The sequence below is a fragment of the Panthera leo genome, chromosome A3 (assembly GCF_018350215.1).
Source record: "Panthera leo isolate Ple1 chromosome A3, P.leo_Ple1_pat1.1, whole genome shotgun sequence".
Taxonomy (NCBI): Eukaryota; Metazoa; Chordata; class Mammalia; order Carnivora; family Felidae; genus Panthera; species Panthera leo.
The window spans coordinates 63,274,515-63,384,031 of NC_056681.1; the positions used below are offsets into that span (position 1 = coordinate 63,274,515).

At 38.7% G+C, this 109,517-nt stretch overlaps 2 protein-coding genes across 2 annotated transcripts; one reads left to right on the plus strand and one right to left on the minus strand.

The window, feature by feature from the left end:
* The first annotated feature begins 334 nt into the window (after positions 1-334).
* PLEKHH2 (pleckstrin homology, MyTH4 and FERM domain containing H2) lies at positions 335-107,083 on the plus strand. The gene is made up of 29 exons (XM_042932132.1): positions 335-457; positions 22,627-22,689; positions 32,277-32,426; positions 34,058-34,141; positions 34,946-35,027; positions 39,737-39,922; positions 42,336-43,297; positions 46,307-46,382; positions 47,847-47,941; positions 48,532-48,676; positions 51,226-51,362; positions 51,465-51,575; positions 51,733-51,819; positions 53,883-54,041; positions 62,514-62,594; positions 66,208-66,387; positions 70,260-70,368; positions 71,297-71,409; positions 76,103-76,282; positions 78,236-78,333; positions 80,290-80,467; positions 81,599-81,754; positions 83,592-83,689; positions 91,543-91,684; positions 96,619-96,764; positions 97,813-97,942; positions 101,840-101,926; positions 103,888-104,025; positions 104,988-107,083. Exons 1-29 carry the CDS (start codon positions 335-337, stop codon positions 105,171-105,173), a joined length of 4,482 nt encoding a protein of 1,493 aa, XP_042788066.1. The 3' UTR covers positions 105,174-107,083.
* Positions 19,474-20,560, minus strand: C1GALT1C1L (C1GALT1 specific chaperone 1 like). Its single transcript, XM_042930048.1, is given in 9 exon segments — positions 19,474-19,538; positions 19,541-19,681; positions 19,684-19,845; positions 19,848-19,897; positions 19,899-20,087; positions 20,331-20,369; positions 20,371-20,400; positions 20,402-20,496; positions 20,498-20,560. Coding segments are annotated over 9 exon segments (834 nt in total).
* Positions 107,084-109,517: the final 2,434 nt, after the last annotated feature.

Consider the following 109,517-nt stretch of genomic DNA (forward strand, 5'->3'; position numbering starts at 1 on the left):
ATTTAATTTGTTCCTCACAACGTACTCATGAAGAACAATGGTTTGTTATTATCAGTGTCCTGCTTTTTCTAGATTGGATAATCTGAGACACGGAAAGGATATGTTATATAAAAAGACTGAATAACACACTGGGCCTCCAACCCTGACCTCTGTCTCCCACTAAGTTTCTTCCATGAGCTATATAACCAGTTATGGAATTTGTCTTAGAATTCAAAAATTTGTATGTGATGACATCATTAGATGGTAACGTGAATATGTATACAGGATGACGTAATGAATTATCCTGAATGCTCATGGGTTATATGCCATTTATGCTTTCTTTTCTAGAATAAAGATGGCAGAGCTTACTGAGACAGAAGGACCAGTAGATTGGAAAGAACGATGTGTGGCTCTGGAGTCCCAGCTCATGAAATTTAGAGTTCAAGCAAGCAAGATAAGAGAGCTTTTAGCTGAGAAGGTATGGTTTTCTCTCTAACCTTTGTTACTAAACATCACCTGTTTGGGGCATATTTCATTTACATTAAATAATTGCAGTACTTTTGGGGGGTAAACATTTTTAAAATAAAGAACATATTTAATTTTTTGTCAGGGCTTTAAAGCTATTTTTGAAATATTCTTTTGCCAATTTTTAGAGGGAATGGAACATTAAGCCAAAAAACATTTCTTTGCAGAACTAGTGGAATATGTAAGAGTTGTGTTTATTTGATGAATGTGGAGTTCATTCAGTCCATATAGAAAAGCTATAATTTATTTGATTTTACTAGAGGAGTGTGACAGCATTTTAATTTACTAAATGTTTAAGAAAATCATGTTTAAAGTGGTTATAGAAGAATGTTCCCTATGAATAGTAACACATGTTTATAGTGTATTTGAAAGTATGCACCCATTTAAGAATTTGTATTGACTTAACCCTATATTGCTAAACTATTGCCTGGGCTGGAATTGAGTTTAATATAATTACATGCTTCTCTTAATAGTTCTAGTCATGTAATTAAAATTTCATCTATGTCACAGGATTTTTTTTTTGCATATATGTATATAAAACCCATGGATTAATTCATTCATTTGTTCGTTCATTCAACAAATATTCACTGAGGGCTCATTTTGTGCCAGGCAGTCTTCTGAATGCTAAAATTACATCTGTGAACAAGAAAACTCATATTCCTGTTTGCAGGGAATCTGGATTCTACACCTGTAGTGTCCAATATAGCAACCACTAGCCATAAATAACCACTGAGCACTTGAAATGAGGCTAGGACAAATTGAGGTGTGTTGGAAATGTAAAATACACCTGGATTTCAAAGATTTAGTATGAAAAAAAGAATGTGAAATGTCTTAGCAATAATTTTTATATTGGTTACATGCTGAAATAACATTTTGTATATTAGATTAAATAGAAAATATTAAAATTAATGACATCTATTTCTTTTTACTTTTATATTTATTTCTTTTTTTAAGAATTATTTACATTTTGGGGTGCCTGGGTGGCTCACTCGGTTAAGCATTCAGCTTTGGCTCAGGTCATGATCTCGTGGTTTGTGAGTTCGAGCGCCTCGTCAGGCTCTGTGCTGACGGCTCAGAGCCGGGACCTGCTTCGGATTCTGTGTCTCCCTCTCTCTCTGTCCCTCCCCTGCTCACACTCTGTCTCTCTCTGTCTCAAAAATAAATAAACACTAAAAAATTTTTTAAAAAGAATTGTTTATTTATTTGTAACATATACAAAAATTTAATTCCAGTGCAGTTGAATAATTTCTAGTGTACAATATAGTAATCCAACGGTTCCATACCTTACTCAGTGCCCACCGAGACAAGTACACTCCTAATCCTCTTCACCTATTTTATTCACTCCCCCACCCACTTCCTCTCTGTTTGTTCTCTATAGTTAAGAGTCTGTGTGTGTGTGTGTGTGTGTGTGTGTGTGTGTGTGTGTGTGTGTCTTTTTTTCTTTGTTCATTTGTTTTGCTTTTTAAATTCCATATATGAGTGAAATCATATGGTATTTGTTTTTCTCTGACTGGCTAATTTCACTTAGCATAATATTTTCCAGATCCATCCATGTTGTTGCAAATAGCAAGATTTCAATCCTTTTTATGGCTGAATAATATTTCATTGTATATGCATACGACATCTTTTATATCCATTCATCTATTGATGGACACTTGGGCTGCTTCCATAGTTTGGCTTTTGTAAATAATGCTGCAATAAACATAGGGATGCATATATCACTTTGAATTCGTGTTTTCATATTCTGTAAGGTAAATACCCAGTAGTGAGATTATTGGGACATAGGATAGTCCTATTTTTAATTTTTTGAGGACTCTCCATACTGTTTTCCACAGTGGCTGCACCAGTTTGCATTTCCATCAACAGTGCACAAGGATTCCTTTTTCTCCACATCCTTGCCAATGCTTGTTGTTTCATATGGTTTTGGTTTTAGCCATTCTGATATGATGACTCACATTATATTTCTATTTGACAGTGCTGTCTAGATGGTTAGATAAATGATATCACTGGTCATCCATAACTAATCAGAAGAACTTACAGGTGGTTTCTTAAACACTTGTCTGCATTATCCTTCGAGACTGGTAAATGCATCACATCTTCAAAAAAGATCTTGAGGCACCTGGATAGATCAGTTGGTTAAGTGGTTAAGATCAGCCTTGATTTCGGCTCAGGTCATGATCTCACCTTTGTGAGACAGAGCCCCAAGTCAGGCTCCAGGCTGGGCATGGAGCCTGCTTAAGATTCTCTCGCTTACTTGCCCTCTGCCCCTCCCCTACTCATGCATACTCTCACCCTCTCTCAAAGAAACACAAAAAAAACCAAAACCAAAACAAACAAACAAAAACCTTAAAAAAAGATGTTAAATCTTCCTTCCATCGCTGGCTGAGAATCTCTCTCTCTTTTTTTTTTAAAGATTTTATTTTTACAAGTAATCCCTGCGCCCAATGTGGAGCTCGAACTCACGACTCCGAGATCAAGAGTTGCATGCTCCACCATCTGAGCCAGCCAGGCGCCCGCTGAGAATCTCTTAGCACAGAAGTTTTTTGGTATTTTGTTTTTGGCACAGAAGTATTCTAATAAAATTCAGGAAAACATCATTCAGTTTAAACTTTCATATATATATCATCTTAAATTTTTGTGCTTCAACATCTTTTAGGTGGAAAGATTAAAATTATTCTATTCACTTTGGGTCAAAGGACGACCCAGTAATGCTTTGTGGAGTAAATCTCCAGTATCAATTTGCTTTATTTACCACTATTAGAATAAAAATTATAATCTGATAAAAAATTCCAGTTTGAGTATCTCCCAAGTTAGGGAAGCTTATTCTAACTCAAAGTTAGTGACTCATGCTTAGTCTTTTGTTCCTCTTTCTATGAAAATCATTTCCAAGACTGTGCTGATTTATTTCGTATTTTCAGCAATCCCAGCCACTCCATACGGTGATTTTGTTAAGATCACCAATTATATCCTTGCTGCTAAACCTCATGGACACTTTCCAGGTGTTGTCTTATTGGCCTGTTAGCAATTAGCACACTGTTGACCACAGCCTCCTTCAAGTTTTCTTGATTCCCTTGACTTCTGTATTCTCTGGGTTTCTTTGTAAACTAAACAGGAGTTATGTTTATTTGGGTTTTAATGAATTGACCTTTAAGTTCTAATTTTATGGCAACATTTGTCCTTTAGAAGGCATGTTGCAACAAATTTCTTTATGAGTGCCGTTTTTCAAATTTTAAAAGTGTCATGTTTTCTGTAAGTACATTTACATATAGACTTTTGGTTGTTAGTTTATGTTATTAGGGTTTATTTTTTCTTTGTCAGTGAATGAATATTGAGAGGAATATTATTTCAAAATTGCTCTTGTAGTCATGGTTTCTTTCTCTCCTCTTCTTCCTTCTTCGTCTCCTGTATTTTTTATCTGTGACTTAGATCCCATGACAGATCTAGGAGATGGAATTATTCAGATGTGTTTTATACAGTGGAAAGTGGACAAGTATGCCAAGTTACTCATGGTTTCCCAGTAAATATATTCAACACTAAAATGGGAATGTTTTTCACGATATTTTCGGTTCTATTCCATTACAAAATATTTTTCTCTGGATTAAAAATTATTTTTGGTACCCCACCTATGTTCTAATAAAAATACCAAATATTTATTGATGTATTATGTGCTAAGCACTTTATAAGTATAATTTATTTAATTCTTATAACAAGCTGTGAAGTAAGACATTTTATTGTTCCCATTTTACAGATTGGGAAACTGATGCTTACCATGTCCTAGGCAATCTTTATACACACATTGTTAGTGCCATATATATATATATATATATATATATATATATATACACACATACATATATATATGTAGTTAATATATACATCTATTTATATGTTATAAATTATATATATAGATTTATATTAGATATTTATGTAATATATAAGGTGCTTTATATATATTAACTTTTTTAATTCTTATAACAATCCTATGAGGTAAGTACTAATATTATCCTTTTTTTATCCAAGAGGAAACTTAGGTGCATAGAAGTTACTTAACTTGCCCGAGTTTGTGCTGAAAAGTGAGTGATGGAGACAACTGACACTGAGTATTCTGCAATTAGTGGCTGAATGTTTAGCCACTGCCCTATATGGCCTCTCTAATCTGGCTTTATCACCATTCTGATATACTTAGCCACTCATCTATTCTGTCTTCTCCTCAACCATGCAACATTTAAATCCACCTCTGCTTGAGAGCAGGTATCTGTGTGTGTTAGGATGTGTGTATGTGTGTAGTAATAACAATTTACATAGCACTACATATTTTTAAAGCAAACCCTATTGCATTGCTTCCACATGCCAACTTGAGTCAAATGTTGCATTCCAGAGGCCAGTCTGGTCCCATCCATAACCTTTGGTTTTGTGTTTGGACCAGTCTGCCCCAAGGCTTCTCCCGAATAGTTCTCCAGACCTTCCCCTCAAATGGATGCAGGCCCAAGACTGAAGATTCTTGAGAGAATACTAATTTGATTCTTCAGCTTTTTGCCAGGAATTCTGGCCAACTTTTCTTTCCTGCAATAGTTCTGGTTCTTAGCTATACGCAGCTTATGCTAGGTGCCAACTATGGTTCTTAAGGTTTCACCACAACCATTAGCTAGTTTAAACCCCACGGTAACTTTTGGCACCTGGGTGGCTCAGTTGGCTAAGTGTCCAACTCTCGATTTCAGCTCCAGTCATGATCTCACGGCTCGTGAGTTCGAGCCCCACATCAGGCTTTGCACTGACAATGTGTAGCCTGCTTGGGATTCTCTGTCTCCCTCTCTGTCTCTCTCCTGCTCCCTCCCTCTCTCAAAACTAAATAAGTAAACACTTAAAAAAACAAAACCCACACTAACCCTATAAGGTAACTATTATTATCCCCAATCTCAAGATGTTAACATTAAGAATTTTTGAGGTGTGCCTGGGTGGCTCAGTCAGTTAAGCATCCGACTCTTGATTTCGGCTCAGGTCATGATCTCATGGTTCGTGGGACTGAGCCCTGGGTTGGGCTCTGTGCTGACAGCGTGGAGCCTGCTTGAGATTCTCTCTCTCCTCCTGACTCTCCCCCGCTCATGTGCACTCTCTTATTCTCTCTCTCAAAATAAATAAATAAAAATTTTTAAAAAAGATTGAGAATATTTGAGTAATATGCCCAATATTGTAGAGCTGACAAATAGCAGAGTGGGCATTAAACTTTAGATCTTACATACTTTTTGTGATGCAGCTTGTAGAGTGACTGGAACATAGAAGTAACTCATTATTTTCCTATATCTTTTTTTTTTAATGTTTATTTATTTTTGAGAGGGAGAGAGAGCACAAGTGGGAGAAGGGCAGAGAGAGAAGGATACACAGAATGTGAAACAGGCTCCAGGGTCTGAGCTGTCAGTACGGACCCTGACGTGGGGTTCGAACTCATGAACCATGAGATCACTACCTGAGCCGAAGTCGGATGCCCAACTGACTGAACCACCCAGGTGCCCCATTTTCCTACAACTTTCTTTAATTTTTTTTTAATGTTTATTTATTTTTGAAGGAGAGAGAGACAGAGTGTGAGTGGGGGAGGGGCAGAGACAGAGGAAGACACAGAATCCAAAGGAGGTTCCAGGCTCTGAGCTGTCAGCACAGAGCCCAAAACGGGGCTTGAACTCATGGACTGTGAGATCATGACCTGAGCCGAATTTGGATGCTTAACCGACTGAGCCACCCAGGCGCCCCTCCTACATCTTTCTTAAGGGACACACTGGCTAAGTGTACAAGGAGGTGACTTAACAAATGTAATTACTGATTAATAGGAGACATCTCTGTCAATTTTTTTAAGGAAAATTTATGAGATGATCTCAAAGTGTTTTTATAGTTAAAGATGGATTTCAATTATATATACTTCATGTTTTTTGGAGATGGAGTAGAAGAATACATGAGATTTTTTTTTTTAAAAGAACTATTTTTGCACCATTTTTTTTTTCCATCACAATTTCCAAGTAACTTTGAATATTGAAGCTTGTGAAGAAAAAGGCCTTATTGAAGTCTTGGGCAAATACTGCTATAAGTGGGAGAGGTCTTTAGAGGAATTTGAGGAATGGTGTTGGAAATATCTCTAGTATGCCAAATATAAACTCTTCAGGGAAGCTGAGATTTAAGTAGGTTTCCTACTTTACAAGTATTACTGGTTAGTGTTCTGAGTTACGGAGGGAAAAGAGAAAGTTTCTTTTTACGTTGAAGTGAATGCTGTTTCCAATGGGTTAGGTTTTCAGTAAAAAAAAAAAAAAAAAAAAAGGATGAAAATATGAAGAATTTTCCCTTTAGGCATCTTAGGCATCAGCATGGCCCACATAAACTAGTGCTGCTGTTACCTGATAGAGCATCACTGTCTGGGATTCCCTGCCATGACTGCCACTTGACCTTCCTTTTGTGTATATGATTCCTATGAGGTGGGCTATGATTCTCTCAAAGGACTGAGGAGTCCCTGGACAGCATAGTATTTGCCTTCATATAATGGCCCAGTACAACATCATGACCATCCTATTTAAATTACACATCCCCTCAGTCACTCTGTTGCCTCACCTAATATTTCTCACTACCTGACAGGAATTATACATATACTAACAATGAGATTTGCAGGCTAATTTAAATGTCATTTTGGGGGGGGAGGGGGGGAAACTGACCAAAGATATTATTTATTATAAGAAAATAAAGAAAAATGGTGATAGAGTCTTTCTAACAGTGATGGGTTCTGTTGGGGAAAATCGGGAAGAGATACTTGGTCAGGAATTGCTGTCCACATCGGTGAATGTGAAGGTCCTAAAATATTCTGCCTAAAGTGACCAATCTATTAAACAAGTGTATTTGTATACGGTGCTTAGAACACTGAGTATTAAGTGTGGTGGTGTTAGGATCCAACATCAGTGACATACTGTCTTTTGCCACTTGCTGCTAGGTTTACTCTGGCTACAGAGGGCACTTCTCTGGTATTAAGTCCAAATACTAGGTTTAGAATTTGCTACTGCATTTATTATTAAATAAGTAGCCTGTTTGTAAAAACTCCTATTTTTGTCCAAAGCCTGATATAGGGCAGCAGATTATTTCGTTTCTTTTAGTGACTTGGTGTGGATTGGTTGTGGAATGGACCCAAGGCTTACCTTATAGACTACGTTGTGAAAGTAAAAACTTACTTGAATATTTCCCGCATTGCTTTTGTTTTTTGTATTTTGCTAAGTTATTTTCCAGCCTGAATGATTATAAAAACAGTCACCCCAAATCAAAGTATTGCCTTTCCTACTACCCTTATGTTTAAACTCATTTTAAAGTGTTGTAAACGTTGTTGGATGTACTTAATGTGTATTTACTCTATGCAGTGTGAAGTGCTCAGTATTTATGATCTGTTATATAGACTGTGGAAACAGAGGGTTTTTTCCTTTTGTCAAAGCTTATCTTTGGTTGTAAATAATTTTTTTGGACAGAGTTGACACTTTCATCTGTTCATTCATTTGCTCAACATACATTTATTGAATTTCTGTTACATGGTATTCATTACTCCTGCCTTAATCATTGCTATGTAAGTAAAGAATACACACAAAATCTGGGGGGGAGACTTCATGGCTTACTTACTATCTAGTGGTAGAATTATGTGAGAATCTCAAATTCCAAATTTAGCCTCTCTTGGCTATACCTCTGTCTCTGTGCTTCGTTCTGTGGTATATTCCTTGAGAACATGCAACTTAAAATTGTTCCTGCTATGAATGTTAGTGTGACTTTAAGTTACCAATAAAAGATGCCTAGGTTAAAAGAATAACATACAGAGGTGGGGGCTGCCTGGGGGGCTCAGTTGGTTGAGCATTCGACTCTTGGTTTCCACTCAGATCATGATCCCAGGGTCATGGGATCGAGCTCCACATTGGGCTCTGTGCTGACCATGGAGCCTGCTTAGGATTCTGTCTTTCTTTCCCTTTGTCCCTTTCCCCCCATTTGTGCTCTTGCTCTCTCTCTCTAAAAATAAATTAAAAAAAAAAAGCATAGCATAAAGGGGATAGAAATAAAGACAAATGCTTTCCAACTAAGAATTCTGTGGTTTTATGTATTGGGGACTTATTTTCATATGGTTCTGTATAACGATATGCTGTGTGGAATTTTTAAATACCAAAGAAGCTGTGGTTCAACTCAAAGAGCACTAGGGAATCAGAACATGAAGGAAGACTCAAATCCCAACCATGTCACTGTCTGGGAGCATAGGCTAATACAAGGCATAGTCATTCTGAACATCAACGTCCTAATCTTAAGGATGAGCATAGCAATTTCTGTCTTATGGTGTGGCTGTGAAATGATGTAGTGGGAAGTTTCTGGTTCCTAAGCACTAACTAAAAAATTTTTTAAAGTTCTCTTCTATTCCCCAAATTATTTTTCTTTCCTCTGAGATTATTTCCCACTTTTATGTTTGTTATTTTTTTTTCAGGTTGTAAACTTTTCTCACATTTCTGATGATTTTTGGTGATCCATTCATATTTAAAAATGGGACATCTGAAAAGTTGACCAGGAATTGTGTGTAAATAGTCAGTGCTGGTCAACTGTCAACCTTTGTTTTAGAGTGAGGGGGTGGGAGACTGCCTATTACACCCTGAACCCATAAATGCCACAGTTGTTGGATTGGTGCCCTCCAAACAATTTTTTCAGTTTTGTAAGAGAAGAACAATTCCCATTTTCAACAGGAAGTAAATGCTTAGCTGCTGGACATTTGGCACATGGGGATAAGTGAGAAGATTCCAAGGAGTTAGTTGACTCTAAGGTTACATAGTTTCATTAATACCCCCTATTTTTACCCCATCCCCATCACTCCTGATCTAGGTCTTTGCTGGATTCTGTGGGGAAATTAGCTCCCCGGGGAAACCCAGGACCCTCCAGTCCTAATTCTAGACTATGGTTTCTGCTTCATCAAAAAACAAGGGGATTAAGTGAACATATGCACATTTAATGGTGAGCTTGTCCTTGTACTCCCAACCTTCCTGTCTTACGTAGCTCCTAAAATGCCGGCACAAACATTTATCCTATGCGGGGAGATTAAAAGCCTCTGGAAATCTTATCAGCCCAGGAGGAAAGAGGAAATAATGCTGACAATCAGTGGTTCCCCAACAGAAAGCCCAGCCAGATCATCTAATGTTAAAGTTCATAGTCAATAAGCCCCATATATGTGCTAAAACATCTAGGCAGCTTTTTAGTCCCTTAACCTTAAATGTAAGCAGGCAGCTCATGAATGACCAGACATCTAAGGAAAGCCTCTAACATGAAAGAGAACAATCAGAAAACAGAACAAAACACAACATTGTTTATGCAGGGAAAAGGAAATAAAACAGAACAAACAAAATCCTATCAGTTACTATTCCCAAAGAGAAAAGATACTGCACCCCTGAAAAAAGGAATATTTAAGGAATAAATAAGAACTCTTGCAAATTAAAAACATGGTAGAAGAAACAGTAAACTTAATAGGTAGGTTGGAATATAAACTTAAGGTAAATACCTGGGAAGTAGAGCAAAAAATGTTAAAAAGATGGAAAACAAGAGAGAAAAGATTAGAAATTTAGAGAACTAGTGCAGCATGTCCAAGACCTGAATGATAGGAAGTCTTTGGAGTGGACAAAATCAATGAAATGAGGCATGAAAATTTTCCACAATTGAAGGACACAAGATTCTAGATTGAAAGGTCTACCAAGTACCTAGCACAACAGATAAAAATAGTTTCTCCCAAAGACACATCATCATGAGAGTTTACTACAGACCAAAGAAAAGATTCTGCAAGCTTCCAGGTGGGGGGAAAACAGGTTATATGTGAACAATCAGGAATTAGAATGGGATTTTTAAGACATGCAAGTTCCCACATAACCTTCTTGAAGAATCTCCAGAAGGATGTGCTCCATTAAAAGGAGAAAGCAAACCAAGAGAAGAAGCCACAGGATTCAGCAAACAGGAACCCCAATGTGGGGAAAAGTGGAGGGACCTTCCAAAGAAGACAGCTGTGTCTTGGCAAGAGGGGTATCAGTCCAGATGAGTGCAGGTCAGAGACTCTGGAAGCAGCTTAAAGAAGATGAAATTGGTAGAAAATCAGGCATGAATGAACATCTTGAGAGATGATTTAATTTGGGATTTAGTTCAATAATTAAATTTAATAATTAAATTAAATAATTAAGTTCATAGAAAGCTAGATAAATAAAAGAACAAGACACTTAACTCTAGGGGGAAAAGTTATATAGCATAGGAAAAAGTAACTACGGTTTATTACATGGTTCATCTCTGGGTATCATCCATAGTCACAGTAACACTAATACTGAATAGTGAATTAACCAAAGGTAAGATGTAAATGTATTGGAAGAATGGGAGTGTATCTGTGTTGATGGTGAGGAGATCAACGAGCCAAATCCTCATTCTCCTTAAGAGAGTAAGTAGAAAATCACTAAACTAAAAAAAGTCAGCAAAAAAGAAGCATGTTGTTTAGATCATGAAAGTAAATATAAAGAGAATTACCAAAAGAGTGTAATTATTTTTATTAGCAAATCTTATGGAACTAGTCGGTACTTTATGTGTATTTATGGCTTTGATAAACATAAAAACAAAAGAAAAATTAAATCAAATTGTGAAGTAAATGGACTTGTACAGTCTTTTGAGGGGAAATCTTCGTAATAGAATGTTTCCATGAAATCAGTATCTAAACAAAATAATTTATTTTGAGTTTTCAGGGTATATCAAAAAGAATCAAACTTTCTGGGTTATATATTTTGAGGTTAGATTCATTCAGGATCAGGATTATTACATATCCTTGATGAATTATCCCATTTATAATTGACATTTTATTGCTGATAAAACTTTTGGCATTAAGATCTCTTGTCTGATTTTGATATTGCTTGTAGGTAATACTTGCTTGAAATATTTTTCTGTTCCTTTAATTTCAACCTTTTAATGTCATTTTTTCAGTATGCCCCTTTAAATATTATATAGCTAGATTTATTTCTTTATCCAGATAGTGAGATAATCTCTTTAAATATATCTGAAATAATAATAAATGCATTCTGTTTCTACACATCATGATGCTGAAGTTTTCTTTATCTCCTCCCCTTCCATGCCTTTTTCCCCTTCTGATGCTTTGCACGCTATAGATTGAATTTCTGTAAGTGGTTATCCTTAACTCTTTAAAAAGAAAGGCCAGTACACATACTTTATATTGCAATAATAGAACTTGAAACTGAATGTGGTAAGGGAATAAGGAAACGTTAGGGAGTTGGTGGTAATTACAAAAAAATAATTTCTATATAGGGTAGCATTGTGGTGGGGGGTTTGGTGAGGAGAAGGATGGGAAACCCGTAGATGTGGGAGCTGAGCGTCAAAAATAGCAAGTACGCAACTGTTAGGATGGCCAGCACCGAGTCTTTAGAGAATAGGCTTTAGAAACTGGGCATTTTCTAAAACAGAAACACCTCCTTCAATTTAAACTTTGAATTAAGCTCTTGAAATTTGGGTAATTATTCAGCTTTGACGGATCCTAGGAGTTGCTAAATGTTGTATAAAACCATTAAAAGCCATATAATGGAAAAATGTCAGGCAATCAGAAAGACTTCAATTGTCTCATCTTGTCTTAGAACTAGTAGTGTTTCCATCATTATCACAAAACCACCTCCTTGGAAAGCCTGAGGATGTGTGGGAATGGGCTGCAACAGGGTTTGCTGAATTCACATTTTGAGTAGGATGATTAATAAAACTGAAGAAGATCTTGCACTGTGGAGAATAATTTAGCTCCCAATGACTTAGTCTGCCATGGCTTTGCAACAGCAGCAGGCTTTTTTAAAATTCATAATATAGGCATGTTTTCATAAAACAAAAAAATACAGTTTTGAAATCTAGACCCAAAATGGCACTGTGTCATTTCCACTGCATTCTGTGGGTCATGGCAAGTCACAAAGCATCCCAGAGTCCAAAGGAGGGACAATGGACCTCACTTCTCAATAGGAAAAGTGGCATGTGCGTATAGGGAGGAAGGAACTGATGGTGGCCATCTTTGGTAGCTATCTAAGCCTGACTAGTTACTTTATTCATTCAGACTCTTGCATTCCTGCTTATGTCCTTGCTCCCTCCCCTACACTGCAGCTGACCTCACAAAGGTCATGAATGACCTAATTAGCATACGTTTGCTTATATTATTTATCTTACAACATATTACTTACATGTATCTTTCAATATGTTACTTATATTTAATTTTTTTTGAGAGAGAAAAAGAGGGAGGGGGGCAAAGGGAGAGGCAGAGAAAGAATGTCAAGCAGGCTCCGTGCTCAGCGAGGAGCCCGACATGGGGCTCATCCCATGACCTTAGGATCATGACCTGAGCCAAAATCAAGAGTCAGATGCTCAACCACTCCACTGAGCCACCCAGATGCCCCTAGTGTTTTTTACTAAAGAAGTTTTCAAACATACAAAATAAGCAGAATATTATAATGAAATCATTACCCAGCTTTAATGATTATTAACTCAATATCAGTCCTGTTTCATCATACCCGGACTCACTTCTCCTTTCTTATTTTATATTGAAGCAAATGCCAAATATATTATTTGGCAAATGCCAAATATAAACTAAAATATATTTTGAATATTTTACATTCAAAAATAGAATGTATGGTATCTATTTTTATATATATGGAAATATCCATTTATATATTTAGATAATTCTGTTTTTGGACATTTGTGGCTTTTATTTTTACCATTCAAATTATAACACTGCAATCACTACCATATATTTTTAATTGATGAAATACTAACAGCTTTTTGACATCACTTTGACCTGTTTTCTTATTTTTATCCTCACAACTTCCTGTAAGGTAAGTAGAGTAGGTTATATTATCCTTATTTTATCAACAAGAATTTTAGAGCGCAATGTCAAACTGTTGAATAGTAGAGTGAGAATTAGAACCCAGGGGGCGCCTGGCTGGCTCAATCAATACTGCACGTGACTCTGGATCTCAGGGTTGTAAGTTCGAGCCCCACGCTGAGTGTAAAGATTACTTAAAAATAAAATCTTAAAAGAATTAGAACCCAGATCTCTTGAATCTACTTTGTTCACTTAACTTGCTAACTTATTCATAAAAGTAATACATGTGTATGATAGAAATATACTGCTATATAAATAACCCTTGAACACCCATTAAGTATTAGATACATGCTGGACACTTTCCTGTTAAATATTGTGAGATAAAGGTTACCGCTTTTACAGATAAGGAATGGAGGCTCAGAGAAGTTGATGACTTACCCATCATTACATAGCTCATAAGCAGTGGAATTGTTTCTAATTTAGGTCTTCTTGCCTCCAACTTCAGTGCTCTTTCCACTTTTCCCTACATTAATATTTCAGGGGCTGCCCTTTTTTCCCCCAAGTTATTTTATTTATTTTTTGAGAGAGAGCAGGGGACGGGCAGAGAGAGAGAGGGAGAGAGAGAATCCCAAGCAAGCTCTGCACTCTCAGCACAGAACCCAACGTGGAGCTCAAACCCATGAACCATGAGATTATGACCTGAGCTGAAATCAAGAGTCTGATGCTTAACTGAATTAAGCAACTTAAGTTGGTGGCTTAACCAAGCCACCCTGTTGCTCCAAGGGCTACCTTATTTATTTATTTATTTATTTATTTTTTTTTTTTGAGAGAGAGAGAGAGAGAGAGGGAGAGAGAGAGAGAGAGAGAGCATGAATGGAAGGGGCACAGAGAGACAGAGACACAGAATCCGAAGCAGGCTCCAGTCTCTGAGCTGTCAGCACAGAGCCCGACATGGGGCTTGAACCCACAAGCCGTGAGATCGTGACCTGAGCCAAAGTCAGTCGCTTAACCAACTGAGCTACCCAGGCACCCCAAGGGCTACCTTTTTTTTTTTTTAATTAAAAAAACCCCAAAATGACTCTTTGAATAGGTGCTTTTAATTAACTTGTATTCGAAGTCATACACATATAATTTTCATTTCCAGCACATTTAGCCTCTTCATTTATAACCTTACATCCCAAGTCTTGTAAAATAGTGTGTGTGTTGTGTGATGCCTTTTATAGTGGAAAGTATAAAAATCTTTTTTTTTTGGTAAGGTTATTTATTGCTTGCTACTGAGCTTTTAGAGTTTTACTGTATGGCTGGTATGTGCAACATGTTATGGAGGATATAAAGGGTCCTCACACGTGAAGTCTGTCTTTAAGCAACTTTAGTTGGGAAAATAGTACAAGGTAGAGAGTCAATGCCATAGGAGCAGAAGAAAAGCTATTTGGCAGCAGTAACCACACTATCCTTCATATATGCATAGTGCTTTACAGATGTAATTTTATTTAATAATCTATAATATACTGAATACCTACTGTGTATAAAGACCTGTATTAGGGTATGTAACAGTGAGGCAAAGAGAGAAGGCTTCTGCCCTGTTAACAGTAGAAACCCAACTTCAGAAAGAGAAATTTGGCCAGATATCTCTATAGTCCTTGCCTTAATTTGCTTTGCTATAACAAAATACTACAGACTATATAGCTTATTAACAACAGACATTTATCCTAGTTCTGGAGGCTGGAGATCTGAGGTCAGGGGTATAGCTAGGTCAGGTGAGGGCTCTCTTCCCTCAGAGGTTGCAGACTTCTCATTGTATCCTCACATGGTGGAAATGGCTAGGGAGCATTCTGGGATCTCTCTGGTAAGGATAAGGGCACTAATCCCATTCACGAGGGTCCCACCTTTGTGACCTCATCACCTCTCAAAGACCTCACCTCCTAACACCACCACAGTGGGTGTTAGGATTCCAACATGTGAATTCTGGGGGGAGACACAAACATTCAGATCATAGTATTCCATACTTGGCCCCTCAGATTCATGTCCTTCTCTCAAACAAAATACATTCATTCCCTCCCGACAGCCCTAAAAGTCTTAATAGCTCTTCCAGCATCCACTGACAAGTCTATAAAGTGCAAAGTCTCATGTAAATCATGTATGGGTAAGACTCAAGGTATGATTTATTCTGAGGAAATCCCTTCCAGCTGTGAACGTGTGAAACCAAACGAGTTATGTGTTTCTGAAATACAATGGTGGGACAGACATGAGATAGGTATTTTCATTCCAAGAAGAAGAAATAGGAGAGAAAGAAGGGACAGCAGGTTCCAAGCAAGTTTAAAACCCCACAAGGCAACTAACATTAAATCCTAAGACTTGAGAATAATCTTTAGATGTTCAACCCTCTGGGATGGAGGTCCTAGCTTCTGGATCAGCTGGGGGTGAGGGGTCTCACCTTCTAGACCCTGAGGGGCATTTGCAGCCCAGTGGCTTTGCAGGGCAGCTCTCATGGGTTGCAGTTGCACACTGATGGTTCTACCAGTCTGGGGTCCAAGGGGTGGCCCCACCCCCATGGCCTTGATTGGGAATTGCCCTGGTTGGGGTTCTCTGGTGGCCTTGCCCTTGAAGTGGCCCTGTGCTTGGGTTGTACGCTCGCAGCTCTGGGCAGTTTCATCCTTCCAAATCTAGGTGGAGGTAGCCATGCTCCCAGTGGCTCTGCTCAGCAGGGGTCAGCCCCCCATGGCTTTGGGAAACATCACTTTGGTTTGGTTGGAAGTTGTGTGGCCTGCTGAAACCCAGGAAATGCCCCACCGCAAGTTTGTGAAATTGAAGGGGCGGCTCTGATGATTTCTGAATTGCATTTAGGGTCCTTCCTCCTTGCCTTGAAGAATTGCCCGATGTCATAGCCATAGCTCTAAGATCCCATCCTGTAAAATCCAAGTCCAACAGCCAGCCTCATTCCTTCCTCTTCAGTTCACATGGACTTTTCCTTCTTCAGTCGCTACCTAACTCTTTGGTTCAAACCCATACTGACCCCTTAATCAAAAGGTGGTTTGGTCACACCCTGTCCTCTCTTGAACAGACTTTCCCATTTCTTTCAATATGGAGATGCTGAAAAGTATCCAGATTTTTAGGTTCTATTTCCTCTTTGATCAACTATCTTTAAATCATTTTCTTGTCGCATTTTACTATAAGCATTCAAGAATTCGGCCACTCCTTCAACAGTTGGCTTAGAAATATTTCCTCAGTCAAATATCCAGTTTCATCACTCACAAGTTCTCTACCTTCCACAAAACCCCAAGACAAGAATCCAATTCAGCAAAGCCCTTTGCTGCTTTATAGCAAGGATCACCTTTCCTCTTGTCTCCATTAACATGTTCTTTATTTCCATCTGAGACCTCATCAGAATGGCCTTTAGCATCCATCATATTTCTACTAATACTCTGTTCACAACCACTCAGGGATTCTCTAAGAAGACTGAAGCTTTCTCTACAGCTTTCCTTTTTGCCTTCTGAGTTCTCACTGGAATTGCTTTAAATGCAATTTAAATGGTCTGTTCGTGGCAATGTAGGTTTTTGTACCGTGCACCTCAAAATTCTTCCAGCTTCTACGGATTACCCAATTCCAAACTCACTTCCACATTTTTAGTTATTTGTTAACAGCAGCACTCCACTCTCGGGACCAATTTCTGTCTTGGTCTGTTCATGCTGCTGTAACAAAATACGACAGACCGCATAGCTTATGAACAATAGAAATTTATTTCTCACAATTCTGGAGGCTGGAAGTCTGAGATCGGGGTGCCAGCAATGCCAGGTTAGGGCCCTCTTCTGGGTTTTAGACTTCTTGTATTTTCACCTGGCGGAAGAGGCTCGGGAGCTCTGTGGGATCTCCATTATAAAAGTACTAATCCCATTTGCTAGAGTCCCACCCTCACATTGGGCGTTAGGATTCCAAGGTGAATTTGGGGGGAACACAAACATTCAGACCATAGCAATCCTTTTAGGAAAGTATTCAGTCCTTTTTTTTTTTTTTTCTCTCAAGACTTCCATTTTTTTTTTTAATTTTTAATGTTTATTTATTTTTGAGACAGAGAGAGACAGAGCATGAACAGGGGAGGGTCAGAGAGAGAGGGAGACACAGAATCGGAAGCAGGCTCCAGGCTCCGAGCTGTCAGCACAGAGCCCGACGCGGGGCTCGAACCCACGGACCGTGAGATCATGACCTGAGCTGAAGTCGGACGCCCAACCGACTGAGCCACCCAGGCGCCCCAAGACTTCCATTTTTTAGAGCAGTTTAGGGTTCACAAAAAATTGGGTGGTGCAGAAATCTCCCATATATTCCCTGCCCCCACACCTGCATAACCTCTCTCATTATCAACATCCCCCACCAGACTGGTACCTTTGTTAAAATTGATGAATCTACATTTACACATTATAATAACCCAAAGTTCGTACATTCCATGGATTTGGACAAATGTCTAATGACATGTATCCATCATACAGAGTATTTTCACTGCCCTGAAAAGCTCTTGTGCCCTGTTTATTCATCCTCCACCTCAGTTGCATCCTTTTCAGATTGGCTTCTTTCGTTGAATAATATGCATTTAAGTTTCCTCCATGTCTGCTCATGGCTTCATAGCTCATTTCCTTTTAGTGTTAAATAATGTCATTGTCTGGGTGTACTGTGGTTTATTTGTCCGTTCACCTACTGAAGGACATCTTGATTGCTTCCAAGTTTTAGCAGTTATGAGTAAAGCTGATGTGAACATCTGTATGCACGTTTTTGTGTTGACATAAGTTTTCAAGTCCTTTGGATAAATACCAAGAAGTGCGATTGCTAGATCATATGGTAAGAGTATGTTTAAGAGTATGGTAAGAGTTTTGTGAGAAACTGCCAAATTGTCTTCCAAAGTGGCTATACCATTTTGCATTCCCGTGAGCAATGAATGAGAGTCCCTGTTTCTCCACATCCTCAGCTCCACATCCACTAGCATTTGGTGTTGTGAGTGTTCTGGATTTTGGCCACTTGAACAGGTATGTCAGTAATCTTTTTTTTTTTTTTCGCTAGCAAAATTTTACAGATCAGCAACTTGTTTGTGGGTTTTCCTGGCAACCTCAGCAATATTCAAAATTGAGCTTAAGTCTCCATGAGTGCAAAATTTTCCTTAAAAATATAACGTAGTTACACTGTAGAGGCGATGATTGTCAGCCCACTGCCAGTAGTGGAAGAATGTAGTGTTGGCGTGTACCTGCCAGTTGGTTTTTTTGTTTGTTTTGGTTTGTTTTGGTTTAAAGAATATCCTAGACTGGAGACAGTGCTTGTCCAGCTGCTTCTATGCAGTGCCATAGTCTATAACAGTAACTCAATAGAATGCTTTAAAAATTTTTTTTCAACGTTTTTTATTTATTTTGGGGACAGAGAGAGACAGAGCATGAACGGGGGAGGGGCAGAGAGAGAGGGAGACACAGAATCCAAAGCAGGCTCCAGGCTTTGAGCCATCAGTCCAGAGCCTGACGCGGGACTCGAACTCACGGACCGCGAGATCGTGACCTGAGCTGAAGTTGGACGCTTAACCGACTGCGCCACCCAGGCGCCCCAATAGAATGCTTTTAGACAACAGTACTTGCTTATTAAATGTTTGAAATATTTTCACAAAAATTAAAGATGATATGGGGTCCAGAGAATGCACTTAGGAAATATCTATTTATGTACCCAAATACTTGAAACCTTTTCTAGAAGTTAGATCCCTGCAATAAATGGTCTTTGGAATGCTGCTCTGGGGACAGGCAGTTAAATTAATACATATGGTGACAATGGAATGTTTCACACTTTTGTTATCCAATAGAAATATAATCTGAGACACATATGTAATTTAAAATTCTCTATTGAACAAATTAATAAAATGAAAAAGAATTTTATATTTTATTTAATGCAACATATTAAAATATTATTTCAATGTGAGTCAACATATAAAATTACTGGGATAGCTTATACTTTTTGTATTGGTTTTCAAATAATATGTGTATTATTGAATTAAGTGTGTATTTTACACTTACACATCTCAGTTCACACTTCAAGTGAATCCACATTTTAAGTGCTTTTGGACAGCACAATGCTATTATTCCTCAGCCGTCAGTCACTTTCTGAACCGTTTGAGGCAAGAAGACCAGTGTGCTGTTGAAATAATGAATGCCCTGAGCCAGTGCATACCGTACATCATCACTATCATCTTTTTGGGTGTCAGTCCCTTAAAAGTAATAGCCATATCTGAACAGCAGCCTTGTACCACTTCCTAAGGATTATTACACATGGTCTCTTCAATAAGATGTGCATTGGTTTTGTATTAAATACAACTCTTCCTTCAGAATCCTCTGCATTTTCTGCAAGAATTCCAGCTTATTTAAGGCCAGCTGCCACCTGCATATCTTCAGATAACTCCCAAATGACACTTCAATCTGCACACTTCTCAGACTTACTGAAGAGGCTGTCTTTCAGATTCTATACTTGACAATTTCTCCTTCCACGGTCACGTATTGGAGCTTGTCAAGTTATAGTGTGGCCCAGATAGAAAGGTTGTGATAAAGCCCCGGTACACAGAAAACACGGTGAATTGTCAAAAACAGCAAATGTAGTGGGACGTGTAGGAAAGAACCAGTTGTAGTTGTCACTGTGCTTTTCAAAGACATATTTGTAAGTTGTCCTCATCTGTATCCACAGGTCACTTTTTAAAAGATTTATTTATTTATTTATTTTGAGAAAAAGAGAGAGAGTGCGAGCAGGGGAGGGGCAGAGAGAGAGGGAAAGAGAGAATCTTAAGCACGCTCCGCGCCGCCAGCATGAAGCCCAAGGAGGGGGAGAGGGGGACTTGATCCCACAAACCCAGATCACGACCTGCGCTGAAATCAAGAGTCCATCACTTAACCCACTGAGCCACCCAGGCGCCCCTCCACATGTCACTTTTAAAAATATTAAACAACCTAACAATCTATCATTTTTAGGACTGTAGGGCTCTGTTTTGTCAGTGTTTGGCCCAAGTCTCTTTCAATAATGCTCATCTTGGATTGTCCAAGGCTGATACAGTCAACACGGATACTGTTCTTAATATCCACGCGTTGCACTTCTGAAATATTTAAGAAATCTTTTCTTTTTTGGGGGGCGAAGGTAATGGTGATCAGGGTCTTTACCTCTGTGTTGAATGTTACCTGGCCACATAGTTGTCAAACACAGTAAATGCTCCCAGCAGCATACTGGTTTAAAAACAAACAAAAAAAGACACACCCTTGTAAGGGTTAAATTGTAGTGTAGGGCTAACGCTTAGCTTGAAAAATAACAGCTTTGTGTGGACCCTGAAGTTTAAGAGATAACAGCCTTGCTTTGCTCTTGTAAACTACGCCTCATACTCTTGTAAATTAGGCTTCACCAATTAAGGAAACAAAAGTTCAAAGAAAAGAGCATCAGAGGCAGGGTCAAGGAGATCCACTGGTTGCAACTTAGAGGCAGAAAGTCTAAAATAAACACCTCATTAGGCAACTGTTTCTAACTCATCTGGTAACTGTTTCTTTGTTCTGTTCCCAGGTGAGGATAAAACGATGTGATCGGTTATAAAAACTCTGTACCCCGGCTGTTTGAGGCTGCACTCTTATCAAGAGTGTTGGTCCCGATCGGTCGGCCTTGCCTCTCATTGTAATAAACTTTGTTGTGACTGTCACTGGTGTCCATAGCATTCTGTTTCAGGAGTCGTATGGATGCAACACCCTGGACCGGGTCCCTGCAGCCCACCCAGTCTGAGGCTAGGGTCGCCCTCCCAGCTGGGACACTCTAGCCATGAGAAGCCGCTTCTCTGTGGTTCTGAGAAGTGGGTGGGGCTGGAGCTAGGCGTCAGCTGTTGGGGCGGGACCGGGGTGCTGGGGTTTGAGGTGCGCTGGAAGTTCTGGAACACCAAGCCACAATGAAACTGAGAATGAGCAAATATCGAGGGACAGACAGCTATAATGTTGACCATATTTCAGCACTCAGAAAAAAAATTTTAAATTGAGTTTTATGTCACAGTTGTGTATTCACTACCTAGTACCCATTTTTTATGTTAGTTTGCACTGGGTCCTTTTTAAGGCTTTTCTTTATTTTACTTATAGTAGTCATTTGAGTAATTTACTTTAAATCTCCAAGCTTCCCCCCCCCCCTTTTTTTTTAATTGAAATTTTAGTTAACATACAGTGCATATTGGTTTCAGAGTAGAATTTGGTGATTCATCACTTACCTAGACACCCAGTGCTCATCCCAACAAGTGCCCTAACTATCCACCACCCATTTAGCCTATCTCTCACTCACCTCCCCTCCAGCAACCCTCAGTTTGTTCTCTGTCGTTAAGAGTCTCTTGCAATTTGTTAAATCTCTGAACTTTTTATTTTCTACAGAACTTTAAAAAAAATATGGAGATTTTTTTTTTGATTCTTTGTGCTCTACACTTTGGTGGATGTGCGTGTGTGTGCTAACATGAGTCTCTTCTGTACTCTACAATGTATGAGAGTTAAAACTAGCTAGAGTTTTTTGGGGGTGCCCTAGGTGGCTCAGTCAGTTAAGCATCTGACTCTTGGTTTCAGTTCGGGTCATGATCTCAGCTTCATGAGTTCAAGCTCTGCATCTGGCTTGTGCTGGCAGTGCAGAGCCTGCTTGGGATTATCTCTCTCTCCCTTTCTCTCTGCCTGTCCCCTGCTCGTGCTATCTCTCTCTCAAAATAAACAAATTAATTAAAAAAAAAAAACCCAAAAAACAGAGTTTCTACTTAAACATGCCACCTACAGAGCTTGTGAGAATATACCACTTTCTGATATCATTGTGACTTTTCTTTTTTTTTTTTTTTTTTTTTAATATATGAAATTTACTGTCAAATTGGTTTCCATTCATTGTGACTTTTCGATCAACAAATCAAATATGATATTTGAGGTCTCACTATTCTCTTAGATTTAAATTACTGTTCTTAATATGTGTTGACCAGTAATTCATAAGTCAATGAAGAAAATCCTATGGATGAGCACTCATGTAGTATAGATTGCATTGTACTAAAAGTATGAAACATTTGGTATGTTATTTGGTTAATTTTTAAATTTTTAAATATGCACTGAAAGAGGCCTCAATGTGATAAATTGTATGTCATTCATATCCATTAAACTACTTTAAATATTCTTAAAAGAATTTTATGACATTGCAAGATTTTTTAAGTCCCTTTCAAAAGAGAAATATGAATTTTTAGATTTTCTCTGTTTTTCCTCACTTTACAGATGCAACAGCTTGAGAGACAAGTTATTGATGCTGAGCGTCAAGCAGAAAAAGCTTTCCAACAGGTAGGGTATAATTCTAGTTAAATTTTTTTCTCTCTACCAATATAAACCTTGTTTTGCCCAAAACAGTCCTCAAAATAGTCTTTAACCCTTCTCTACATCTTATCTCTTTGACTGTTCTGTGAGCTGGATCCAGAGAGAAAATGGAGAGTCTAACGTTATTTTGCCCCTTAACAGAGTTCCAAAGGATAAAAATGCGTCCATTAGGAAGTCTTCTTTCCTGGAAAAACCAAATATGACTTTCAAGGCAATCATAACCATAATGAAGTTTTAAATATAAATATGTTCATAGCAGTTTCTTTGATAGAAATAAAGAGTTGGAAATAATATGAATGCCATATTACAAGAGAATGAATAAGTGAACTGTATTCATTCCATGAAATAGTAAACAACCATTACTAATAATTATTACAGGGGCACCTGGTTGTCTCAGCCGGTTAAGCATCTGACTCTTGATCTCAGCTCAGGTCATGATCTCACAGTTTGTGGGTTCAAGCCCCACATCAGGCTCTGCGCTGATGGCATGAAGCCTGCTTGGGATTCTCTCTCTTCTTCTCTCTGCCCCTCACCTATGTGTGTGTGTGTGCACACGCGCTCTCCCTCTCAAATAAATAAACACTAAAAAATAATTATTACAAAAGACATACTAATATAGAAAAATGCTTAGAGTTATATTAGGAAAATATGAACACAAATTTTTACTTAGTATGTTAATAGGTATTTGGGAGAAAAGTCAAACCTTTGATAAGTCACTTAGTCCTGTCTGGGCCTTGCCAACATTAAAATGAGTGTTTTCAGTGAGCTCACCAAGTGAGCCTTAAAGTTTGTCTAATGAGTCTCAATCCATAGCTTCACATTTTATGAAAAGATCCTTGTCAAGTTCAGGCAAGTCAGGATTTTCAAAATTATTATTTTTTTCTAGGAAGTATATATTTAATTTCTTATACATGTTCTAAATTTGTCATGTTTCTTCCCAAACGTAAGTACTACCAAATCTTGTTTTCACCTAAAAGATTTAATCTTGTATAGTAGATTGATTTAGTGGCCTGATAAATTTCTAAATAAACCCAGTCTAACCTAACCCTTGATTTTCTTTAATTAGTTATACTCAGGGGCGCCTGGGTGGTTCAGTCATTTGGCCATCTGACTCTTGATTTTGGCTCAGGTCATGATCTCACAGTTTGTGAGTTCAAGCTCCACATTGGGCTCCGCAGTGTGGAGCCTGCTTGGGATTCTCTCTCTCACTCTCTCCCTGGCCCTTTGTCTCTCTGTCTCTCAAAATAAATTTTTTTTTAACTTTTTTTTTTAACGTTTATTTATTTTTGAGACAGAGAGAGACAGAGCATGAACAGGGGAGCGGCAGAGAGAGAGGGAGACACAGAATCTGAAACAGGCTCCAGGCTCTGAGCTGTCAGCACAGAGCCCGACGCGGGGCTCGAACTCACGGACTGTGAGATCATGACCTGAGCCGAAGTCAGACACTCAACCGACCAAGCCACCCAGGTGCCCCTCTCAAAATAAATTTTTAAAAATACTTACACTGAAAAGAAATTCCTAAAATTTTACTATGACAAATTTCAACTAGTGCAAGAGTAGAGAAAATAGTATAATGAACCCCCATCACCAGCGTTAACAATTAGTCAACTCAAGGCTAATCTATACCTCCATCCACTTTATTCTTCTCAACCCCCACACCAAGTTATTTTGAAACAAATTCTAGACATCATATTATTTCACCCATGAGTATATCAGCAACTAATCTAAAAATAAAGACTTAAAATCACAAGTATAGTACCATCATCACACCAGTAATTATTTAAAACCTCAAATTTAGGTATTGGTAGAAGTATGAGTAGTAATGGTAAGGATTGATGCTGTGCTTGGTTTTTTATATTGTTTAGCTGGTAAGACCGAATGGTAATATCTCCACTTATAGCTATAAAAATCCAATAGTTACCAGTAAACTCATAAAAGGTCACTTACATTCTATGTTTATGTCACTGTCTGTCATTCTGTACTAAATGTCTTCGTCTTTTTCTATTGGAGGCTCTGTATGTATATGTACCTGTTTAGCCCTACACCCTACAGCACACATTTGGCAGTTTGTCTTCTTCTCTCTCTTGTCTTTCTCTTTACCTCCGTTTCTGACTTTGGCCTTTCTTGGTGACATCTCTCTTTACCTGTATATCCATGCTTGTCTTTCTGTCTGTTCTTCCCTATCTTTCCCTTCCCTTTCTTTCCTTTAACACCTCATAGTATAGGAAAAATAGAAGGAAACCGAGGATGGTTTTGTCTTGCCTTTTCTTAAATTAAAATTCTTAATTCATATGTGCAGCATAATTGTTTAGCTCTGAAAATTTAAGTATTTTTATTTGTGATTTTTGGGGTTTTCTTCTATGATTCACTAGATCTTAAGAGCAAAAAAAAAAAAAAAAAAAAAAGAACCCCCATTCCCAATTTAAGGGAAGCAAGCCATGGCTGTTTGTAACCATTAGGGCCCAATCACTGATCTTCATAAACTAACAGGAAGAATTTCTTATTTGAAGTTGTCCTTTGAGGATATCATGTATAAAGTTATTTAATTCTGTGTGCTATATTTTACAGCAAAAAGACACTGTGATTGGCTAAATGACCTTAAATCAAACCTCTCCTCCCGTAAAGAGTGAGAATTGCAAATCTCCCAAAATTTCTATGTAATTTAGCAAAATCTGTAGGTATCTGTATACTTATATTACACTATATATTATTGTATATTATACATATTATACATTGTATATTATACATTATATAAATTACATATTATACATTCTGTACATCACACATTATACATCATATTACATACATAATGATTCTAAAAGTTTATAGGAAATACAAACAGAGAGCAAATAAATCTCATGCACTGATTATATTACCTTTCTTTCTCAAGACTAAGTAAATGTTATTAATGTAGAGTAACTGAATCCTTTGCTATCTTTAACAGTTTCCATAGGACTGTGCCCTATCTGCTGTTTACATTGCTTAAATTCAGCTTGTCCTTTGTCATTTAGTGAGATCCTAAGACTTAAACTGTATTTATGTTAACCCAAAAGGAACATTTCACTGCTAAAAGCAGTAGTCGGCTAAACCAGCTCAACTCTGCACCTTAGTGGTGTTCATTTTCCCTCTTGTTTTTAATGACTGGCATTACTTTACCTGTGCAACCCTTAAATAAGTTGGCTATAGAAAAGAAATCATACATTTTTCCAAGAGAAATCTTGGCAATCTTTATTCTTAATACTGTAGCACCTTTTCATTGTAGTTGTTTAAAGTTTTGAAAGCAGAATGTGTAAATCTTATTGTACTTGTATTTCTGGGAGATGGATAAACAGCAAATTGCACATGTGGGAGACACTGATACAGAGGATTCATTCTCAAGTATATGATTAGGTGTATATTCCAATCTATTACACCAGTTTATGCTAACCAGTAAGGGGCACATAATTTCCCCCATAGAAATTTGTGTTGTCATTCTGTCCTTCTGGTCTCAGTTCCTTCCCTGTGTTTGATGCAGACCTGGTAGGACCTGGATTTTAAATTCCCTCTTGGGGCTCCTGGGTGGCTCATTCAGTTAAGCATCTGACTTTAACTCAGGTCACGATCTCATGGTTTGTGAGTTCGAGTTCTACATCAGGCTGTCAGCTCAGAGCACACTTTGGATCCTCTGGCACCTTCTCTCTCTGCCCCTCCCCTGCTCATACACTCTCTCTCTCTCTCTCTCAAAGATAAACATAAAAACATTTTTTAAAAATTCCCTCTGGCCATTCTAATATGCAGGCTAATATGCCTTTCTGTAAAGTTGGTTCTTAATAAATGATTACTACTCATTCACGCTAATCTATGGGACCTTATAATGATTTGCTTCATTACGTGGAAACATACTTTATCCAGTGCTATTCCTTTTCACCTTCCATGAGAATGGTTCTGGCCTCACTGCATAAATTCTAGAGCACTATCTCCAAAATAATTGTGTTTAAAATGTGATTGGGGGGCACCTGGGTGACCCAATCGGCTGAATGTCCGACTTTGGTTCATAATCTCATGGTTCGCTGCTGTCAGGTTGTCCGCACAGAGCCTGCTTCGGATCCTCTGTCCCCCTCTCTCTGCCCCTCTCCCACTTGTGCTCCCCCCTCCAAAAAGATATGATTAGAATAATTGTTTAATTTGCAGTAAATTTTGAATAACTGGTAAACAGTCTGAGATTCAAAATGCCCTTATAATTCCTTTCTTCATTCTATGTTGGAATGATCAGGTATTTTTGTCATGCCATTGCAACATATATATAGAAAGAGAAACTTTCAACCTCCACTCAAAAATATAGTCACATCTTAATTATCTGTAGTGGGGTAGGGAGGGATGAGGTTAGAACAGGGAAGAAGGAAAGAGTAGCGTAGGTAATTACAACAGGCAGTATTTGCAGCTCCTGCTTTCCTCAGGGTGGGCAGGAAAATGAAAAACAGCATTAGGAGTCGTGTCAGTGTACCCAATACTACCCTCAAGGTTTGACGATTCACCAGAAGGACTCACAGAACCCAGAAAAGTCGTTATACTCATGGTTATGATTTATTACAGTGAAAGGATATAGAGTAAAATCAGCAAAGGAAAAATACACGTAGAGCAGAGTCCAGGAGAAACCAGGTATGAGTTTCCAGTTGTCCTCTCCCAGTGGAGTTACACAGGGGTGCACTTGATTCCCGTCAATGATATGTGACAACGTACAAAACATTGCCAACCAGGGAAGCTCACCTGAGCCTTGGTATCCAGAATTTTTATTGCCCTGGCAGTGGGGATGGGGTGGTGGTGGTGGTGTCAGTCTTGTAGACATGGAATGCATGCAAGACTGACCTTAGCTACTCAGAATCCATAGCTGCACAGGTCAAACTGATACAATGTAGCCCAGGACCCTGGGTGAGTGGGGGAAAAAAAAAAAAAAGGTATTCACCTTAAATCACATTGTTGACATAAAATATCTGGTGTGGTCCAATATCTCAGGTATGTAGAGTCTTATCAGGCAGGATATTACCAGGTCTCAGAGGTTATTTTTTCCAGGAGCTAATCAAGGACCAGTTCTTTTTTGGGAATGTGCAAGGTTTGAATACCCCAAGTCTGCTGAGTTAACCCTTTACTGCAAAATAGCTCAGGGACCTCAGAAGAAATAAAGGCTTTGGGATAATGGCTGAGGAATGTGCTGAGATGTGTGGATGCAACCAGAGGCTCTCCTGGAAGAAAAGGAGAAAGGTAGCCTAAAGTGCAAAGCATTCTTCACCAGAGGATATCCACATATAAGTAATTGCAAGAATTTCTTTAGCGAACAATTTGAATTTGCAGATGTTTGTTATTGGCCAGTCTCTGAGTAGTTAAAATTCTTACATGGTTCAGGTTAAATGAATGGAAAAAGAACTGGGCTATTTTCTGTGTACTTGTAGTGAGTTATTTTTAAAGGCTGCTTGGGGGGCGCCTGGGTGGCTCAGTCGGTTAAGTGTCGACTTCGGCTCAGGTCGTGATCTCGAGGTCCGTGAGTTCAAGCCCCGAGTCAGGCTTTGTGCTGACTGCTCAGAGCCTGGAGCCTGTTTCGGATTCTGTGTCTCCCTCTCTCTCTGACCCTCCCCCATTCATGCTCTGTCTCTCTCTGTCTCAAAAATAAATAAACGTTAAAAAAAAAAAAAATTAAAAAAAAAAAAAAAAAGGCTGCTTGGTTTTTCTGTAGGCCTCTTATCTTTTCGGAAGACCTATTATTCATACTAATTACCAAGGAAGGTTAGTAAATCCTGAAGAACTTGATCCTAACAAGACCACTTGGCAAGTCAGTTGCCTGTAACTACTTTGTGATCCTTCTCCCTAAGAGGTTTTGCCATTTTTATCAGTATTTTTCTTGCTTAGAGAAGTTTTGTTTATCTAAAAGTAATGGTTGAATTAAACAGTTGCACATGGCAAAGAGTCATCTAAGGAGCTCTAACTGTAGCATTCATTCATAAAATGAGAACACTTTTCAAACTGGACATATTTTTCAGGGGATAAGAGCACTCCCAAATCATAGTTTTCTAGGACTGTAGACCTTTCCTAAGCAATATTAGGACAATTTTATTTTTATTTATTAATTTTTTTTCAATGTTTGTTTATTTTTAAGAGACAGAGAGAGACAGAGCATGAGTTGGGGAGGGGCAGAGAGAGAGGGAGACAGAATCCAAAGCAGGCTCCAGGCTCTGAACTGTCAGCACAGAGCCCGATGTGGGGCTTGAACTCAGGAACTGCAAGATCTTGACCTGAGCTGAAGTCGGACACCTAACCAACTGAGCCACACAGGCACGTCTTATTTTTATTCTTTTAAGTTTATTTTTATTTATTTTGAGAGAGACTGAGACAGAGCGAGTGGGGGAGGGTCAGAGAGAGAAGAAACAGAGAATCCCAAGCACGTTCCCTGCTGCCAGCACAGAGCCCAGTATGGGGCTTGAATTCACGAAACTGCAAGATCATGACCTGAACCAAAGCCAAGAGCCGGTTGTTCAACCGACTGAGCCACCCAGGCACCCCAATATTAGGGCAATTTTATGTGGCAGTCCAGTGTTTGTAGGGTAGCTTGCTCCAACTTAATAAAAGGAGACTATAGGTATAGATCTGGTGATAGTTATTTATATTCTTGTTCAGAATCTTCAGCTTTTCTTGAGGTTTGTAGGAGCAGAACAATTTCTTCCCTTCTAGTTTCTTTGCCTTGTCTAATAATTAAATTGACATAAGACAGATTAACAGGAGTAAAACAAGTTTAATTTCATACATATGGGAGCTCCCTAAAAATATGAGACTCCAAAGAAGTGACCAAAGCAGGCAACTTTTATACCTTTTAGACAGGAAGGCAATCCATTTATGAAGAATTGACAAGACAAGGGGGTTTGGGCTTAGAGTAGTAAATTAGTGAAGAAGTAACAAGGTCTGTTTATACAGCCTTCTCAGGCCTTAAATTCCCTATCTCTGGTGATAAGGATGCCTTCTTCCCTCCTGGTAGAGGAGGGGGACGTTTCCTGCTTTCAGGGGGACAAAGGAGTGTCAGAGTGTTTTTACACCAGCTGTTTCTCGGGTAACTTTAATTCAAAATAATCCAGATGCCAAAGCAGCACATTTTGGCGAGCCAATTCTGCCCCCTGTCAGGTTTATCATCTATTCCTCTGTCCCTGAACTACCATTTGGACTTGGTCTCTGCTCTTCTCTGCTTCGACAGCTGTCGAGCTCCCGGTGTGGAACTGGCTGTGCCATCTTAAGAATGTTTCTTCGTATTTACTATCCAGCCCATGTCCTCCTCTGGCTTTTTCATGATAACATCTCTGATGTAGACCTTTGTCCTTGACCTTTTGGTCTGCTCTTCCTGCAGAAAGCCTGCTATATTACGTTAAAAATATAAATCTTAAGGTAACTTAAAATTATCACTTGGATAGTGGAATACAGGTTTTGTCTCCTATTTTGTGTTTTTATTTTTTTAATGTTTATTTCTTTATTTTGAGGGAAAGAGGGAGCATGCAAGCAGGGGAAGGGCAGAGAGAAAGAATCCCAAGCCGACTCCGCGCTGTCTGTGCAGAGCCCAACTTGGGGCTCGAACTCAATGACTGTGAGATCATGACCTGGGCCAAAATCAACAGTCGGATGCTTAACTGACTGAGCTACCCAGGTGCCCCTCTTTTATTTTTTAAATCTACTTTTATTTTTATAGTTTTCAGATATCTGGGTGGTATTTAAGTAGGACACATTTGGCATTACAGTTGAATTTACAATTCTGCAGTGAACCCACAGATGAAACCTTGTATTCATGGTTAAAAACAAAACTAATCTTAACACCCTCCTTCTAGAAGCCCTCATCAGTCAAGTATTTTTGAACGTTAAGTGGATTCATCATGATCTTTCAGATGTGTTTTTAATAGTTTAAGATTTTTTCATCTAAATTATCATTGTTAATTTCTCAAATGCTTTTGCATATTTTTCTTCTTTGCCTCCTGCAATCTAAACAAAAATTATAAAAATTACATTCTTACCTATTCTTAGCACATGGAATAAAAGTCTTAATCTACAGTGCTCGGTACTTTATTTTCTTTCTTACTATCATTAATATCTCACACATTCCTTCTAAGATTTCATATGCCCAGATGTGTTTTGCAACAGATCCAAGCAGAAATCAGTGCATCTTAGATATTAAAATTAAGGCTTAACTCAACCCTGGGTCACACACCAGTCTCTTTGTCTTGCTGTATTTTTTCCCATTGCCTTTATCACCTTGTATAACGTACTGTATGATTTTTACATTTTATTATATTTGTGATCTGTCTTATTCACTAGAATGTAATTTCTATGCAGAGATTTTATTCACTGATATCTTCCCAGGGCCCGGCACTTGGCTGCTATCCACTGAATGTTTGTTAAGTGAATGAATCAATAAACCCTCACTGAATGCACTCTCCTACCTGTATCTTGATTCTCATAGTTTTTTAAATTTTTTGTGATTCCATCATTTGAAGCTTTCAAGTTCTTTTATTTTCCTTTTCCTTTCCATCATGTATGTGTTTCTTTTTCACCTAAGTTCAGTTTGTTTCCCCCAAATGTGCTATTATACAAGGTCATCCAATCTGATCGTCTCTCACTACTCACCTTCTTTATATTCCTGCTTCACTTAAAATTTGAAAAATTGAAGGCTGCAAACTTTCTGATTCTATACTCACATGAAATGCCTTGAATATTATCATTGTTCTAGTAAACATGTACATTACTTTAGACGATAGCAATATTCTGAGACTCTCTTATGTGCCCTTGTGTACCTCAAAGGTAACACCACTTGGTAAAATGGTCTTCAGACTTTATAATTGTTAAATACGTTAAATCGTGCTGTTCAATATTTTGTTTTATGATGATACCTTTTAGGAATCTATTTAATGTTAACATAAAAATTTCATGCATAATACCCTATGACCCAACAATTGCACTACTAGGCATTGATCCACGGGATACAGGTGTGCTGTTTCGAAGGGACACATGCACCCCCATATTTATAGCAGCACTATCAACAATAGCCAAAGTATGGAAAGAGCCCAAATGTCCATCGATGGATGAATGGATAAAGGAGATGTGGTATATATAGACAATGGAGTATTACTCAGCAATCAAAAAGAATAAAATCTTGCCATTTGCAACTACATGGATGGAACTAGAGGGTATTATGCTAAGTGAGATGAGTCAGTCAGAGAAAGACAAAAATCATATGACTTCACTCATATGAGGACTTTAAGACACAGAACAGATGAACATAAGGGAAGGGAAGCAAAAATAATATAAAAACAGGGAGGGGGACAAAACAGAAGAGACTCATAAATATGGAGAACAAACTCCATATGGAGTGGAGGGGCTGTGGGAGGGGGGATGGGCTAAATGGGTAGGGGCACTAAGGAATCTACTCCTGAAATCATTGTTTTGCTATATGCTAATTTGGATGTAAATTTTAAAAAATAAAAAATAAAATTAAAAAATATATATCTAAAAAATTAAATGCATAACATTAATTTTCTATCCTCTAAATTTAGGTACAAGTTATGGAAGAGAAATTAAAAGCAGCTAATATTCAAACCAGTGAATCAGAGACAAGGTTGTATAAAAAGTGTCAAGATCTGGAGACCCTAATACAGGAAAAAGATGACATTATTCAAAACTTGGAATTGCAACTTGAGGAACAGGTTGGGAAGAATTTGATCATTACAGTCTAAATACATGCATTTTAAATGCATTCTTACAGAGGTTAAAGAGAGAGAGAGAGCCCATACTTCTGAATTTGGGTCAGAAATCTCATTTATTTGGTCAATTCATGGAGTCTAATCACATTTGTTGGTGAAAGGTACAAGTAAAATGGCATTCTCTTTAAGTCTGGGTGATTCCAAGGCCATATCTAACACTTTTTGGATGTGACTGTGCTCCTTAACATTCAAACTTTAGACTTTTAACTTGAAAACACTTGGTTAGCAGCAGGTATTTCTGTCTGTGAAATGTTTGAAATAGATGTTTGCCTTAACATTTTTAGGGTGTTGGAAATATTTATGGAACATTGTATTTTAAATGTATGTTTGATGCTAATCCTTCTGTTTAAAAATGTGCATACTGTTTTAAATTTTTTTTTTAATGTTTTATTTATTTTTGAGACAGAGAGAGACAGAGCATGAACGGGGGAGGGGCAGAGAGAGAGGGAGACACAGAATCGGAAGCAGGCTCCAGGCTCTGAGCCATCAGCCCAGAGCCTGACGCGGGGCTCAAACTCACGGACCGCGAGATCGTGACCTGAGCTGAAGTCGGCCGCTTAACCAACTGAGCCACCCAGGCGCCCCATGTGCATACTGTTTTAAACCACTTTATTGAGATTAAGTATAGTTTCTAGTTTATTTTAAACTTTTATTAAGAAAAAAAATTGCATTGAGATAATTTGTTTAGGGGCACCTGGGTGGCTCAGTTGGTTAAGCGCCTGACTCTTGATTTTGGCTCAGGTCATGATCCCAGGGTCATGGGATCAAGCCCCATGACAGGCTCCTCAGTGAGCATGGAGCCTGCTTAAGATTCTCTCTCTCCCCCTGCTTCTCCCTACCCCCTCTAAAAGATAAAAAATAAAGGGTTATTTGCTTACATCATCATTTAGCATCATTTAAATATGACCACTATGAAATTATTAAGTACTTTAAATTGTTTTTTATCTTAACCATTTATTTTCATTTCTCTGGGGATCAGTACTTGTTTAGCTCAGTGGTTTTTAACTTTTCACCACGTCCCACCTCCCACCCACTGTGATTTATATGACAGTCATATTCTTGTAATTTTATGACCATAACCAGATTTTAAGGTTGGTAAATGTGAGCTAGAGTTTTTTTCTTTCATTTTTTTTCTGGGTCTTTTAAAACTGTATTAAAAAAAAATAAAAAAAATAAAAACTTGCATTTGAGGGGAAAACAAACCATGCTCCAGGGGAAAGTCTAATTTTCCTCTCCCTAGCCTGGTTGATTGCTATCCCACTGTTATAAACCCTAGACCATTTACAGAAATCGTTTACTTTATTGATAAATTCAGTGGATGGATTTCAATATATGATCTTTCAGAGAAAGCAGTTGTTAAAACTAATAATATTTGCATATGCCTTTGTGTTTGTTATTATATCTGCTGGACAATTGTTTTATTTTTTACTCTATTTGAAATATTTTATTGTATATTGAAGGTCAGTGTGTTAACTTGGTAACAGGTTTTAAGTGAATTTGTCTATCATATTTATGATGTAAAATTTCCAGATCACTGAGCCTATGTTTGAACTAAACTGCTAATGTTATTTCAGAAACAAATAAGGATACAAGAAGCTAAAATAATAGAAGAGAAAGCAGCTAAGATCAAAGAATGGGTAACACTTAAATTAAATGAGGTATTTATTGCTATATCTTGCCTTTTCTTTACCTTTTACTTCTTTTGAATAGATAAGTCATCAGAATATCTGATCATTCTGAATGAAACAAAATTCTGATCAGTTGGTGGTGCTGCTGTCTTTTGGTAAACATGAGACAGGTAGCTTTTATTTTCATGTCCAATGTATTTCTAAAATTAAAAATATTGCTAGGCTCGTAGTAAACAGTTTAAGTAGCCCCATTCTAACTAGTTGATTTTAGTTCTAATTAGTTAATTTTAAATAGTTATAGAACATATGTGTGTATATCATAAAATTAATGTGTTCAGTATCATCTTGAGAAGAACGCATTAGTTTATATGGCACATTAAAAGCTGAAATAATTTGGTTTAAAATAATTTTACAGTGGGAAAGGCATGGGGGTGAAAATATTTGAAAGTCTCAGCTTTAGGGGCACCTGGGTGGCTCAGTCAGTTGAGCATCTGTCTCTTGATTTTGGCTCAGGTCATGATCTCAGGGTCGTGGGATTGAGCCCCTTGTTGGACTGCTGATCACGGAGCCCGCTTGAGATTTTCTGCCCCTGTCTCCTGCTTGCGCTCTCTAAAAAAAAAAAAAAAAAAGTCATAGTTCTGGAAAAAATAAATATTAAAGCCATGATTATCTAGGTTGATAACTATGCTGATAAATTCATCTGATATTTTCTCATCATTTCTTTCGTATTTTGCTTACATGTAATTAGGTAGTAGCATTTAAAAAAATCATAATTTATTAGTACATTTTAGAAATGTTATTCCTGTATAAAAGAATACAATTATGTCCTTTCAGCTGGAAGTAGAGAATCAGAATCTTCGTTTGATCAACCAAAATCAAACTGAAGAGATAAGAATAATACAGTCAAAACTACAAGGTATGAGTATTTTGACTAAGATAGCTTAGTTTGGGTTTATTAGGCTATATGGAATTTTACTGTTGAGCACTTAAAATAGGACTAGCACAACCAAATAATTGAATTTTACGTTTTATTTAATTTGAGTGGATTTTAATTTAAATAGCCAACATGTCCATATCAGCACAGCTAGCCAATTGGAGATAACCCAACAAGGATAATATTAATTTGAATGTTTAATTTCAGGTGTGTTTGCTTAAAAAACATCAGGTATTTTATTTTCTGTTTTCACTTGCATTGCAGTGATATTCAATAGTGATTGAAATTCTTATAGCCTGAATATTTTGAGCAACATTTTATAATAAGAATAATAAACTCTTTGCATTTTTTAATGCTTTGGGTTACTTTCTTCCTTTTCGACTCAAAAGCCTAAAGATGGGTGGTAGAGTTACAGATAGAGATTTATTTAATATGCTATTTTGGTGATCACCACTCAAGTGCACATTGAGCTGAAGACAAGATGAATCCACAGGGTTATTAGACCCTGGGCTAGTCTAGTGGTTTTCAAACTTATTTAGTAACAGAACCCTTTTCAAAACAGTATTTTTTTTATCAAGATATAAAACAGTGAAAGCAGTGTTAGGTGATGGGTCCATTTGCAGACTCGCTTTACTCATGCCTCACCTTTTTTTTTTTTTTTAATTTTTGTTTAATTTATTTTTTTAATTTACATTCAAGTTAGTTAGCATATAGTGCAATAATGATTTCAGGAGTAGATTCTTTAATGCCCCTTACCCATTTAGCCCTTCCCCCTCCCACAACCCCTCCAGTAACCCTCTGTTTGTTCTCCATATTTAAGACTCTCTTATATATTTGTCCCCATGCTTGTTTTTATATTATTTTTGCTTCCCTTCCCTTATGTTCATCTGTTTTGTATCCTAAAGTCCTCATATGAGTGAAGTCATATAATATTTGTCTTTCTCTGACTAATTTCGCTTAGCATAACACCTTCTAGTTCCAGCACGTAGTTGCAAATGGCAAGATTTCAATCTTTTTGATTGCTGAGTAATGCTCCATTGTGTATCTATACCACATCTTCTTTATCCATTCATCCATCGATGGACATTTGGGCTCTTTCCATACTTTGGCTATTGTTGACAGTGCTGCTATAAACATTGGGGTGCATGTGCCCCTTCGAAACAGCACACCTGTATCCCTTGGATAAATACCTAGTAGTGCAATTGCTGGGTCATACGGTAGTTCTATTTTTAATTTTTTGAGGAAGCTCCATCCTGTTTTCCAGAGTGGCTGCACCAGTTTGTATTCCCACCAGCAGTGCAAAAGGGATCCTCTTTCTCCGCATCCTCGCCAACATCTGTTGTTGTCTGAGTTGTTAATGTTAGCCATTCTGACAGGTGTGAGGTGGCATCTCATTGTGGTTTTCATCTGTATTTCCCTGATGATGAGTGATGTTGAGCATTTTATCATGTGTTGATTGGCCATCTGGATGTCATCTTTGGAGAAGTGTCTATTCATGTCTTTTGCCCATTTCTTATTTGTTTTTTGGGTGTGGAGTTTGAGAAGTTCTTTATAGATTTGGGATACTAACCCTTTATCTGATATGTCATTTGCAAATATCTTCTTCCATTCTGTCGGTTGCCTTTTAGTTCTGCTGATTGTTTCCTTCACTGTGCAGAAGCTTTTATTTTGATGAAGTCTCAGTAGTTTATTTTTGCTTTTGTTCCCCTTACCTCTGGAGATGGAGACGTGTAGAGTAAGAAGTTTCTGAGGCCAAGATCAAAGAGGTTTTTGCCTGCTTTCTCCTCGAGGATTTTGATGGCTTCTTGTCTTACATTTAGGTCTTTCATCCATTTTGAGTTTATTTTTGTGTATGGTTTAAGAAAGTAGTCTAGGTTCATTTTTCTGCATGTTGCTGTCCAGTTTTCCCAGCAGCACTTGCTGAGGAGACTGTCTTTTTTCCATTGGATACTCTTTCCTGCTTTGTCAAAGATTAGTTGGCCATACGTTTGTGGATCCATTTCTGGGTTCTCTACTCTGTTCCATTGATTTGAGTTTCTGTTTTTGTGCCAGTACCATACTGTCTTGATGATTACAGCTTTCTAATACAGCTTGAAGTCCGTACTCATGCCTCTTCTTTCACCCACTATGACATTTCCTCAAAGCCCTGGGGTTTCACAGAATTCATTGGAAAAATACTGGCATTGTAGAGGTGCATGGGCTTTGAAGTCAGCTTTAATGCCCTACAATTTCATAACTGTGTTACATTTCTGCATTTTTTTTTTTTTTTACATCAGTAAAATGGTAATGGTAATAGTGCCTTCCTGGTTCCACGAGAGGTTGTTGATTTTAAGACCTATGAAATTGTTTTGTCTAATGCATGTTAATACTTATGGCTCTCATTTTGTAAGGGAAAAAGCTCCTGTTTTCCTTTTCCCTCAATGCATCTGACACCAGATGTGTGCAAGTTTTTCCCACACAAAGCAATTCTCCGGTTCCCAGAAGACACAAACTGGGTGTCCTACAAATTTAACTCAATTCTGATATTATCTACTTAAAATTAGCATCAGATCTTACAGCTTAAAAGCTTGTTCCCACAAAACTACCCCCCACCACATCAGATACCACTTCAAACACAGTTGTAAGTATCAGTTTTCAGCCCCACTTCTGCCAAACTGGGTCTAAATCAAAGGTTCCCACGACCCTCCTCAGGTTTGATAATTTTCTAGAGCAGCTCACAGAACTCAAACAAACACTTTACTCACCAGATTACTGGTTTATTACAAAAGATATAACTTAGGAACCGCCAGATGGAAGAGATGTAGAGGGCGAGGCTTGGAGAAGGGGCATAGAGCTTCCATGCTCTCTCTGTGCACACCACCCTCCCAGCACCTTCACTTGTTCATCATCCTAGAAGCCCATCCTTTTGGGTTTTTATGGCAGCTTCATTATGTCAGCTTGACTGACTGAATCATTGGCCATTGGTGATTAAGTCAATTTTCAATCCTCCGCTCCCCTGAGGTCAGAGGTAGAGTGGGTGGAGGATGAGGCTCAATGTTCTAACCTTCTAATCCCGTGGTTGGTTCCCCAGGCAACCAGCCCCCATCCTGAGGCTATTTAGGGGCTTTCCAAAAATCACCTCATCAACACAAACTCTGATGTCATTGAAAGAGCTTGTTCTGAAAACAAGACACTTTTATTGCTCTTACCACTTAGAAAATCCCAAGGGTTTTAGGAGCTGAATGCCGGGAACCATGGATGTAGACCAAGATATGTATTTCTTCTATCACAATTTCTCCACCTGTATGATGAGAAGTCAGTGTCCACATAGTTGATTTGGAATTCCATATTTACATATGGAATCATTGACACAGATTGAATATAATAAGCCTACTCTGAAAAGGCTGATATTTTACCCGATATTCTTAGCTTGTAATTCTAGTCTTCTGTGGCAGTCTCTTCAGTCTTGTAGACTAAAGGGTATTAATCCTTGGGGCCTAGGCTTGGACTGGAGAAGAGTAGATACAATCATGTAGATATAGTATAGTACTTTAAAAATGTATATGCAAATATATGATTATTAAAATACTGTGGATTAGTTCTGTGAGAGATAATCAACATGAGAATAATAAAAGTACACCCAAAAGAATACTATAGATAAGATATTTTTCTTATGCTCCACTCAGTTATCAGCTGCTATTTAATTTAACCCTTTGGTGCTCTCCCAGAGGTAAGAATTTAATTTTTTTGGAAACTTTTCTTACTATCACTGGGATCTCCGTGCTTTTAATCTTGTAAACAGGGGTGTTAGAAGATGGATTAAATCTGTAATTAATCACTGCATGAGCTATCTAAATTCTGTGTCTAGAAACTGCCCCTTCTCCTTTTTTTTCCTCTAACGCAGCAATGAAGGCTCGCCATATTGTGGTCATGTTACATCAAGCCCCTCTTTCTGCTCTCTTGGAAGAAGCAAACCGAAAACTAAGATAGCAAAAGTTATTACAGTGATCATGTGATATTTGCCCCAGTGATGATCTGAATTTCCTTTAGTTGTCTTGGCAACCGGATCACATTCCTTTTTTCCTCACCATTAGTAGCATTACTACCTAATCAAATTTTACCAGTTCTTGACTGCTATTTACCAGTACGTGACTTTGCAAGAAGCAACAACCTCTACTTGTTTACAATCTGTTTTTTATTTGTGTTTTTGTTTGAGAACTTTTTTTTTTTGAAGTTTTCTTATGTTTATTTTTGAGAGAGAGAGAGAGAGAGACAGAGCATGAGCTGGGAAGGGGCAGAGAGAGGGAGACACAGAATCTGAAGCAGGCTCCCGGCTCCGAGCTGTCAGCACAGAGCCCAGTGCGGAGCTCGAACGCACAAACTGTGAGTTCATGACCCGAGCCGAAGTCGGCTGCTCAACCGACTGAGCCACCCAGGCGCCCCTATCTGAGAACTACTTTTAAAGGGATTCAATATTTTTCTCTTTGCAGTTAAAAAATATTTAGAACATTCAAAGTATATAAACAGATTTAAACATTAGCATGTGATGCCAGACATTGACGTTTCCATGTTACTGTACATAAATTAAGATGAACTGCAGGCTTTTTTCTGGTATAAAGAGTAAGTTGTCCAGATCTTATATGCTTTGGTTCTGTGTTTAATAAACTATTGTAAAAAAATTCCAATCTTGATTTTGATTAATGATCTTGCAGAAGTTCAGGGGAAGAAGTCATCCATTGTCTCTACACCAAAGCTCTCGGAAGGCCAGCGCCTAAGCAGTTTGACCTTTGGGTGCTTTTTATCCCGAGCAAGGAGTCCTCCTCAAGTAGTAAAATCTGTGGAAATGAGCAAGATATCATCTAAAGAACCTGACTTCACTGAGGGAAAAGACATAGAAGGTATTTATGGATTAGAAGAATCTACTTTGACATTTTTTAAAATTTGTTTTAATGTTTATTTATTTTTGAGAGAGAGACAGAGTGTGAGTGGGAAAGGGGCAAAGAGAGGGAGACACAGAATCCAAAGCAGGCTCCAGGCTCTGAGCTGTCAGCACAGAGCCCGACGCGGGGCCCGAACTCACGAACCGTGAGATCATGACCTGAGCCGAAGTTGGACGCTCAACAAACTGAGCCACCCAAGTGCCCCTACTTTGACATTTTTTAAAAAGAAAAAATAGTTTGTTAAGATTCATCCAAATATAGATTGATTTTCCTTGTTTTTTTTTTTTCTTGACAAGTTGATGTTTTATGAAAATGTTTTTAAAGAGCAGTCCAGCCTTTAATCTGTATAGCTAGTTATCTTGTGTGTTGTTTTGAAAGTTTTTGCCAAGAATGCATAGGAGAGACTGATTTTCCTCTCTTGGTACATTTTCCTGAAGTAGGTAGCAGTGATATTTAATTTTTTTTAAGGTTTTATTTATTTATTTTTGAGAGACAGAGACAATGTGAGCAGGGGAGGGGAAGAGAGAGAGAGAGAGAGAGAAGGAATCCCAAGTATGCTCCCCACTGCCAGCACAGAGCCTGATGCGGACCTTGAACCCACAAAACCATGAGATCATGACCTGAGCCGAAACCAAGAGTCGGACGCTTAACCTACTGAGCCACCCAGGTGCCCCAGTAGCAGTGATATTTAAAATTAAAAAGTTCACCTTCACACCTATAAGGTACTTGTTTTCGCTGAGTTTCACATTAGAACAATGAACTTACTATTATTTACTTAAAACATTTTAAAATTACTTGATGTTAAATATAAAGCCAAATATGGCATAGTAAACTTATAAAGAAAAAGAACACCAGGGGACAATTCAGTGAGTGCTTTGATTTTCCCTTTCCCGTTTTGCTTCAAAGAGGAGAATACTTGCTTTGATTTTCCCTTTTCCGTTTTGCTTCAAAGAGGAAAATATTTGCATAGATGTTTTAAGTCCTGGACCTGTGTGCAGATTTCTACCCTTCTTTTGTTTGTAAAGCCCCTTTAAATTTTGCTCTGTTGTCAGCTGCTGGCTTTGCCACCTGTAGTGTGACTTTGCCCAAATATTTTAAAGGCTTGAATTTGCATCTGCTCACTTTTCAGTTCCTGCTTCCTTCCTCCAAAGGAGAAAAACTACAGCCCCAAAAGATGTCTCTGTGCTTGGTTTTAAAATCCTGAAAACTACATAATGTTTTTCCAGTCGGAGTTCTCCTTTGCTACTTGCTTTTCTGATGTTAGTTGCAATTTTCTTCTCTTTTTTGAGAAGTCATTTTAATTTCCCTTCTACTTTCTAATGGTCAGTTAAGCATAGCTCAGAGCAGTGGGGGTCGCCTGTCCTGAAGCTCTTGTTCACATGCAAATTTAACAAATTGCCTGATGCCAAATCACAGAGTTTATTTGTTCAGCCTCTATTTCCTTGTTATTAAGGTCATATCTACGTTTAAAAGTTTCTCTTATACTCTTTTTTTTAATGTTTATTTATTTTTGAGAGAGCGCGAGAGAGGACGCGCACGCACAAGCAGGGGAAGGGCAAAAAGCGAGAGAGACAGGATCCGAATCGGGCTCTGTGCTGACAGCAGACAGCCCGATGTGGGGCTCCAACTCACGAACTGCAAGATCATGACATGTGCCAAAGTCAGTCGCTTAACCCACTGAGCCGCTGAGGCACCTCCTCTTACACTCTTGAACCTAAATTTTTAGCTCGCTGTTTATGAAGCCCCTGGTTCATTTCATTAATTATATGATAAACAAAAATAAGCCGTGTGGAAAGACATTGTTAAAAAACATCATTTTTGTTGTAAAAACACATTTGTATATATGAATAAACCAAAAGTAGAGTGAGGAGGGCTTTTCTGTGTTTTTTCTTCATGGCTTTGCATATTTCATGTATGGAAGCCTGGGAACAAAGTTTGTTTGTTTTTTAAACTATAGCTTTGTATTTATTATGTTTAAATTTACTTATGATTTTGAAAATTTAGTTGAAAGAAGGCTGTCATTTGCTTTAAAACAGAATCAGTGGTATTCTTTGGTGGCTGCTTTTTTTTGATAGTCAGAGTTGCCCTGTTTCACATTTTGCTTCTTTCATTTTAAACCATTGTCGGTTTCCTTTTACCCAACGTGTTTCTTTGTAAAAAGGGGTTTAATTTTCATACTATTCTATTGAAGTGTTAAGACTCGTATTCTATATAGAGCTTACAGTTTTCAAAGTTGGGCTTCAACAAGACATACAACTAAAGGATAATGTAAATTAACCTTATTCATATGAAAATTCCACTTTTTATAGTGTAGGTACAGAGAGTTGACATTATTAAAGGCAACATGCCAATATGATGTATGCTTTTCTAGAAATGGAAATTCCAGAAAAGTCAGGCGAGAACCAAATCCAGGAAAACAACCGGGGTCCGAGAACATTGCATCAAACCACTTGTGTCTCAGAACAGAATCGGAAAACAAGAACAAGCTTTGCAACAGATGGTGGCACGTCCCAGAATTCTGGGGCTCCAGGGAGTGACTGGAGTTCGGACGAGGAAGGTGGGAGCAAAGGAAGATCCAAGAGCAGGTACACGTCCACCCTTTCCAGTCACACGTCAGAGGAAGGCGTCCAGGGTAGCAGAATGGGCAGCGAGGCATATCTGACAGCATCTGATGACAGCAGTTCCATATTTGAAGAAGAGACTTTTGGCATAAAGAGACTGGAGCATAAGAAGCTGTATTCTTGGCAACAGGAGGCACAGTGGAAAGCTCAGAATTGTCCCCTTGGAAAGGGAAATTCTGAATCAGATAAAAAGGAGCACGATAGTTCATCGGATGAACTGAATAAAAAATTTCAGTCTCAGAGACTGGATTATTCATCTTCGTCCAGCGAGGCCAATACACCAAGCCCTATTTTGACCCCGGCTTTGACTCCAAAGCATCCTAACTCACTTTCTGGAAAAGGAACACAATTAGTGCCTTCATCAAACCTGCCACCCCCGAAGTTAAGGATTCCTAATGTTTTCAGTATAAGTGTGGCACTAGCCAAAAGGCACTTAAGCCAGCCACAGTTAAGTTCTGATAGGATGTTTGGTACAAACAGAAATGCCATCAGCATGATCCGGCCGCTCAGACCTCAGGAAACAGATCTTGATCTAGTTGATGACGACGGTACAGAAATTTTAGAGAATATGGACACTAGTTGTGATGATGGATTGTTTTCCTATGACTCCCTGGAGTCCCCTTGCTCTGACGACCAGGAAAGCTGTGACTCAGCCAAGAAGCCGGCCTGCAGCAAACCACCAACTCCGCCCCTGCACCGGTTTCCCTCTTGGGTAAATGACATTGCCGTGTGCAATGCATGCATGCTGGCTTTTTCCTAAACCGGCATTTACGTTTTGCTTTCTTCTCCTATTTCTTTTCAGGTCCAGATTGTTCTGAAAAGTCTCGGTGTTCAGAGTACCATTTCCCTTTCTCTTTCCCTACTGAGTTCTGAGTCAATTGAGAAATAAGGGAAGGTGAAGACAGGCAGGAGATCAAAACATTACCTTTCTTACTGATAAAACTGATTTTAGAGAGTTGGTCGGCAAATGAGCTTTCCGATACTGAACTCAGAATTCGCTAGATTTATTCATCCAGTCCCAGGTAACCCTAGACCGCTAGACGTCTGTTCCTCTTGGGTAGCTTAAAGCCCAGAGAAAGAACAAACGGTGTTTCTTGCATGCCTTTACTTCTCAAGAGAAAGGAGCAAGGAGGGTGCTCGGCTCTGCCTGTCCAGTTTCTCCTTCTAAGCTTGCCAGTCGCATTAAGCCATCCCTCCTCCTTGGGAAGAAGAAATGAATGGCTGGAGAGGGACCCAGAGTGTTCAGTTACTAGAGTTCCCTGCACATGGAAGGAAACATCAGGGGTGGGGAAGAAGTGTTCCTCCTACCCGTGTGATACCTTGGACAAATTCGCAACCAGGACACCTGACTCTTATTGGCCATCAGTTTTTGTGCTTAATCATTTACTTGATTGGCTTTAAGAGAAATTTAATGTTACTCTTCACGAGCTTATAAATCAGTTGCTTTAATCAAAAGCATCTTCCTATGTATCTGGAGTAGATTGAAATTCCTTCCATTGAAACACTGACCATTAATACAATAGTTAGCCCATCAACTGTATGATTCTTTATAGGAATATCTACACATCACTCAATTAAAAAAATACTCTTATATTTGAAACAAACTGAAATTATCTGTTTTGTGGATTTAACATTTTCCTCACATATTGCCATAGTCTGGCCTCCAGAGAAGCGTCTGGGCTGCAGGATTTTTTTGGTTTGGGGGTCATCTTCTGTGATATTATTTTTTATTTAGAGATCCATGTGATTTTAAGCAAATGAAGGCAGCCATGTTTTCCTACTATAAATCCAGACCTTGAGATGTATCTGCTTTTACTTTCAAAAGAACATTTCATTGTGGTGTCCACATGAAACTGTCTGCAGTTCATTATTAAATTCTGGATAGCGCAAAAAAGTGGACGTTATTGGCATGTGAATCTCTGGAATTCCAATTATGTTATCCTTCAGGCAGTGAGGATTTGAAATTTTTGCTTCTTTTATTATGTTGAGATTTTCGGAGATTTAGGTTAGGCTTTTCAAGTTCGTTTTTTTTGGCAAACCATTTTCCTACTCTTTTGCCTTTCTCTCTTCAATTTGTTCAATCCTGAAAAAGTAGTATTGCTTTTCAAAAGCCTTCTGGCAGGCTGGCCAAGTTTGAGATTTTATTTCAGCGTTTGTTAGGTATTTTCAGGTTTCAAGGAAAAGAGATGTATTCCAGTTGCCTCAATTTATGAGAGTGTATTTTAAGGATTTTTAAGAGTTTATTTGAAGGCATAGCCCATCCTTACCAAACTGGAATATCATTCAAAATACAGTAGTCACTCTAGTGGGAAAACATGTGATGTCGGCAGCACCTCTAATAGCCAACTCCTTAGAAACAGGTGACAGACACCCACTGCCCCTGGTCCAGTGTCTCAGCTTGTCCTGTCCCATCTGCGTGACTCTCCTTGTCCTCTACTGCTAACTCCTCTCCTCCACACTGTCATGCTTCCAGCTGCATCTCGTCTCCTGCTTATTGCCCTGTGTTTACATATCTTTCTGTTCCGCCAACTCTGCTGTTCTTCGCTGTGTGTATATCTCATTCTCAAGGAAACCACATCTGTTTCGTTCACTCAGCCACTCTCCAAACTAAAGTGTCTCAGACAGTTAGGGATCTCATGCCTGTTACCTAGCAGGCCGCTGGCCAGTCCAGTCCCAAAGAACACAGCCTTACTACCTGCCCTGCCTTGGTTCAGGCAACTGTCCAGGTTAGATGTGGTGCACAATTCAGGACACGGTGATTATTCATGAAGAACAACTTGGAATCCCTTTTCTCACAGAGTGCAGGGTGAATAACCTCTCCAGTACCCATTTCAGAGATTTCTCTCAAAGAAGAGAAAGCAAAATAATAACCTGCTTTTGGAATAAGATAATATGATAAATTCCATTGCCATTCTCAAATTCATTTATTATTTGGCCTCAGGTATTTTTTTTTATTTTATTTTTTTAATTTTTATTTATTTTGAGAGGGAGACAGAGTGTGAGCAAGGGAGGAGCTGAGGGGAGGGAGACAAGGAATCTGAAGCAGGCTCCAGGCCCTGAGCTGTCAGCACAGAGCCTGATGCGGGGCTCGAACTCACAAACTGTGAGGTGATGACCTCAGCCAAAGTCGGACGCCTGACCGACTGAGCCGCCCAGGCGCCCCGAGCCTCACGTATTTCTTGTACTTGATTGAAACGGACATTGAAATAAGAAGATGAAAACACTTAAAGCTACTCTGTGATTTCTGACTTGAAAATTTTTGTCTTTTCTTTCAGCATACTCTAGAATAGTAGAATATTAAAGGTAATATTCATGTACAGTCAATGATTATGAATGCTTTCTAACCTCATGTTGCAGCCGTTCAAGGTTTTCTGCGTTTTTTTCTTTAACCGTGTTTAGAATGGTAGAATACTAAACGTGGTGTTTATGTGCAACCAGTGACTATGAATAAGTTTTCTCTTACTTTTTTTCCTATCTCTTGAAAAGAATTCAAAATACCAAGCAAAAACTAGGGAACAAAGATAAATAATGGAATGACTAATGGATGGAAAACGTCTGCAGTGCTGTTCACGGTGGCATATTTGTGTTGGCACCGATGACAGTTTTATAATAATGCTCTGCTCTGGTGAATATTAAATGAAGAACAAATGAAAAACATGTGTATTGAAAGTAATCATTTCTTTGCTTTAAATATCCAGTTTAAATCTCTCTTTTACATTAGGAGAGCAGAATTTATGCTGTAGCCAAGTCAGGTATTCGAATGTCTGAGGCCTTCAATATGGAGAATGTTAATAAAAGTAAGTGATTTTGCATGTTGCAATGTGGATGAACCTTGAGCACATAATGCTAAAGGAAATAAGCGAGTCATGAAAAGATAAATACTGTGTGATTCCACTTCTATGAGATCTCTGAAGTGGTCAAATTCATAGAAACAGGAAGTGGAGGGGTGGTGACCCCAGGCTGGGTGGTGGTGGGGGGGGGGGGAATAGTTGCTTAATTGGCATAGACTTTCAGATTTGCAAGATACAAAAGTTCTGGAGACTTGCTTCATAACAATGTGACTATAATTAACACTAACCGAACCATACGCTTAAAAACAGTTAAAGTGGTCAATTTTATGTTGTGTTTTTTACTGGAATAAAACATGTTTAAACAAATAAGTGATTTTATATTGCCATTTCACTAACCAAGAATTGCCTAAATGTTTGAAGCCATTGGAGCAGATAGAATTATGTATTTCAGGAAATGATTTCTAAGGTTGCTGATTTACATTTTAAATTGCAATTTATTGTTACCCAATATAGGGGCACACATATGTTCAATTCTGATGCAGAAAGTACCTCTTTTTGCTTTTTATTTAAAAGAGGGTAAAGCAAAGAAACTGTGAGTTTCAGCTGTTTAAAATTATAAAAATATCAGTCTCTATGTCCTTTTTTCCAGAGTTTAAAACTCACTCTCCCGTTGCTTTCCTTTCCTTTCCTTTCCTTTCCTTTCCTTTCCTTTCCTTTCCTTTCCTTTCCCATCCCTTCCCATCCCTTCCCCTTTTCTTTCTTTCTTTTTCTTTCTTTCTTTCTTTCTTTCTTTCTTTCTTTCTTTCTTTCTTTTTCTTTCTTTCCTTTCTTCAAAAAATTTTTAAAGAAGCAATGTATTCCCAGTATGAAAAGTAAAACCGAACAACAGAAAACTGTATGGAATAAAAAAAGAAGTTTTCCTGTGGTTCTTTCCACTAGCTCCCTCCCTTTCCTACTACTGATCCATATCTTAGAGGCAACCATTGATGTTCTATTTCTTCTCAGCAATGTTCTGTTCTTACCATTCAGGAAATTATATTCCTAAACTTTCAACATGAGGTTCACCTGATAAAAGCTTAAGCATGATGATGTTTTAACACCATGTCAGTAACAGGGCTATGAATAATTGGAGAATATCTTCATAGGGTACTGCTCACTGAATCAGCAGATGTTTGTCCTATTTCTGCCCAGCCTGACCTGCATAGAAATGCCTGCTGAAGAAATAAAAGCTATGATCCCTACTCTCAAAGAGTATGCAGTCTAGTTGGGGAAGTAACATACATGAGGAAATAATGAACCATGCAAGAGAGTATATCCTTACAGCAGACTATATGAGAACAGTCATGTGTGTTAATCCAGCTTCTCTTTAATTGGAACTTTTGCTAGCTCACATTCATAAGAAATAGACCTAAGTGCTAGAGAGAAGTTTCTTGTTTTTTGTTTTTTAAATCACTTTGTCTTATCTTTCAGATTCTGCCCCTCTGCTCTCCTATACCACATCAGGACTCTATACCTCTCTGATATACAAGAATATGACAACCCCAGTGTACACAACTTTGAAGGGGGTAAGTCATTATTGTTACTGCTAAACATGTGGTTCTCTTCATGGTGGATCGAGAAAACTGTTTATTTAAGCTCCAGATTCCATTCTTGACATTTTACACAGACTCTCCCTTTATAGGGAGTTTTAGACACTCACTCTAATATGTCATAAAAAGAGAAGAAATGGAAAGATCCGGAGGAGATATTTATGCTTCTCAGAGTATTAGAGGTCTGGGCTCATTTTTGTTACACCCCGTGTGATTTTCCACCTCCTCCACGGTGGTTAATTGTTTAAAGGAAATACCACTATTAATGATGTAGGGAAAATTCCTAATTTGGCAAGATTTTTTTGTCACTGCCAGGGTTCCCTCCTCCTTGCTTGAAGTACCTAATTAAAATAAGTATTTTCAACTATTAACAGCCTATGCTTCCAGGAATCTTTTATATTTGACGAACGCCTTGCTAATTAGAATTTGGGATGTAACCACATGACTTTGATAATACCAAAAGATATTCTTGTATTCCCTTAAAAAATCTTATTTTGTGACTTCTGGTTAAACATTTTATATCTAAAAAGAGAGGGACACAGATAGGCCGCTGTGCTTTTCTTTAGAAGGCAACCCAAATAAGCAGCAGCCCGTTCCTGGATGACTCCTCTGGGTCAGAGGAAGAAGATAGTTCCAGATCCAGCTCCCGGACTTCGGAGTCAGACACGCGCAATCGAAGCGGGCCAGGCAGCCCCAGAGCAATGAAACGAGGTGAGGGAAAATCTCAGGCACACAAGACAACTCCAAATAAATCAGGGTATTTAATTCAGGATATTCTGGAATTTCACCCACCTAATAGGACTTTTTAAAAAAGCCAAAGTACTTGCTTGAAACCAAAGTGAAAAGAGAATTAGCCAAGACTGAGATGCTTATATTCTTGTCCTAGTTCTCTTCTTAATTTTTTTTTGTGATTCCATATAAGCCACATGATCTTTTTTTTTTAACCTTATCCTATCTGTAAGAGAGAGATCACTTTATTATGGGAATAGAGTGAAATAATTGGCCAGAATGAGGTTTCTCTTTTATAGTTACCGTGTGGCATTTTGCATAATTTATGGGATAGACTTATTTCAGCTAAATTTGTTATGCTGCTAAATGGGAGAAAATACACCTAAAAATTTGGTGGTTAACCTGATATTAAGATGGAAACCAACAAAAACTTTACTTTGGGCATGTCTATGATTTTTAGTGGATTTTGAAGAAACTTTTGGCATAGGTAGAGGTTACAGAAAGAGATAATCACACTGAATGACACCTGAATTTTACAAAAGTAATGCAGCGTGCTCTGTTGGTTTTCAGATTATGTTCCACAGAACCCTTAGGTAATCCCCAGCCCCTCAACTTCAACTGGAACTGCTCAGCTTCCATAGGTTTTATTAAGCTTCGGGGCTGTCATTGGTGTCTTTACTCCTCCTATCTTAGCTCCCAACAGCTGGTATTGTGTTACATCACACTTTTGCTCAAAACACTGCAAAGACCCATAATGGTTATAAGGTGTTACCTGACTCTTTTGTGCCTTTGATCTCATCTCCTTTCTCCTTCCTTACACCCTCTTGCCGTTCCTAGAACAGGCCAGGCATGATTTTATTTCAGGACCTTCACACTGATTGTTTCCTTTACCTGCTTTTCTTCCCCCCAGATGTCTATAGGGCCAACTTGGGCGCATCCTACGGTGCTTTGCTCCAACGCTGCCTTCTCAGTGAGATCTACCCTGAGCACAGCATTCGAGTTGCAGTCCTTTGCTCTTCTCCATCTACTAACTCTTTCTATTCCCTCTAGTCTGCTCTATGTTTTATTTTTTCATAGCACTTACTGCCTGTTTTTTTTCTGTCTCTACCAACTAGAATCTATGTTCCATGAGGGCAGAGATTTTTCTGTTTTATTGTCTGCTCTCTCCCTAACACCTGGGGTAGTGCCTAGCACACTGGCCCTGGGGTCGGGCGCCCCAGATTAGCACTCCAGCATTGCTCCTGCCCAGCTGTTTGACTTGGGATAAATGTTTTAGTTTAATCTCTGGACCTTAGTCTCCTTAGAGAACGAGGGCACCAATCAGGATGATCTCTGAGGTCCCTTATAAGTCTAAGTTTCTGTTATTCTATGAAATATAAAAGTATTGCTACTATAACAACTATTACTTGTCTTTGTCAAATAGACAAGAATATTGATATGGTGACATTGTCCTAACAAGTCCCTTAAATGTTAATAAACACTTTGAAAAATTGCTAGATATTGCAATGAATAATGATGCAAATCTTTGATTTTATTTATTATATTCAAAATTTCCAATTGTATTGACCCTCCAGATGTGGCTTGCAACTTGCTAGTCATTTTCTGAAAAAGGCAAGTGAATTATTGTGACAATGTTCCCTTGAATTTTACTTTGTAGCTGCTGCCAAATGAAATAGTCTGTTTATATCGTTAAGCCTTATTGCTTCTTTTTTACAAAAGATTTTTAAAATTTATAAGCTAATAGTATTGGACTTTCATGAAAAACACTACTGAAATTGTGAAATTCTTTTTAATGTGAATTACTTTAGAAGTGATTGCTGGGTGGCTCAGTCAGTTAAGCGTCCGACTCTTGATCTCGGCTCAAGTCATAGTCTCACAATTTGTGGGTTTGAGCCCTGTGTCAGGCTCAGCACTGACAGCATGGAGCCTGCTTGGAATTCTGTGTCTCCCTCTCTCTCTGCCCCTCCCCCACTGTTGCACATGCACACACCCTCTCTTTCTCAAAATAAGCATTAAAAAGTAAAATAAATTAAAAGTGATTTCAACAACTAAGTGGTTTAAAATGTGATTGTACAACTCTTGATAAACTGAAATCAAACATCTGCTTGCCTTATATAAGTCAATACGAAAATACACATGTTTTTAATCTTTAATAAAAGACATATTAGTATCTTTGCGTGTATTTTATTATGTATATATATTGCACATAGTTTATGTATGTAAAATTAGCTGTGCTTGTGATCATACAAGAATATCATTTATATTCCTATTTATATATAAATATATAATTTATATATTTATATTTATATTCCTATTATTTATATTCCTTGGAGGTTTGCATGATAATCCTTATCCTCTAGTTCTGTTTTTTTGCTTTAAAATTTCTTTATGGCAGAAGGTATGAGAATAAATATAGTCTAGGAGGGCTGATGATTTTGTGGAATACCTGTATTCCTTAGGAGAACTCACAGCTGGCATTTGGACCACCTGATTATTAAATATCGACCTAATTTATTTCTTTATTCATCTAGGTGTGTCTCTTTCTTCTGTGGCTTCTGAAAGTGACTATGCCATTCCCCCAGATGCTTACCCCACAGACACAGAATACTCACAGCCAGAGCAGAAGCTTCCTAAAACTTGCTCATCTTCCAGTGATAACGGGAAAAATGTAAACACTGATTCAGGTTTAAAAAAAAAAAAAAATCAATGAATGTTCTTAGTTTGAGCCTCTAAAATGAAATTTAAATTTTTAAAATTTCTTTTTAATTAGGAACCCCTGGAAAAATCTGGCTATTTATTAAAAATGAGTGGTAAAGTCAAGACTTGGAAGAGGAGGTGGTTTGTTCTCAAAGGTGGTGAATTACTTTACTATAAATCTCCGGTGAGTGGAAAGCACTTACCCTTTAGAACTGAATTCCTCAAACTGTAAATCAAGCTCCTGATATTCTTTCCTGTAATGCAATTAATTATACAAAGCATTTCTTACTATTACTATTACAGGCAGTCCCTTTACGTTTCGTTTTCTTCCTTTCCTACAGAGTGACGTAATTAGAAAACCCCAGGGCCATATTGAACTTAGCGCAACCTGCAGTATTTTAAGAGGAGGTAACAAACAAACAGTTCAGGTACTTTTTTTTTTTTTTTTTTTTTTTTTTTTTTTGCTTTTTCTTTTTTGTATCATGTAAAATTCAATTCTTGGTTATCCAAGCTAATAGGAGATTGGATGATTCAATGTTTCTTTTCTTTCTTTTTTTTTTTTTAGTGTTTATTTATTTTTGAGACAGAGAGAGACAGAGCATGAACGGGGGAGGGTCAGAGAGAGAGGGAGACACAGAATCCAAAGCAGGCTCCAGGCTCTGAGCTGTCAGCACAGAGCCCGACGCAGGGCTCGAACTCACGGACTGTGAGATCATGACCTGAGCCGAAGTCGGATGCTTAACCGACTGAGCCACCCAGGCGCCCCGATTCAGTGTTTCTTTATTCACTTTGTGTTAAGTGTGATTCCTCAAAAATGTGTGAAACCCCAGGCCTTCTCAGTTCAAACTACATTATAAACTAGGTTTGTGTTAAGTAACTGTCCACTACCCTTCCTTTGCCCTTGTGCCTTACATTCTTCTTCCCCTATATTTCATCTTCCAGCTATTCTCAGCTCTTAACCTGTCCGGCTATTTTAGGGAAGGCTTATTCGAGAAATGAATTACCAATAAGATGTTATTAGTTTGATGTACTACTAAATTCAGGAGGGTTTGCATTTTGATAAAGAACCGGAAAATGCCATTTCTTCTATGAACTCCAGCTGTTATAACACCTAAGTGGGAAAGATACTGGTGAGAAGAAGGCCGTCCTACCTCCTACCGAATCACACCCTAGACATAGCTGCTGGCCATTCACCCACACATAAAACCAGTCTTGCTAGAAATCTGTTAAATTTAAAACAGGCTTATGTGATTTAAATTCAGACCCTTTAGGGTGCCTGAGTGGCTCAGTCCGTTAAGTGTCCAACTTCAGCTCAGGTCATGATCTCCCAGTCTGTGAGTTTGAGCCCTGCATTGGGCTCCGTGCTGACAGCTCAGAGCCTGGAGCCTGCTTTGGATTCTGTGTCTCCCTCTCTGTCTGCCCCTCCCCTGCTTGTTCTCTCTCTCTCTCTCTCTCTCAAAAATGAATAAACATTAAAAGAAAATTAAATAAATAAATTCAGATACTTTATCTGAAATACCTTCAATAATTAATATTTTCTTGGGGCTCATGGGTGGTTCAATCAGTTAAGCATCCACCCTCTGATTTTAGTTCAGGTCATGATCTCATGGTTCGTGGGTTCAGGCCCTGTGTTGGGCTCTGTGCCAACAGTGCAAAGCCTGCTTGGGATTCTTTCTCTCCCTCTCCCTTTCTGCCCCTTCCCAACTTTCTCTCTCTTAAAATAGATAAATTTAAAAATATTTTAAAAATAATAATTATTATTATTTTCTTATCTTGCTCCTTCAGAGGGTATAATGAACATTTATCAGAAAGGCTCATTGTCTATGTTTTCAGGAGATAATTAATACCTGAGAACTGCCCAAAAAAGTAGAAGGGAGAAAAGTAGAAGGAAAGCTTTGTCTGGAAGCATGGCAGATAAGAATAATCTACAAAGTTCTGAAATATTTGGAAATTTCAAAATGTGGTTCATTTGAGACTGAAACATTGCTAATTCATAATATCTGATCACATGTTAGTTGTAAGAATTTCTCTTCTTTATAAGCAAGGACTTCTTATTTTATTTATAATTAATTTTCATTTCTATAACAAATAATTCCTCTTTATTTGCAAAAAATATATTATTTTATTACAGTCTCCAGTCATGCTACTGCTCACTTCAACAGCTAGGAGACTGTAGCACATTTAAAGGAGAAAAAGAAAATGTAACAAATAAGCAAGATAAAAAAATGATGACACAAAAGTTTAACACTCTGAAAAACTTTAAACTAAAGTGAAAACAATGATTTCAACACAAAGTTAATTATTGTAATTCTCACAATCTGGTTAAACTATTCTAAATTATCTGTGGAGTCATTTATTTAGCACCTAGGATTCAAGGTATGGCATGTTTGTTTCTATGTTAATTAATGTTGTTTTTAGGAGAGACAGGGAAATGCTAATAATCCTAAATCTTCAGAGTTTCCTTTCCTATCTCTTTCTCATCCCGTTCTAGCTGACCACTGAAAAACACACCTACTATCTGACTGCAGATTCTCCCAATATATTGGAAGAATGGATTAAAGTATTGCAGAATGTTCTCCGAGTACAAGCTGCCGACCCACATTTTCTGCAGCCTGAGGGCAAACCCACAGTGAAGGGATTGCTCACCAAGGTAGGAACTTTAGTACAGTGCAGTGTCCTGGGTAGCTGGGGAGTCAGCCCCACTGATCGTAAGTGGGTGTCAGAGAGTATGTGTATTGAATATTTATATTATCTTGGGGTGGGAAGTGTCTTTTGCTTATGATGCCAAGTGTTCTAACCATCAAAAATTCCCTAAGCAGTATTTTGAAAAGACAGTTGAAAAGCTTGGGAAAGCATTTAAAATGTGTAAAAACCAAGCTTTTCTAATCAATAAGTAAAGGATAAATACCAACGTGGGGGGAAAGGAACGAAGGACACAATGGGAAAGAAGTAGAGCTGGTAGACGGAAAAAATACAAAAGATATTTTAAAAACTCTGGGAGTGCCAGGGTGGCTTGGTTGGTCAAGCGTCTGACTCTTGGTTTTGGCTCAGGTCATGATCTCACAATCTGTGAGTTTTAACCCCATATTGGGCTCTGCGCTGACAGGGAGGAGCCTGCTCGGAATTCTCTCTCTCCCTCTTCCTCTTCCTGCTTGCGCACTCTCTCTCAAAATAAATAAATAAACTTAAAAAAAATCCGGTCAAAGGGTGGATATTTTTTAAAATTATGAAACATAGTATTGACACAAAATGAGTGAGCTTATTACTTTAGAAGGCAATTTGGAAAAAAAAAAAAGGAATTTGGCAGTGTCTTGATCCAAGTGTTAATTCAGTGAATGCTTTTGAATGAACAAATGAATGAATATTAAATGTTTAAAACATTTATACAGACCTTTTCATTCAGCAGTCTCAGTCCAAGAAATTTATACTTAGGAAATGGTTTTAATTTGCCAAATATTTAAGTATAAGAATGTCCATCACAGCATGGTTTGTTTTTTTCCTATTTTTAAAAAATGAGAGGGGCGCCTGGGTGGCTCAGCCGGTTGAGCGGCCGACTTCGGCTCAGGTCATGATCTCGCAGTCGGTGAGTTCGAGCCCCGCGTCGGGCTCTGTGCTGACCGCTCAGAGCCTGGAGCCTGTTTCAGATTCTGTGTCTCCCTCTCTCTCTGTCCCTCCCCTGTTCATGCTCTGTCTCTCTCTGTCTCAAAAATAAATAAACGTTGAAAAAAAAATAAATTATAAATAAATAAATAAAAAATGAGATATAATTAGCATACACTAAAATGCAGATCTTAAATGTAGAGTTTGATGAGTTTTGACAAATATTTACAGTCACTCTGTCAAGATACAGAATGTTTCCATTGCCCCAGAAAGATTACATGCATGGCATGGTTTATAACAAAGACAAATTGGGATCAACTTAAATGTAGAGTAGGGGTTGGGGCGCCTGGGTGGCGCAGTCGGTTAAGCGTCCGACTTCAGCCAGGTCACGATCTCGCGGTCTGTGAGTTCGAGCCCCGCGTCAGGCTCTGGGCTGATGGCTCGGAGCCTGGAGCCTGTTTCAGATTCTGTGTCTCCCTCTCTCTCTGCCCCTCCCCCGTTCATGCTCTGTCTCTCTCTGTCCCAAAAATAAATAAAAAACGTTGAAAAAAAAAATTTAAAAAAAAAAAAAAATGTAGAGTAGGGGATAGTTTAAATAAGTACATATAATCAGATAATGCTTTACTAGGCAGCCATTTTATTTATTTTTTATTTTTTAAAGTTTATTTATTTTGAGAGAAAGAGAGCACACATGAGTGAGGGAGGGCAGAGAGAGAGAGAATCCCAAGCAGGCCTTGTGCTGTCAGCTCAGAGCCTACTGCAGGGCTCGAACTCATGAACCATGAGATCATGACCTGAGCAGAAATCAAGAGTCAGGCACTTAACCAACTGAGCCACCCAGGCACTCCTACTATGCAGCCATTTTAAATTGTAAAAGAATATTTAGTGCTATAGGAATATGTTATGACACACTGTTAGGTGATAAAATAAATAGAATGCAGTATTATATTATTATCCCACTTTATTATATGCATCTATAGAAAAAGGTCTGAATATGAAATATACCAAGACATATTGGTTAGCACTATGTGATTTTATTCTTGCTTAATTCTGTTTTCTAACTTTTTTTAGAAAGAGTAAGAATCCTAAGATAAATATTATTTTTAAACTTAAAAATTGATCACTCTTAGAAAAATATAATAAAATATTTACACATAAAGTATTACACACAAAAATAACCTCTGAGTAACCACTCATCCTTCATGTGCTTTGTTTACATAAGTTAAAAATTTAGATTTAGAAGAGCTATGTCACCATAGCTAGCATTAATGTGGGTGCTATTCAGTAATATTTACAAAGATTGACCAGCTACACCAAAAGTAGGAGAAAAAATTCACCGAGTTGTGCTCTGTTTTTTCCAAAATGTTACAGTACCATGAAAATATTTTTTCAGTTACTGATGACTTAGAAACTTCTTGGTATTATACAAATATATACTTTCCAGTGAACACAGTGCTGCTTTAAATCATATTCTTACTGTAATTCATAATAACTAGCTGTCTTCCTGTTTCAAGGACCATGTGTATCAAACCCTTAGACTTTAATATGATCCTGTGGCTAAGGGTTGGTTACTTGTTCCACTGTGTGTTTGTTTGATTGTTTTTACTTTATCCACATGGCATTGTCAGTTTCTGCATGTTACATTTCTGCTATTCCCTGCCTCCCATCTCATACTTGCGTTTTAAATGAGTATAAGTAGATGTGATTATCAGATGACTAAACCATTTGGGTTTATAGACAGGATGCTTATTAGGTTTCCTTCCTACCATTTTCATGTCCACCCCCATATTGTCGCCCTCAGAGCCTTATAAGAGAAACTCTTGCCTCAGTTATTCTGAGTGACTTGTTCTGAGCTCACACTCAGGCTACAATTTAAGCTACTGCAGAACAGCACTTGAATACTTTGCAGGGGAGGACGTTTTCTCAGGCTGTCACGTTGTTATTAAGTACAGAAATATGTAGGTAGATATTAAGAACTTGACTAATTTGATTCTGGATATTCACTCTTGCAACTTTTAATACTTAGGAAGAACATATTCTCTATAAAAAGTCATTTATTTAAAAAAACAAAAATTATTGAGTAGTTACCACATGCCAGCCAATGGGCTGGAGGATATCAACATGAAGAGGCCATTGGCCCCTCCCCACCCCCCATTCCTCAAAGAGCCACATAATCTATTGGGAAAGAAAGGGACTTAGCATATTATAATATGTACCAAGTGCAATTATGAGAGGCATGGTAAGGTCACAGAGAAATCTAATTTAGGCTGTGGGATCAGGAACAACTTCTCAGAGAAGATTTATTTGTGTTGAGTCTTCAGGGAAGAGAAGGAATCGTTACACCAAATGGAAATGGGCAGGGAAGGTATCCCAGGCTAGGAGACAGTGGGAACAAAGACAGTATCTCAAAGCGGTGCCATATACGCTGAAAACATGTCCTTTGGAGAACAAGGTGGAGGGGCCTGGTCATGGAGGGACTTTTTGTCTTGTTAAAGACTTTATTCTTCACCCTGGATGTGATGTGGAACCCTTCAGGTTTGTAACAGAGGCAGGGGCATGTTCATGTTGCTAATAGATCACTCTGCTGAGAGGAAGGTGGATTTGCAGGGGGCAAGGTGGAAAGAAGTTCTAAAAACAGTTAGCAGAAGTTGTTCTTGTGAAGGGGATGAGATGCTGAGCTGGTCATAGGGAAAGAGAGGAGAAGGTGAATTTAAATAATGAGAGGAAGTAAAGTCTTCAGTTAGATTGGTTGAATTCAGGGTTAGGAAGTGCAAGTGGTTGGCTGGGTGAAAGATGGTGCCACATAAGACAGCTCAGGGGGGAGGAACAGTTTTAGGATAATTCAAAGGTTATTTTGGACCATGCCAATTTTTAGAGCTTTGAGGACACCTGAGTTAAGAATTAAGAAGTCTGGCAAGCAGTGCCAATGAATCTACATCAGAGGAGGAGGCTGGGTTGGAGAGAAGAATTTGGGGAATTCTCAGCATGAATGTAGTGGTTGAATTCATGACGATGACAGAAGTCTCCCAGGGACACGTCTGTGGTGGAAGAGTGGGGGCCTCCTGCTGGAACACTGGGTTTTACAAAAGCTGAGAGCATACAAAGGAGATATGTGAAGAGACCCTGGAAAGTAGGTAATGGGATCGTGGAAGTGGAGTGTGTGACCGGGTGGGAGGGGTCTGCAGGCAGTGGAGTGCTCGCAAGCAAGGCACATTGCAGTGTGTTGAAGATAAAGGGTAGATGAGTAAGTGCAGTATTTGAGTTCAGAGTACTGTCCACCTGGTCCAGCACATTAGAGGGAATGAAGCTGAAGGGAACATGGTGTCAGGAGAGGCATTTTTAGGACAGGAAAGGCATACCTTGAGTTTGCAAACTGAGAGGAAGAAGCCAGGATGGGGAGAAGTGGGAAATGAAGCTAAAAAGAAGTAGGTGGGCGAGCATGGTTGGTCGGCATGGTAGGTGGGCATGGTGGGCGAGCACGGTGGAAGGACATGGTGGAAAGACATAGTGGGCAGTCATGGCAGGCGGGCATGGTAGGTGGGCATGTGGAAGGACATGGTGGAAGGACATGGTGGGCAAGCATTGTGGGTGATCGTGGTGGGCATGCATGATAGGTCGCATGGTGGGCGGGCATGGTGGAAGGACATGGTAGGCAGGCATGGTGGGTGAGCATGGTGGGCAGGAATGGTGGAAGGGCATAGTGGGCAAGCATGTTGGGCGATCATGGCAGGCAGCCATGGTGGGTGGGCATGGTAGATGGGCATGGTGGAAGGGCATAGTGGAAGGACATGGTGGGTGATCATGGTGGGTATGCATGGTAGGCGGGCATGGTGGAAGGACATGGTGGGCGGGAATGGTGGAAGGACATGGTGGAAGGGCATGGCAGAAGGACATGGTGGAAGGCCATAGTGGGCAAGTGTGGTGGTAGGCAAAGTGGGGAGTCATGGTGAGTGGGCATGGTGGGTAGGGTGGAAGGGCTGGACTGGCAGAAAGGCGAGGAAGGATGAATATCTAAGTTTGTCGGGCATTGAATGAGATCACACCTGATATCATCAATTTTCTTGATGAAGATTACTCCATAAGACAAAATTATGTAGTGAGAATGAGGGAAAGGATTGAGAATAATCAGGGACATAGGGATATACTCAAGGGCAAATAGAAAGATTGCTAAGTGTTACTCAGGACCCACCTGACTTTAGTGATTGGAATTTGTTATTTTTCTCTTACATCTTCAGATGCCCAGAAATAGGAGCAGAGAATTTACATTGTAGCAATGTGAGGATAGTCCTTTTTTTTCTAAAATTTTATTATGTAAATTTTCAATTATGCAGAAAAGTTGGAAGACTGTTTTACAGTGAAAACGCATATTCCCACCACCTAGATTCTGTAATTAACTTTACTTGCTTTATACATGCCTATCAAGGTGATGATTTGAAATTAATGTTTCATTCTGGGCATTTTCAAATGTGTGGAAGTAGAAGGAATAATAACACGAACCTCATATATTTATTACCCAATTTTAAGTTGTTAACTATGGCTAATGTTATGGCAGAAAGCCCCCCATAACCTTCCCTCTCTCTTCCCACACTCTTCACTGGATTACCTAAAAGCAAATGGAGATGAAATTGTATTGAGTGTATATGTTCGAAGCAGAGAATGCGACACAATCCCAGCCCTTGGAGCAAGAGGTGTTTTGTGACCAAACCAGGACCCAAGATTGGGAGGAAGGGAAGAGAGGCCAGGAGAGAACTGATAAACTGGAATAAAATGGAAGAATCAGGGGACTTACTGTTTGGAAAGAGGTCAAAGAACAGGAGTGGTGTGAATAAGGAGAGAAGGAAGGAGGGGAAGAAGGTTGAGATCAGAGAATAAAATGTCAGTTTCCAAAGTGGAGCAGTTTCCAGTGAAGAAAAAAAGTCGGTGCGGTGGAGGGGATGGAGGGACACCAAAAGTTAGTGGAAATGAAGAGAGCACGAAACTGTGAGTTAAGGATGTAGAGAGGCAGTGAGGGAAAGAGGCTAGGGCAAGAGCATGGGCGCAAGTCCTGGCTTTGCCACTTGCCCTTGTGTGACCTTGAATAGGTTGCTTGCAGGCTCTTTGCCTTACTGTCTTCATCTGTAAAGCGGAAGGATAATCATAGTGACAACCTCACAGGGTGTTGGGAGGATTGAAATTTGTTTTAATTTTTTAATGTTTATTTTTAAGAAAGAGAGAGAGAGAGAGAGAGAGAGAGAGAGAGTGTGTGTGTGTGTGTGTGTGTGTGTGTGTATGCGCGCGAGGGGGAGGGGCAGAGAGAGGGAGACACAGAATCTGAAGCAGGTTCCAGGCTCTGAGCTGTCAGCACAGAGCCTGACGTGGGACTCGAACCCACGAGCTGCAAGATCATGACCTGAGCTGAAGTCGGATGCTTAACCAATTGAACCACCGAGGTGCCCCAAGGATGAAATGAATTATTTAAGCTTATAAACTGCTTTAGAACAGTGTCTGGCACATCATAAACACTCCCAAAATGCGAGCCATTATTATCACAAGACTTTCACCTCGATTTGGAAGTCAGCAACACTGGTGACAGGATTTATGGTGGAGAATGCTAGAGGCATGAATGTTTAGGAGAGAAGAGACGACTGTGGCAGTTTATATTTTGTGTGATGACAGAGGCTAATCAGGGTATGATATACCGTGTCTTTAAAGTTTCAGACAGAACTGATAGGAAGGCCCTTTGTTATAGATTCAAGGTAAAAAAATGACTCTTTCAGTTACTTTGTTTGCCGAAGCCCTAGGGATGGAGGTTGCCTTTAAATTTTTATGAGGATTCTTCTATCATAATTTGCTTTACTATGAGTTTTTCAGAATAAGTTAGAGTTTTAAGAAATTGTAATACAATCAGACGTACACATAAAGATAGACTGTGTTTTTAAAACACAGTTTTTACAGTGAATTGGCAATGGTCTTTGTTAACTTGTAGTTCTTCAAAGGTATACGTTGTGCTACTCGAAAGATAAATCATTTCAAAAGTATGCTCTCTACAGCCAGATGCATTGTACTCCAGTTTTGATGAGAGGCCCTTCTGGGTTTTGTTTAAAAGAAGAAGAAGAAAGAAAGAAAGAAAGAAAGAAAGAAAGAAAGAAAGAAAGAAAGAAAGAAAGAAAGGGAGAAAGAAAGAAACAACTGGGTGATACAAACTGTTTAAAACTTATAGGATATTTATCTGTAAATATCTGTTTCTAACTTTAATTAAACTGAAATATGTCTTGCCAAATGAAACCTTTTTTGTTTTTGCTCTAGCGAATTCTAAATCCATCAAACTGTTGGATGGTGGTGTTTGCTTAAGACCACAGCCCAAAGTCTGGCTATGTGTGTGGGTTTAAATAACATGTGGTTTTACTGCGCCTTATTCATAGTGAGGAAGGAAGCATTTATTGAGTAACTACTATTATCCTTTATTTACTTTTCTCCCTTGGTCATCACATCAGCCCAATAAGGTATACAATAATCCCACATTATGGACCAGAAGGCTGAAAGGTTAAGTCAGTTGCCTGAGGACATGCATCTGCATGACGCAGAACTGCAGTTGAAGCTTTGGTCCATTTGACCTCAAAAAACAGGCCTTTTCTACTCGGGTGACTTGCCTCCTGTAAACTCTATTATGGAAGTTATTTCTTTTCTTCTCAGTGTATTCCTGTCAGAACAGTCCATTTCAGTGTAAGTCATTACAAGGGCCCTGTAAGACATGCATGCCTCCCACCCCCACCCTTCATGTCCCTTCCACGGCGACCTCTCGCCTCACTTGCTCAGTCTCAGACACACCATCTCCCGGCCATACCATATCCCTTTGTCCAGTGTTCTTCCCTCAGATGACTGCATGGCTCATCCACCTCCTTCAGAGCCTTGACTCAATGTCAGCAAGGCCTTCCTGAGTCCCTTCGCTTAAATCATAAAATACACAGACCCTAGAGCAATCTCTAACTATTCAAAGTCAAGAGGTAGAATCAAATTCTGTCCCACTCACTTGACATATTTCCTGACACATAGGCAGTACTCAGTATACAATTATAGATTTTAATATTTTGCATGAATCCTTCTGGAGAAGGCATCAGATGTTTTGAAGAGTGAATCTTTAATATTTGGGAAAGCACTAGAATTTTTTTAGGTTTTAATCTTCTCATTTCTAACATTATTAGGGGGTTAACCCAGAGAGCCACAAGATTACTGAAAATCTGTGAAACACAGAAATTACGACATAAACTTACTTGTGAAATGGGCATCTTGTTTTGTTCGTCTTTGACTTCTTAGCCCTAGAGGCATCGTACTTGACATACAGCAAAAATTTGTTAAGTGTTGAATGGTGAGCACTAAAGCCAAACAGGTAAATCTTAAACTGCATTTGGAAAATCTAGTTGGAATATCACTTACACCTTGAGCAAACTGGATACGAGTACAGTTTCAGGTGGAGTGTATATGCTACACTTCACGGTGTCAGAGTTCTGAGCTACATTTGTAATTCTTTGAAATATGATTTCAGGTAAAGCATGGCTACTCCAAGAGAGTCTGGTGTACACTTATAGGAAAAACATTGTATTATTTTCGTAGTCAAGAAGATAAGGTATGTATGTCTTTTTAATAAGCTGATTAGAGGCATTTCTTTGTTGTGGCTTAAATTTTCTCTTTCACTCTTCCGTTGCTAACAAAAACTTCAGAGTGTTTGATAAGGTTGAAATCTTGCAAAAATTTATTACTGGGGTAACCACACACCCACAAGGGTCTTGACTCTTAATTATAACCCTTGGCAACTTTTAATTAATGTATCTTTGTCTTAGAAGAGAAAAATCTTCCCCATTCTAAGCTGTCAATTTCTTATATTTGCCCAGGTTCTGAATGAAGGGAACAGCAAGATAGGAAAGAAAATCTGGGGAGGGAAAAGATTCCAGTCCTGTCCCAGGCTCTCAAATCCCTAGATACCACTTATCTATCCATCCTCTACCTGTTTATATCCTTGTATTCATTTTTAAACTCATCTCATCCCCAAAAGAACTTGAGTTATCTCCAGTCATGAGTACACTTTCAGAGTACAAAGATGGGAGGGGTGCCTGGGTGGCTCAGTTGGTTAAGCATCCAACTCTTGGTTTCAGTTCAGGTCATGATCTCATGGTTCGTGGGATCAAGGCCCACATCAGACTCTTTGCTCACAGCGTGGAGCCTGCTTGGGATTCTCTTCTCTCTCTCTCCCTCCCTCTCTCTCTCTCTCTCTCTCTTTCCCTCTTTCCCCCTGTCCCTCCCTTGCTCTCTCTCTCTCTCTCAAAAATACATAAATAAAAAAAAGAAAAAGATGGGATAGCTTTCACAGGTGAAGTGTATGCCTGGCTATCATTGTGGGTACTCCTCATCACCTTTGGATTACTGAAACTAAAAATTGGATCAACATGTGCCGAAAGTACTTGCATAAAATACTGATGCGAGCCCCACAGAATGGCAGCCTGTGACTAATTTCTGCATCAATGAGACCAGGCTTCTTGATCCAGTGACCACGTCACGTAGGTCAGTTAGTTACTTCTCCGCTGCATTTTCAGACTGCACTCTCAGTTCCAACCAGCTATATTTAAAACGCATGCCTTTATTCTCGGTGTTGCTCATGGGATGGGAATTAACAGAGCTATTAAAAATTATACCTCCGAAGTAATGTAGGAAATGCTTACATAAGAATATAAAATAAGCACAATATAAAATTCTACATTCAGTGTAATCCTGACCCAAAGCACAGAGGCAGTTCGTCCTCAACAGCTTAGGAGAAAGCTCTGTGACTCTCACATCAGCCCACACATCTGACTGCAAGTGTCTCAAGAGAGTAACAACTTCTCCTTCCCCTTACGCTCCACACCTTGTGTAGATTATCTCAGAGGCAGGCTCTAGCTGAGAACCCTGGAGGGAAGGGGATTCTGACAGATGTAGTTCCCAACTTCTCTTCTGCAGTTACAGGGAGATTTTAGGAGTGGATGGTTGGGATGCTGAGTTTATAATTCTCAGGCCGGCACATCTATGTAAAAATATGCATAGCAGAAGATGGGAAAGAACTGTACCAAAATATTGAGTAATTATCTGTGATGGTAGAATTTATGGATGATTTTTTACATTCTCTTTTCCTATATCTTTCTATACTTCCTATAATAAGCATTTGTTTTAAACATAGAAATTTATTTAAATTTTGCTAAAAGAGAACTTATTCTCACTAATAATTAGTAATAATGTAATAAAAGTGGATAAGGTTGGTCACAGAAGAAACGAGTCAGAAGAAGTAGATGGATGAGTAGAAATCCATTGTAATCACTAGAAAAGTATTGAGAATGCATGTGAATCCATATAGACCTACTTCTTTTTGTGCGAGAGATGTTTCAGAAACAATGTATTTTTAATCTGGATTAACGTCTTCTTTTATTCAGTCAAAATAGTTAAAAGCACTAGGTCTGTTTACTGTTTATGGAGGCTTGGTGAATCCTTTGGTTAAAATGAGTAATGGTCTTTAAATATTCGGATGGATGAAACCTCGATTTTCATAGGGTGGGATATATCTAAAGCACACAATTAGGATAGGATTGTCATATATTATCACAGTAGAATTAGTTTTCTTTTTCCCATTTTTAAAAGCTTGCTACTTATTATTATAAATCTTCTGCTATAAATGTATAATAAATATATTTAATAAATAAAATTGTACTTATTCAGTAAATTAAAAATAGTATTTATTATTTATTTATTTATTTATTTGGCTTTTCTTTTACTGCTTGTCTTTTTCTGAAAGTGTAGGTAAGTTAATTTTGCGTTTTTCCTTCAAAAGCAAATTTTCTTCGTTCAGTGCCCAGAGTGCTTTGCACAGAGTGACTACTGAGAAAATACTTATTAATTTAATGAGAAGTCATGGCTTTCATGAAAGAGAACAAGTTTAATTAAATGAATTAAATCATTTTTTACTATTAATCAGCTATTAGGCAGATAATATTTCAGTTAAGATAAGATACACAGGTAAGACCTCACTGAGAAGCTAATGTTTTAATTAGGCTCTGAAGGAAGTAAAAGAGTAGCCATGTGGATATTTCAGGCAATAACATGCTAGGCAGAGGGAATAGCAAGTGTAAAGGCCCTGAGGCAGGAGCATGCCTCATGTATTTGAGGAGTAGTGAGACGGTCAGTGTTGATGTCAAGGTTTGGGACCTAAATAGCTGGAAAGATAATGTTGCCAACAACTTAGAGGAGACTGAGCAGAGTAGGTTGTTTGAGATGCTGTTAGACAGCTAAGTAGAGATAGTGAGTCTGTAGTTATAAGCATGAGGACAGCTAATTATGCTGCCACAAAAACCATGAGCTTGGATGAGATCACCTGGAAAGTGAGTGCAGGTGGGAAGAGAGCCCCACACTGAGCCCTGGGCCTGAGCATGAAAATGGATATTGGTAAATATCCCTAGGTTAGAACAAACATTTTCAGACTGCAATTGCAAACCTGATAAAATATTTTAGAAGCTGTAAATCTGAAGCAGACCGTTTGTTTTCCTGGAATAAATTGTACTTAATTAAAACAAAAGTTTTAAAACAAATGTGCTAAATATTCAACACAGCAGATAGGATGGCTTTTGTCAATAAAAGTAGGTAAAATTTAATGTAAATCAGTTTTAGGAAGTTTTTCTTACTCTTAAAGTAAAATGGAAGAAATCATGGCATTGCTTCGTGATAGATTCCATATGTTAATAAATATCCTTGAAACACATTGGGTTGAAGATGGTAGTTAATCACACTTCTTCGTATCAGCTGCCTAACCTTGTCACTTTTTCTATGAATAGCATTGAGACTTGGTCTACGCTTGTCCTTTTGATCCAATACCTTAATCATCACATCAGTTCTGTGGGGAGAAAGTCAAATGAATATGTTGACTGAGTTACATAATTGTTTGAGTAGGTAATGGGTCATTTCAGTGTAATGAATAATCCAAACCACCGTGCAGAACCAGCTTCTTGTCTGCTATTCAAACTGTTCTTTTATATTATAATTGAGTATTTTACTTGTGACCACTACTTTTGTAACAATGTGGATAACCCAATTGTCTTTGGGCATTCATTGAAAAAAAAAAAAAAGTATGCTTTATATAGGTAAGAATGAAAAGGACTATGAAAAATTTTAGTAGGAAAAGATCTAGAAAGTGCCTTCCTCAAAATTACTAACATTTACTTTAGTTTCCTTTAGGTCAGATCAAACTCTGGGAAGCTAAAGTTGAAGAGGTTGACAGATCCTGTGATTCAGATGAAGATTATGAAGCCAGTGGGCGAAGTCTATTATCCACACATTACACCATCGTGATCCATCCCAAAGACCAAGGTCCGACTTACCTCCTAATTGGATCCAAGCATGAAAAGGTACCTAGGGACTTACTGGCTGAATTTGAATGAAGTACACTGATGTCATTAAGATCTGGTAATGATTTTCAAATCAGTTTTATGGACACAAAGAAGAGACCTTGTCAGACTTTCAGCCCTATTTGCAGAGCTTCTTCATGTCCCTGGAAATGAGCCTTGTTCAAAGTGTCATTTCTCTATTCTCTCATTAAAAGTAATCTCAATCAGGCTCTGTGCTGACAGCTTGGAGCCTGGAGCCTGCTTCAGGTTCTGTGTCTCCCTCTCAATCTGCCCCTCCCCTGCTCATGTTCTGTCTGTCTCTCTCTCAAAAATAAATAAACATTAAAAAAAAAAGTAAAAACAAAGTAATCTCAAGGCTGAAATTAGTACGTTTGCTTTAGTTAGATCAAAATGTGGATGTCTCAGACTGGGTACTTCAGGGTGACTCTAAAACCTCTCCCTTATATTTTTGACTCGTTTTCAACAAAATTTTGGTTTAGATACAATTAAAAATGAATTATTGTATGTATTATATGTATATGTAGTAAGTAAACAGTATAAAAGTTAATATAACATAAAACAAGGGACACCTCCATGGCTCAATAGGTTGAGCGTCTGACTCTTGGTTTCGGCTCAGGTCATGATCCCAGGGTCGTGGGATAGAGCCTCGTGTCTGGCTCTTTGCTAAGCATGCAGCCTGCTTGAGATTCTCTCTCTCTCTCTCTCTCTCTCTCTCTCCCTCTGCTCCCTCCCCTGTTCATATAGTTAATGTTAATATAAGCATTAATATATAAAAGAGTTAATATAATAGTAAAATATTAATATATTATAGTTAATATAATATAAAATTAAAATATAAAAATTAAAAGATAAAAGAGGCATCACAGATTAGTAGGGAGGTAATGGATCATTCAGTACATTATATGGTATGCTCATTATATATTGAGGAGATTGGCTCTTTAGAAAAACGTGAGTTTAGTTTTTCATCTCATACGTATAGCAAGATAGTTTCCAAATGAATTTAAAGAGATAAATGAAATTATTACTATTTTTTTTTATTTTTTTTTTAATGTTTATTTTTGAGTAAGAGAGAGAGAGAGCATGAGAGGCGGAGGGGCAGAGAGAGAAGGAGACACAGAATCCGAAGCAGGCTCCAGGCTCTGAGCTGTCAGCACAGAGCCCGACGCGGGGCCCGAACCCACAAACTGCAAGATCATGACCTGAGCCAAAGTCAGAGGTTTAACTGACTGAGCCACCCAGGCGCCCCTGAAATTATTTTTTTAAAGGGCCTTTATCTGATATCTGAATAGAAAGTACTTTCTGAAAAAAAACAACGTAAGAAATCACAATAGAAATGGTCAATAGATTTGACTACAAAAAATTGAAATACTTGTCTATATTAAATAAAATTACAAACATAACCAAAAGGGTAATACAAAAAAAACTTTTCATGGATGGCTACAATATCTTTAACATATAAACAGCTTTTATAAATTACTCCTTTTTTTTGTTTACATTTTTTTTTTTTTACATTTATTTGTTTTTGAGAGACAGAGAGACAGAGCACAAGTGGGGGAGGGGCAGAGAGAGAAGGAGACACAGAATCCGAAGCAGGCTCCAAGCTCCCAGCTGTCAGCACAGAGTCCAACACGGGGCTCAAAGTTACAAACCACAAGATCATGACCTGAGCCAAAGTCGGACGCCCAACCGACTGAGCCATCCAGGCACCGCTTTTAATGGACATTTAGGTTGCTTCCATGTCTTGGCTATTGTGAATAATACCACAAAAAAACATGTGAGTACAGATACCTCTTTGTGCTCCTGATTTCAATTTGTTTGGATATGTACCCAGAAGTAGAAATGCTGGATCATATGGTAATTCTATTTTCAGTTTTATTTTTTATTATTTTCCCTAGTGGCTGTACCAATTTACATTCCCACTAGAAGTGGATAAATGTTTTCTCCATATCCTCACCAGCATTTGTTATCTTTTTTTAAAATTATTTTTATAAAAGCCATTCTGATGAGTGCAGGGTGATATCTTATTATGATTTGATTTGTATTTCCTCAATGATTAGTGATGTTGAACATTTTTTCGTGTTGTCTGTTGGCCATTTGTAGGTCTTCTTTGGAGAAATGTCTATTCAGTTCCTTTGCCCATTTTTTAATTGGGTTTTTTTCTTACTATTGAGTTATAGGATTTCCTTATATATTTTAGATATTAACCTTTTATCAGATAAATGGTTTGCAAATAATTTTCTCCCATTTCATAGGTTGTCTTTTCATTTTGGTGATTGTGTCCTTTACTGTGAAGAAGCTTTTTAGTGTAGTATAATCATACTTGTCTATTTTTGCTTTTGTTGCCTGTACCATAGATACCATATGTAAGCAATCATCACCAAGGCCAGTGCCCAGAAACTTTGTCCGTATGTTTTCTTCTAGGACTTTTGTGGTTTTGGGTCTTATGTTTAAGTCTTTATTCCATGTTGAGTTGAGTTTTGTGTTTCGTGTAGGATAAGGGACCGATTTCGCTCTGTTGCAGGTGGATATCCAGTTTTTCCAACACCATTTATTGAAGAGACTGTCCTTTCCCCCATTGAGTATTCTTGGCACTCTTGCCCGAGGTCAGTTGACCATGTATGCTTGGGTTTATTTCCAGACTCTCTGTGCTGTTCCATTGGCCTATATGTGTATTTTTATGCCAGTTCCATTCTGTTTTGATCACTGTAGCTTTGTAATAAATTTTGAATCAGGAAGTGTGATACCTCCAGCTTTGTTCTTCTTACTCAAAATTACTTTGGCTATTCAGGGTCTTTTGTGGCTCCTTAGGACTGGTTTTTCTATTTCTGTAAAAAATTCCATTGGGGTTTTCATAGGAATTATACTGAATCTGGAGGTTAGGTAGTATGGACATGTTAAAAATATTAATTCTTCCAGTCCATGAATACTGGATGTCTTTCCATTTATTTATGTCTGCTTTAATTTCTTTCATCAATGTTTTATAGTTTTTGGTGTACAAGTCTTTCACCTAGTTGGTTAAGTTTATTCCTAACTATTTTATTCTTTTTGATGTCATTGCAAATGAGATTTTTCCGTGATTGTTAGTGTATAGAAGTGCCACTGACTTATGTGTGTTGATTTTGTATCCTGCAACTTTCCTGAATTCATTCATTAGTTCTAACAATGTTTTTGTGGACTCTTTAGGGTTTTCTATGTGTCAGATCCTATCATCTACAAACAGATGATTTTACTTCTTCCTTCCCAATTTGGATGCCTTTTATTTCTTTTTCTTGCCCTATTGCTCTGGCTGGGACTTCCAGTGCTATATTGAATAAAAGTAGCAAGAGTGGGCAGATCTGCTTTGTTCCAGATCTTAGAGGAAAAGCTTTCAGTTTTTCACCATTGAGTGTGATATTAGATGTGGGTTTTTCTTGTGTGGCCTTTATTGTGTTGAGGTAATTTCCTTCTGGATACTATTTTCTTCTTTAAATTTTCTGGATGTCCCAAGTATTTTTTATGTGTTATTCATATGTATTGAGAGTCAGATTTTAAATTTGATAGACTTTTTTGTGTTTCTTAAAAGAATATGAACTGGTTGTATTTACTCTAGTCTCTTAGCATCATATTAACTTACTTAATTTTATCATGCTTTTTGTGAGAAACATCCATAGAAAATAATAAAGTTGTAAACAATGGAAAAAGGTCCTATGTACATAATTCAAGAGAGCCTGCTTCAGAACTGTTCGACTAAGTGGCTTTTGGCTATTATTTAAAAATTAAAAAATTATTCAGTGTCAAAGTTTTCTACTGTTTATGCAAGTTGTTTTTTTTTCTTTAGGTCATCAAAAATTATATCTTAGTTAACATCTCTATTAATGTGTTTTGATTTTAAGGACACTTGGCTTTATCATTTGACTGTTGCAGCAGGAAGTAACAATGTAAATGTTGGATCTGAATTTGAACAGCTGGTTTGCAAACTGCTCAATATCGAAGGAGAACCTTGTAAGTTCACAACATATAAGGCTCTATAATTTATGAAATGGACTCCTTAGCCTAATGGAGTTTTCACTTTGTGAGTTCCTGTTTCCCTGCAATCTATCCATCTTTTCATTGGCTTTGTTTGTCCTGGGCCAAGATTCTCACTGTGGTTCTTAGGCTCCAGGGACACCATCTTTCCCAATATGCCATGTCCTATAACCTTTCTACCTTTGCTCACATTATTCCTTCTGCCTGAAACTCTCCCCTTCCTTCACATTTCTCACTAACCTGATAAAATCCTACCTACCTTAGGAATTCCCCTTGTCAGCAAGCCCACTCCACATCAGCATCTGGCTCATAAAAGGTACTGAATAAATGTTAAAATTATGTCCCAATGCACTTTGCATTTAACTCTTTTATAGCATTTGTTGCTTTGCATTGAGATTAATTTTTTATGGCTCAGGTGTCTTCATTGAGAGTCTAGATTCGATGCTGTGCTTTATGTAATACAGAGATCATATTTTACTTGCAGTATCTAGTATAGGAATTTAATAAATGTTGGTTTTAGGAATGTCTTTAAGTTTCTCTTTATCTTTCTGTCTCCTTCTACTCTGGCTTCTCCTCTCTGTCTCTCTCCAGCTCCTTCTCAGAATCATTTCCCTCTAGGTCACTGATCTTCAGCAAATTTCAGCTATGTCATAGTGCCCTGGTAGACTTGTTTCACATAGAATGTTAAGACCAAATTCTTCTAGATTTACTTTATTCACAGAAACATGAAAATCCCAATGACCTGGAAACTAAAATAAAATAATGTTACCAAAGGTTTTTCACGAACTGTAAGACTTAAAGCTGTGAGCCAGGCCTGAATAAGCTAATTTCTAAAGGGCTAATTAATGGGAGACCAAAATAAGTGATTCTTGTGTTTTCTGTTTACATTTTATCATGTATGTAGCCTCTCAGATATGGAGACACCCTACTTTGTGTCACAGCAAAGAAGGAATCATTTCCCCACTGACAACACTACCCTCTGAAGCTCTACAGACAGAAGCTATTAAATTATTTAAGGTAAAACTTTATATGGACTTCTATGTTGCTAAAATTTTAATTGGAAAAAATAAAAATAAATAATTTTTGTTGTAAGGTTTCACTCTAAAAAATTTGGGGCGCCTGCGTGGCTCAGTCGGTTGGGCGTCCGACTTCAGCTCGGGTCACGATCTCACGGTCCGTGAGTTTGAGCCCCGCATCGGGCTCTGGGCTGACGGCTCAGAGCCTGGAGCCTGCTTCCAATTCTGTGTCTCCCTCTCTCTCTGCCCCTCCCCCATTCATGCTCTGTCTCTCTCTGTCTCAAAAATAAATAAACTTAATAAATAAATAAATAAATAATTTCAAAAAGTGATCATCATCATCTCATTAAGAAAATCTTCTGAAATAAAATTAGGTGAATTGAACATGCTTTCTGAACGAGGATTTGGGACTTACTGAAATAAACTGTAAATGGTTTGGGCAGTGTGAAACAATGTCAGAAGAATCGTTTCCCCTTTAGCATCTCAAAAGGAGATATTTCTCACATCACACCTACCTCAGTGTTGGGACAGAGGAGTCAACATCCTTCTTCTCCAGTGCTATTCTCAAATTCTTATTACTCAACTTATTTTAGAAATCCCTGATCATTTGAGGGGATGCCTGGGTGGCTCAATCGGTTGAGTATCTGACTCTTGATTTTGGCTCAGGTCATGATCCCAGGGTCATGGGATTGAGCCTCACGTCCAGCTCCTCACTAAACGTGGAGCCTGCTTAAGATTCTTTCTCTCTCTCTCTCTCTCTCTCCCCTTCTTCCTTGCTCACTCGCTCTCTCAAAAAATAAATAAATAAACAAGCAAACAAACAAATAAATAAAGTGTTTTAAAAAAAGAAATCCCTGATCACTTGAAATTTGCCATTCAACTGTATCACGCTTTATCCCCTCGTCTCTCACTCACTTTCTGGTAACTCTTCAGATTTCATTAGGATGTCGAATGACTTCGTTATCACTTCACTCACCAATGCCATGTTCTTAAGATCCTGACCTTCTTAATGCCAAGCTTCACCTGTAGTCACCTTCATCTTCCCATTCTCCAACCCCACCATTCCTTACAAGTACACTACTTCTAAAAGCTTCAATTCTAGCATCTCTTTCTAGAACCATAATCTCAGCCTATGAGCTCTCTTATTTTCTTATTCTTCAATTTTTTTTCTAAGACCTTTGTTTTGAGCCATTTATTTTCTTTGAGATCAAAAGAGAGCATGGTGGGGCGCCTGGGTGGCGCAGTCGGTTAAGCGTCCGACTTCAGCCAGGTCACGATCTCGCGGTCCGTGAGTTCGAGCCCCGCGTCAGGCTCTGGGCTGATGGCTCGGAGCCTGGAGCCTGTTTCCGATTCTGTGTCTCCCTCTCTCTCTGCCCCTCCCCCGTTCATGCTCTGTCTCTCTCTGTCCCAAAAATAAATAAAAAATGTTGAAAAAAAAAAAAAAATTAAAAAAAAAAAAAAAAAAAAAAAAAAAAAAAAGAGAGAGCATGGTAACCATCACTTGGCTTTTCTTCTTTCTTTATCCAGTCTGGATGACTTTCATTAATACTCATAGTTCTTTGGGACCCATAATTCCATGCATTCTTCAGCCAAACCCCAACATAGGTCATCGCTGGTGTCCCGTCCACTTCCACATTGATCATGAGCACATGGCTAGAAAAACATCAGGCAACCAGGTGTGGGCTAGAGCCAATATACATCCATGGTCTTCACCCTCAGGGCTGACTCCCTCTCCTTTTGCTTATCTTTTGTCACACACAAACCCTCCAATGCCCTACTCAATAATGTTCTTCACAACAAACTTCTATTTTATTGAGAAGATTACAGGGCATCAGACATTATTCCTCCAAGCTCTCTCCCTGACAGACATTTAAAAAAAAAATTAATGTTTATTTTTTAGGGAGAGAGAGAGACAGAGCGTGAGCAGGAGAGGGGCAGAGAGACAGGGAAACACAGAATCCCAAGTAGGCTCCAGGCTCTGAGCTGTCAGCACAGAGCCCGATGCAGGGGTCACATTCCCAGACCGTGAGATCATGACCTGAGCCGAAGTTGGATGCTTAACCGATTGAGCCATGCAGGTGCCCTCCTGACAAACATTCTTTAATTTATTTTCTCCTCCTTTCCTCCAATCTTAGAATCGCATGCACCTTCATGGATTCCGGTCTTGATTCCATATCAGGACCTTGGTATTTCATTTTGCCCTAGTTTCTTAAGGTCTCAATTTTTGTCTTTCTTTTTTGGCTTCTTCTTGCCTACATTCCTCCCATCTCAAAAAAAAATATTAATTTGGGGGGTATGATATGATATGGTGGTTATGGGAAAGAAACCTTTATCAACTGGAGATCCATACTGAAGTATTTTTTTTTTAAGTTTATTTATTTATTTTGAGAGAGAGAGAGAGAGAATGAGCAGGGGAGGGGCAGAAGAGACTGAGAGAGAGAGAATCTCAAGCAGGCTCTGTGCTGCCAGCCCAGAACCTGACATGGGGCTTGAACTCACAAACCCATGCTGCTGTAAACATTGGGGTGCATGTGCCCCTTTGAAACAGCATATCTGTATCTCTTGGATAAATACCTAGTAGTGCACTTGCTGGGTCATACAGTAGTTCTATTTTTAATTTTATGAGGAACCTCCATACTGTTTTCCAGAGTGGCTGCACCAGTTTGCATTCCCACCAGCATTGCAAAAGGGATCCTCTTTCTCTGCATCCTTGCCAATATCTGTTGTTGCCTGAGTTGTTAATGTTAGCCATTCTGACAGGTGTGAGGTGGTATCTCATTGTGGTTTTGATTTGTATCTCCCTGATGATGAGTGATGTTGAGCATTTTTTCATGTGTCGTTGGCCATCTGGATGTCTTCTTTTGAAAAGTGTCTATTCGTGTCCTTTGCCCATTTCTTCACTGGATTATTTGCTTTTTGGGTGTGGAGTTTGAGAAGTTCTTTATATATTTTGGATACTAACCCTTTATCTGATATGTTGTTTGCAAATATCTTCTCCCATTCTGTCGGTTGCCTTTTAGTTTTGCTGATTGTTTCCTTCATTGTGCAGGAGCTTTTTATTTTGATGAGGTCCTAGTAGTTCATTTTTGCTTTTGTTTCCCTTGCCTGTAAAGATGTGTTGAGTAAGAAGTGTCTGCGGCCAAGATAAAATAGGCTTTTGCCTGCTTTCTCTTCGAGGATTTTGATGGCTTCCTGTCTTACATTTAGGTCTTTCATCCATTTTGAGTTTATTTTTGTGTATGGTGTAAGAAAGTGGTCCAGGTTCAGTCTTCTGTGTGTTGCTGTTATTCAACAAAGTATTGGAAGTCTTCGCCTCTGCAATCAGACAACAGAAAGAAATAAAAGGCATCCAAATCAGCCAGGAGGAGGTCAAACTTTCACTCTTTGCAGATGACATGATACTCTATATGGAAAACCCTAAAGATTCCACCAAAAAACTGCTAGAACTGATTCATGAATTCAGCAAAGTTGCAGGATATAAAATTAATGCACAGATCGGTTGCATTCCTATACACCAACAATGAAGCAACAGAAAGAGAAATCAAGGAATCGATCCCATTTACAGTTGCACCAAAAACCATAAAATACCTAGGAATAAATCTAACCAAAGAGGTGAAAAATCTATACACTGAAAACTATAGAAAGCTTATGAAAGAAATTGAAGGCACAAAAAAAATGGAAAAAGATTCCATGCTCCTGTATAGGAAGAAGAAATATTGTTAAAATGTCAATACTACCTAAAGCAATCTACATATTCAATGCAATCCCTATCAAAATAACACCAACATGCTTCACAGAACTAGAACAAATAATCCTAAAATGTGTAGGGAACCAGAAAAGACCCCGAATAGCCAAAGCAATCTGGAAAAAGAAAACCAAAGCAGGAAGCATCACAGTCTCGGACTTCAAGCTGTATTAGAAAGCTGTAATCATCAAGACAGTATGGTTACTGGCACAAGAACAGACACTCAGACTAATGGAACAGAACAGAGAACCCAGAAGTGGACCCACAAATGTATGGCCAACTAATCTTTGACAAAGCAAGGAAGAATATCCAATGGAATAAAGACAGTCTCTTCAGCACGTGGTGCTGGGAAAACTGGACAGCAGCATGTTCTGTACACTTTTTAAATGAATGCATATTCTGCTCTTGGGTGGAATTTTCTATACATGTCAATTAGGCCAAGTTGGTTAATAGTGTTGTTCAAGTTTTCTAAATCTTTAATGATTTTCTGTCCACTTGTTCTCTCAATTATTAAGAAACGGATATTGAAATCTCCAGCTCTAATTGTGGATTCGCCCGTTTCCCTTTGCAATCCTATCAGGTTTTCCTCCATAAATGTGGAAGCTGTGTTATTAAGTATGTAAATGTTCAGGACTGTTATGTCCTCTAGCAGAACTGACCCCATTATCATTATAAAATGACCCTCTTTATCTCTGGCAGAATTCCTTGCTCTGATTCTACTTTGTCCGATTTGTTTTTGTTTTTTGTTTGTTTTTTGCTTTTTTTTTTTTTTACATTGATATTAATATAGCCACTCCAGATTTCTTTGGTTAGTGTTATCATAATATATCTTATTCCATTCTTTTAAAGAAAAACTGTTGCTATGAAGAGAATTGATATAATTCATGCAGAATAAATCTAATCATTTCTCACCTTGAATATGTCTTTTTTTTTTTTTTGTTTAATTCAGACATGCCAACTCTTTATAAATGCAGCAGTTGACTCCCCTGCGATTGATTACCATATATCTCTAGCCCAGAGTGCTTTGCAAATCTGTCTGACACATCCTGAGCTACAGAATGAAATTTGCTGTCAGCTCATTAAACAGACAAGACGGAGACAGCCACAGAATCAACCAGGACCGCTGCAGGTATATATTGATACATATACATGCAATTTAAGACGATGTTGTTTTCCTCACTGTAAGAATGATACATATTCAATATAGACACTTCAAAAATACAAAAAGTATGAAAAGGAAAAGTAGCTATTAATATTTTGATATGTATTCTTTCAGGTTACTTATGTATTTATATGTTCCTATATAAATAAAGCTGTATGTGAGTATATTTATGCACACTCAGTTTTTCACATTACTAAAGTTGCAGTGTGCATACTACTTTTGTAAAACTGTAGACTGTAATCATTTCCCCTATATCCTGCAATATTCTTCAAAAACATTAATGGTGTATTGATATCAATTGCTACACATTTACGTTTTTCCGGTCATTTTTCTTATAACAAATTCCCCTACAGTAGACAACTTTGAACCTAAACCCTGTGTACAAGTCCACCAAATTTCTTTGAATCCATTTCTAGAATTTCCATATATCTTGAACAATGTTCAGTGTAATACTCCTTTAAATTCTTCCCAGGTAAAGAGTGGTATTTCATTATTGATTTAGGATACGTTTCTTTAACTATTAGTGCAGCTGAGTATATTTTCAGGTGGCTTTTGGTCACTGAAGTTTGCTCTCCCATGAATGCCTGTTTTAATCTTTGCTCATTAACCCCCTATTAACTGCAGGATGAAACAGAAATTTCTTACCCTCACAAATAGTACTCTCAGGGGATCTAGATTTAATGGGACTTGAAGCTTATCCAGTTTAAGCTTATACTATTACTAATGTGTTATTTTTTTTTAATGTTACTTTCACACATTTTAAAAGAACATAGGATCATGTAAACACACTCCATAGGGCCTTTCCCAGGCGTTGGAGGGCCCACGCACGAGGGAGGTTGGAAGTTTAAGCTTCATTTGCATTGAGGGCCCTTCATAATCTAGCTCCTGTTTCTCCACTTCACTTTGTCATCCTGCAACCAGCATACACCGAAAGGATAAACGCACCCCATTCTTCAGACACACTGTGCCTTTATGTATCCTTCACCTTGAACCTGCCATTTTTACTGTTACCTGCATCCCCCTTCTCTCTTCCCACCCTGTAGACTTTACAGTCAGCCCAGGCAACATCTCTTCTGTGAATTCTTCCCTGACTCCCACAGTAGATAGTCATTCCCTCCACTGGTTATACTTTAAAAAATTATGACATGGTATTAACCATGTTACATTGTAAATTATTGTAAAATATATAACTCTTCTCCTAGACTGTAGGTAACTCAAGAGGACAGTACCTTTTTCCCCTTCTTTTTCATATAACATTCATAAAATGATTGAAAATATACTTAATCAAAAATAATAAAGGAGAAAAGAGAGTACAGGACAGAACAAAAGAAAAAACTAAATACAATCCTATTATAAAAAGATAATCTCTGCTAATATTTTATACTTGCCGCATATATATATGTATATACATATATATATATACATATATATATATACACACACATACACACACACACACACACATATATATATATAAATATATATGCATGTATGTGTGAGTAGATTGGTTGTGGTTTGGGGTATATGATTTTTTACTGTTTTTCAGTCTGTCTTTCCTCATAGCCAGTACTGTATTTCAACGAATGAGTAAATACATAAATGAACAAAAAAGGAACGATGTCCCTAATCTTTGAGTATGATGTCAAAAAAGGCTACCCTATCTACGTGGCCTTTGGTACCTTAGTTGTGGACAATAGCATATACGACTTAGACGGATTATGGAATGTGCAGGAGGTTTTATGTTTTTATATATTATAAATGCTCTAAGCAGATAATGTTGATGTGGAAGAAGCAAAAACATTTGGGGGCCAAGAAAGACTATCATCATCCCTTTCCTCATAATCTGTCGGTTATACTGATTCTCACGTGGATCTCTGACTGCCAGATGGTGTCTAACCTATGGTGCTTCTCTTTGCCCAGGGCTGGCAGCTCTTGGCTCTCTGTGTTGGGCTCTTCCTTCCCCATCATCCTTTCCTGTGGCTCCTCAGGCTCCACCTAAAGAGGAATGCAGATTCCAGGTGTGCAGAAAACTAGCCAGCTGAACCGTTTGTGTTGTCTCTGAAAGTCTACAATAAGTCATAAGTATTTAGTAACCTGTCAGGTATATTTGTGGAAGAAATGTGTGAAACAAAAGTGGGTACAGGAAGCCCTTGGTTACCGTTTATATGAGGCTTGGAAAATATTTCCTTTGTTATGTTAAATCTCTTACAGGAGATTGCAATAAGAGCTTGAAAAACTGACAAAGAATTTTTTTTTTAATTTTATTTTTTTAATTTACATCCACATCAGCATATAGTGCAAAAATGATTTCAGGAGTATGACAAAGAATATTTTTAAGTGAAAAGTCTATGTACTTTTCAGGGATGAATGACTTAGCATTCGTGGGTGCTCATTAAAAGCAAGTGTTTTGTTTCCGTCATTTTCCCTGTGGCTACTTTTCTCTACATTGAATTCTTTTTTTTTTTTTTTTTTTTAAATGCTTATTTACTTTTGAGAGAGAGACAGAATGCAAGTTGGGGAGGGGTAGAGAGCCGGGGAGACAGAATCTGAAGCAGGCTCTAGGCTCTTAACTGTCAGCACAGAGCCTGATGTGGGGCTCAAACTCATGAACTGTGAGATCATGACCTGAGCTGAAATCGGACACTGAAGCCACTGAGCCACCCAGGCACCCCATCTCTACTTGAATTCTTTTATGTAGGAAAACTTCCCTGATAGTTTTCCCTCCTCTTATGCTTGTGTGTATTTGAATTACTTCAGAATTTTTACTCCCTTAGAAAAGACATCTAAAATCCAACTGTCAGAATAGCTTTCTTACAGTGAGACCCAGGGCACCCAGCCAAGGCTTATCAGGATCATTTTGTGCAACAAGTTCACCTTAAGTTGCTTAAATAGACTCTGGATCTAAAACAGACCAACACAATGAGACAAAACAACTTGGAAATAGTGGGAAAGTATTCCCCAATTCAGATTATATTTTGGAGACTGTGATCAAAGTTGTGTGACTTTATTTATTTGTTTGTTTGTTTGTTTGTTTATTTTCATTTATTGAGTTTGTTTTTAAGTAATCTCTACACCCAACATGGGGCTTGAACTCAAGACCCCAAGATGCAGAGTCCCATTCTCTCCCAGTTGAGCTAGGCAGGCGCCCCAACATCATGTGATTTTAGTTGAAGTCACTGAAGAGCCCCTAGACAAAGGGTGACATTTTAAAGATTTTATTTTTACGTAATCTCTATGCCAAACCTGGGGCTCAAAGTCACACCTCTGAGATCGAGAGGCACACACTCTACCAACTGAGCCAGCCAAGCGCCCCTAAAGGGTGACATTTTAAAGTCTGCCTAGAAGGAATTTCACAACACAAATATATTTGGAGGTATTATCAATCTGCTTTCATAAAAATTGTATGTAACAAATGAGGGCAAATAAGATCTCTATCCAGCTTTTGTATTTATTTACTCCAGAGGTTTTGTTTAATGCTTAAAATTTTTTAAGCATGTTTAAAGTGCATGTTTTATAGGGTAAAGAAAGAAAATACATCTATTTGCTTTTTTGGAGATATTTTTCCTACCTTGTTTAGCAGTCAAGCACTAACCTCAAAGGAGAACTCTGCTACATCATGTTTTTCCTGAGTTATCCTATACTATTTTTATACAATTATTTCCTTTGTGTTTGTTAATGTAATTACTGTATTTTTACTGTATAATGACTGGTAACTTTAAATTCATTTTATGATGATAATAATACAATAAAGAGGGAAAATGCTTTGTGGGGAAGTTCAATTCAGTCCGTTGCAAAAGTGAAGAAACTAGAATTTGCGAAAAGTTGTAACACTTCAACAACTCAACTTTAACAACTTTTATCAAAAAGAAAAATTATTGTCAAAATTAGCATAATACATTGTAATGTACACGTACCTAATGTATTAGGGTGTCTTAAATTTATTCCTAGGCTTTATCTTAAGTTGTATATTATAGGACAGAATTTGGAAAATATGCCATTTACTGCCAACGGTGCGTAGAAAGAACACAACAAAATGGAGACAGAGAAGCAAGACCCTCAAGGATGGAAATCCTTTCAACCCTTCTTCGAAACCCTTATCATCATTCTTTGCCCTTCAGTATCCCCGTGCACTTCATGAATGGGATCTATCAGGTGGGTTACACTTTCTGGCTGATGAAAGCATGCTTGCTTAACCTTGAATCGTGCGTGTGTCCTCTGTGGAACAGAGGAGTGAGACTGCCTACCTACCTTTGTCAGCAGCTGGCAGTGACCGTAAATGTGCAAATATGTTACGTCTTCTATCAGAACAGCTGAGTTTTGAAACCATTGTGCGAAGAAGGATTCAAACTGCAATCCACATTGAGCCAAATAAGGGAGGAATTTTACTGCCCTTACAACTCTCATGGAAAAAATCAAAAATACTTTGGTTGATGCCTTTCCCAACCAGTGTACCTGCTAGATGAGAAAATAATTACTGACAGTGGGTGTGTACAAGTTTAGTCTTTTTGAAGTCTCCAGATCTCAGGAATTATGTGGGAAAACTCCTCCAAGCCCTTCCAGCTCTCAGATATAGATGTTCGCTTATTACCTGAAGCAAACATGTTCCAAAGCTGGCAATTAGTCTTAGTAGCCAGAGTTTTTTTTTATCACAGAATTCAGATAAATAACTGCATATTAAAGGAACAGACATTATTTATTTTTCTGTATTTATTCATTTTTAATTGAAGTGCACTTTACACACAATGTTAATTACTTTCAGGTGTACAATATGGTGATTCGACATTTATATACATTACTAAATGATCACAAAGATAAGTCTAGTTACCATCTGTCAGCATACAAAGTTATTACAAGGATATTGACTATATTCCCTATGCTCTACTTACATCCCTGTGACTGTTTAAGCGCATTTCTTATGCAATTTTTTTCATTTGCTTAAATATTTCATATTGTACTGTAGTTCTTGGTTTCCTTTTAACGGGTAGGCATGATATCTCTGCAAGATGTTTATAGCTGTCAAATGATCTTTGTATTTTGAATTCATGTCTGTTGGCTGAAGCCAAGATTTCTGAATTCTTACAGCAAGCTAGCAATTAAGATGACATTAATTTTCTCCAGCGGAGCTGTGGTGTGGGGGGGAGTTTAAGCATCTAGATAAATATACGTTATCATAAATCATGCATCAAATATAGCCTGTTTCTCCCTTAAATCCTTTTTGAAAGTTAAGTTTGAAATGTACATAGTTGCTTTTATTAAGAGAACAGTGTTGTTATTTCTGCTTAGGTAGTTGGATTTGATGCGTCCACCACAGTGGAAGAGTTTTTGAATACTTTGAACCAGGATACAGGCATGAGAAAGCCAACACAGTCTGGCTTTGCATTATTCACAGACGATCCTTCTGGCAGGGATTTAGAGCATTGTCTTCAAGGAAACGTTAAGGTAAAGCCAACTCCTTTTAAGAAGGCAGACCCCACAAACAGCAAAGAAGCTACTTTTTGCTATTTGCAAAAGGCTTATTAGTTCAAGAGGTTTCAAAAATTCTAAGTAATCTAATCTTCCCAATAAAAAAGGGTTGCGGGACTTTTTTGAAGTCGTAGAATTCTTGACACAATCTGCACACACACATATTCCATGTTAAGATAGGGGAAGGATTAGTGATAGCAACATTGCCCCAACTAGTAGGGTAATAAGAGTGGACGTATGGAAGCTCTAATAAAATAGCTTTTTATTGTACTCATTCACAAGACAATACTTCTTTCTGCTGTTGGAGGAGCTGGGCTAGTCCCTGTTCACAGTGAACTTATGATTTGCTTCAGGAGGAGCAGCCTTATACACTGATAACCTTAAACTAGAATTGAAAGTGATAAATGTTTTAAGAGTGCTGTGAATATTCCACAGATGGAGAGATTAAGTTCAGCACGAGAAAATAAGGAAGAGTTGAACTGGACTTTGAAGGATGGGTAGAAAATGGACCTATGGAGATAAAGAAGGAATTCCAAACATAAGGAAAATCACGAACAAAGATGGAAAATTGGAAGACTTAAAAACTCTTTCCTAGGTCATAGTAAAATGACACTAACAAAGTTTCCAGGTAGCAATGGCAACAGTTAGAAATAGAGAATATGGAACCATAAGGAACCTGATCGGAATTAGCCCACTTATTTTGCAAACAAGGAAGCTGAACCCCAAGAGCAAAAAATGATTTACCCCAAATCACACAGCTAGAACTGGGTCTGGACCCTTTCCCTACTTAATATGGTCCTTGATTGCTCTCGGGAGTAAGTGCCTTGTTACGGGGCGAAGGTGTCCCTATGATTCAAAGATGAAAGAATTGGGGCAGAATAGGAGAAGAAATAGACTCATAAGCAATAGCTGCCATAAGTTTAGAGGACATGAAATGTGAGTTCTTTCGTCAAACTATCAAAGCCCAGCTTCACTTGCAGGTCAACCTGTTGGGGCTTGAAGGGGTTCCACCGAATACTGTTGAAGTTCATACTTAGTTCATTAGGAATGTTGGTTGGTAGGTGTGCTACCATCCCCCCACCCCTACACCCCTGCCTATGTGGCTACATATTGAGAAATCTAGATAAGTCAATGTCTTTTTCTCCTCAGCTCCAGCTATGTCCTATTTAGTTCAGCAAATTCAAATGTAAATTTTGAGACACACATTCCTAGAGCACTGTTGTTAATAATTAGTCAAGAAGATAAACTAGCATTTTTGGTTGACTTGAGCTGAGTAAACGTTAGGGGCTTTGCTGAATAACTGCTTATCACATGGTTGTGAAAACTTTTATTTATAATTCTCTAAATGACCTGTTGAAAAACAAGCAAGCGTTTATTTGGTTCCTGAAGAATTTTTATTCTTTCCCAATCAAAGAATCTTAAGACTATATTGCAAGTGTCTTTGAGATAACTTCAGTTATTCCAGTCTTCATAAACTCAGAAGGTGGAAAAGTTGCTTCTTCTGTGACTAAATTATGAAGTAATTCCTGGAATCTTCTTGTTTCTCATGTAGTCTTTCATTAAGATTCCTTTTTGGTTAAGAAATTCATGGCTACAGTCCAGAGTTAATGGGTGTCCAAAAGGATTAGTGGACCAAAGAGCAATTTATAATTAAATCTAAAACCAAGGGTACACCGGAGCTTAAAACAAATGGCTTCAGTCCATTTGGTTTGATCATATTAATTGGAAATTTTTCAGTTTGCAGACATGCTTGTCTTCCAAAAGTGCTGATTTAAAAATTACTATAAATCCCCAATTTCCACTTCCCTTCTAGATTTGTGACATTATTTCTAAGTGGGAACAGGCTTCCAAAGAACAGCAGCCTGGGAAATGGGAAGGTACGAGAACTGTTCGTCTGACTTATAAAAACAGGTGTGTAAATGCTGTGTCCAAACACCAAAGTATGTGTGTACCGTTATGCTCACATCATGCGCCTATGGCTTTCTATTGAATAGCCTTGCAAGTTACAGTATTTGTTTGTGTGTTCGTTTTTCTGTAAAAGGAAACTCTACTTCTCTAAGAAGAAACTGTCACATAAGATTTTGTTTCTAGCTCTAGTCTCTTCATGTCATGGATGGCTGTATTTTATAAAAATATGCATGTGGACAAAGATTAGAAAAAAACTATAAGAAAGAATAGCTTCTCTCTTAGGGTGGTCGGTACAAGGGTGAATTTTTTTCACTTTCAACAATTTCTTTAACATCACAATCTTTTCATAAAGACTAAATACTCAAATACCCTACTGAAGATCTGTAGTAAGAAGAAATATTTCTGGGACGCTTGGCTGGCTCAGTTAGAAGAGCATGTGAGTCTTGATCTCAAGGTCATGAGTTCAGGTCTCATGTAGGGTATAGAGATTATTTAAATAATAAAACTTAAAAGAATTTTTTTAAAAGTAGAAATGCTTCTGTTCACTCAAATCTTTTAAGAAGTCACATACTCATATTCTCATTCTTTCAGATTCCCTCTTTTTCTCTCTATAATCTTTGAGCTTCACCTGTAAGCCAGGCACTCAGCTAGATGCTCTGAATAAAGTGGTAACAGAAGCAGACATAAACACAGTCCCTGATCTTTTGAATTTATAGTTAGTTAATCATACAATAACTCTAATGAACACATAATTACACACTAAGTTCTCTGAAAGAAAAGAATGTGGTCCTGTAAGAGCACACAGGAAGAGGCCTGACCTAGACTGGTGGCATCGGGAGACTTCTTTGAGGAAATGATGTTTATGCCAGGGTCGGAAGGGGGCTGGAAGTGGCAGCATGGAAATGAGTAGAAAAGGATGTTCCAAAGCCTGTAGAAGGAAAGCTGCTTGGAGGGTTTCAGGAACTGGGGAAAAGCCAGTGGGCCTGGAGCACGTATCTTCCCAACAGATACAGTTTTTTTGTAAGTTTATTTATTTGTTTTGAGACAGAGGTAGCAGGGGAGGAGCAGAGACAGAGGGAGAGAGAATCCCAAGTAGGCTCTGCACTGTCAGCACAGAGCCCGACGTGGGGCTTAAACTCACAAACCTGAGATGAGCTGAGATCAAGAGTTGGGCACTTAACCGACTGAGCCACCCAGGGGCCCCCAACAGATACAATTTTAATATACTTTGGCATATGATCAGAAACTAGATTTTCTTTGTTTCTTTTTTAAAAATATCTTCTTTTCTTCCATGTGTCAGCAGAAGGTAGTACTTAGTAAACAGTGTTCATTGACCAGGTGACAATTAACTGTACAAAAAAAATGAAAAGGTATTTTGATGATTTTATTTGGCTCTTATAGTCTCTAAAATAAGGAATCTAAAATATAAGAATGAAAGAATTACTGGTGGAATTACTGGTGAAGTAGTTACTTCTTTCAGAGGCTTTTGAAAGATGGTCATAGGCCTAAAACTGGAATGTAAGAAGTAAAGACACTATATACGTAAAGAATGTGATAGCCTTTGATCCAATTTAGGATTTCTTTTTCTAATGATTGGTCCCACAGATATATCCATATGCATGAATGAGGGTATTCCCTGTATACCCCGGTCTCTTCCTTGCCATGGATATTATAACAGTGAAAAATAAGTGTTGGAAGGGACTTACATGTTTATTACTAGGGGAACGGTTAAATAAATGTGGTGCATTCCTATTGTAGACTTCTCTCCTATAGTCAGCCACTAAAGGCCACCCAGTATTTGAATGGATTCCTTTGATCTGAATAAATGGTGGTCATGAGCCATTGGAGCTTCTCTGTTTAGGTGCTCATGAACTATGGCAATTTGCAAGAGTTCTGAGTAACAAGAAGGTGACTGGTAAGCTTTGATATCTAAGGTTTTAAAATCCTACTTCCTGGAGATAAGCAGGATTACTTAGCTAATGGAAATCTAATAGGCTCTCCTGGAAGAACCCATTTCCACTGATGGTAGCCTTTATCTGTGGTCCTTTGGTGACTGGCAAGGATAGCAGGCTGGAAGACTTGGACTTTCCAGATGATTTTGGTTTAGTCCTATGGTTGCTGGAGTCCTAGACCAGCAACGTCAGGATCCCATGGAAACACATTAGAAATGCAAATTATTGAGGTGCCTAGGTGGCTCAGTGGTTAAGTGTCTGACTCTTGATTCGGCTCAGGTCATGATCTCAACAGTTTGTAGGTTTGACCCCCGTGTCAGGCTCCCTGCTGATGGTATGGTGTCTGCTTGGGATTCTCTCTCTCTCTCTCTCTCTCTCTCTCCCTCTCTCTCTCAAAATAAATAAATAAACTTAAAAAAAAAAAGAAATGCAAATTATTAGGCACCATTACAGACCTACTGAGTCCAGCAGAATCTCTGGACATTAAAGAGTCTGTGTTTTAGCAATTCTCCAGGTGATTCTTACACATACTGACTTTCGAGAAGCATTGATCTGGAGATCCCCATTGCTGCCCTGTCTCTTAATGTTACCTTTTGTTGAAGACAGCCAGCTCCTGGACTTGACCTGCCATATATCTTTATGGAGAGAGGTTCAGGAATTCTCATTTGGTTTTATTGGAACTAAATGGAATTATTTCCATGTCTAAGACTATTCCTAATAATGTGTACCTTATGAATGCTTAATACATACTAATTCTGTCTGTGATAGCTATGGTTAGAACCCAAATTAAATTTGGATGAAATGCAGAAAGGTAGTTCGAAACAGAGATAAGAGTAATAATCCAAGTCTAGCAAATGACACTAGAAGGGACAAAGAGAGTTGTGAATAATACATAATAAAGATTGCCTTGTAAAAACAAAAAGTCCCATGACAATATCTTTGACATCAGAAAAAAAAGCAACTCAACCAAAAGGTTTAATTTTTAACAGAGGTCTGAAATGGCTGGCTAGCCACAGCTATGAGAAAGTACTGTGCTTCTAAATATGGTTGCACTTTGCATATGTGTATAAATAGCTTAGACAATGAGCCCTAATTTCCAGTGACACAGTTAGAAGGGGGACTGGCTGTGACCTATCCTGCAGCCAAGGACTCGATGCTTCATCTGTCAAGCAGCCCTGTAATAAGCGAAACTACACACCAGCTCTCGATCATGGAATTTGTATTTATATTTAGTAAGTTATGGAATTTTAATTATTTAGATGCAGAGGTTAAAGATCTAATTAATAGCATTTGAACCTATTCTTATAGACAGTCCTTTGGAAACTAACATTTAAATTCTATTTATGCTTAAGCTGCTTGTTTAATTTGCTTTCTTACTGTGTATTTGAAACTGCAAAAGTCAAGACATGTTTTTAACAAACTGGAATTGGCAAGGGTCCTTCCCTGAAGAAAACAACTCTTCCTACCCCCATTTATGAAATAAAAGATTATTTTCAGGGGCGTTTGGGTGGCTCAGTCGGTGAAGCGTCCGACTCTTGACTTCTGCTCAGGTCATGAACTCATGGTTCATGGGATGGAGCCCCACATCGGGCTCTGCACTGGCAGCATGGAGCCTGCTTGGGGTTCTCTCTTTCCCTCTCTCTCTCTGCCCCTCCCCCACTCATGCTAGCTCTCTCTCTCTCTCTCTCTCTCTCTCAAAATAAATAAATAAACATTTTTTAAGAAGATTATTTTCAGGGGCACCTGGGTGGCTCAGTTGGTTGAACGTCCAACTTCGGCTCGGGTCATGATCTCATGGTTCTTGAGTTCAAGCCCCACATCGAGCTCGCTGCTGTCAGCGCAGAGCCTGCTTCAGATCCTCTATCCCCCTCTCTCTGCCCCTCTCCTGCTTGTGCTCCCTCAAAAATAAATTAAAAATTAAAAAAAAAAGAAGATTATTTTCAGTACTGCTTTTTAATTCTTACTTTTTGGAGCATAGGTGAACATTCCCATCTCTGCCGCTTTAGCACCTGTATCCATTGGCTACTAAGCCAGGAAACATCTTGGCAGGTCATCTAGTTTATCTGATTTCTTCCAGCCATGTTTACACTAAAAAAATTTCCAGAATCGCTTTTTTGGGGGACAGAGACAGAGTAGGTCTTTGAAACTTCCCCGGGTGCCAGAGCTGTCGTGCCCATGTCCTGTCCTCTTCCACTTCCTGTTGCAAACAGTAAAGGCTGTTGTACCGTAAAACAAAACAAAGCAAAACAGGAGCGCCTGGGTGGCTCAGTCAGTTAAGCATCTGACTTCGGCTCAGGTCATGCTCTCTCGGTCTGTGGGTTCGAGCCCTGCATCAAACTCTGTGCTGACAGCTCGGAGCCTGGAGCCTGCTTTGGATTCTGTGCCTCCCTCTCTCTCTGTTCCTCTCCCATTCGCACTCTGTCTGTCTCTCTCTCAAAAATAAAGATAAAAAAAATGTTTTAAATAAAACAAAAAAATTCCAGAATGAAGGGACTTTTGTGATTCTGAAGACCTCTAGACAAGAACCCTAGTGATACAAGTAGTAATAATAATAATAATAACCAACATTTACTGACCACTTACCACACACCAGGCCTGGTGCTGAGCTCCCTGTACGCATCTTCTCATATAATCCTCACGACTCCCCTATGAGACCGGTATCACTATTATCTCCATCTTACAGGTGAGGAAACTACCCAAGACTACAGAAGGGGATTTTTCAGGCTGTTTTGGCAAATAATTCCCATGATTGGCAATTCTTACTACCACTCATTTACCCATTCATTCAGGAAACATCTGTTCAGCGTGTTCCAGTGCCAGACCTTGTGGAAGCCCTGGGGGTTCAAAGGTGAACAGAGGGTTCAGAGGTGTAAGCTTCTACCCTTTAGAAGCTTACAGTTTATAGGGAGAAACAGACATGAAATCTTAGCAATGTCATTAATGCTGTAACAGAAACAGTAGAGCACAGTAGTGAAGAATAGGGCCTCTGGAGAGAAACTGCCTGGGTTAGAATCCTGGCTCTCCCACTCACTGTGTGGCCTTGAGTAAGTCACTTACCATCTCTGTGCCTCAGATACCCTCTATGTGAAATGGAAATGGTGCCTACTTCTAGGGTTGTCTGAAGGACTGTATGTTGGCAAATGTACAGCACTTGGATCTAGCCGCACAGTAAACGTCCACCAATATTGGCTCTTACCATGAATATAACATGCGTATATACAAGACATTGTGGGACCATAGAGGAAGCCTTTGCAGGGTGGTGCTTTCTGAGCAGGTGACTTGAGATGGTAGCCATAGAGGCAGCGGCAGGCAAGGGGTTGGGGGGTGGGGGGGTCACGACTGCAGTTCAGTGGTGTTAGCCGTAGACCATGGTGGATGGAGGAGTGACGGGAAGGTAACTGGAAGGTGAAGGCAAGCTGCCCCTTCAGTAAGTTAACAAGGGGAGGAGAAGGACGACAGTAGGATGTAAATGCTCCTAGGAACGAAATACGGAGCCAGTTGGAGGCAAACAAAGGGTTCCCCAGCAGCGCTCAGAGCCCTACCGCGTTCAGAAGCAGCATCCAGGGGTCAGAACTGGTCCTGAACATTTCCATCCCACAGTATTCCGCTTCCTGGTATCAAGTGAGGAGGTGCACATTTGCAGATACCCTGCTGTCTAACCCAGGCCCTGCCTGCAGAAGAGAAGCCCACTTCCTCTGCTGCAGGCCTCTTTGGGACTAGGGAGTGCCTAGAAGCTGGTCATTTTGGGGACACTCACATCACATTCCCCTGGCACCTCGTCTGTCCAAGACTGTGGATTTGAGTTTCTGACTCTTGATCATTTTTGTGACTCTTTGGTTCCTTTCCACATTCTCTCCAAGTCCTTGTACAGTCGTTGGAGTGCAAACTATTTCTTTAGGGGCTTCAGTCAACGATTGTACGTATTGTCTTCCTATATACTTGCCCTGGATTGCTTTTCCCTTTTTGATCATAGTGCTTCATTTCCCCTCCCAGGTCCGTCTTTCCAGCATGCCAATAAGAATAGAAAATGCACTTTAGGTCTTCTTGCCTGCACCTGTTTGCATATCTGGTCCTTTTTTCCCTCTACCTTTATTATCAATTCAAACTTTTATTAAGAACCTTACTTAAACCAGAGTAGTTCTTAACTTCAAGTGGAGGAAATAAGCTATGCCGAAAAGAGAGGGCTTTCTTCTTAAACTTTATTCTCTTTGTTTTATATCACTTTGCTGATAGCATTCTCTCTCTTTTTTTTTTAAGTTTATTTATTTATTTTGAGAGAGAGAGAGAGAGAGAGAGTGCACAAGCAGGGGAGGAGCAGAGAGAAGGAAAGACAGAATCCCAAGCAGGCTCCACACCATCAGTGCAGAACCCAATGTGGAGCTCGAACTCATGAACTGTGAGATCATGACCTGAGCCATGATCAAGAGTCAGATACTTAACTGACTGGGCCACCCAGGCACCCTAGTAGCATTTTGAATTTAGACTCTGTTTCTATTGCCCAGCCATAGTCTTCTGTGAGTTAGCAGCTTATCATCATGCAGTCACAGATGAGTAGGGCTTAGGATTTGTTTTTTCCAGAGACCACTCTGAATGATTGCATGGGTTGGCGATTCCTAAGTGTGGTGGGTGGGAAGAATTATCAAAGTCATGGGAGGGAAGAGCTTTTCAGAGTCCACCCACCATGCTTCCCTGGGATTCCCTGCCAACAGAGATAATTAGTGTGAAAGATACTGTAACTGATGCCAGTGTGTCCTCTCCTGGAAGGGTGTGGGGAGGAAAAGGCTGAAAATCCACTTAGAGCTAATTGGGCACATTCCTAACACATGCTGAATCTAAATCTCTCTTTTCCTGCCACTCTGTTGTCCTGCCAACATTCAAGTATAGCAGTGTATTGCTTACCCACCCCATCGTCGTAACATCTACAGCATTTATAGCACCCTGTGCCTGGTCTACAGCCTGAAGTCAGAGCCCCCAGAGGTCTCCCGAATAGTGGAGTGGCATAGTGAATAAATAAAGAAGATCACTGAAATGCTGAAGTCCTCCTAGGCAAACAGAAGATATCTCCTATTTCAACAAGTAATAATAACCACATGTAAACTATGTTTGAGCTCCTAAAGATGCTTACCTGGATGTGGGGGGAAAAAAAGTTAAAATGTACAAATAATATCTTTTAGACCCTCCAGAGAAAACTGCCACCCCCAATTTGATGTTGATTTTTTAAATTTTTTTAATGTTTATTTATTTTTGAGAGAAAGAAAGAGAGAGAGAGAGAGAGAGTGTGTGTGTGTGTGTGTGTGTGTGTGTGTGAGTGGGGGAAGGGGCAGAGAAAGAGGGAGACACAGAATCCGAAGCAGGCTCCAGGCTCTGAGCTGTCAGCACAGAGCCTGATGTGGGGCTCAAACCCATGAACCGCGAGATCATGACCTAAGCCGAAGTTGGGTGCTTAACTGACTGAGCCACCCAGGCGCCCCTGATGTTGAGTTTGAATTCAGATCTTCATTTCTCTCTTCCGTGATATTTCCAAGGTATTTAGGAAAGATCATGAGTGTTTTGACAATTGCTTTTATACAGCCCATTGAATTGAAGGGTTACATCAGCATTCCTTACAAGAAAGGGCATATTTAATTTCGTTCAGTACCTTAGGTCCTTCCTCAGTAAAGGATTGGGTATTTTAGGGCATAAAAAAATAGCATAGAAGCATTCCTTAACCTCAAAGCAGCTTTTCCTCTGTTTGCTGGAAATACTAATATGAAACAGAAACAGAGATGGACTGAGAGTCATGCTCTAAGTTTGTATCACGTAGAGAACTACCTTAGAATAACCCTGTATCAGTCCCCTGGATTTGTCTTTCCTTTCTTTCTTTGTAAGAATACCATGTAACGAAAGATTTCCTCTTCTTTTAAGACTGTATTTCTCAATGCAAGCTCGCGGAGAGACTGATAGAGAAAAGTTGCTGTTAATGTATCAGACAAATGATCAAATAATAAATGGACTTTTTCCTCTGAACAAGGACCTGGCATTAGAAATGGCAGCTCTTTTAGCTCAGGTAACTTCCATGTTATATAAAGTAATATTTTGTTAAAGGTAAGATCCTAATTTCTACATTGATTGAAGTATAGCAAAACAATATACCTTGTAATTCTTTAAATTCACGTTGCTGTGATTAACACCTTAAAACTTACAGGCATATAATTACAGTTTGACTCTGAATTGCTGACAACCACGGCGGTGATGTTGACTGAGACAGTATTCCTCGTGGAACCTGGTTTCTTAGTTATCTTAACAGTATCCCACTAGGCTCTGCATTTAGTAAAGGAATTTCAGTGTAGAGCTGCAGGGCTGAAGATGCCGTGCTGAAATCATTCAGTAATCTAATAGGAATGGGTCTTTTCGGGGCACCTGGGTGGCTCAATTGGTTGAGCGTCCGACTTCGGCTCAGGTCACGATCTCGTGGTTCGTGAGTTCGAGCCCTGCATCAGGCTCGCTGCTGTCAGCCTGTCAGCGCAGAGCCCGCTTCGATCCTCTGTCCCGCTCTCTCTGCCCCTCCCCTGCTTGCGCCCTCCCCAAACTAAATAAATATTAAAAAAAAAAAAAAAAAAAAGGAATGGGTCTTTTAAAAGATTAGAGCACTTTCTTTTATTTACCTATTGTACCAATAGGATTAAGTTCAGACGTTTATAAACACACGCAGAAATCAATAGTGACTTAATCCAAATAGAAAGGTATTTGTCTCTCACGTAGTGAAACAGGCAATCTGGCACCTCTGCAGAGTCGCCAGAGGCATGGGCTTTATCTTGCTCTCCATTCTTCTTTCCCTAACATGTCCTTTTCATGGTCCTGGAGATCTACCAGAGCTCCAGCTATTATATCAGTGTCCCAGACATCAGGATGGAGGAAGGGCTGAAGCAGGGCATGCCTTTCCTCCTTTGAGAAACTTTCCAGAAGTTACCCAGAGAACACTTCCATTTATGTCTCCCTGGTCAGAACTTGGTCGTATGGCCTTGCCAGCCTACAAGGGAGACTAGCAAATATGGTTTTAGCTGGCTGGCAAGGAGCACAGCTCCTAAGTAAGTCCAAGGTTTTTATTACTCGGAAAGGAGAGAAGAGTCGTAAGAGGCAGTTCACAGTCTCCACCACAAATGAGTCTGTGCACAGCTTAATTAAGGAACAATGTTAAGGCAGCTCTGTGATACGTCATTGGGACAAAGGCTTAGATCTCCCAAAGTCTGTGGTCCTTGCACAGTGCACACCGTCCCAGGACATCTCTTTATTTACCACCTGTGCCAGGGGTTCCCAAATCTTTTCTCTCCAGTTCACTTCTCTCATGCACTACTTAAATTCGGCCCAGCAGGAACCGAACTGTCTTCTCTCCTTTTCCTTCACCTTCTATATCTTCACTGTGCTGCTGTCTCCTCATGCAAGCTTCGAGTCCAGGAATCATCACCGACTGCCCTCCTTTTCACTCGGTCCCACCAGTCACCACATCCTGCCCATTGTAACTCTAAGATACATTCTCCTCTTCACTCGTCTGCATTTTGGCCACCATTGCTGGGTGTCGGACCACCATCGCGTCAAGCCTGCTCTCCTGCAGCAGGCTTCTAGCTCATGAGCCTTTCTCTGGTCTGATCCCCTACAAATCTGTGCTAGAGAGATTGTTCTAGTTAGCTATTGCTACATAAAGAAATGACTGCAGGACTCAGCCACTTAACATAATAGTTTGGGCAGGGAGGAGTAAGGACAGCTGGTCTCTGCTGCATATGGCAGCAGCTGGCCTTGCTCAAAGGCTGGCTGTGACTCTGCCGCTGCAGAGTTCACTCACATATCTGGCGTCTGGCGCTGGCTGTTAGCTGGGACTTGAGCTGGGGCCATCAGTAGGAACACCTACCCGTGGCTTCTTCATGTGGCTGCGTGTGTTTCCGCACAGAATGGCGGTTGGGTGGCAAGAGCAACGTCCGGAAAGAGGGACAGGAAGTGGGGGCTGCCATTTTCTTAAGACCCGGCTGGGAGGCTGAGCCGTGGTGCTTTGGAAGCTCTGGAATTGGGGTGGAGATCTAGCCGACAGGTGGATCTCGCTGTCGTTCCCTTATTTACAAAGGGCATTTGTGAGCTGCACTCCGCCTGCCTCTCCAGCGTCATCTGTTAATATTCCCTGCTTTGAGCTTTATGCTCCAGCAAAATGGAGACTTTGGTTCCCTGCACAATTCCCTGACTTGCGTATGGCTCACTTTTTCTTACCTCTTCTGTGTACTTATTTGTCCGCTCAGCCTGGAACATCTCAACCCCCATTCCTTCACCTGTTACTTTCAATGTATCCTTTTTTTTAAAGTTTGTTTATTTATTTATTTATTTATTTTGAGAGAGAGCAATTGGTGGAGGGGCAGAGAGAGAGAATCCCAAGGAGGCTCCTTGCTGTCAGCACAGAGCCTGACATGGGGCTCGAACCCATAACTGCGAGACCTGAGCCAAAACCAAGAGTCGGATGCTTAACTGACTGAGCCACCCAGGTGCTCCTCAATTTATCCTTCAATTTTCATCTGAGGTGTCACTTATTCCAGGAAGACTTCCTGAATTCTGCCTGCGTGGGTTAAGTGTCCCTCTTGGGGTTTTTGTCATGTCCTGCACGGTACTGTCTTTACTTCAAAGGTTTATTATTATTCATTTGTTTCTGCTTCGCACCACTGGCTGTAGCCTCCCCGAGGGAAAGGGCTGTCCCTATTCATCTTTGTACCTAGCACAGTGCCTTACACATAGTCCATTCTCCATTGGATGAATGAATAGTTAATAATTGAGTTTACTTTTTATAACAATTTTATGGTCCTCCAAACTTTAAAGCATCCCTGCTGCACTGAGGGTTCTCATTTTGCGAGCAATGAAAAGCTAAGGAAAACACAAATAGGTCACAAACTTTCTTGGTGATACGATTAGGTATGATTTCCTATCCCTTGCCATTCTAGGTTCTAGTCCTCTAAAGGCATCTCTTTAAAATCACTCTCATTTTCACTAAAATTTAAGTTAGTCTTCCTCTTTCAATTTTTAATTTTATCAGAAAGTTTTTCTGAGAAAAATTATAATGTCTTTGAGAGAGATACACTTCTAACATGTTTTAGATGAATTTGAGGAAAGAGTAGGGAGGTAAGACTATGCGTACACCTAGAAAATTCTGAACATGTTACTGACTGAAAAGTATAATTTCTCCATCTATGAAAGGAAAATTAAATAATATCTCCGAACTCTTTTCCTCAGAGTAGTCTTTGTGAAGACAAATTAAATATACTAATCTGAGATCTGTAGAAGAAAAGTTCTTTCTGTTGAAGATTTGACTATCTCTAGGCCCTTGTTGATACTCTCTTTCTTAGGAAATTCTTGGAGCTGATCGTTAATCATTGTGCATAGTGTCTGGTAGGGCATCGTGTTGATGTGAGTCATATTGGGAACTCTCTGAGTTGATTTTCAGTTAGCCTGCAAACATTTATGTGCTCCTTCTGACACTGACCTTGGAGATTCCACTGTAGGGTTCCCTAAGAGAAAAGGTTGCCTTGAATGGCCTATTTTTGTGACTGTTGGTTGTCCAACTGCCATCTCCTTGGAGGATAAAGCTTGCTCTTAGGTTTCACAGATAGCTGTGCTGAGTATGGTCTGGTGATAGGTGAGGACAATAAAAAGCTTGCTCTGGGGGAAGGATTTCAGTATGTTTGAAGAACAGATGGACACCTTGTGTTTAGTGTGGGGAAATTAGGGAAGGAGGTAGGAAATGAGGATGAGAGTTGAATAGCAGGGCCAAGCCAAGAAACCAACAACTAAGAAACTGGTCAGAGAAACTGGAAAGGTAGAATACACTGTAAGTGTAAGGTTCAGCTAAGGAATTTAGATGGCAATGGATCAGACTAAGAGCTAGAAAATAGAAGCCACAGGGGTCAGAATCTCAGAGGCTGATTGTGCTAACAGCTTACCTGGAGGCAGAATATCCCCTTGAGATGGAGACCCAGGCTAGTCTGGATGGAACCCTCCATCTGTTTATTGGGGAGTGTTGTAGGTAAGGATGTGAATGATCAGTAGTACATTCATCTGAATGTCCCCACTCCGTTTCCCTCCTTGAACCCTCTTTGGTACCCTCTATAAGGCACTTGACACGGGTCATTACAAGTATAAACAATTTGTTTATACTCAACTTGTTTATACTTCAGCCTCCTCTGTTAGACAATAAACTCTTTGAGGGTAGGAACTGTGCTCAGCTGTTTTTTTTTGTTGTTTTTTTTTTTCCCTCACTTCACTTAATATATGCCTGACATATAATGGAGACTCCATATAGGTTTGGACGAATGAATGGGGGGATGAGTGGTTAGAGAGATGGGTGGGTGGGTAGAGAATGGCGTCTGTGTAGCCTGTTCATAGAGATAAGGATTGAACATTCTTTCATTCAAGATGAAAGGGAAATACAGGACTCTATTCCCAGAATAATAGGGCAAGTGGATGGATACAGAACCATTTATGCAGAAAATCTAGGAAGACAGTAATGAGAATGTCATTCTTACTCCCATCATATTCAGTGGAGACCCTTAAGTACAAATAATACTTTTCTGAGATTTCTCATAGCTTTATAACTCTTTTGTCTTTTATTATTAGCTCCCATTTTGCTTTATTATTAGCAACTAAAATAGTACCCTAAAAACAAAAAATTATCCTATGCTCTTATAGCTAATAGTATTAGTGGCCCTTAGCAAATACTACTAGATGGCAACATTAACCAAGAGTGGTTGATGTAGAAATGGAATTGAAATGTTTGAATTACAGATTTTTTTCTAAATTAGAATTCAAATGGAATTTAGATTTTATTAATACTTATGTATGGTTATAAATTCCATAATCACACAATCATGACAAATAGATTTATATATTATAAAGAATGTTCAGAAACAATGAAACTAATTAAAAAAAAAAACTCTTCAATACCCTTTATTTTCTTTTTGGATTTGCAATTAGGTGGAGATTGGAGATTTTGAAAGACCCTTTTCAACTCCAACAGGGCATGTTCCTAATCAGTGCAAAGCAAATCAAACTCTAAAACAAGTCATAGAAAAATTTTATCCTAAAAGGTATAGAGATGACTCCTCTGAAGAACAGTTAAGGTAAGGAAGTACTTGTGACTCTTTAAGGGTAGAGTCACACTGGTCTCTTGGTGATATTTTGCTGTTCAAATTTTAAAGATGAAAATCATTATACGTGATCATTTTCTTAAGATTTTTTTAATACTGTTGACTACCAAGAGGTTATCAATCTTCTCATTTAAGATGGGCCTAGAAACTTGAGAATCCGTATTTAAAGTTTTAAAGAAAAGATGTTTACCTTAAGTTAGAAGATCTACTTTTCATTTGATCTTATTCATTCTTGTCCAAATTAACCCTACTAATAAAAAGAAAAAAAATGGCCAGTACTGTGTCTAGTGTTATGAAGTGTTTACCAACAAGTTGTATCTCTTGGGGTATTCTATTATAAACAGATTAGAATAAAAACAAACTATCTGCCTACACAAGATTTTTTTACTATAAATTTTTGATTGAATTCAACTAATTTGGAATTTTGGTTTTAGAGACTATATGAAGAAAGGGTAATTCAATTTAAAAATAGAGGCAAATCCAATTCAATGAGTTTTCCAAAATAGAAACATTTAAGATCAGGCTCTTGTCTCTGTAGAAGTAAGCAGTTGCCATTGTGATTTTATTTAAGGCATCTCCCCTGCAGCTGACATCTCTCTAAGCCAGGGGTGGTAGTACCTAAAATTCCCCCATTAGGGATTCATTCTTTGGTTTCAATGTCTTGTACTTCTCTTTAAAAATGAAAGCCATCCCAATGAGAAATTGCCTTTTTAAACTAATTTACACTAAGGTTTGATGTTAGCTTATCAGACTTTTTTTAACTTTGTCCAATGGGGGTGGGAGATGGGGAACTTGGGTCATGCTGAAAGCACTAATAGTATGAGAATTTAGTGAGAGGAATGTGCCAAAAGGACGAGGGGTGGACAGTGGTGAGATGGGAGTCACCAGATCACAGCTCCTCCTGGGTGACACCTCAGTACCCCAATTGTCCTAGGATTGGCTCAAGGAGAGCTTTGCCTTGGGAGGAGGATACACGGTTTATGTTTTTGCTTTTGCGTTTTCGTTTCTGTTCTTTTCTTAGGCAGCTCTGCCAGCGACTGTCAACCAGATGGATGGCCCTCCGGGGACACAGTGCTGCTGATTGTGTGCGCATTTATTTGACAGTAGCCAGGAAGTGGCCATTCTTTGGTGCCAAGTTATTTCTTGCAAAAGTAAGAAAGGATGGGAGGGAGATGCGGAATAGAAACCTTCACCTGTATAGTTGCCCCTGTGCAGTTCACTGAAGTAAAACAGTGACCACGGTGACCCCAAGTTTAGTATGTCCGGCTTTTAAAAAGAAAATAAGGTGGGATGCCTGGGCTGCTTGGTCTGTTGAGCATCTGACTCTTGATTTCAGCTCAGGTCATGATCTCAGGGTTGTGGGATTGAGCCCTGCATTGGGCTCCAAGTTGAGCGTGGAGCCTGGTTAAGATTTTCTGTCTCTCTCCCTCTGCCCCTCTCCCCCGCTCACACCCTCCCTCTCTAAAATAAATGTAAAAAGAAAAGAAAAGAAAACCATGAAGGGACACTAAGGAAAGGGCAAGAGTGTCACCAGCTTCTCCCTCTTGCCGCCAACCTTAAGTCACCTGCATTCTGCGGGCTCATCACTAGACTGAAGGCAGCAGCTGAACTCCACTTTCTTGTCCGCATCCATGCATCCTCTCACCCATTTATCATTTACTCTCTCACTCATTTACTTGTTTATTTAATGTCTAGTGACTTCTGTTTGCCAAACATTATGTATCTAGAGATACATAAGCCCATGGTTTCAGATGGGTTGTACCCAAACTTCCGGGACCCCACAATCCAGTGTTGCAACAGGCCCGCAAACAAGCATTGTAGAGTGAACATGGTTAAGAGTGACAGGGACAGGGCACTGTGGGAATACTGAGGAAGGAGAGGTGAGCCCTGCCAGCAGGTGGCCAGCCCAATCCCCAAGAGAAGAACTGTACTTTTTGAACTCTTCTTTCTGTGGAACCACGTCACGTTATAGTCTCTCAGGCTCCTAAAATACTCCTTGTTTTGTGGTATATGTGTGTATGTGTTTGGTCTGTCCTCATTAATAAGTTGTAGGCATCTTGAGGGTGTAGACTCACTGATCCTGAAATCCTCATCTTGTGCACACCGTTATTCTTTGCATATAAATACCACGTAATACATTTTTGCTGAGTAGCTGTGCCACTTTGGGCAAGTCAGTTAGCCTCTCTGAACCTCATTTTTATCATCTGTAAGTGACAACTCAGACTAGAAAAGTAAAATCTAGGGTATCTTCTCATTCTAATTCCATGAGTGACAGTATCATTGTGAGGTAAGAAATTATACTGCTCCTGGTACTGAAAGCTGTATACTAATGAGTAAGTGGGTGCTGTCATTATGCTTAAACATCTGTGAAATGAATATATTTGCAAGGAGTTGAACATGTTTTTTACAAATGTAAGGACTAGATTTGAACTGTAGAGTAGCATTTTACACTGAATTTTAACTCTGATTTCAGCATTGGAAGGAATACTAAATATTCTTCTTTGATTATATGCTCTGTGCTTTTTTAGCACAGAAATATTATTAAATAATGATGTAGCATTTGCTTGTTGCATGACCGGCATCTTTTCTTTACTCTTCTTTCTTTATTCTATGCAGACACCTCCTTTGCTTAATAGCATCCATTGGGGGCTGTAAGTATATATACTATCAAATACACCGTTTTAACTCTTTTCCCTATTTTAGCCGTTTTTAAGTGTACGTTTCTGTGGCATTAAGCACATTCACATTATCATGCTCCCCTCACCACCATCCATCTCCACAACTTTTTCATCTTCCCAGATTAAACTTCCATACTCCTTATTCTCCCTTCTCCCGGGGCCCTGATATCCGCCGTTCTGCTTCCTGTTCTGTGTATTTGACTGCTCTAGAAACCTCATGTAAGAGGAATCATACAGTATTTGTCCTTTTGTGATTGGCTTCTCTTTCTTTTTTTCTTTTTTTAAATTATTATTATTTTTTCATTTAAATCCAAGTTAGTTAACATATAGTGTAATAATAATTTCAGGAATAGAATTTAGTGATTCATCACTTACATATGATACTCAGTGCTCATCCCAACAAGTGCCCTCCCTAATGCCCCTTGCTGATTTAGCCCATCCCCCCACCCACAACCCCTCCAGAAACCCTCAGTTTGTTCTCTGTATTTAAGAGTATCTTACGGCTTGTCTCCCTCTGTTTTTTATATTATTTTTGCTTCCCTTCCCTATGTTCATCTGTTTTCATCTTAAAATTCCACATATGAGTGAAATCATATGATATTTGTCTTTCTCTGACCGACTAATTTCGCTTAGCATAATACCCTCTAGTTCCATCCATGTTGTTGCAAATGGCAAGATTTCATTCTTTTTAATTGCTGAGTAGTATTCCATTTTATATGCATACCACATCTTCTTTATCCATTCATCAGTCGATGGACATTTGGGCTCTTTCCATAATTTGGCTATTGTCAACAGTGCTGCTATAAACATTGGGGTGCAAGTGTCCCTCCAAATCAGCATTTTTGTATCCTTTGGATAAATACCTACTAGTGCAGTTGCTGGGTTGTAGTGTAGTTCTATTTTTAACTTTTTGAGGAACCTCCACACTGTTTTCTAGAGTGGCTGCACCAGTTTACATTCCCTCCAACAGTGCAGAAGGGTTCCTCTTTCTCTACATCCTCGTGATTGGCTTATTTTTCTATGCAGAATGTCTTCAAGGTTCATCCAGTGTTGTAATGTGTGTCCAAATTTCCTTCTTTTTAAAAGCTGAATAATATTCCATTGCATGTATATGCCATATTTTGTTTGGCCAAAGGACAATAAAAACAACATTTTGTTTATCAAAGGACTGGGGGTTCAATGGCTTAGGTTAAATGGCATCTTTTATATATATATGTGTGTGTGTGTGTGTGTATTTGTATGTATATATATATACACACATACATATATATATTTTTAAATTGTTTAAAAAGAGAGAGAGAGAACATGGGCACGGGGAGGGGCAGAGGGAAAGAGAGAGAATGCCAAGCAGGCTCACACAGCCTGGAGCCCGATGCAGGGCTCAATCCCTGGGATCATGACCTGAGCTGAAATCAAGAGTCGGACACTTCACTGACTGAGCCCCCCAGGCACCCCAGCATCCTTTTAATGCTTGCCTATCCTTAGCAAACAGACTCTCAGTAGATAGCAACCCAGGGGTTTTTATACATGAGATTCTGATAACTTTTACCTTATACAAATATAGTATATGTATAAATACTACAGATTCATCCCAGTTGCTTATCTATGGCCTCAGCATACTTTCATAAGGTTTAGGAGAAGTAGTTAAGTTTTTGTTAGAATTTTAGTCATTGTTAAATTCACTTATTGTTGAGCAATCATTGTGGAATGCTCGAAAACATTCATGGGTTTTAATTGGGGTTTAGTGGTGAGAGATTCTTTTTATTAATATAATTTCATTGTTTTTTACAATAAGGAATTTAGTGGAAAATTTGGTATTTCTCATTACCATTCATCACACAGTTTCATCTTTTCTTTTTATTCTATCATTATGAGTCATTTGAGTGTCAGATTTAATAAACTTTCAGAAAAAGTATGTATTTACACACCTTAGAAACACACATGTGTTTTGTTTCATTAGGATTTTGGTCCTCATAGAAACCCTACAAGCTCATTAACTCTTAGTCTCTTAACACAAAAGAAAAATAAGATGTAAACACTGTTGTTCCATGTTAAAGATGAGGAAATTGAGCCTCAGAGAGATTCAGTAGTGTGTCCAATTGTACAGCTAATAAATGGCAGATTGAGAACGCAGACCCAGGTCCCCTGCTGTCACATTCACTGCTCTTTCCATTACATGCCACCGCCTCTGCCCCAGGAGAGATTTTTTTCCCCCTGTAGGTTTCGTGTTCTCTTTTTTCTCCTTCAGGAGATATTTTTAATAAAAATAAGTTGCTGTTGTTGTTGTTGTTGCAAATGTTGCACTGCATTGTGACTAAAAACTATTTCTGTGATTTGGTTAGCGTTTATTATGTTTTCATCTCTTCACAGCCCATAACTCCATCACCACTCGGAAGTACTGTCATGTGGCTGGCTATCCACGAGGATGGCTTAAGCGTCTTAGAATACAATTCCATGGTAAGATTAAGTTGCACGTTGAGTCAAATGTTTGCATTGCTCAATGTACATACACAGAAGGTAATGATCTCTTCATACGCTTTTTCTTATACACAGATAACATCCTTCCTTTCTAAAAAAATTTTTTTGTACGTTTATTTTTTTCAGAGACAGAGAGGGACAAAGTATGAATGGGGGTAGGGGCAGAGAGAGGGAGACACAGAATCCAGAGCAGGCGCCAGGCTGTGAGCTGTCAGCACAGGGCTCAAACCCACGAACCGTTAGATCAATACCTGAGCCACAGTCTGATGCTTAAACAACTGAGCCACCCAAGTGCCCCCATAACATTCTTCCTAATACTATAATGAATAGTCATTTTTACAAATACAACTGTGATTGTTATTTAATCTTTTAAAACAAGATTGGACGGGTTTTGAATTGCATATGAGGAAAATACTAAATACCATGACTAAATTGCAACCATGGTTGTATTCATAAAACAACTATTCATTTATAGTGTTAGGAAGATTGCTTCCTGTGTAAATGAGAATCTTTAAGATAACATCAATGTAGGGGCACCTGGGTGGCTCAGTCGGTTAAGTGCCCAACTCTTGGTTTCACCTCAGGTCATGATCTCATGGTTCATGAGATCGAGCCTGGGGTTGGGCTCTGCACTGACAGCATGGAGCCTGCTTGGGATTCTCTCTCCTCCTCCTCCTCCTCCTCCTCCTCCTCCTCCTCCTCCTCTCTTTCTGCCCCTCCCCTGCTCTCTCTCTTTCTTCAAAAAAATAAAAAATAAATAAAAGAATGGTGATATCTAGTTTTAGCAAGACTACAGTGCTGGGAATATAACTGGATGTAACTTTTCCTGAGGACAATTTGGAAATATTCTCAAAATTGTTCTTTTTTGAAGTAGCAATTCCTCTAATTGAGATTTACAACTAAAGAAATAATTAGATATGTGTATTATTAAACATGTCAGAATATATGCATTGAAGTATTGTCCAAGGTAGTAACAAATAAAAAATGATTTAAATTTCCTGCAATAAGAGATTGGTTAAATAAAGGATTATCTATCAAATCATTTCTTTTTTTTTTTAATTTTTTTTTTTTAACGTTTATTTATTTTTGAGACAGAGAGAGACAGAGCATGTACAGGGGAGGGGCAGAGAGAGAGGGAGCCACAGAATCCGAAACAGGCTCCAGGCTCTGAGCTGTCAGCACGGAGCCTGATGCGAGGCTCGAACTCACGGACCACAAGATCGTGACCTGAGCCGAAGTCGGACGCTTAACCGACCGAGCCACCCAGGCGCCCCTCTATCAAATCATTTCAAATAATGTTATACAAGTATATTTGTTGTCATGGGAAGATATTTATAATTTGTTGTTAAATTTAAAAAGAAGCAGAATCCTGAACAATATGCACCATACTATTTCTGTTTATATATATCAAAATCTATATATCAGGGTGAACCATATAGTTTTGCCGATATTTGACCGACCATTTTTTACCTTAGAAAGTACCAGTTTCAAAAAAAAAAGTATCTGTTTCACATGGTTCAACCTAATATGTATAGAGAGAGATCTTGAAGGACATTTACAAAGGTATTAACCGTGTTCTTCTACTGGGTGCTGGAATATAGGTGCTTTTGATTTTCTTTTTGTATTTTCTGTTTTGTCTGCAGTGAGTTATTAGCTTCAGAATCAAACTATATTTTAATTATAAACGTAAATGATGCCTCCATAAAATTAGTATATTACTATTTTAAATCATAACAGATTTTCTTTTAGAAAATAATTTTTTGTATTATATGTAATTAATACCAGCATTTTTCTTTTTTAGGGAAGTATAATTAACATATAATGTTAAGTTAGTTTCATTGATATCAGCACTTTAATGGAAATATATGCTATTAATCATTTCTCATCTTTCTTTGAAAGTAAAGAGTATATAAGATATTAACTTTTTCTTCTCTTTGAAGAGGTTAATAATCAGCTATGTGTACAAGAGTCTAATGACCTTTGGAGGTCATCAAGATGATTTTATGATAGTCATTAACAATACACATTCAAAGGACAAACCAACAGAGAAATTACTTTTTGCCATGGCAAAACCCAAGGTGAGTAGAAGCCTTTCTACCAGCTTTTTTTATACTAGTTTTTTCAAGCTAACACATTTATTGTGCAAAAAGTAGGTTGCAGATGGGAAAACAGACTTACTTACAATCAGACAATCCTAGGTCTAAATTCTGGCTTACCTCATCTTGCTAAGCTTTGGTTTCCTCCTCTAAAAAATTATAGGAGGCTACCTACTTTTTTTGGCTTAAGAATTAAATGATGGAATTGTTAAAATGCCTTAGCCCAATGCCTGGTATACAGAAGGTTCAAAATAAGTGGTCTTGATGTAAGTTGTTGTCAGGTACCTTTTACACATTATCTTATTTACTTGGGGTAATTCAAGTTACGGACTCATTAGTGGGAAGAGCGAGGTTTTATAATTAAGACTTTACTTGTCCTTTGTAGTTTTAACGTCGATAAGTAAAAACAATAAATACAAGGGCTACATTTTAGTATGTAATTCCAGTTTTGGTAAAAAGAATGAAGCATCGAGTTCCCTAAAACTTTAAAATTGTCTTAAAATTATCAACCAAAAGAGACTCCTTTTTTAGAATCTGACACCTTTTTTTCAATAGCAGACACTGAAGCAAAGGCCAGTAAGTGCAGAAGATTGAGACATACTCAGGACTTCATCTAGTCTCAATAAAAAGTTGATATTATGCACTGAGGTTCTTAATTCACATACACACATATAACTGGCAGCCTGTGCTACTGTCACATTTTTTACCGTCACAAAACATTGCCGCTACATTTGATTGTTAAGATCCACTCTTCCACCGGTTTCAGCAGCAGGAGAAAATGTCAGTGCCTTGATGGTGCTGAACATGTAAGTACTTCACGGATGTGGAGAGGAGGGGATTCTGCTAGCCTGGGCACTTGCACATGGAGACCGCCAGCCCTTTCCTCTTTTGAAAGTGATGAGAACTTCTCCGGAGCATTAACGAGTCTATTTTTCTTGCTTTAGATTCTTGAAATCACTCTTTTGATCGCCAGTTACATAAACAACTTCCATCAGCAAAAGGCAGCCTTTCACCACCTCTCTGCTCCGGCTCTGCTCTCAGCCCAGACCCGGGGGCCGGAAGCCAGGGCAGCGGGAGGCCAGCCCCTGCTGTCAAGCAGCAGACCGACCAAAGGCCCCACTCTGCTCTGAAAGCTTGGGAGCCTGAACCCTCACTCCCGTCCTCCAGCCAATGGCTGCATCAGCTGCAGATAAGTGCGTTGACACACGGGCAGTGTTGCGCCCACACTGGTTTTCCAAACTTCAAAAACGTGGGCGTTTCTCTCTTTCATTTGATCCTTAAATATTCAAATGAACACGACTAATGAACCATAAGCACAAAATTTGCCCACATGCTGATATGCTCGTAGATTAAATGGGTTAGAATTCATCATTTTTTCCACCTCCTTTGTCCCTTGCCGTCAGACACATCATGCAGTGTGGCATGGTTTTGTCTCTTGAAAAAAATATTCTGGCAAAGGGAGCTACCAAACTCCCATTTGGCAAACCAGTTAACTATTTGGAAGCGCTCGCTGCCAAAAAATTAAGTGCTGTGATTAAGTGTGATTTTAATGAATGATATGGTGTTCGGAAGGACGTGTACAGTGTCAGCAACAGCTGCAGGGTGCTGTTTAGTGGCACAGTTTTAGAGCCGGCACAGTGCTTGTGGCACAAGGAATCCCCGCGAGAAAACAAGAGTTAGGTAACCAGAGCCTCCTGTGTGCTATTAGAAAGTGCAGCCTGTCACCTTTTCGGATCACTGGAGTGTAAAGTTTAAAACGAGACAGTTACTCCTCACATTCCTTGGCTGTTACTGGATGGCCCGAGTTCACTGGAATATTGCCCACATTTCCTTGCATTTGGTGCTGGGTCATCTTGACCTCATTTTGTTAAATAACATCTTTGAAAACAAACAGACGCTTAAAACTTTGCCCTCGTATGGTCATTTTTAATTATGGTTTGAGTATAAATGTCCCCAAAGTATATTTTAAAAGAAAAGAGAAAGAATTCTTCTGTCAAAGGAGGTAAACTTTTAGTTGAGAGAGTCTAGAAATGTGTTACTTTGCTGGAATACATGAGTGGTCAGTTCATTCCAGTATGTGCCAAAACAAAGTAGTTATTCATGATAAAAATGAAACTGTGATAAGACATGAAAATTATATTATAAAACTGTTTAATTGCAATAGTAATCATGAGTATACTTAATTTTATTTATGTGGAGAATATTTGTATTTATTTTTTGGACATGTATTTATCACTTTGTGTGTGGTATTTGTTTTTTTTTAACCAATTTGAAAAAAAAAATGTTAGCTGCTGATTTAATTTGTTGGCAGAGCCTTCATAGTTTCCTCGTTGCTGCTTTCTCCCTATGGCAATATACTGTTGTCACACTAAGACTTTTAAAAATATTCCATCTCGTATTAGCGTCCTTCGAAAGGGCAGAGCCAAGAAATACACTGCTCAGCTAAGATTTTTGCTTTATTGGGAATGACAAAAAGAAGGTCAAAAAACCCCATGGAAGTAGATTCCCATTTACTATTTCCCCAAATCTTTTGAGCCACAGCCACTCTCTGCATAAGCAAGTTGATTTTTGAGAATAAACGAGTTACCAATTTGCGATGATTCTCAGGAGTCTTTTGGCTGGCATCCAATAGAGTTTCTTAGTTCCCAGGAAACTGTTCAGTAATCACTAGTTGGTAAGCCAGAGGCTTGGCAGAGCTTACATCTGTGTGAGGACTTTATTCCCAGGCAATAGCTACTTCACCATCGGGTAAGCACACCCCACTCCAAATGTTCTCATTTGAACAAGTAGTGAAGGCTTAGCTTAAATGGTGGCATTTATTTTTGATAGAACAGAGATAAAATATTTTGATGGAAAGAAATCAATTTTCTGTAACTGATGATGTGAAAATTTTATTTTCTGGGAAATTACTTATATAGCCATTTAAAAAATTCAAAGTATGTTATTATGATTGGTTACAAGAGAATAACGTTACATGTTTAATTGTCATATTTGTCTCCTATCATTTTCTTCCCTTTCAATCATAATAAATGATTTACAAAACCCATTTTGAGCATTATCTTTTGAATACTCTTCGAGAAATACCTAATGTTTTCATTGTCAAAGCTGAGGTGTACTACTAGTGAAAATGGTAGTTATTACCTCCTTCTCTTGTATTCATGCTTTGTCTTCAGTGTTGCTTTGTTTTATCCATATAAAAGGAAGCTGTTTTGGCAAATTGTAACTTTAAGATGTATGTATGCATATTGACACATATACAATATGTATAAATCGTGGGGTTCTCCTGTGATTTCATAATAAGCTCCATAAGTAGCTTATTTCAAGCTAATTGATGGGCTGTGTTTTAAACATTTATTGTAAATGTTCTGGGTTTTGTTTGTTTGTTTGTTTTTATGTGTGTGTGTCCTTAAAGTCAAATAGTGTCATAGCTTGGAAATGAATTTAACTTTCAGTTTACAGGAAAAGTTAGTCACAACTTATAAAGAGTCTTTCTTCTGAAAATGTGTTTATAAGTTGACTATCTGAAAATTTTTTCCAAAGGAAAAAATACATGGTGGCCAGGATCCTAGAACAATACACTTAAACCATAATTGTACTGTAGTATAATCCTGAAGAATTAGCCACATGGATAATCCTATTTCTCTAGACAAGGACTTTAAGTGTTCCTGGGTTGCCAAGAACATATTTCACCTGTCCACCTACCCCGTAGCTGCCATGGAATTTGGACTTCCCCAGTGCGGAATCTCTGGCTTGATTCTTGGGGATCAAAGGCTCTAGAGATGTGGGGACTGAGGGAAGGGAAGTGAGAAGCAGGAATAACAGCGTGGAGAAGCTTCTCTGCTAACCAGTTCCTGTAGAAATGGTATCTCCTTTTACATTTTTCCCCTATTTTCTTTTTCCTGGAAGAAGAAAGGGATTTTATTGCAATAGGAATCACTTTAAACTCCAAATCAAGGTAAAATCCACACACAGATATTTAATGTGAGGTGAGATTCATCCATATTCCAGTGAACCAAGACTTGGGCTTCTCTTGGGCACTTACGTGGGAAGGTGGGTCCTACAATGAAGAGTTGCATGGACCTGGACAGAGTGTGGGGGGAGGAGATGAGATCCACACTTGCTCTATACCATAATTTTACCTGTTGAACTTAATTTTACCCATATCATACATAGTCACAGTGATTCTGGAGGCATATTTATAATCAACATCCATCCAAAATCTTCATTGTATGCTCTATAAACATTTTTAGGCCCAATGATAGTCAAGAAACAAAAATGTACTTATAGGGCAACATCTATGAGCAAATAAATCCAAAACAAGACACAAGTGTTCACCGTAGCACTTGGATACAGGGTACCCTTCCTTCCAGTGCTTTGTTAACATAATCTAATGGTGGGTGGCATCCCTTTCTGAAGGTGTTGGTAGGGTTATATTGGTGGCTTTATTAAAATCAGACAACTCTTCTAAAGCAAAGACAACAATATAAAAAATAGACAACAAGTTTGGGACAACTCCAAACTTTAAAACTCTTGAACATCAAAAGAAACAGCAGAGTGAAAAGGAAAACTATAGAATGGGAGAACATAATTGTAAGTCATATATATGATAAAAGGGTTAATATCCAGAATATGTAAGGAACTAATCAATAAAATAGCTTCTTCATTCAGCAGAAAATATGCTAATTTTCTCCAGAGTGGGGCATGGCTTGATTTTCCCAATTCTAGTTTGAAAACTCCCAGAGAAAGACTCTACATGGCCCGACTCATGTTAGGTGTTTACTCTGACTCACTTCAAATGCTCATTATGAGGAGAATGCTTAAGTGACAAGAAATCCATATAGCAGGATATAATGCAGCCACCAAAGCTATGTTTATGATGGGTTTTTAAAAATGTATATGGGGAGGAGTGCCTGGGTGGCTCAATTGGTTAAGTGTCTGGCTTCGGCTCAGGTCATGATCTCACGGCTTGTAGGTTTGAACCCCACGTCAGGCTCTGTGCTGACAGCTCAGAGCCTGGAGCCTGCTTCAGATTCTGTGTCTCGCTCTCTCTCTGCCCCTCCCCGACTCATGCCCTCTCTCTCTCAAAAATAAACATTTAAAAAAGTTTTAAAAATTGGTATAGGGAAATACATGTTAAAATCAGGATGTTAGCTTTACAGTAAAATCTTAACTGTAAGAGGAAAGATTAGAATGAAATTAAACACTAGAGTGTTTAATAGTTATTACTTCTGCGTTGTGCTTATTTTAGCCTATTCATTTTCTCTGTATGCTATTTTTTTCTACAAGAAGTTTATATAATTTTGAAAACAAGGGAAAAAATGTAAAAACTCTGTCACTGTCTGGGCTATTGTTAATAGCCTCCATATGGACCTACAGACACAAAACATCCTTCACACAGCTGGAAAAAATTATCTCACTGAAACTCAGGTCCAGTCATGGAACACCCTGATTTTAAAATCGTATTCCGGGGGCGC

Excerpts from the sequence above, each read along its gene's own strand:
- PLEKHH2 (XM_042932132.1), top strand. The coding sequence starts at position 335 with ATGGCAGAGCTTACTGAGACAGAAGGACCAGTAGATTGGAAAGAACGA. Across the intron at positions 81,755-83,591 it reads GTCTTCAAGGAAACGTTAAG|ATTTGTGACATTATTTCTAA; the intron begins GTAAAGCCAACT and ends CTTCCCTTCTAG. Across the intron at positions 97,943-101,839 it reads CCAAGTTATTTCTTGCAAAA|CCCATAACTCCATCACCACT; the intron begins GTAAGAAAGGAT and ends ATCTCTTCACAG.